The sequence below is a fragment of the Jaculus jaculus genome, chromosome 7 (assembly GCF_020740685.1).
Source record: "Jaculus jaculus isolate mJacJac1 chromosome 7, mJacJac1.mat.Y.cur, whole genome shotgun sequence".
Taxonomy (NCBI): domain Eukaryota; kingdom Metazoa; phylum Chordata; class Mammalia; order Rodentia; family Dipodidae; genus Jaculus; species Jaculus jaculus.
The window spans coordinates 50,592,871-50,737,049 of record NC_059108.1 but is presented as its reverse complement, the minus strand read 5'-3'; the positions used below and the strand labels follow the sequence as shown (position 1 = coordinate 50,737,049).

General features: G+C 41.1%; 1 long non-coding RNA gene across 4 annotated transcripts; it reads right to left on the bottom strand.

Annotated features, from left to right (window-relative positions):
* Nucleotides 1–64,396: 64,396 nt before the first annotated feature.
* LOC123462266 lies at nucleotides 64,397–104,258 on the bottom strand. Of its 4 annotated transcripts, none has more exons than XR_006638178.1 (9): nucleotides 104,107–104,258; nucleotides 103,316–103,427; nucleotides 102,006–102,157; nucleotides 100,352–100,410; nucleotides 97,143–97,228; nucleotides 94,097–94,179; nucleotides 93,362–93,434; nucleotides 91,000–91,093; nucleotides 64,397–65,166 (listed from the first exon to the last, which is right to left on the bottom strand). It is a non-coding gene; the product is annotated as an uncharacterized LOC123462266 (long non-coding RNA). The 4 variants fall into 4 exon arrangements; XR_006638181.1 differs by lacking the exon at nucleotides 64,397–65,166 and adding an exon at nucleotides 78,913–79,125; XR_006638180.1 differs by lacking the exon at nucleotides 64,397–65,166 and adding an exon at nucleotides 86,454–87,268.
* Between the last annotated feature and the right edge of the window lie 39,921 nt (nucleotides 104,259–144,179).

Sequence of the window (144,179 nt, the reverse complement as noted above, 5' to 3'; positions counted from 1 at the left end):
TTTAAGATGTATGTTTTTTTCACATTTAAGAACTCTGAAGAAAAGCACAATATATGGAAACATACAATTAGTTGGTAGTGTTTTTCCTTTGTCTCTAGGTGTACATAAAATAAAATTGTAGGGCTGGAGGGATAGCTTAGTGGTTAAGGCATTTGCAAAGCCAAAGGACCCAGGGTTGAGATTCCTCAGGACCCACATTAGTCGGATGCACAAGGGGGCGCATGCATCCACAGTTTGTTTGCAGTGGCTGGAACCCCTGGAGCACCCATTCTCTCTCTCTCTCTCTCTCTCTCTCTCTCTCTCTCTCTCTCTCTCTCTTTTATTCTCTCTCTCTCTCTCCCCTTCTTTCTGTGTCACATAAATAAATAAATAAAAATTAAAATAAAATTTCATTCTAGAACCTACAGCATCTTGGACTTGATGGTGAGGTAAGTTTGCAGTGAACCTATCAACTTATATGATTAGATGTGGCAATAATTAAAACAGTCAGAGTTACTACAGGCAAGCAAACTTAGAACTATGCCTTATACAGGCAGTCACTTAATGTGATATGAAACTGAAAAGGTGACTACTAGGGACTGAAGGAAGAAATGGAAAGGAAAATCAACAAAAACAACTGTTTGAAACTGCCATAATATAACCTAATATTTTGTATAGAAATTTTTGAGAGCTAAGTACAACTGTTATCCAAAGGGTGCACCACTGCACACAGGTCTCACCTGACAGGCCCAGTAACCTACCTGCTAGAGAAGGCTGAGCAACACTGACTAGCAACCCAAACACAATCTACTTCTCTCTTTACTTCCATATCTGGACCTCACTCCTGTACACAAAAGCAAAGTTTTCAATTCAAGTTAAAGAAAGAACACCTGAGGACCTTTCACAAATGCCAGCTCCTGGGACACTGCTTCCTTCACACACACACACACACACAGAGAGAGAGAGAGAGAGAGGTTTGACTGGCTAGGCTAAGACCCTGGCATTGGGATTTAAAAACTTCCTAGATATATCTTATGTGCAGCCATATTAGAAAGCTATTATACTAACATAAGATTTTTAGGACTGAAGTACTTTCTAGGGAGAAAACCAATGTAGCAGAGCAGCCTGGATGCGTGGTAGCCAGGTTTGCATTGCTGGTAGAAATCACCAAACCAAGAGCAGCTTCTGGGAAAAAGAGGTTTATTCTGGCTTACAGACTCGAGGGGAAGCTCCACAATGGCAGGGGAAAATGATGGCATGAGAAGAGGGTGGATATCACCCCCTGTCCAACATAAGTAGACAATAGCAAGAGGAGAATGTGCCAAACACTGGCAAGGGGAAACTGGCTATAACACCCATAAGCTTGCCCCCAACAACCCACTCCCTCCAGGAGGTGTTAATTCCCAAATCTCCATCAGCTGGGGATCTATCATTCAGAACACCTAAGTTTATGGGGGTACACCTGAATCAAACCAGCACATTACACCCCTGGCCCCCTTAAACTGATATCCATACCTGATATAAAATGCAATGCATTCAACTAACTTTAAAAGTCCCCGTAGTTTTTATCAATTCCAATGATGTTCATACATCCCTATAGTCCAAGATCTTTTAGTTGAGCCATAATACCAAAAACTTACCTCAAAAAACCCATAATGGCACAGAATAAACATTCACACTGCAGAAGATGGCATTGGGCATAGCAAAGAAACATTCATCCAATACAAGATTTAAAACAACCAGGGCAAACATCAAATTCTGTAGCTTCAAGTCCAACAACTCTAGCCAGTGACAAATCTCCAAGTCTGATAATTCTATCCAGCAACAAGTCCCTGGCATTCCAATTCCACCACTCCAGCTAGGCTACTCACAGTCCTGGAAAACTTCACCGGGGCTGGCAGCTTTCCTTAGAAGCCATCTTGGGGTCCTGGCATCTCCACTCGGTTTCCACTACAATCCATGGTTTATCCTCATGGCCCCATGGGGTCTCCATGCAGGCAACCCTGCACAACTTCTCAGGACACAGGCATAACAGCAAGCTGCTCACACAAACTGCTATCCCAGTTCAAGCAAAGCTCTTTCTCACCCTCATACACCAAACCTCACAATCCATAGTTCTAGCTGCATCCAGGTCTTTCAACTCTGACCAGAATAATCCATCAAACTGTATTTACAGCACTGCAAGGCATCTCTGAAGCCAAGGTTTCAAATCCTTTCCCATTCCTCTTGAAAATCAGCTCCAAAAGGCCAAAGCCACACAGTCAGGTGTCTATCAGCAATCCCACTCCTAGGTACCACTTTACTGTTGCATTCTGGCTTGCATTGCTGGTAGAAATCACCCAACCAAGAACAGTTTCTGGGAAAAAGAGGTTTATTTTGGCTTACAGGCTTGAAGGGAAGCTCCACAATGGCAGGGGGAGACAATGGCATGAGCACAGGGTGGACATCACCCCCTGGCCAACATAAGGTGGCCAATAGCAATAGGAGAGTGTGCCAAACACTGGCATGGGGAAACTGGCTATAACACCCATAAGTCTGCCCCCCAAAATACACTCCTCCAGGAGGCATTAATTCCCAAATCTTCATCAGCTGGGAACCTAGCATTCAGAACACCTAGGTTTATGGAGGACACCTGAATCAAACCACCACAGGACTGGAGTCAGTGACGTCTGTATTCAAGCCCCCATTCCTCCTGTTGACTACTTAAGTGACAAATTGTTTAACTTCCTGCAGCCTCAATTTCTTCATTTGTGCATTAGAAATAATATCTACCTTATAAGGTTGTTTGGGGAATAATGAAATGTCATCAGATGAGATAAGCATAGATGTGTGATAAGTAAGTTATTGGTGGAATCATTTTATGGCCCTTTGGGCATCTACCCAGTGATTTTTCCAGGGTAAGTAGCTAATAAATATTCATTGATTTGAATTTGGAGACTATAGCAAAACCTCCCATGAGAGAGAAGAGCATAGAAAGGGGGAATGAAAGGATGTCACGTAGGGTCCAAACTCATAATTCAACCTAGCCCTGCCTGTGCCTCCCATGGTGGACACAGAAGTAATGAAGTGCACTCACTGGCAGGGTGGCAGTCAGCTCTACCACCCACAAAGACAAGACCTCCACCCTCAGGACACCTTGTTTGTCCTCTAGACAGGTTAACTGGCAAACTCCTTGGTACTTGATCATTAGGTAAAGGGGTATAAATGAGGCCTTTTATGGCCCAGGTGTTGAAAAATAAAACAACATACATGCTCTATCAGGTGTAGGGTGACAATGTTTCTTCCCTCAGACTTATGCCTCAAATTCTGAGCTATGAACAGGCACCATTCTTTCAGCACTCCATCCTCCAAGCCCGGGCCAGGAGACCAGCAGCCCGCACATGCCATGCTCCAGCGATAAGATGTATCAACAAGGAGATGCAGGGAAATGAATCCGGGTTCCATTCCTCCCATCAGCATCAACTTTTGTATTTCTTGACTAAATAGAAACTCTGTGGAAGTGAAACAAAATGATTTTGAAAGGAAACAAAACTAAATTGGAAATCATCTGCTGCCCTCTTGTGGGTGACTGGCTGTCCTATCCTGCCTGTTTTCAAGACCTGACAGGTTCTGGGGAAAATACACATGGTGTCCTAAAGAGCTCTTCAACTCTGCAAGGACCTAGCAAACAGCACCTCCTCCTGCTCTCATTCATCCCACATGTGCCTGAAGTGGAGGTGCCCAGAGGAGGGCTGGCTTAGAACTTTAGTCTCATGGGAAAATATGAGGGAGGAGAAACAACACACACTCTAACCTGATGTTGTGTTTATTGGTTTCCTGTAGTACAAATCTGGGCTTGGGCTCCTGGCCTAACCCTGGTTCATTCAGCTTTTGTTAAAGAGAACTACATAGAAGATTCTTGGCCTGGGTCTGGGCCTTAGAGTCACATCTCCAGTGTCGTGCTTGTCAGGGCCTTACATCCACTAAGGAATCCTGGTTCTGATGGAAGGTGACATTAAAGTAGGAGCTACAGGAGGCAAGGCCAAGAGGGGAGAAAATGCTGCTCTCTCTGCCCACTGCAGTAAAGTTCCTTCCCCAGGGGCTAGGCAAGACTGTGGAACCCTGCCACCTATAGGAATTGGTCTTGTCTTTAGGAATGTTGAAAGCTAGCCTCCCTGACTTGGAATATATCCAAAATTTGTGTAAGTCAGAGTCCCTCCAGAGATCAGACTATAATAATGAAAGATTTAAGATTTCCCTGTTAGCCACAATACCATTTGCAGCCTAAAAATGAACCAGAATGGATTTTTTAAAAATTATTAAATTCAAAATGCACATTAAAATTGAAATACCTTAAAGAAATGCAATAGCTAACACTCTAAGGAAAGTATAAAGCAATATTTTATTAGGTATTATATTTTTAATTTATGTTTATTTATTTATTTGAGAGAGAGAAAGAGGTATAGAGAAAAAGAAAAAGAGAAAGGGGCCTCTAGCCACTGCAAATGAACTCCAGATGCATGTGCCACCTTGAACATGGGCCCTGGGGAGTCAAACTTGCTCCCTTGGCTTTGTAGACAAGCACCTTAAATGCTAAGCCATTTCTCCAGCCCAGGATATTATATTTTTATTGATATACCACCACACAAAGGCTGCTAACACTGTTATGGGAAAGTGGGTTTAAAGCACAATAGCATTCACAATGGAAAGCAGCAACGCCCCCACCCCAATGGTGTGTCACATCATAGAAGCTTATTCATGAGAACCCTCCATCCAAGGTCACTTTCATTCTCATTGAGCTAAATGTAAAATTGATCAATTCATTTATGTTCTCCTTACTAGATTAACTATCCTAGTAGCATTGCATGGATACAGCTTTGTATTAATAATTCTTCAAATGGAAGATACACTGAACTCCTACCTGACAGTATCTGTCCATACCAGAAAAACCAGAAAACAAACTCGCATGACACTCACACTCTCAGCTTTCACACTCAGTATGGTAGCCCCTAGAGCCACATTTGTCCTTTCAAATTTATGTTCTAACACCACTAACATTAAAATGCCTCTACTCGCCCGGCGTGGTGGCACATGCCTTTAATCCCAGTACTCGGGAGGCAGAGGTAGGAGGATCGTCATGAGTTCAAGGCCACCCTGAGACTACATAGTTAATTCCAGGTCAGCCTGGACCAGAGTGAGACCCTACCTTGAAAAACCAAAATAAATAAATAAATAAATAAAATGCCTCTACTGACTAGCCATATTTCAGTACTTAGTAGATACATGTGGCTTCCAATTTGGACAACACAAACATTGAAGATATCCAAAATTGCAAAAAAAAAATGCTCTTGAACATAGATTATTGAAAATTTTTGACAATGCAAACAAAGTTGGTTCTTAATCCCTTCTGCCTTGTCCTCCAAGTCTCTTCATACGAGACCCAAATCCCATCACCCTGACAGATCTCCCTGGGATGTCTCCTGCTTCCCACTTCTACTACCTGTGAGCTACTGACTAATCCTTTAAGACCCAGGTTAGCTAGCACCTCCTCTCTAGTTTCCCAAGATCCATATTCCCCTACCATTCAACTACAGAGGATCTTTGACTTACAGTGGAGTTACATCCTGTTCAACCCACTGGAAATTGAAAATTTTCTAAGTCCACAATGCATATTATAACCCTAACCTACAAAACATGACACCTCAGCAACCCTAGACCCTTTAAAAATGTCAGTTGCTTGCTCCCATGACCATTGAGAGCTCTGACTCACTGATGTCCAAAATGTAGAGAGGGTATCCCAGGAAATGATTGAAATTCAAAATCTGAAATATAAGTTTCAAGTGAAAGCAACTTTATATCACCATAAAGTTAAACATATAGTAAGTTGAACCATGATAAATTGAGGACCATCTGTATATGGTTAAGTGGTCTCTTTACATGTATTATTTATTTACCCATGTGCATATATGTATGTGTGTGTATGGGCACACCGGGGTCAAACAAAAACCAGATACTTGCACTACTTTTGCATCTGGCTTTATGTGGGTATTTATATGGCTTTGTGTGGAAAATTGAGCCCAGACAGCAGGCTTTGCAAGCAAGAACCTTTAACCACTGAGCCATTTCCCCAGCCCCTTGATTGGTCTCTTTGAGTAAATCCATAGCTATTTATTTTTATAAAATATTTATTACTTTTTCTATGGTTTGTCCCAAAAAGATTCCTATATTCTACACTTGATCCTCAGTGTGGTAGTGCTGAAAAAGAAACTTTAAGCAATGAGTCCTAATGAAAAGGAATCAGGTCACGGGGCTTCACCCTCATGATGAATTCATGAGAGTCTCCTGGAAAGGGTTTCTCAGGAGTAAATCAGTATTAATGACAGCAACTTGTTATAATCTGAATCTACCCACCAGACATGGTTGGCCCTTCTTCCCCTTTCTACTTTCCTGCTATGCTGCTGCACAGCTAGGAGGCCCTCACTAGAGTCCCAGCACCACGTCATTAGGACTCTCCAGCCACTGGGATCAAGAGCTAAATAAACTTTGTAAGATACATGGAATTGGGTATTATGCTATAGCAAAACAAAATGATCTAATAGAACTTGTTAGTTGTTCTTAATAATATGTCTTACAATATGCAATATACTTTCTTGTAGCATATTCTTGATAGTATTAATTTATAAAGTTGGAGAATTATTATTATTTTTGAAATAAAGATGATCTTTGATTCTACCATGGTTGAATTATAGTTCTCAAAAAAAAAAAAAAACAAGTATACTCTTTTATGAGAGCCAGTAGTCTAAAAGAAAGAGAATTGAACTGGGAAGTAAGAAGCCTGGAGTCAAAAATTGGCTCTTTCCACAGTGGCTGCAGATGTTAGGCAAGACACTAAACCTCTCAGTTTTGTCATTTATGAAGGAAGGATTTGGGTCTGGTTGTATGAATTCTTATAGTCCCTATAACTAAGTATAGGACCCATGAAAATGCAAACAGCCCAGAGTGGTAAGATTGAAGGACCTGAACCCCCCTTTATGAGGAAACTTCAGAAACTACACCTAAATCTCTGCCTACTTCCCCCCATCCATTACAATCTGGACCTCAGTCTAGGTTCCAGTCCACTGACTGCTTCCAGCCCAGGCAGCTATGGCTCTGGAGCCATCCCTGAAAGCTGGGCTCAAAGACTTAGATCTGTGACAACTTTCAAATACCAGCATGTGCTGGTTTGAGTCAGGTGTTACCCATAAATTTTTGTGTTCTGAATGCTAGGTCTCCAGCTGATAGCAACTTGGGAATTGGAGCCTCCAGGAGGCACTGCATTGTTGGGTGGACTTATGGGTGTTATAGCCAGCTTCCCCTTGCCAATATTTTGCACACTCATCTGGTGCTGTTGTCTATGTGATGTTGGTCAGGAGGTGATGTACACCTGTTCATGCCATCATTTGCCCTTGACATCACTGAGCTTCCCCTTGAGTCTTTAAGCCAAAATAAACTCTTTCCTCCCACAAACTGCTCATGCCAGTGTTTTCTGCCAGCAATGTGAAGCTGACTACAAAATAGCATTACTGGGGAAATTTAAAGGTACTGAAAGACTCAAAATAATACAATATCATTGGCAGCTCTAGTCTATTCATTTAGCTGTCACCAGGGATGCTGAGGTGAGGGCTCAACTCACACATAGTCTCCCAGAAAGACTTCCCTGATTTCATGAGTGTCACTCTTCATAGCACCCTACCATGCTTTCTTTGTATCACCATGACTTGAACTTATCTTTTGCTTGTTTTGTGACTATTGTGCCCATGCGCACACACAAAAACACAAGGTCCATCACAGACAGACCTATATCCAAGTTGCTCTTAGCACTTAGAATTATAGCTGGTATGTAGCAATGATAATAAATTAGTGAATGGATGAATAAATGAGATTAGTAAAATAATGGCAGAGTCACTCATACAGTGTAATCGGGTTTTGCATTGTCCTCAAACCTCTCACTGATCCCATGTTTGCCCCTCAGCATTCAGTAGCTATTTCAGAAAAATCTCTCTATTGTCCTGACCGTCCTTTCTCATACACAAACAAGGGTGCATTCTCCTATGTTTCAGTCAACATCCTCTCCCATTGGCATTCTCTTTACATGATTAGGAATGACTCGCATGTAACACCTCCTTTTCAATGGGAAGCCAGGACACACAAGTACCAGTGATTTTGTGTAGGTATAAGAAAAATCTTGAACTTCTGACCTCATGACCCATAATACAATGGGACAACCAAGAGTGGGGTGGACAAGAGCCAAGACAGTTCCAGGGACCTTAAATTGGACCAATCTGATTATTTCATGAAGAATTTTGAAAAGCAAAATGGAAAAGGTTGAAGTCAAGGCTCTCCAGGCAACATCATCATCACCTATCCCGCACTTCCTCACAGCGCTCTTTGGTCGTCTCATTCATCCCATAGCTTTGTGAGATACTACAGAGCTCTTTCCCCTGAGCCTAGTGTTTGCAATCGAATGAGCCTTGACTCATCCCAAACAAGATGTACTTCATTCCACTCTGCAATATACACCCTGCCACTTAGTGCCTGACAGGTAACATTATGGATATTTAATTACCACAAAAACAAATCTACACACTGGACAGTCAGTGCACAAGCAAGTACAGTTGATACAGTAACCTAGCAAGAGCTCAAAGTGTTGGGAAAATGGTACAAATCAGGAAGATTTTTAAAGGGAGTTTTCTTTTTCAAACATTTTTATTTTTCTTTGCAAAAAAAGAGGAAGAGAGAGAGAGAATGGGCACACCAGGGCCTCTTGCCTCAGTAAACCAACTCCATATACAAGCACCACTTTGTGTGTCTGACTTTACATGATATTGGGGAATCAAACCTGGGCCATTAGGCTTTGCAAGTAAGTGCCTGTGACTGCTGAGCCATCTTTCTAGCCCCTTTTTTACTTTCCTTGAAACAATGTCTCACTATGTAGACCAGGATGGCCTCAAATTCATGATTTTGACAGGGCCTTCCAAGTGCTGGGATGACAGGTGTGAGTCACCATACTCAGCACCAACATTGTGGAATTTTATAGTATACTTGTTAGACCTAAATCCATTTTATAAGCATCACAGTTAAATGAGAGGAGTTCAAATCTGCTTTCTTAATGGTTTACATCCAGAGACCTGAGGATTTCAGTGAGCCAAATCTCGGTGTTGTGTAACACCATATGCACACAACATGATGAGAAAGAATAAACATTAAATTCCCAGATCAAGATAGGCAATAATGATTCTTCAGTCTCTGTGGGTATTTGAAATAGTGTGCCCAAATCTGTTGTAACTCTACAAGGATAACAGTAGCTAAAATTCACCAAAGTGAGGACTTATGAGATAAATCATGTGGCAAGAGGAGCCATTATCAGAATGAGGCATGTGTGTTTAGGGAAGGAAAGGATTAAAAGAGACTGAGTACTCCCTTGCATATTTAAAGGGCAAGCCTGAGCCAGATGTGGTGGCTCACGCCGTGTGTCCCTGTACTAGGGAGGTAGAGACAAGAGGTTCCTCTTCAGTAAACAACAAAACCATGAAGTTTTCATTACAACTATAGTGGACAGGAACAGGAATGCATGGAAGGAAAACACAGGAAGACACAGTCTAAAGGATAGCTTTCTTCCAAAGTCTTCAGCAACATAAAACTCACCAACCAGTAAGTGGCCTATTCTCCCTGGAAATGTTCTCAAATAGTTTAAATAGTCCTGGATATTTGAAAGGTGTTTCTGCATTGGGTCGGTGAATGACATGTCTGCCATCCAATGTCTTGGAAGGCTCAGAATGGATGTTTTAGGGTGATGTGACTAGCAAGTAAGTTAATGTGGAATAGGCTTTCTGGCCTCATCTTTAACAAGAAAAGACTAGTATGATGGCATCAAGGTTTCTCCCATTGCAAAATTAAGTAACTTACTGTGGATGGGAAAGCATCTAGTGGGAGGAACTGCAGAAGCATAAAGAACAGGAAAGTGGAAAGGAGGGAAAAAGTCTGGAAAAGAGAAGAAAATGCATGAACAAAATCACAGAACAGATTTTTTTTTTTTTTTTTTTTTGTCATCAGAAAAAAAGAAAGACAGGTAAAGGAAGTATGAAGCTCTGCCTTCCCCCAAGTCTGCCGAATCACTTGCTGGCCTCTAGTTCAGCTATTTTGATAAATTTCACCTGGTATTAATGTAAAGCATGTGTGTAATACCAGCATTTTAACATCTAATTCAATTTCATTACTAAAAGTGTCTTTTTGTCCAAACAAGGATCTCTCTGAGACTCATTACATTCACCCTTTATTTCATAACATACTAAAGATTTCCAGCAGCTCCTAACTTTCCTACTTATGCTGATGCTCCCGTTTGTTATGCTGGAAGAGCTTCATTGCTGTTTGTTAGGAATGAGCCACAACAGTATTGCAGTGGCTCTCAGCAAACAGCTCCTGACTTCCTTCCAGGTGCAAGTTAAACTAAATGGATGAATTCTTAGTGAGAATAATGTAGTTCATGTTGACATTACTCACCACTTTCTCAAGAAGACAAGTATTAATCAGACAACACTCAGGTAGGTCTCAGTATATAAATATTTGGGTGTCTGGCTAAACAGTGCCCTGACCTTTAAAAGGTATATAGACCTTATGCTTTAAATAGGATCATCAGTATCTGTATAAAGAGTGATTTAGGACAGATAAAAAGAACTTCTTTGCACAGGAATATGGATGTACCTGGTGCCCATTATCTTAAGAGTTTGAACAACCCAAAAATAAGCCCAACAATGGTTTTGATAACTGAGTAATCACAAAGTTCTACGGCTGTTTCTTTCAAAATCATTCATGTCGCCAGGAATAGCAGCACACAAACCTGTCATCCCAGCTACTCAGGAAGCTGAGCTGGAAGAATCACTTGAGCCCAAGAGTTTGAGCAAGGCAGGACAACATAGTAAGACCCTCATATCCACATTAGACAAAACCTCAGTCATCTGTCCTTTCCTTTATATTCCCACTGCCCTGACCTTAAGTCACACGTTTATTAGGGGTCCCAACAAAGAAATTGTTTTTCAAAAAAATTCTGGAACCCACATGTTCTTTTCTAGCAGTGTATAATTTAGTCAATCATATGTAATACACCACTGGAAATGGGTAGAAAGTGAGCAGGCACATGCCAGGTGCTATGTAAGCAGATGGACAGTATTTGCTTCTGAAGTGTCTCAGAGTGGGAAGACTTTCTGGAAGGCTGGACTTGATAGAACACATGTAGACTCCCAGAGAGCAGGAAAGGGGAGGTGGGGGAAAAGGAGTCTGTGATGCAAAGAAAAAGCAGAGACTAAAAAAAAATCCACAGAAAGAATGTGTTTAGAAAGAGAAGAAAATGCATTAATAAATTCATAACAGGCGAGAATGATTTTAAAAAGGAACCAGAAAAGAAGAAAGACAAAGGAAAGAGTGAAGCTCTTCTTCCCTACCCCAGCCCAGCCAGGCCTTCTCAGATCTACTGAATAGCTCTGTCTCTGGCCTCTAGAAAACAGCAAAGTTGACACAATGGGAACCTGATGAGCCAAGACAAGAGAGTGACTGGGAAGATGACACACACTTAAGTCTGCTGTCTGATGGAGAACAGAGTTCATGTGAAGAAACTTCCCTTAGGAGATCTGGAGAATAAAGATAATACAAAACAAGACTTGACAAGAAGGTGAGAGAGTTGAGAATCTCAGAAAAGGGTGAGGAGAAGCAGAGGTATCTGAGCAAGAGGGGCAAGGGAAGTAGCTCAGTGGCTGAATGCCTGCTTGCCTAGTATGGGCAAGATTGGGTTCAATCCCTTACATGGGGAAATAAAAAAGCTCCTGAGCAGTATCTGACAAGAAGCACCCAAGCTGAGAACAATGTCAGGCCTGCACATGCTACAAGCATTCTACCCCTGCGATACTTCCCCAGTCCTTTTACTTAATTTCCATTTGTTCTGGGGGAGGGTGTTTGTGTTTTTGAGGTAGGGTCTCACTCTAGCCCAGACTGACCTGGAACTCACTCTGTACTCTCAAACTCTCAGAATTCCTCCTGTTTCTTTCTCCCTAGTGCTGGGATTAAAGCCATGTGCCACCACACCTAGTGACTTTTTAGTTTTGGGAAAGGGTCTTGATAAGTTGTCCAGGCTGGCTTTGAACTCATTGTGAAGTCCAGACAGACCTTGAACTTGCAATTCTCCTGTCTCTACCTCCTCAGTAGCTGGGATTACAGGGCTGTACCTCCAAGCTTGGCTGTATTTTTTTTTTTTTAATCTTATTCTCAAAAGTCCTCATTGTAAGGCTGGGTGTGGTGGTGCATGCCACACAAAATCAAATCCATCTTCACCTCCACAAGCTCTAAATTTGTGCACATCTTATTATAAATCCAGTTGCTGATTACAATAGAGTTTTTCATTGCATTCAACCTGTCAGTTCACGAAATTCAACATGCCTACAGTTGATCATTAATAAACATTTAGAAGTCACTCATTATGCCCATTTCCATGATGAGTAAGAACATGAAAGATGATTATACAGGGTACTCTTTCTTTTTTAGTATTTTTCTGATTTTGTTTTGTCAAGGTAGGGTCTCACTGTAGCCCAGGCTTACCTGGAACTCACTCTGTAGTACCAGGCTGGCCTCAAATTCACAGCAATCCTCCTACCTCGGTTTCTTGAGCGACAGGATTAAAGATGAGTACCACCACCATGCCTAGCTTTTTTTTTTTTTTTTTTTTTTTTTTTTTTAGACAGGATCTCATGTAGTCCAGGTTGGCATAAAACTTACCATGTTGCTAAGAATTATCTTGAGTTCCTGATCCTCCTGCAACCCTCTCCCAAGTACTGGGTTTACAAGTGTGCACCATCAGCTAAGGACTACTTCTAAACTATTTTTAAATCATTTATTTGAGGGATGAAGGGAGCCTTAGTGGTTAAGGCATTTTCCTGCAAAGCCAAAGGACCCAGGTTCGATTCCCCAGAACCCACATTACCCAAATGCACAGGGGGCGCAAGCATCTGGAGTTCATTTACAGTGTCTGGAGACCCTGGCACACCCATTCTCTCCCTTTCTCTCTCTCTCTCTCTCTCTCACTATCCCTCTTTCTCTGTCAAATAAATAAATAAAAATAAAATATTTTAAAAATTCATTTATTTTAAAGAGAGAGAATGAGCATGAGAGGGCCTCTTTCCACTAAATGAATTCGACACATGTACCACTTGTGCATATGGATTTATGTGGGTACTGGGGAATTGAACCTGAGCCAGCAGGATTTGAAAGCAAGTTCCTTTAACCACTGAGCCATCTCTCCAGCCCTGAGGACTATATTTGAAGACACATAATCTAGAAATGGCCTTTATACTGTTTTTCATTCTTACCTATTCATGCAGAAGAAGCCTATGCCTACCTTCTCCAGGGCCAATGAAGGTTATTCATGCTCACACTGGGTTCTCTTCCACTGAATTCATGTGCACCCATAAAATATTTCACTTAATTTATAATTTTGATTAATAATTTTGAATTTTAACATGTCAAAAATATGTCATTTCTTTGCTTCTAGTTATTGTCCCAGCAATCTGTGTATATTGTCACCAGGAGGCAATAGTGAGGCAAGAGTACAATAGCAAATAGTACCCAGACTAAAAGCCTAAATTCGTACAATTTTTATGTTTTAGATTAACCCTAAAGTTTTAGGAAGAAACAGCTGAAAACAAAATATAACTTCCTGAAGTCATAATTTGCAAATAAAATTCTATGAAGAATTTTGTCTTTGTTGGGGTGTTAGTTATGAAACTAATATAACTAACCTGTCCACAAATGTCAATTACTTTCCATAATGTAAAGAAATTACTAGCAGTTAATAGCTTAGCTAGGCCCTGTGACAGTCCCCTTTCCTACTACTCATATTTTATTTTACATACACATGTCTATATTCATATATTCAAAAGTTATCTTAAGGGATTAGAGACCTAACTCCATGATAGACCACTTTTCTAGCATGTAAGAGGCCCTGGGTTCAATGCATAACACTTTTAAAAAGAAACATTAAAAATATTTTTTCACATCTACCAGGGCCCAGGAGACTCTACAGAGGAAGTAGCAATTTAAACTCCAGTGCTGCTCTTGGTACCATCCTGACAGCCTCCTCCAGGGAGATGGTGGTAAAGACTGAGGAGACTCAAAACTCATCAGAGGAGAAAGTCAGTGGATGCATAATGCTCAACACTAAAAGAGACTTATATCATGCCTGATAAGGTTCAGGGAACATTGTGAAAGAGGGGTCAGAAAGATTGTAAGAGCCACAGAATCGAAAGATTTATACCAAAATATTGCCCCCCACACACAGTGAGACTGACTGGTATAGTCATGACACCACAGTGAATACCAACAACCCCACTGAAGAGGGGCCTCAGTGGAAGAGCAGGAGGAGAGAGGGGATATAGGAGTATAATCCAATGGGAATATTTCATATGTAATATGTTCATAGTGCAAAGTTCATAATAATAAAAATTAATATTAAAAATATCTTATTTAATTCAACCAAATCATTAACACAGATTAGATGAACAATAAACATATGTTTATTGATTAAATAGTTGATTTTTGCATATAGGTGTTAGTTTTACCCCAGATTATCAAAAGAAAAGAACAGTGCTGGGCATAGTGGCACATGCTTTAATCCCAGCACTCGAGAGGCAGAGGTAGGAGGATTGTCATGAATTAGAGGCCACCTTGAGATTACATAGTGAATTCCAGGTAAGCCTGAGCTAGAGTGAAACTCTACCTCAAAAAAAACAAAGAGTCATAATGCTGAGAAATTAGAGTAGAGTATTCAGCACTAAGTAAATATCTCTGTCACATACTCCAAGGCTCAAGGTCCATTTCAGAAGAGGTGGTAGTAAGAATATAAGAGTCAAAGGAACAACTTCTGACCACAATGGTGACTGCCTAGCTGCACTGCAGATCCCAGGAAAAGAAAGGCCAGACATTAAGGGTTCACTGTGTCTTTTAGGGGAAAGCAATCTCCAATAGATTGCCACTTGGAGGGCATGGGGGGCGGGGGGAAGCAGGGAATCACTGATTCCCTTGCAGGTGGGTAGCCCACCCCTCCCCCCAAGTAGCCACCATATCTATGGCACTTCAGCATGCCAATCGATCCCTGCATGTGGAAGCTTAGACCGCTCTTCCCACTCACCCACTTACTGCTCTGGCCACCACAGGTTCAGGGGTCCGAGCATAAACAGGGAATTGCTGATTCTCTAGCGGGCAGGTAGCCCACCCCGCCCCCCAAGTAGCTGCCATATCCATGCTGGCACCCCACGCCAATCCATCCCTGTGTGTAGAAACTTAGACTGCCCCACCCACTCGCTCACTTATTGCTCCTGCTGCCACACGTTCAGTGAGTCTAGGCCCACAGCAATTGCCACACAAACTCAGACTTTGTTGCTTGCACCAGATAAAGTGCCATCCCCTACCAGTCTGATGCGCCAGTCTTCCAACATTGTCCTGTGGTGGGGGAGTGCAGACAGCTTCTGGGTCCCAGTGTTCCCATGCCAGGGTTTGGGCTGATTTAATGCTTGGTGCCCCAGTGTCCCTCCTAGCTCAAACACAGGCAGCTTTGGCACATTACCACTTGAGAGATTGGGAAATTTTGGCGCCTCAGCCACGCAGTAGATCAGGGGGCTTTGGCAAGTGAGAGCCAAAGCCCAGGCTGCTTGGCAAGTGCCTAAGACTGCCTCAGATTCCCATTGTGCTTGAGACCAGGCTGATCCACCCACCTAAGTGCCCATACACTGTGATGGGCAGACCAAAGCACAAAAGAAATAACATGAAAAATCAAATGCAAAAAAATCCAGTTAGATCACCCAGTCCTACAATGAAAACCTCTAATCAAAAGACAGAAGAGTCATTAGGATCAGAACAACAAAATGAAGCTCTGAGCATGCAACCTTGACCAAGCTACTGGTAGAACTTGCAGAAAAGCAACAAAGGACTGATAATCATGTGGATGCTGTCATCACTAAACTAGAACTAATAGATAAGAAAGTGGAAGGAGTTAAAAGAGAGTTAATAGATTTGAGGGACAGTGAATAAAAAGAAGACCTCAAAAATCAGCTGGCCATTCTAAATGAAGACAAAGAAATGCAAGGATGAATTTCAGAAATCATCAGGAAGATCAGAAAATGATGTGAAAAGGGAGCTTGACAAAGGGATGGAAACTATACATAGAAAAGTAGTAGAAAAGGCAAACCTAATTGAACAAGTCCAAAACTCTCTAGAAGCTCTCAAGAATAGAGTCATCCATATGGAAGATAGAAACTCTGATCTGGGAGACAAGATGGAAGAAGCAGTTTGAGAGTTCAAAAATTTCAGTAAGTTCTAAAGTTTTGAACAGAACATGAGAGACTTGTGGGATACACTTAAACGTCCTAATATCAGGATCACTGGAATACCAGAAGGATAAGAAATTCAGACCAAAGGCATAGAGAACATATTTAACAAAATAATTGAAGAAAACTTCCCCAGTCTCTTAAAAGAAATGCCTATCAAGATACAAGAAGCCAACAGAACACCAAACAGACTGGACCAAAGGAGAAACTCTCCAAGACATATTGTCATTAAGACTCTAAAGATTGTCACCAAAGAGAAAATCCTAAAAGCAGCTAGGGAAAAACAACACACCACTTTCAAAGTTAACCCCATCAGAATTACATCAGACTTCTCAAAGGAAACCCTGAAAGCTAGAAGGGCCTGGAAAGAAACACTGCAAAGTCTAAGAACCTATGGCTTCCAAGCAAAGTACTCTACCCAGCAAAAGTATCCCTCATAAAAGATGGTGAAAGAAAAATTTTCCATGACAAAACTCAGCTTTACAATTATATGAACACAAAACCAAACCTACAGAGAGTATTTCAGGAAATTCTCCACAGAGAAGAAACAAATAATCATTCTCAAATGGTTACAAGAAGCAGATCATAATAACCAAACTCAGAGTAGGCACAAAAAACTTCAAAGTCCATGAAAACACCAACCCATATATACTATCACAATATGGGAGTGATCAAATCTAATCTTACAGTCATTAACCTAATTATTAATGGCCTTAATTCACCCATCAAGAGACACAAGCTAACAGGATGGATCAAAAAATTAGAACCCTCAATCTGTTGTCTTCCTGAAACTCACCTCACCACTAAAGACAGACACCTCCTCAGGGTGATAGGGTGGAAAACAATATTACAAGCAAACAGGAATAAGAAAGAAGCAGGTGTAGCTATATTAATATCAGATACAATAGACTTCAAACCAAAAATAATCAAACAAGACAAAGAAGGCCACTTCCTACTTATCAAGGAAGCAATCCATCAAGAGGATATTACAATCATAAATCTGTATGCACCAAACACATTGGCATCACAGTTCATAAAACAAAACCTACTTGACAATAAATCAGAAATAACCACCAACACCATCATAGCTGGGGACTTCAATATACCATTATCAGTAACAGACAGATTATCCAAACAGAAACTTTATAGGGAAGAAAGAGAGCTCAACAAAACCATAGATCACTTAGACCTGACAGACATCTGCAGAACTTCCCATCCCAAATACACAGACTACACTTTCTTCTCAGCAGCCCATGGAACATTCTCTAAAATAGACCATATACTGGGTCACAAAGACTGCCTCCACATATTTAGGAAGATTGACATAATTCCCTGCATGATATCATATCACGATGCTATATTGCTGGAAAACAACAACAAAAGACCCACCAAGAATGCCAACGGCACCTGGAAACTGAACAGCACACTTTTAAACAATAAGTGGATAGTGGATGAAAAAAAAATGAAATTGCAAAATGTCTAGAATTGAATGATGATAAGAACACATTGTACCAAAATTTATGTGACACAATGAAGACGGTCCTTACGGGAAAATTCATAGCACTCAATGCATTCATAAAAAAGACAGAGAGATCGAAATCAATAACCTAACCATTCACCTAAAGCCACTGGAAAGGCAAGAAATATCCAACTCAAAGAGCTCTGGAATAAAGAAATAATTAAAATCAGAGCAGAAATTAATGAATTGGAAACCAAGGAAACAATTAAGATAATAGATAAAACAAAGAGCTGGTTCTTTGAAAAAATAAAAAAAGATTGACAAACCCCTGGCCAATCAAGCAAAAAAAAAAAAATTAAAAAAGATTAGCTTCAAATTAACAAAATTCAAAATGAAAAAGGAAAGATTACAACAGACATAAGTGAAATTGGGAGAATCATCAGGACTTATTTCAAAAACCTCTACTCCACAAAACTGGATAATGTGGAGGAGATGGATAAATTCCTGGACACATACCATCTATCAAAGGTAAACTCAGAGCAGATTAATCTCCTCAATGAACCCATCACACTCAAGGAGATTGAAAAAGTAATAAAAAACCTCCCCCAAAAGAATAGTCCAGGACCAGATGGCTTCTCAGCTGAATTCCATAAAGCCTTCATGGAAAAACCCAAACCAATCTTCCTCAAACTGTGCCACACAATTGGAGAACAGGGAAAGTTACCCAACTCCTTTTATGAAGCTACCATCACCCTAATTCCAAAACCAGGCAGAGATGCCACAAGAAAAGAAAACTATCGGCCTATTTGCCTATTTGCATATTAGATGCGAAGATCCTGAACAAAATCCTCGCAAACCAAATTCAACAACACATCAAAAGCATTATCCAACTTGACCAAGTGGGATTCATCCTAGGAACACAGGGGTGGTTCAACATACGGAAATCTGTCAATGTAATATACCACATAAACAAGGTTAAACATAAAAACCACATATTCATTTCAATAGATGCAGAAAAGGCCTTTGACAAGATACAACATCACTTCATGATCAAAACATTGGAGCGAATTGGCATGGTTGGTTCATAACTTAACTTAATAAAGGCAATATACAAAGCTCCTAAGGCCCAAATAATACTCAATGGAGCGAGACTGGAGGAATTCCCATTCAGATCAGGAACAAGACAGGGTTGTCCACTCTCAATCTGCTCTTCAATATACTACTGGAAGTCCTAGCTCAAGCAATAAGACATGAGAAAGAAATAAAAGGGATACAGTTTGGAAAGGAAGAAGTTAAGTTAGCTCTATTCACTGATGACATGGTTGTATATGTAAGAGGCCCGAGAGACTCCATCCCAAAACTCCTGAAGGTGATTAACTCCTATAGCAATGTAGCAGGATACAAAATCAATACACAAAAAATCAGTAGTCTTTCTATATGCAAATTACAAAGATACAGAGAAAGAAATAAGGGACATGGTACCATTTTCAATAGCAACAAAAAAATATAAAATACCTTGGAATAATGTTAACCAAGGAAGTGAAAGATCTATTTTTTAAATTTAAAAAGTTGCACAGAGACTTCCAATCAAGGTGGCCTCTGCTTAACAATGCCTCATCTCTCAGGGAAGGAAAGGCAAGATCTTTAGGGTTCATTGGGATGCTTAGAGGTTTTTCAGATCCTAGTAGACCTCCAGTGTTAGGGCAAGGAGGAGCAAAGTAAGGAATCTGCTGGTTCCCATGTTCTCAGGTATCCCACCAGTCCCCAATCCAGCCGTCCTAGCCACAGGTTCCTCCAGCACTAACTGCAGCTTAACTGGACCCAGGTCAGCAGACTAGCATTCCCCCTGTCCAAGGCTTTCCCATCACTGCGGAGCTCCCCATGCCACCACCCCTCCGTGCACAGACCCAGGCCAGGAAGCTAGCATTCCCCTACCCTAGGCATTCCTGCCACCACAAAGCTCCATGTGCAAAGGCTGTCCCACTCCTTGAACCCCCCCCCCCATGCACGGACCCAGGGCAGCAGGCTAATTATTCACCCTTCCCTCCCCTTTCCTGCCAGTGGACCTCCTCCAGCCCCCCTTCCCGCATGTCAACTGACCTGCAGAAGTCCCATATCCCTGCCCTGCCTTGTCACTGGACCTGACAGTCCAATCCACTCCCTGTTACATGGTTCCAATGGACCTGTTGTCCCATCCCCTCACCTCTCAGCATTGTGAAACCACTACAAATTCCCATCGCCCCTCCCCCACCACAGCCCAGCCCCAGTATCAGTCTGCTTTGTCCCATTCCCCTCTACCCTCTGTCCCCTCAGGCCACCTAACCATGTAGTCCCATACCCTGACCTACTGAACAACATGCCCCTTCATTAGGTCTTTGGGACACCAGCAAACCCTCACAGGCTCCTTCCCTCTGAGCAGGCAGACCCCATTGCCATCAGAAGCTTAGTGGAAGCAAACATAAAAGGGAACAATCACTGAGGACACTTCAAGGGTAAACTACAGCTTCCTCCTATGTTAAATAAGATTCCTACACTGCAATGGGCAGACCACAGTAAAAAAGAAATAACATGAAAAATCAAATGCAAAAAATCCAACAAAATTGTTCAATCCCACAATGGATATCTCTAATCAAAACATAGAAGAGATGATAGGATCAGAACCCCAAAATTAAGATACAAGCCCTGCAATCCTGGCCAAGCAAATAGCAGAACTAGCAGAAAATCAACAAAGGGACAATAATTGTATGAATGCTATCCTCACTAGATTAGACATAGCAGAAAAGAACCAGGAAGGGTTCCAAAGACAGTTAAATGATCTGAAGGAGAGAAAGAAAATAAAAAAGAAGACTTCAATAACTATCTGACTAAGTTCAATGAACACATAACTAAATGCAAGGATGATAGTGTTAAGTAAATCAGAAAGTGATGTGAAAAGGAAACTCAACAAAGGGATGGAAACTATACATAAAAGAGCAGTAGAAAATGCAAACCAAATTGAACAAACCCAAAACTCTATAGAAGCTCTCAAGAACAGAGTCAGCAATGTGGAGGATAGAAAGATCAGAGCTGGAAGACAAAACAGAAAACAGTTCATGAGTCCAAAAGTTTCAATAAGTTCAAAAATTTTTGAAAGCAGAACATGTGGAAACTGTTGTATACACTTAAACATCCCAACATTTAGATCATGGGAATACCAGAAGGGAAAGAAATTCAGACCAAAGGCATGGAGAACTAATTCAACAAAATTATCAAAGAAAACTTTCCTACTCTCTCAAAAGTAAGTCCCATCAAGTTATAAGAAGCTGACTGAACTCAAAACAGAGAAATTCTCCAAGACATGTTATCATTAAGACTCTAAGCATCAATATTAAAGAGAAAATCTTAAAAGCAAATAGGCAGAAACAACATATAACATTTAAAGGTAACCCCATCAGAATTACTTCAGACTTCTCGGTGGAAATCCTAAAAGCCAGGAGGGCCTGGAATCGTACACTGAAAAGTCTAAGAACTTATGGCTTCCAACCCAAGCTACTCTACCAAGCAAAATTATCCCTCATAATCAATGGGGTGAGAAAAATTTTCCATGATAAAACTCAGCTTTACAGAGCTGGGCATGGTGGCACCTGCCTTTAATCCCAGCACTCGGGAGGCAGAGGTAGGAGGATCACCATGAGTTCAAGGCCACACTGAGACTCCATAGTGAATTCCAGGTCATCCTGAGCCAGAGTGAGACCCTACCTTAAAAAACATAAAAATAAAAAATAAAAATAAAAAAAAAACCTCAGTTTTACAACTATATTCAAACAAAGCCAAACCTTAAGAGAATACTTCAGGGAATTCTCTTCACAGAAGAATCAAATAACCAACCTCAAGTGCCTACAAGAAGCAGATCACAATAACCAAACTCAGACAAGGCACAAAATATTACACAGTCTAACACAACACCAAAACACCACAATATGGCAAGGATTACATCAAACCTTACAGTCATTATCCTAAATATTAATGGCTTTAATTCACCCATCAAGAGACATAAGCTAAGAAAGTGGATCAGAAAATTAGACTCATAAGTCTGCTGTCTTCAAGAAACCCAACCTACCACTAAAGACAGACACCTCCTCAGGGTAAAAGGGTAGAAAATGATATTCCAAGCAAATGGAAATAAAAAAAATATAGGTATAGCTATACTAATATCAGATAAAATAGATTTCAAATCAAAAGTAATCAAAGAAGACAAATAAGGCCACTTCTTACTTATTAAGGCAATGATCCAACAAGAGACTATCACAACCATAAATCTTTATACACCAAACACAGATGCACCACAATTCATAGAACAAAACCTACTTGTCAACAAAACAAAAATAACCACCAACACCATCATAGTCAGGGACTTCAGTACTCCACTGTCAGCAATAAATAGATCATCCAAACAGAAAATTAACAGGGAAGTAAGAGAGCTCAACAACACCATACATCAATTATACCTAACAGACATCTAAAGAGCATTCTACCCAAATTTCACAGATTACACATTCTGCTCAGCAGCCCATGGAACCTTCTCTAAAGTAGATCATATACTAGGTCATAAAGCTGGTCTCCATTTATTTAAGAAGATTGGCATAAATTTCTGCATGATATCAGGTCACAAAGTTTATTGCTAGAAATTAACAACCAGAGGCACCAAGAATCCCACCAGCTCCTGGAAACTGAACAACACACTTTTAAGCAATAAATGGGTTGTGGATGAAATAAAAAATGAAATTGCAAAATTACTAGAATTGAATGACAATGGCAACACATCATACCAAAACTTATGGGACACAATGAAGGCACTCCTTAGGGGAAAATTCATAGCACTAAATGCCTTCCTAACAAAGTCAGATCCCAAATCAATAACCTAACCTAAAGACATTGGAAAAGCAAGAAGTATCCAGACCAAAAAGCTTCAGATGGAAAGAAATAATTAAGATTAGAGCAGAAATTAGTGAATTGGAAACTAAGAAAACAATTAAGAAAATTGATGAAACCAAGAGCTGGTTCTTTGGAAAAATAAACAAGATTGATAAACCCCTGGCCAATTTGATAAAGTGAAAAAAAAGAGACAATTGAAATTTAAAAAATTAGAAATGAAAAAGAGAGATCACAACAGACATAAGTGAAATTGAAAGAATCATCAAGACTGGTTTCAAAAACCTCTACTCTACAAAACTGGATAAGATCGAGGAAATGGATGAATTTCTGAACACATACCACATAACAAAGTTAAACTCAGAGCAGATTAATCTCCTAAACAAACCTATCATATCCCCTGAGATTGAAAAGATAATCAAAAACCTCCTCAAAAGGAAGAGTCCAGGGCTAGAGGGATGGCTTAGCGGTTAAGGCATTTGCCTGCGAAGCCAAAGGACCCAAGTTCAATTCCCCAGGACCCATATAAGCCAAGTGCACAAGGGGCACATGTATCTGGAGTTCATTTGCAGAGGCTAGAGGCCCTGGCATGCCCATTCTCTCTCTGTCTCTCTATCTCTTTATGCTTGCAAATAAATAAATAAAACATTAAAAATATTTTTTTTTAAAAAAAGAAGAGTCCAGGACCACTTGGCTTCTCAGCTGAATTCTATCAAACCTTCATGGAAGAACTGAAACCAATTTTTCTCAAACTGTGCCACATAACCAGAGAACAGGGGAAATTCCCCAACTCCTTTTATGAAGCTAGTATCACCCTAATAACAAAAACAGGCAGAGATGCCACAAAAAAGAAAACTATAGGCCCATTTCCCTGATGAACTTATACACAAAGATTCTCACAAAATCCTTGCAAGCTGAATTCAACAACACATCAAAAGTATTGTCCACCTTGATCAAGTAGGCTTTATCTGAGGAATGCAGAGTTGGTTCAACATATGGAATTCTGTCAGTGTAATACACCACATAAATAATCTTAAACACAAAATCTACACAATCATTTCAATAGATGCAGAAAAGGCCTTTGACAAAATACATCACTTCATGATCAAAACTTTGGAGAGAATCTGCATGGATGGTTTATACCTCAAAATAATTAAGGCTATATATAAATTTCCTAAAGCCCAAATAATACTTAAAGGGGAGAGACTGACAGAATTCCCATTGAGAGTATGAACAACACAGGGGTATACTCTCTCACCTCTGCTCTTCATCATAGTACTGGAAATCCTAGCTCAAGCAATAAGACAGGAAAGAGAAATAAAAGGGATACAAATTAGAAAGGATGAAGTTAAGTTAGCTCAATTCACAGATAACATGATTCTACACATAAGTTACCAGAGAACCACCATCTCAAAACTATTAAATGTGATTAATTCCTTCAGCAAAAGTACCAGGATACAAAATTAATGTCCAAAACTCAGTAGCCTTTCTATATGCAAAGGAAAAAGATACAGAAAAATAAATTAGTGACATTGTCATATTTTCAATAGAAACAAAGAAGATAAAATACCTTGGAATAACACTAACCAAGGATGTGAAAGACTTATATAATGAAAACATAAAAATGCACAAGAAAGAGGTTGAGGAGGACTTGAGAAAATGGAAAGACCTCCCATGCTCTTGGATAGGCAGAATTGACATTATGAAAATGGCAATCTCACCAAAAGCAATGTATATATTTAATGCAATACCAATAAAAATTCCATTTTTCTTCACTGAGATAGAAAGAAATGATCTCAAAATTAATATGGAGTGGCAAAAGGCCTCAGATATCAAAGCACATCCTCATCAATAGAAAAGTCTCTGGAAGCATCACCATACCTGATCTAAAGCTATATTACAAAGCCATGGTAACAAAAACAACATGGTACTGGCATAAAAACAGGATTATAGACCAATAGAACAGAATAGAGAACCCAGATTTGGGATAAGTAACTACAGCTACTTGATATTTGACAAAGGCCCTAACAATGTAGACTAGAAAAAAAAAGACAGCATCTTCAACAAATGGTGCTAGACAAATTGGATAACCATATTCAGGAAAATGAAACTAGATCCACACATCTTGCCATGCACAAAAATCAAGTCCAAATGGATCAAAGACCTCAATATAATACCAGAAACTGCTACTACTGGAAGAAAAAACAGGAGGGACTTTCCACAATATAGGAGTAGGAAAAGACTTCTTGAACAAGCCCCCAATAGCTCAGGAAATTAAACAATCACTCAATCATTGGGATTTCATGAAGCTTAAAAGTTTTTTCACAGACAACACATAATAAGCAGAGCCAATAGATCATCCACAGAATGGGAGAAAACTTTTGCCATCTATACAAGTGGCAGAGGCCTAATTTCTAGACTCTACAAAGAACTCAAAAACCTAAACAATAAAGAGTCAAATAACCCAATCATAAAATGGGGCACAGAACTGAACAGGGGCTTCTCAGAGGAAGGAATACAAATGGCAAACACACACTTAAGAAAATGTCCTACATCCCTAACCATCAGGGAAATGCAAATTAAAACAACTATGAGATTCCACCTTACCCCAGTAAGAATAGCAAACATTAAAAAAATCTAATGAAAAACAAATGCTGGCGAGGATGTGGAGAAATAGCAACCCTCATTCACTGTTGGTGGGAATGTAAGATGGTACAACTATTGTGGAAAGCAATATGTAGACTCCTAGAAACATTGACTATAGAGTTACCAACAGACCCAGTTATTCCCTTACTGGGCATTTACCCTAAAGGCTCCATGCCTCAGTTCAGAGAGATTTGCTCATCCATGTTTATAGCTGCTCAGTTCATAATAGGTAAGAACTGGAATCAACCCAGATGTCCATCATAAGAAGAATGTATAACCAAGATGTGGTATATCTACACGATGGAATTCTACACAGCAGTAAGAAAAATGACATCATGAAATTTGTAGGAAAATGGTCAAACTTGGAACAGATAATTGTCAGCGAACTCACCCAATCACAGAAATAAAATTGTCACATGGTTTCACTCATCTGTGGCTTCTAACCTGAATCTGCACCAGACACTGACACACCTAAATTAGGCATCTTGAGGACTGGACAATAGGGAGAGTGGGGTGGGAGGGGAGGGCAAGGGTCAGGAAAGGACACAAATCTGGACCCAAATGGAATTGGTTACCCACACAGTGATGGTGGGTAACCAGCTGCTCTTGAATTGCCTAACAGATCTGCTCAGTGGAATGGCACCCATAATTGGAACTTGGAAACAAGTCAGAACCATACTCAAAACACGAGTTCACTCTCCAAAAATCAAGCTCCCACCAATCTTGAGCTACAAGAGGACCTGCACCTATTATATTTTCTTTAAAATAATAATGGTTATCCCATTTATCCAGTGCTGATTTTATTCTCCATTAGAGAATCTGCTTCTCTTTTTCAGATGGAAGCAGAACCTGAGGAGAGAATCAGCCCATTGCACCTCACCAGGGCCCCAGCAGAAACCACAGAGTAACTGGGGAAATGAACAAGAGTACTACTTTCTTGGTGAACCTGGTACCAGCACAAGGGTGAAGGAGATAGACACAAACAACACTCAACTCCTACCAAATCAGATATCCAGAGACACAGAGGCTCCCAAGACCTCATCACTGAAGTAGACCTAAAACGAACCCAACATGACTCAGGGAAACTCGTGGAAGAGGGGTGGAAATATTAGAGCCACAAGTTGGGACATTAAACACAGAGACATTACCTCTTCCATATAACTGGTGGCTACCCTTACAATGCACAACCCACATTCCCCAACAAGAATGGTCCCTCTGGAGGGAGGAGGACAGGGAGGAGGCTAATGATGGTGCCAGCATGGCTGTATACACACTGAGTATGTACATAACTTATAAAGAAAAAACATCACACACATAGACCCCCTGTACTCCATCCCAATTCTGCTGAAGGTTTTCAGTTGGATTATTCTTATTCATTGTGGGATCCAAGAGGCCCCAGTCAGCGTCTGAAGATATGAGGGAAACATGGTGTCTCAGGCTATTCGCACCCACCCTGAGGAACTTACAGTCTTCCTATCCTCCCTTCTGTGATGCCCCCTGAGCCTTGGTGGGCAAGACAGAGATCAGACCTAGTATTGCTTTCTGTGTAGACTCTGGATCTCTGTTTTAATGAGGATTGAGAAACCACAGTGTCTGTCACCATTTCCCTGCAACTGGTTTTCAGGCTAGCTGTGAGAGCAGTATTCATGTCACTGCTTCCCCCGTAATGACTTCTGTGATCAGGCAGATGAGGTAGAGGTGAACCATCTTCTGGTAGACATTTGGCTCTCTCTTCTTGATGTACTGATGTATCCTTGTGCTGCATTTTAACATAAAGAGAAATACAGTGGTGCCATCTTGAAAAGACTTTCCCAGAGAGGACTTTGGGAAAGTGATAGAATTCCAGTGAGGAAGCAATGGCAGAGTGACTGAACACCAAAGGAGATGCATCGGTCCACATTATGGATGCTACCAGGTGGTCAATATACCGGGGAGTCTCCAAAGGGACAGTGCATATGCCCACAAGAAAGTCATCAGAATATATCTGTAAATACCCACAGCTGTTTTGGAGATAGGACAGTGACACCCCATTCAAAATTCTTCTCTTCCTCTGTTTTACCCTGAGAAGAGCCAAGAGCTGTGGCTAGTCAATGCATGCACTGGGTAGGATGGGATAGGAGATAGTAAAGTTGATAGAAGAAAGTAAAAGTACCATGCTATTCTTGGATGGAGACTTAAGAGAAACAAGTCAGATTGCTCCCTTGGTTGGACATATTAATGACAGAAAAGCAATGATTCTGAGGAACTAGAGATCTGTTTCCCAGATCTTTATTGTCTAAGAGTAAACAAACACACATAATGATGCTCAGTTGAACTATTACCTGACTTCAAGAAAAATGAGCCCCATAGCACTGCCTTTACAAGTGCACCTGCCATCTCTCTCTCTCTCTCTCTCTCTCTCTCTCTCTCTCTCTCTCTCTCTCCCTCTCTCTCTCTTTCCCCACACTCTCTTCCTTTCCCTCTCTCTCTGTTGGATTTTATTTTTGGAAATTGCATGTGTGTGTGCTATGCATGCATGTACGTTCACATATGTGTGGGCACATGTGTGTGTGTGCATGTATAGAGGCTAAAGATTGACATTAGTTTTACTCCTTATTAACACTTTACTTTATTTACTGAGACAGGGCCTCTCACTTGAACACAGAGCTTCTGATTCAGCTAGTTTAGCTGGCCAGCTTGCCCTGAGGATGGGGTCTCTGCCTTCTCATGAGCCCTGAGATCACAGGTGGGCCGCCACACCCACCCAGCATTGACATGGGGGCTGGGGCTCTGAATTGAGGTTGTCAGGCTTGTGTGACAAGCAAGGACTTTACCAAATGAGCCCTAGCCCCTACTACTGTATTTTTAGGGTTTTTTTAAATAAGTATTTTATATTTATTTGAGAGAGAAAGAAGCAGAGAGACAGAAAGAGAGAGAGAGATAATGGGTGAGCCAGGGCTTCCAGCCACTGCAAACGAATTCCAGATGCGTGCACCACCTTGTGCATCTCTCCAGCTCCCTAGTTCTATTTTTGAGCTAAAAGTTACATAGTAAAACAGCAAAAAAGGAAAGAGAATGAAAAAACGACGACTACTGTGAGTTGGAATTTCTATTTTCAGGAAAAAGTAACAGCAGGAAGAGGAAAAAGTAAGAGGAGGAGTGTTATCTCCCACTGCCCAAGAATTTCTTCCTTTCTTTGTGGAGAAATCTGACTAAACCCACACATGTTCATACTTCAGCAAAAGCTATCTCTCACTCTGCTTCCTATAGGATGCAAAAATGGAAAGCTAACAGGAATGAACTCCTGAGACCTCAAAAGAAATGTATTAAATTTTAATTAATGTACCCCTAAGTTAAATATAAACAATAGAACACAAAGAAATAGTCAGATGTCCCTGTGCCTCTGCCATTGGAGATGAAGACATCTAATGCCGAAGATCCCAATAACAGATTTTATTGGGCATCAGAAAAGTTAAGCAGTGGAGAGAAATACAGTGCCAACCAAGCAGGATTTGGAATTCATACCCATGGAATATGTGTGTCAAGAAGCAGGAGCCACTTGAATTATGAGGCAGTAATTCCATCGAGGGATGCTGAAGGCTGCATAAACCACTAGAGCCTACAAAAATTCTTGTCCTATATTTCAGTCACCTGTGGTTTGTTCTGAGTAATTTACTGACTGTCTGTGCACAGTATGTTGTGTCAAACTTCAAACTTGGGATATTCCTTTACAATTTGATTTGTTTTTACTTGGGAATATGTCCATTCATGTAACAAATCTTTACTGAGGACTCACTCCATGTGTCATGCTGCAAGGAAAAAGAATTGTGCAGTTCCCTTTAGACTTCCAGCTGCTACAGGCTTTAAACCCTTAATAATATCCAATACCAGACATCAGATATCCTAGAGCTAGGAAGGTGGCCCTCCCTAGAGACAAAGTACCTGTCCAACAAGAGCACAAAAAGAAAGAAAGAAAAAAAAATTTATTCAGGACACTGCTACAAGTGCTTCAGGGTTGGGTTTCAGAACATTTCACTCTCAGGGATCTCAGTAGGTACCCAGGACTCCATTCAGAGGGAAGCTGTTGCACAGCGACTTGGAGACACTCTTGTTAAGGAGAAAGGGAATCCCTGTGTTAGTGCTGAAACATAAGTTACGTACATCAACCCACACTCCTTGCCTCCAAGCAGGTACCAGAATGTCACTGAGCAAAACCAGGTGTCTCTGTATGAGACACCTTCCATATCCATTCAAAGATGTCTCAATACATGCCTTCCCTCTTCAGTGCTAACACTGTTTTCCTGCATAAGATGCAGATGGTGGAGCGTCCTTAACAGTTGTCATCTCGGGACAATTATACAGCAGAACCTCATGATTATTAATTAGACTTCAGTCTATGTAGCATATGGACCACCAGTTTTGTTAGACATCCTGGCTTCTGAATGTTTTTTTTGTTTTTGTTTTTACCAGAGAGAGGCATTTTCTCCATTCTATCCTCTAATAGATCCAGGGTACAAGTGGAGGTATTCTAACTTGGAAAAAAAAAGTTAACTGGTATTACTCTGAGGGCAAGAGAATAATGGAGAGAGCTACAGAGCCTGGGAAAACACCTGCAAGAGTTTCTGTGTTTCTATGCTGGAAGGACTCTACCCACTGTAGTGCCCTGAGAATCATATTACCAGCATCTGTATTCAATCAGTATTGTGTGTGTTCATGCCTTACCTTGCACTGTATATTAACAACTCGATTCAAGTACTCTAGAGAAGCTTAGCCAGAAAGGATGATAGAGATGAGAAGCTCCATGATCTGTTATCTGCAAGCTGGGGACCCAAGAGGACCAGTGGTGGATGGATCCTATGAGTCTGGAAGCTTGACAATGATGAAGCTAAATGTAAATCCAAGTCTGACAGGAGAAAATGACACTCCGGATCACAACTCAAGTAGGGAGGCAGAAAAAGTTTCAATTATCTCTCCAGGGCTGTGGTTTCACTTTTCCACCTTTATATGTTCTCATCCTCCACCTCTGATAGGATCCTCAAACTCAGTGCTCTAACGCCAAACTCTCTTTCCCCTTCTTGAGCCCATCCCCCTTCTCCATGTTTCCCACATATGAGAACAATATCCCCAGGGCAGAAACCTCATCACCTTCACCACCCATGTCTAAATCTAAAGAGCCCATGTCTCCCTCCTCTCCCCCATTCCCACTACCCCTGCCCCATTTCATGCCTCTAGCTCACTCTGCACCATGGAAATCAGGTCCAGCTCTTGTGTGTAGCATCCCCTTCTCTAACTATCCAGGCTGCCCTCCAGTACATCTTATTGCAGTACAGTGCTCATAGTAATCCCCTGTTCAAACGCCCTCCTCCCAGCCATGGAGATGGCTTCCATGCTGGTCCCAGAGCCCCTCCTCACATACCCCTTACCTGTCACCAGCAAACCTGGACCATTTGAATCACTGACTAGTCCATCTGATTAGCTGGAGGGATGCCTTTGAGAGCAGAGAAGGAAGCCACAGCTATCAAGCAGCCCAGGAGGTCAGGGAGGGGGAGGGGCCTGGGTCTGCTGCTCCACAGTCTTTCTTGGAAGAGATCTGTTTTGATCAGGATTTACCAGGACTCTCTGGTGAATATGAGTTAGCCACCATACTTGCCAAGACTAATCCCACCACCAGCAGGCAAGATGCAACCTGTCACCCTGTGCATGCCCCCACTGGAGAGTCCCTGAGTCTCCATGTTAGGAATGCAGGAACAGTACATCAGGCACTGCTCCTGCTCACTGAGCAGCCTCACAGAAGCCCCCTGAGGAAGAAATGTGCTCTCTTTCCTCTTTGTTTTCCAAAGTTCCCTTTCATCTAAAAGGCAAGTTATTTTAACCTTGGCAATTTTTAAAAGAAAAGTCTGTTACTAAGAGGAACTAGCCCAGCTGGGAAGTGTTTAATGAGGGATGACAGTGTCATCATCTACAAACAAAACATGCAGCTCTTGAGCGGGCAAGGAGACTCATCTACCTCCTCTTCCATCTCTCCTCTTCGAGGAAAAATGGATGAGAATACATAAGTTGAATCAAGGGAAGTCCAGTAAAACTGGCAGAAAATGGAGAGATGGCTCAGCTATTAAATGTGCTTATTTTCAATGCCTGATGCCTTTGGTTTGATTCCCCATTATTCACATAAAGCCAGATGCACAAAGTAGCACATGTGTCTGGAGTTCATTTGCAGTGGCAGGAGGCCACATTTTCTCTCTCTCTCCCCCTTCCTCCCTTAAATAAATAAAAATATGTTTAAAAATGACAGCAGGGCTGGAGAGATGGCTTAGCAGTTAAGGTGCTTTCCTGAGAAGCCTAAAGACCCACATTCAATTCCCCAGTACTCCTATAAGCCAGATGCATAAGATTGAGCATGTATCTGTAGTTTGTTTGCAGTAGCTGGAGGCCCTAGCATGCTTGCTCTCACACATGCTCTCTCTCTCTCTCCCTCTCTCTCTCTCTCTCTCTCTCTCTCTCTCGTTCTCTTCAAATAAGTAAATAAAATATATTTTTTTTAAAGTAGCAAAACTTTTATACTCCAATTGTGATAGCACTGCAGCATGAATGAGCCAACAACCTTTTCCTGTCAGTGAGTTCCAAAGGCAAGGACAGCAACACCTCCCTGAACAACATAGAGCCCAACACCTGGAGCCCAAGATCTGCACATATTACAGAAGGGGCTGGCACCAACTGAAGTTGGAGGAGATGTAAATTTAGTCTTAAATATTTCTGATTAGGGTCCATGTTAATTAACAGGGTTGAATGGTTAGGACTTATAGGTTAAGAGAGAAAAGAAATTTGCCGTGTGTGTGTGTGTGTGTGTGTGTGTGTGTGTGTGTGTGTGTGTGTGATGTGTATATGCAGATGCTCGTGCCCCATGTGTGTGCATGACTGTGTGTGCATGCATACACATGTGTATGTGCAAATGCTCTTGCCCCGTGTGTGTGCATGGGTGTTTGTGCATGCATACACATGTGTCTGTGCAGATGTTTGTGCCCCATGCAGCAGAGGCCAGAGGAGAACCTCAGGTGTCTTCTTCACATCACTTATCCACAGGTTTTCTCAAGATGAAGTCTCTCACTGACTCTGGTGCTTGCAGTTTTCTTGAGAACCAATGATTCTCCAGATGCCCACAGGACTGGGGTTACAGGTGTTTACAGGAGTGTGTGTCCACACCCAGCTGGTTATGTGGGTGCTCGCGAATCAAACTCAGATGGTTTCAGGCCCTTGGGTCCTCAAGCTTACAAAGAAGGAATGAGCCATCTCTCCAGCCCCAAGAAAAAGGTTCTTCAACAATTTTTTGTGGGGCTGGGATTCCAACCAAGGGCCCTTGGTACATACTAAAAAAGCCTGAGCTATATCTCCAGCCCAGGAGTTCTTAAAGCATGAAACCCAATCCATTCTAAACTATGGTGTTCTAGGGTCCTCTCATTTTCCACTTAATCATCTCATGGCTGGAGATGTGGCTTTAGATGATTCCCTGCTGTGATTTGGGCTAAATGGTACAAGCTAATGTTTGAATGTTAGGTGGTTAAATTTAAGTGTTTTATTTATTTACTTATTTGACAGAGGGTAAGAGAAAAGGAGAGAGAAAGAAAAAAAAAAATCGGCACACCAGGCCTCCAGCCATCACAAATGAACTCCAGATACATGCACCATCTTGTGCTTCTGGCTTTAGGGTACTAGGGAATTGAACTCAGGTCCCTAGGCTTTTCCAGCAAGCATTTTAACTACTGAGTCATCTCTCCAGCTCAAGGTGGTTAAATTTTAATGTAACATTTCAAGCAGCATTCATCTCTCTGGAACGCCTATAGGTATGGCTATCTACAGAGGTTCAATTCTGAACACATATGTACGGAACACTTAAAAAGATTAGGGGGATGGAGAAATTGCTTAGTGGTTAAGGCTCTTGCCTGTGAAGCCAAAGGACCCAGGTTTGATTCTCCAGTACCCATGTAAGCCAGATGCACAAGGTAGCACATGTGTCTGGAGTTCGTTTGCAGTGGCTGGAGGTCCTAGCATGCTTGTTCTCTCTTTCTCTCTCCTCTCAAATAAATAATTATTTTTAAAAATAAGATTAGTATTTCCAAAACCTTGCTGTGCATCTCTGACCCCAACACATGACCTGCACTTAGCCATACTAGCCTATGCAAGTCTGCCTTCCTCCATCTGTAAAGAGGGAATTGTATTTACTTTGCTGAAGAGGTGTGGAATCTAATGGAGACAATGATCATACAGGAGAAATGGGTCAGTTAGAGGATCTAGACAGAGCAAAGACTCAAAGATTCATTCCCAGCATTACATCAACCCTCGCAGTATTCTGACAAGCACATGAAGCATGAAGGGACAGCAGGAAAGAGTAGGATGGCATAGGCCAGAAATCTATGTCTCCTGTTAGACAGCTCATTTCAAATCCAATCACAAAGTTTATACCTAAAAAACTCATTACCTTGCTCCAATTATACAAGAGTCTTACAGCTAAAATCTTCTAAGCATTTAAGAGGCCACTACTTAACAGTATATTAGATGCAAATGTTTAAAAATTTTTCCCATGGGTATAGGATTTAAACATTCAAATTTCAAGAGAAGTGAATTGGAACAAGACGTTCACAGTAAGCTTTTTCATATCCATTAGTTATCATTTACACATCAAATGCATACAGTGATGAGACCAAATGTACACAATTTCCACATTTATAAACAGAAATCAACATGGTACACAATTCTAATCTATTTTACAATCAAGTGTACAAGTTGGAATATGACTTTATAAACTACTAACAAGTATTGTGCTAAAGTAACTCACAGATCAAGAAATAAACACTGGAATGATTCCTACACAGCATCCCTGATTGGCAAGATGATTTTCACTGTGTTTGCAAACCAGATGTGCAGGTAAATGTCTCCAATAGTGTCCACTGCCAGCCCCTAAACAGCTGAGATGCAGGTTCAAACCATAATAACATACACTCTTGCCATCTCAGACATCTAAAAATAAACCTGGATATCTTCCACACATTTGGATACATGAGGTTGCAAACAAACACAACAAACATGTAGACAACAAGGTGATGGTTACTAGTATTAACCAAATGTGCTTCTGGAATAGGTGCTGAAATCCTTGAGCAATATTATTGAGTTTTTCCCCCTCTCTTTCTTATTTTGCTTATGTCAGTGTGTTGTGAAGTTGTTTGAGTATTTTTAGGGCATTCTAGATCAAATGGTCCCAAAAACAGAATTCAAAGAGCTTTTGTAAAAGGGGCATCTAATTATTCACTCTTTCTTTCTAACCAAAAGCACCTGCTATATGTAAATATAAGCAAATAACTTGTCCTAAAATAATGCATCCATGCCTCTTTTATATCCACTTTGCCACATGTCACAGGCACATTCTCGACCAGTTACAGCCTTCTGAGAGCCACCTCTAAGTACACCTTGTCCCATTCCTTAACCTTTGTGAGTACTGGAGAATATGCTTTGTAAAATGTCTATGCCTTTTATGATTTAATGTATATCATAAATCAGTAGAATAACATATAAATATACAGGATATACATATGCATGTCATAAATAAACCCAATAAGAGACACACACAAAAATTTTACTAATCAAATGAACTAAGAACAAAGGTTTGAAGAATAATATTCAGAGTAGGATGACTTTCAAACATTTCTAAAACACTTGTCTCAAGGACTATACTTAATGAGGTAATCCAGGCCCAGAAAGCCAAGCACCTCATGTTCTCTCTCATATGTAGATCCTAGCTACAAATGTTTAGACTTGTATGTGAATTGGAGTAAAACTCAGCAGCAGAGGCCAGTAAGCTACAAAGAGGCTACAAGGGAGAAAGGAGAGGGGAGGACTGGAGGGGATGGCATTGTATATATATAAACAGAAGAACAGATTACTGGGGGTGCAATGGCCTAAGTGAGATCAGGGGAAGAGACTGAGTAAAAGAAGGTGAGGGAGGGTTAGTCAAAATCTAAGAAAGTATGAACAAGTCATATGGAAACCTATTTTTTGGACAACTGCACACCCAAAAGCCATAAAATCTTGGCCAAGAAACAAGCAAGGGTGATGTTTTCCTGTGAACCGGACACCAGCACAAAGGGGAAGGAGACCAATGCAGAGAAAAATCAACTCCTACCAAATCAGAGAGCCAGAGCCTCAGAGGCCCCCAACACCTTAGCACTGAAGCAGACCAAAAATGAATCCAACATGGCTCAGGGAAATTTTGCGGAAGAGGGGATGGAAAGAATGTCAGAGTCACATGTTGGGTCATGATATGCAGAGACATTTATCATACCAATAACTGGGGGCTAACTCCACAATACACGACCCATTTACATCAACAAGGAGGGTCCAATGGGAGGGGGTATATCACAGATGAGCCTGAACAATGGTACCAAACTGCCTGTATTTACTGAAAAGAAAACTAATAAATTAAATTTAAAAAAAAAATCATCCCAAAGAATTCTTATACATGCCTCACCACATATTCTAATATGATTACTTTCATTTTTAATTTGACTGAAAAGGTGGGGTTGGTAAATGTTGTTCAAGTGAACCCAAAATATCAGTTAGTATGAAAGAATTCAACAGCTCTATTATGCAACATGGTGACTACAGGTGAAATATATTTATTCTCGAAAAATACCAAGCAAATGAAGGTAAATAGTTCCAATAGCAAGAATGATTAATGTGTGAAGATATGTGTAAGTTCACTAGCCAGTGTCGTTGTTTGACAACTATGTGTATACTTCCAAGGATACTATACATGATCAATATACATCATTTTATCTGTCAGCTCAAATCTCAAAATATGCACCTTAAAAAGTAGTAATTCAAAATAAATGGTTTGATGGAGCTGCAGAGATGGCTCAGTGGTGAAAGGCGCTTGTTTGCAGAGACTGTCAATCCAGGTTAAATTTCCAAATCACCATGTAACTTGGCGTGTATACACACACACACACACACACACACACACACACACACACACACACACAAATAAATTAATTAATTTAAATGCCTTAAATACAGTTTCTGAAAAGATCTCTGATAAAGCACATTTAATTCCCAATTCAAAAACTATTTTAAATATCTACAACTCATTTTAAGGTTTAACAAGAACCAAAGTTAAATGGATTATTAAAATGTGTATTTTTGTTGTTTAAATAGAATAAATACAACAGCAAAAAACTAAAAAAAAAAAAAAAAATCTTGGCCAAATGAGCCAATGGATGCAATAGTGGCATATCTGTTTTGGGGGTAAGTAACTGCTCTCTAATTGGACTGGAGGCCCAGTCCATGGGAGGGACTACATGCTTGATACTGAAAACCTATATCAGGGGAGATCATGAGCCCTAGGGCTGTAACATCTGCTGGTGTCTGGTTAAATGCACATATTATTCTCACTAAACTGCCTGGTAAGCACTTATCTTAATGTTCATTCCCATATATTAATGCTACTCTCACTTTGGTTACAAAAGCTTCTCTTTTCAGATGGTTATGACCTCTGGGATGACCCAAAAGACACAACAGTGACAGAGGAGTGCACAGCACTGAAACATCTCTATCACACCTTCCAAGGCTTGTGGAAGAGGTTGCAGAGAGAAACAGAGCCAAAGGAAGGGTAGAACTCCTAACAATGCACACTTTCAGACACAAAAAGACCTGAATATTCATGACCTCACAGTGTCGGGCACTACCTACAAAGACACTCATGATAGGAGGAAAAGATGATGACATCAAAATAAAAGAGAGGCTGATTACAAGGGGAAGGAGGGCTGGAGAGATGGCTTAGCAGTTAAGGTGCTTGCCTGGAAAGCCAAAGGACCCAAGTTCAACTCCCCAGGACCCATGTAAGCCAGATGCACAAGGTGGCGCATGCATCTGGGGTTCTTTTGCAGTGGCTGGAGGCCGTGGTGCACCTATTCAGTCTTTCTCTCTCTCTCTATCTCCCTACCTGTCTCTTTCTCTTTCTCTCGATCAAATAGGTAAATTTAATAAAAGAGGGGGAGGAGATATGACAGAGAGTGGCGTTGTAAAGGGGAAAGTGAGGGTGGGGAGGAAATTATCATGGCTTTTGTCTATAATTATTAAAGTTGTCAATAAAAAGCCTTCTCTCAAACTTCAATCACTTTGTACATTTTCTATTTATACATGAAAATGAAATGCCACACTTTAGAATGACTGGAATGAAGTTCCAAGTTCAAAGTAGTAAACACACTGAGGCCAAACCCTCTGAGCTGCCCTCCCAGTTCCCAAGCCTAGCCTCAGTGGGGCACTCCCCACTTGAGCACCGAGTTTAAGATTAACCTTACTTCAGTGCTTCCCACACTGTCCACTTGTACAGCCACTGACAGACAACCTTTCCCCGTGGAGGTTGCATTTGTTTTTTAACTGGAAACTTGTGCTTTTTTATCATTTTTCCAATGACATAACCACCTAGAAAATGTTCTATATACTTGACAGGTTTCTAACCCAGCCATACCACATGGTTACTGTTTCTTTCTCTTGAGCTTACTGAACCCCACAGGAAGGACTTGCTGCTTCATTTCCCCAACTACCACCAGAGTTAATGTTTGAGCTTTCAACAGTATGATACATGCCAGAGGCCAAAGCCTTACTTATATTCAGCATGATCTGATCCTGTGGGGCTTATCACTGGAGGCAAAATCATTTTGAGAGGAGTCACCCAAACATGTCACCCTGCTGAAGCGGAAACTCATCAAATTCTTGAACATTGTCTTTAGTCATAATGCCGCAAAAAAGTACATATATATACACACACACACAAAATACATACATACACATATATATATATAATTCAAAGTTAAGACACAACTACTGGATTTGGTGAACAACCTTAAAAGGGTCTCTTGAGGGGAGGGTAGAAGTAAATACAAAAGAGCACTTCAATTCAGAACAACTGCTAAAAGGGAATGCCATGGACCATGTCTTTAAAGAGGAAGGTGTAAATTTACATACAGTCCTCTTTTCCAGAGTTCCCCCCACATCCCAATGGACACTGTTAGCCATCATTCACTCTGCCATGGCAATTCACAGGCTACATCCTCTCTTGTAAAGCATCACTGGATAGTGTAAGTGGCAAGTAAAGAAAAGATTTAAATACTACTCTAAATGAAAGTTCCAATATTCCATATCACAGAGTAAAAGTGAAAAAGAAAATGTTTGCTCATGGAAGGTAGGTGGTAAGTTAGTCTCATCCAGCAATATTACTTTTGATAAAATTAACTGATTAAGATTAATATATATATATATTAATATACTTAGTGGACTATTTCAAAATTATTTATTAAGGCTGCATGTAGGACAATGGTGTTTTTTAAATGCTAGATAAATTAATAATATCTGCAATGAACTTCATAGCTATTTACAAAACCCCAAATTATGATAGCAATATTTGACTCTAGGTATCTTTTTTTCCCACTGAAATGATCATGTTCATAAGTTGTTTTCAATTATTGCCGTGATCTCCTTTATTTGTGTGCAATTTAGACATTTTAGTGCCATGGTCCTTATAATATCTGAGCTTTGTACTTGGCAGGGTCTATTCAGCAGTATGACTTTTGGCCCTAGATGTGGGGACAAGTTTTCTGCTTTAGCAAGACCAGAATGGTGAAAATCACACTGTCCATTGGCTCTACATCAATTGAATCCCTTTCCTTTGAGCTGATTTTCAGTACTTTCTAGAACCATCTCTAAAGGGCATGGATGAGGTGTTGCTGTTTCTGGCAATCCTACCTTAAAGACTTAGGAGGTGAAGGCAGGTGTGAGGGTGTAGCCTTTAATCCTAGCCCTTGGGAGGTAGAAGTAGTAGAATGGCTGTGAGTTCGAAGCCGTCCTGGGACTACTGAGTAAGTTCTAGGTCAGCCTGGGACTAATGAGTAAGTTCTCAGTCAGCCTGGGCTACAGTAAGACCCTACCTTGGGGGAGGGGGAACACTTGAAATAACTAAGATCTTTTACATACTCTTGGAAGTCAGAACCCAAGATCCTAAGCTCCCAGTAAGAAAGTGAAATGAGGAAAGTATTCAACATGTCTATACCTGCCCATGACATTAGCAAGAACTCTGCAGGTTTGCACCCCACCCACCAAGGAGAGCCTTTGGAACTATGCAAGTCCATGCAGATCACCAGAAGCACTAACTAAAGCAATTCACAAGCAAACACTTATTCCTGGACCTGTTAAAGGTGGGATGCAGACTTAGCATTTGGATTGGCAAATCCCTGTGGTCAAACGTACTGTGAGTCCTTGCTCTACTCAAACAGCTCCACACACAGAAAGGAAGTCACAGGCGCCAGCCCAGTCATACTCAGGAACAATCAAGCTGACTTCACTGCTTTAAAAAAAAAAAAAATGGAAGAAGGGCTGGAGAGATGGCTTAATGGTTAAGCACTTGCCTGTGACTCCTAAAGACCCCCATTTGAGGCTCGATTCCCCAGGACCCACGTTAGTCTGGAGTTCGTAGGCAGTGACTGGAGGCCCTGGCACACCCATTCTCTCTTTCTTTCTATCTGCCTCTTTCTTTCTCTGTCGCTCTCAAATAAATAAAATTAACGAAAAAAGTAAGAAGAATCTGAGTTGTTCCCTACCAACAAAAGGCACCGTCCTGTTATTAGAAATACACTCTGCAATTGTTCCATAAAAAATGAATACAGGGGCTGGGTGTGGTGGCACACGCTTTTAATCTCAGCACTTGGGAGGTAGAGGTAGGAGGATCACCATGAGTTTGAGGCCATTCTAAGACTACAGAGTGAATTCCAGGTCAGCCTGGGCTAGAGTGAAGCCCTACCTCGAAAAAACAAAAAAGAAACAGAAACAAACAAAAAAATGAATACTGAAAAAGCTGTCTGTGTAGATCTTCTTCCATAAGAAAACTCCCTCACAATTCTTTCCCAACTCTAGTACCAGATCAATTGCCTACTGACTCTGAAGTGGTAAGTTTCAAGGCTTAAATAAACTTGCCTGTGCAGAAACTCATTTTGTCAAATTACAAGATAAACAACAAGCTCCATCACATTCAAAACTCCAAACTTGTCAAAATGAAGGTATTTTCTCAAACAGCGGAAGATAACTGTTGTTTACTCTTTCCCTTTCACTCATCACATACTTATTGTGATAATAATAGCTATCACTTTTGCTTGTGTATTTCATACCAATTTCTCTCCTCTCTGCATGTGTAAAAGACAAAAACAAACACAATAGCTTAAAGACTCTCTAAAACAAGACCTCTTCAACTGGAGTCCATAAACCCTCTAAGAAATCTATGAAAAATTTTGTATTCTAAACCTCCTAATTTATATTTATAATTTTAAATATTTGGATATACACACTTTTATGGGAATAGGGTATAGGAGTCTTATTAGAATATCAATGGAGTTGTGTGTGTATACACATGTGCACACATGCACGCTCACGCGCACACACACACTGAAAAAACATTACTTTATACCATGTGGCTGGCTTCTTGAGCAAGCCTGTCCCACCCAGCCTTCTGGGAAGGAAATGATGAGTGCTTTGTTTTGGAGGAAAGGGAAATGCTAATGAGCTGGGAATTCTTCATGCGGAACTGATGAAGTTGGGACTGAAGAGATGAGTATGATTTAGCACAGCGGAGAAGAGAGTTGGGCATTTCAAGAGAGGGGCTGACACACACAGAGGCACAGAGGTGAGACACATGAGGCATGTGTAGGCAGTGGCAGGCAGAACTTCAGGGCTTAACATGGAGAGGCCATGGGGGAACAAGTGAATAAAGTGGAAACACCTGTAAGGAATAACCCTCATCCTGAGACAATGGGACATCCCCTAAGGGCCAAAGAGCTTTTTCCAGTGGAGATGGTAGGACAGTTCTGGGAAGCATCCAGGCATGTAAAGGAGGCTATTGCAAAACTCTAAGCAAAAGAGAATGATCTGAAAGCAAATGTCATGTTCCGTGGCCTACTCTATTATCCAGTGTGCACCCAGGACCAGAAACTGTGTAGCTGCTCAGTCAATATTCAGTGAGTGAATGAACAAACACAAATTATTTTAGATAGTATAAGGAAGAAAGTTGTCTTCACTCTCTGTTGGAGAATCTGCTTCTCTTTTTCAGATGGATGCAGACCATGAGGAGAGAATCAGCCCATCACACCTCACCAGGGTCCCAGCTGAAACCACAGAGTAATTGGAGAAATGAGCAAGAGCGCTGCTTTCTTGATGAACATGGTACCAGCACAAGGGTGAAGGAGATAGACACAAAGAACACTCAACTTCTACCAAACCAGAAATCCAGAGACACAAAGCCTCCCAAGACCTCATCACTGAAGTAGACCTAAAATGAAGCCAACATGGCTCAGGGAAATTTGTGGAAGGGGGAATTGTTAGAGCCACAAATTGGGACACTATGCACAGAAAGAGACATTGCCTCTTCCCCATAACTGATGGCTACCCCCACAATGCACGACCCACAATCCCCAACTAAGAGTGTCCCTTTGGAGGGGGAGGTCAGAGAGGAGGCTAATGATGGTACCAACATGGCTGTTTACACACTGAGTATGTACTAACTAATAAAGAAAACAATTAAAAATAAACAAAGATAAGTCTCCATTTGGAAATTCACCTTGCTATTGTTCAGGTGGGATAATGGAAAGAACCCTCCAGGGCAAGCAGAAAGACTTCTGTTCTGGGCCCTACCACTCAAATGTATGTGTATGCATCAGACATGACAACCTCAGGAGATTTCTTATAAAGGGCTTTCTACAACTAACTCCTGGACCAGCTATACATTTTTGTAATTCTACATTTCTCTCAAACAAGTCAAGACAATGCCCATGAGGCCAATGTCCTTAGCACGTCCTGGCCTTGAATAATAGCCATTTCACAAAAGCATATCCTCATCCCTCTGTACATGTGACCAGGTTTTACCTGAGGCCTAGGATGTAGTAATGTTCAAGTCCAAATTTCACTTAGTCTGTAATCAGTCTTCTGGAAGCCCATGACCTTGGTAATGTCACTATGTATAAACAATTACACAACAACAACAACAACAAAAAAATGACAAAGACTAGAAATATAGTCTACCTCTACATAAATTTATACTATACTCATGATTACTAAAGCATATGACTGCTGCTCATTAATTCTGATTGGAGGGAGGGAAGTAGACATAAGCAAAAACTTTATTTTTATACTAAACAGTAAAAGAGAACAAGTGGCCCATATATTTTCTGTTTACACAAAACAGCCTGCTTTCTGAAGATGATTTTCTGCAAAAGGGAAGCACAGAACTTGAAAGAGTGAACAAAATGTTCCCTAATTTCTGCTTGTTTTCCTTACAAGTAGCATCTGTTCATCACATTGGAGAACACTTTAAATCTAGCTACCTAGAAAAATGAAACACATTCTAGGTGTGGTGGTATACACCTCTAATCCTTGCACTTGGGAGGCCAAGGTAGGAGGATCACTATGAGTTCGAGGCCAGCCTGAGACTAATCCTAGCTCAGCCTGGACTACAGCAAGGCCCTACCTCAAAAAACAAACAAACAACACTATAATGATTTTTGTCTTGGTTATTTGTTTTCATAACCCAAGTTCAGAAAATGAAACTGGATTTCAACTCAAATTTGTACCTGCTACAGACTAAGTACCCAAGACTCCAGCTATCAATCTCCATCCATACTTTTGTGGGAGCCCTAAATGAAATTAGTGGTTCTGGAACTTTAAACTGTCTATAGTCTCCCCCCCCCCCCCGGCCGCAAGTAGTGCATGAAAAAAACAGAATATGTTTTAACCTACATATTCATACTTAATCATTTTTACAATGAAAATACATCACACAGCATGACTAAATTAGTTATAGGCAGATTTTTCAGACTGAGGGGCAGAAGCCAGCAACTGAAATGGTGCAGACAGGTCTGTAACCACTTTTCCTTATATTTCTAACTCAGGGGTTTCTCTAGATACAAATTTGCTTAGAACATTTGCTAAAGAAAGGCTGAAAACAGTCCTCCCATGTGATGCTAAGACTCAAGCAGGCTTCATCATGCACTATATTTTCAAAAAGCATTAAGTAGCCCCTCAAATAGGAATGGTTTTAATAAAACACTCAAACTAAGTTTCTGTTGAATAATAATTTCCAACTTAGAGTCCCAACATTCTTTTCACTTACGTAAGTTCTGCAGCTGCTTAACTGGTACACAGCTTTAAAACTCTCTTATCTCTTTGTAGGTTCACATCTGCATTTTATGCAAAATCTGTATTTAAAAGAGGGGTTTTCCCCCAAGTAAAGTATATTAACTCTCAGGAGCTTCTGCCTATTAAGAAGTGCCTCTTTCACTCCATCATGCATAGCCTTACCCAGTTGTTCAAAAGCAAAGCCATTTGGTTACCAGTTGAATCTTAACGGACGCTCCTAATCCATATCCACAGCCAGCACACAGAATCCTTACCCCATATTTTTGTGGAAAACGTACTAAGTCAACACAAACTGAGTCTTCAGAAAGTCTGCTTTCACAAACAGGTAACCCCAACAATTCAGATGCTTGAGGGAATGGAAGGATAAGAATGAGTGAGTCATCGAAAAAAAAAAAAATCAGGATGTGGCCTCATAGCTACCCTGCTCTGAGCAATGGGAGGGAAACACCAGAAAAGTTGCACTAATGAAACTTCATGTGGCCTATTACTATAGAGCACTTGCATACAAGATACACGCTTGTGCTTCTCTTCCACACATTTTTGCAAGCGTTGGTTTCTAAAAGACATTACAATGAGAGACCAGAAAGAAATAACACGTAACTAATTAAACAATGACACTGCCACTGTAGGACAAACCATTGTGAACAAAGGAGGATCCCGGCTCAGCTCAGATAAGGAACTAACTTATTAAAGTGCCGACTTTTGCTTCTGAAACTCATGCCCGCTTGCTCAACAGGACATTCCAGAAATACTTAGCTCTGGGGGCCTCCGGCCCCTTGCAAAAGATAGGATCTGCAAGCAGTCTGCTGACCAGAGATGAGCAACTAGAAATGTTCCCATGCATGCCTTCTTGGAACCAATCATTTTAAAAGATGCAATGTGATATAACCCCTTTTTTCCCTTCCCACTCTTTTCCTTTATAAACCCCTACTTTTAGAAGGTCGAGGCTCTCTCCCACTCTCGCTGCGTCAGTCTGTGTGGATTGAGTCCCTGCTTAAGCTTGACATTAAAAGAAACCTGTTGCTTTTACATTCGAGTGTCTCGGCTTCTGTGGCGGTCCTCTAGGTGACTCCTGGGTGACCGGGGGTCTTGGCTCCTGGTCAGGGGTCGTGGCACAACATCTTGGGGGCTCGCCCGGGATCCCTAGAGACCCCCAACGAACCCAAGACCCCGAAGGTTTCTTCTCTGACCGGCCAGGTGAGTAACTGAGCGCTCCTTTTCCTTTTCTTTCTCTTCCCTTTTACTTTCAGTTTGCTGGCAAGCCGCATTCATGGCATTTGTAATCCTGTAATTTTGGACAGGTCTTATGTCCCTGGTGGATGCACCGTAAGGGCAGACCTGGAGGAGGCTTGAGACGTCTTGCCCCATCATTTGAGTCGGGACCCTGTCCTGGAGGACAGAGCCAACCTACTGAGGAGACCAGCTCCCATTCGTACCGTGTTTGGTATTGTTGAGCCATCCCTTAAGGACACAGACTCATTTGGCCATCACGGATTTGGGGAGACCAGCTCCCATTTGTATCGTGTTTGGTATTGTTGAGCTGTCTCTTAAGGACACAGACTCATTTGGCCATCACGGATTTGAATTTAGCTCTGAAGTGCGCATAACTCTCTATTGGGCCCTCTGTGTTTGTGTTGTACTTGTGTGTCTGTGTGTTACGTTCACCCTGATCCTATGGACGCTTTTCCCTGGACGTTTATAACATGGGACAGACACCTTCTTCTCCTCTAGGACTCTGTCTGGCACACTGGAAGGATGTCAAAAGTGTCGCCCGAGAGAATGGAATAGCTGTTAAGAAAGGCAAATGGATCATGCTCTGTACCTCTGAGTGGCCCACCTTTAATGTAGGATGGCCACCAGAGGGAACTTGTCACCTGAATACCATATTAGAAGTTGAAAAAATTGTTTTTCGTCCTAGGACTGGACACCCTGACCAAATTCCTTATATTGCGACCTGGAGAAATTTGATAGAAGAACCTCTTCCTTGGATAAAGCCCTTCCTTCCTCCCCTACCCCTTTCTTCACAGGTGTTGGCCGCCTCCCCTAAAAGAGATACCAAACCCACTGCAGAGGTGACGGCCCCCATCCTCACAGGAGGAAACGAGGAAATCGACATCTTCCCTCCCCCTTATGTACCTCCTCCCAACCCTAATCCCAACCTCCATTAGAGGCCCCAGCCCCAGCCAACCTGCCTCCAAATCCACAGGGACCAGCTCAGGCTACACAGAGCCGGAGGGCAGCTACCCCACAAGTCCCTGACCAGACAGTGGCTCTACCGCTCTGCCCTGCTGGACCCATTGATGTGGATGGGAATCAGCCCTTTCACTATTGGCCTTTTGCCACCAGTGACCTGTACAATTGGCGTTCTCAGAATGCTCCCTTCTCTGAGAATCCTAGAGGACTGACTAATCTGTTAGAAACTGTGCTCTTCACCCACCAGCCCACCTGGGATGATTGTCAGCAGCTCCTACAGGTTTTGTTCACCACTGAGGAGCGAGGCAGGATCATTGAAAGTGCCCGCAAACTCATTCCAGGGCCTACAGGAGATCCCACCACCGACCCTGCCATAATAAATGGCAGTTTCCCGACTACCCGCCCCACCTGGGACTACAATACGGCACAAGGTAGGGAGAGACTCCTGATCTATCGCCGGACTCTGTTAGTGGGTCTCAGGGCAGCAGCGAGAAAGCCTGCCAATATGTCCAAGGTATATGATGTCAGACAGGGACCAGATGAGAGTCCAGCCGCTTACCTAGAAAGACTCCAAGAAGCCTTCCGCAGATACACTCCATATGAGCCTGAGTCAGGGGAAGCGGCTACCACTGTCATGTTTGATTTTATTAATCAGGCCGCCCCTGATATTAAGAAAAAGTTACAGTCATTAGAAAGGTTAGGAGAGAAAAATATTAGGGACTTAGTAGCAGTGGCGAAAAAGGTCTTTGATAAAAGAGAAAGCATAGAGGAAAAAGAAATTAAATGAGAAAGGATGAAAGGATAAAAGTTGCCCTATTTCTGCTGCCCTGTTTTCTAGTTGCTCTGCTAACATGCCCTTTTAAGCCTCTGTAATATGGCTTGCTTGCTGCTGCATTGAACCACAGAACTGCCATTTTGCAACCGCCTCCATTTTGTAAAAAGCATACCATGAGGAACCTGACCTTTTGTATGCCTTACACAATGCCTAAATTCCCGGAACTCGAGCTGAACAAACAACTCCTAGTTCCTCATTAAGATAACTCCCCACCTGGACACAACCAATCAACGCTCAACACATATCTGAAGCCCCCAGACATGAGCCCACCCCGTGGACCCTACCCAATCAGAGGGACCCACGGCTGGAAAGCCCCTATGACTCTGCATACCTGTGGTTTTAGCCTTTATAAGCTGACCAAACCCGTTGCTAGGGTCTCTTCACCCCTCCTGCAAGAGGAATCTGTGTTGAGCCCCGATGCATCGGATTCAATAAACCTCGTGTGGTTTGCATTGAGAGCGTCCTGCATGAGTGTTCTTGGGGTCACGTAGACAGCCCTGAGCAGGGACCCCTCTGGGGAGCCCCACATTTGGTGCATTGGCCGGGAATCCCTACAAGACCCCAGACCTCATTTAGGACCCCTCAGAGGTAAGAGGCGCCTCCTGTCTTGTCTGTGTACGTCTGTACTTTTATCTCTGTCCTCTGAAAAATTTTCAATTTCAACCGGTTTCAGTATCTGGATGCCTTCCCTTTGGGTGCTCTGAGTCGGGGCTGACGGGCCTGAGGACCACCACCCAGCAATCTGGAGGATGCTCCTGATTGCCCCCAGGAGACAGGTTTTTCTGTCTCCTATCTAAAGAACTCGGATCGAGTTCGCCTCTGTCGGGAAGCACCATCTGGGTCCCGCTCGCCGCCATCTGCTTCAGTTTCATTTTTACTCGAGCAGCGATCGGGCCGCCTTTGTCTCTTTGTTCTTGGTGTTCTCCAGATCCTTTTGTTCTCCTATCTCTTTTATTCCCCTCCTAACATGGGACAGACTATCTCAACCCCTTTGGACTTGACTTTAGCTCACTGGACTGACGTTAAGAGCCGAGCTCATAGTTTATCTGTTGAAATAAAGAAAGGAAAATGGCAAACTCTATGTGAGGAAGAATGGACTATGTTTAATGTTGGATGGCCCCGAGGAGGGACCTTTAACCCAGATCTTATTCAGGCTGTTAAACGGATCATCTTGCAGGAGCCCGGAAGCCACCCCGACCAGATGCCTTACATTTTTACTTGGCAGGATCTTGTCCAAGACCCGCCTTCCTGATTGAAGCCCTGGATTCCTCCCCAACCCACTAACAGTAGCCCCTTGGGGACTTCAAAAGTTCTCGTTGCAGGACCCCCCCGGGAGGAAAAGAAGATTTACCCGGACATTCAGACGGAGCTCCTCCTCCTGATTCACCACCACCCTACCCGCCAACCCACACCCCCACAGCTCCTCCTCCTGCCCCCTCACCAGGGGGGGCACAGGGGGGCCCAGCCACGGGGACCCGAAGTAGGCGAGCTCTGTCTCCTGATACTACCGTTGCCCTACCACTCAGGGCTATAGGACCCCCACCCCCTTTAGGACCAGGGGATGACCCAACTCAGAGACCTCTGCCACCCCTACAACATTGGCCTTTCTCCTCCGCAGACCTTTATAATTGGAAGGCCAACCACCCTCCCTTCTCGGAGGACCCCTCAAAACTAACTGCACTCATGGAATCCCTAGTTTTCTCTCACCAGCCCACATGGGACGATTGCCAGCAGTTACTCCAGACCCTCTTCACGATGGAGGAGAGGGAACGTATCCTGTTGGAAGCCAGAAAGAACGTCCCTGGTGATGACGGGCGCCCAACCCAACTCCAGAATGTCATAGATGACGGGTTCCCCCTGATCAGACCCAATTGGGACTTCAACACCCCTGATGGTAGGGAGCATCTCCGAATCTATCACCAGGCTCTGGTGGCTGGTCTCCGCGGGGCTGCAAGACGCCCTACCAATTTGGCCAAGGTAAGGGAAGTCATTCAGGGACCTAATGAGGTCCCCTCTGTGTTCCTTGAGCGCCTCATGGAGGCCTATCGTAGGTATATGCCCTTTGATCCTATGGGAGAGGAACAAAGAGTTTCAGTGCTGATGTATTTTGTAGATCAGTCAGCACCAGATTTCAGAAGGAAATTACAAAGACTAGATGGGTTAAGCCGTTATACTCTGTCAGACTTATTTAAGGAAGCAGAAAAGGTTTATAATAAAAGAGAAACTGAAGAGGAAAAAGAAGAGAGAAAGGCAAAAGAACAGGAAGAAAGGGACCATAAACGTGATAAGAGGCATGAGAAAAACATGACTAGAATTCTGGCCGCCGTAATCCAGAATAAAAGAGATGCAGGCAGACCTAGGGATACTAGGCAGAAGCAAAACCCGGGCAACAGGCACCAATTAGACAAGGACCCAGACTCCGGAATCTCCGGACAGTTGACTTGGACTAGGCTGCCCCAAGGATTCAAGAACGCACCCACTATCTTTGACGAGGCACTTCACCAGGACCTGGCCTCCTTCCGAACCTCAAACCCCCAGGTAACTCTCCTCCAATACGTTGACGACTTACTCCTCGCGGCTGGAACCCAAACTGAATGTGAACAGGGGACAAAGGCACTATTGGAGGAACTGGCCCACCTGGGTTACCGCGCCTCAGCGAAGAAAGCCCAACTCTGCAAAAGGCAAGTAACCTACTTGGGGTATTCCCTGAAAGGAGGGCGGAGATGGCTGATGGAAGCACGTAAACAGGCTGTGGAACAGATCCCAGTGCCTGCAAATGCCAAGCAAGTACAGAAATTCCTGGGATCTGCAGGATTTTGTAGACTGTGGATACCAGGGTTCGCTGCCCTGGCGGCCCCCCTTTACCCCTTGACTAAGACGTCTGCAGTTTTCCAATGGGGAGAGGAACAACAACAGGCTTTTGACGACATCAAGCGTGCCCTCTTAAAGGCACCTGCTCTCTCCCTTCCCGACACCTCCAAGCCATTTTACTTGTATATACATGAGCAGAAAGGCATTGCAAAAGGGGTACTGACTCAGAAACTAGGGCCCTGGTGAAAGCCAGTGGCCTATTTATCAAAAAATTGGATCCTGTGGCCGCCGGGTGGCCCCCTTGCCTCAAGATTATTGCCGACGTGGCTTTACTCTTAAAGGATGCTGATAAATTAACTCTGGGGCAGACTGTCACAGTCATTGCATCCCATGCACTGGAGAGTGTCATCCGTCAGCCTCCAGACCGATGGCTCTCAAACGCCCGAATCACCCACTACCAGAGTCTCCTCCTTAACTCGGACAGAGTCAAGTTTGCACCCCCCACTCAACTAAATCCGGCTACCCCCTGGCCAGATCCCGACTCCACAGTAATTCACAGCTGTGGGGACATCTTGGCTGAGGTTACCGGAACGAGACCTGATCTGACGGACCAGCCACTACCAGATGCCAAGGTAACCTGGTTCACTGATGGCAGTAGCTACCTCCTTGAAGGTAAGCAGATGGCGGGGGTGGCAATTGTTAACAGAGACAGGGTGATCTGGGCTAACAAACTGCCTGAAGGGACTTCAGCCCAGGAGGCCGAACTAATTGCATTAACCCAAGCCCTAAATATGGCAGAAGGGAAAAAGGCTACCATATATACAGACAGCCAGTATGCTTTTGCAACTGCACATGTGCATGGTGCCATCTACTGACAGAGAGGATTATTAACCTCTGCAGGAAAAGAAATCAAAAACAAACAAGAAATTTTAGATTTACTCGATGCCCTGCATCGGCCTGCCAAGCTGGCTATAGTCCATTGTCCGGGGCACCAAAAAGGAAACTCTCTAGTGGCAAGAGGAAACAGGATGGCTGATGTAGAGGCCAAAAAGGCTGCTCAAGGAACGTATCTGTTCCCCTTAGTTGAAAAAGAAATTGACCTCCCAAAATTACAGCCTTCAGAATATACTGAACAGGACCTAAAAGATATGACTAGAATACAAAAGAAATTTAATAAGGACACCCAAAGATGGGAGACAGAAGAAGGAAAACATATCCTACCTAGACAACAAGCAGAATCCATTCTGCAACAGCTACATAGGCTAACTCATTTTGGAGCTAGAAAATTAATAGAAACTCTCAAAAAGACTGATTATCACATAATAGGATTCAAAGAAATAGCTGAGAAACTGGTAAAACAATGCATCCCATGTCAGAAAGTAAATGCCCAGACCTCCCAGACGGACCCTGGTAAGAGACTTCGCAGAGATCGACCAGGCTTGTATTGGGAGACTGATTTCACCGAGTTGAAACCTGCTCGCTATGGGAATAAATATCTTCTAGTTTTTATAGACACATTCTCTGGATGGGTGGAAGCCTACCCCACTAAGAAAAAGACAGCCACGATGGTAACCAAAAAACTTTTAGAAGAAATCATCCCTAGATATGGGGTACCTCAGGTAATAGGCTCAGACAACGGTCCTGCCTTTGTTGCCCAGGTAAGTCAGGAGGTGGCCAGAACTTTGGGGATTAATTGGAAATTACATTGTGCTTATAGACCCCAGAGCTCAGGACAGGTAGAAAGAATGAATAGAACATTAAAAGAGACCATAACTAAATTGTCCTTAGAGACTGGCTGTACAGATTGGACGATGCTCCTTCCGTGGGCCCTCTTCCGGGTTCGCAACACCCCTTATAAGTTTAACCTAACTCCTTTTGAGATTTTATTTGGGGTCCCAACCCCACTTAATAAATTGCTAATGCAGAACCCAGATATGATTTCTTCCTCTGATCTGAATCACAGGCTCCAGGCGCTATATATCCTCCAAAAGGATTTATGGCCAAAGCTAAAAGAGAGCTATCTACCGGCTAAGGACCCAGCCCCGCACTCATACCAGCCGGGGGAATCAGTCTACGTGAGGTGACACCGACCCTCAAACCTCGAACCTCATTGGAAGGGGCCCTTCATGGTACTCCTGACGACACCCACCGCCGTTAAGGTAGACGGGATAGCTGCCTGAATCTACGCATCTCACGTGAAACCAGCTCCATCACCTGACCCCCGCTGGCAGCTGACAAAGACTGATAACCCCCTTAAACTGCGCCTTCACCGTGTGTCTGTCAATCATGATGAAGTTTTTTAAGGTTTGGACATTGTTAACTATATTGTTGCCTTGTTCTCTATCCTTTTCACCCTATCAACTTTACAATTACACCTGGCAAATCATTAATCAAGCAGGAGATGTTGCTAACTCCACATCTCAATTGTCAACATCTACCCCCTGGCCAATCTTAGAAGTAGACCTTTGTAAACTAGCTTTAGGGGCGGACTCATCCTGGGGCACCCCTGACCACTTTTTGCCCCAGGCCACACCCATAAATTCTCGCTCTCCCCTTGAGTCCTCCTCCCTTCCTGGATGTGACAGCCAGACCGGACGCACACGACTCAACATGGCCCCCATATATGTCTGTCCAGGGAACCACAGGGACCGGACCTTAAACTCAAAATGTGGATATTACTCTGATTATTTTTGTGCCTCTTGGGGATGCGAGACCACTGGGGACACGTATTGGAAGCCCTCTTCTAAATGGGATTATATTACTGTTAAAAGAAAAGCCCCATCTAAATTCGCCCTCACTTCCCCTGGGTGGTCAACTGAACCTGCTTGCCGACAATGGTGTAACCCGATATCTATCTCTTTCACTGAACATGCAAAAACCAAGGATTGGGGACTTAGAGGATTTGAGTGGGGCCTTCGCTTATACGTGTCAGGGAAGGACCCCGGCCTAACTTTTAAGATTAAGCTAACCAAAACTCTCCCAGATTCCCAAAAAGCCAGTAGGCCCCAGCCCTGTACTCCAAAACCCACAATCCCCAGCTCAACCTAAGCCACCCCAGCAATCACTCCCCTCTACTTCCCTGACTGCAGCTGCCTCCGCCTTTTTCACACCCACGGTTCCCCCAAGGTCCCCCTCCTCTGCCGATCTCATCCTAACTCTGATCAATTCCTCTATTCAGATCTTTAATTCTGTCAACCATACTCCAAAGGAATGTTGGATTTGTTACTCTTCCAGCCCCCCCTTCTATGAAGGGCTAGCTGCCTCAGGAAATGTAACGTTTACCAATGAGACCTCTGGCCTACGCTGGCAGCCCCCGCCTGGCACTCAGGGACTCACTATGAGTTTCGTCTCCGGAATAGGACTCTGTCTGGTAGGCCCTCGCATGTTGCCCCCTACCTCCCTCCAGGAAATCTGTAATCAGACTCTTAGCATAGACTCCCAAAATTACAAATATGTTTCAGCCCCCTCGGATGCCTACCTCGCTTGCTCCACAGGGTTAACTACCTATATAGACAGAACAACTTTTCTAGAGAAAAAGGACTATTGTGTGCTTATCAACTTGCTGCCCAGACTTACTATAAGAAATTCTGATGATTTTCAAAGGATCTGGGATTCTGGCCCTTCCACCCCTTCTAGACTTAAAAGAGAGCCTATAACTACCCGTACATTAGCCTTAATAATGGGGTTGGGCACTGCAGGAGCAGGCACCAGCATAGCTTCCCTTGTCACCTCTAACCAACAGTACACTCAGCTCAGCTTAGCAATAGACAAAGATCTACAAGAGTTACAGTCAGGAATGCAGAACCTAAAGGACTCGGTTTCTTCACTTTCAGAGGTTGTATTACAGAATAGAAGAGGCCTAGATTTATTATTTTTACAACAGGGGGGACTCTGTGCAGCTCTAAAAGAAGAGTGTTGCTTCTATGCAGACAAGACTGGATTAGTAGAAAACAGCTTGCAGAAAGTACGAGAAAGCCTAGAACAACACAAACGGGAGAGACAACAGAACCAGTCTTGGTATGAATCCTGGTTCACCAGGTCCCCCTGGATGACTACTTTAATCTCCACCTTGCTAGGGCCACTTATCATCTTAATTCTCCTCTTCACCTTTGGTCCATGCGTAATAAATAAGTTACCTTTATTAGAGAAAGGATCAGCACTGTCCAAGCCATGATACTTAAACAACAGTACCAGTCTCTTGCAGAAACTGAAATTCCATGATTGGAATTATGACAAAGAAAAGGGGGAAATGAAAGGATAAAAGTTGCCCTATTTCTGCTGCCCTGTTTTCTAGTTGCTCTGCTAACATGCCCTTTTAAGCTTCTGTAATATGGCTTGCTTGCTGCTGCATTGAACCACAGAACTGCCATTTTGCACCCGCCTCCATTTTGTAAAAAGCATACCATGTGGAACCTGACCTTTTGTACGCCTTACACAATGCCTAAATTCCCGGAACTCGAGCTGAACAAACAACTCCTAGTTCCTCATTAAGATAACTCCCCACCTGGACACAACCAATCAACGCTCAACACATATCTGAAGCCCCCAGACACGAGCCCACCCCGTGGACCCCACCCAATCAGAGGGACCCACGGCTGGAAAGCCCCTATGACTCTGCATACCTGTGGTTTTAGCCTTTATAAGCTGACCAAACCCGTTGCTAGGGTCTCTTCACCCCTCCTGCAAGAGGAATCTGTGTTGAGCCCCGATGCATCGGATTCAATAAACCTCGTGTGGTTTGCATTGAGAGCGTCCTGCATGAGTGTTCTTGGGGTCACGTAGACAGCCCTGAGCAGGGACCCCTCTGGGGAACCCCACAAGGAGACAGGAAAGAAATTTAACTAAGATCTTAGAACTACAACAGACCAAGCATCGTCAAGATCTTAAGGAAATTCTGGCTGCCACTGGAAATCTCACCACCCAGGACACCACTTGCATGAGGAGACCCCATTGGAAGGGAGACAATAAAGGAACAATATCTAAGGTAAAAAAGAATGTGCATACTGTAAGGAGGAAGGACATTGGGTCTGAGATTGTCCCAAAAATAAACAACGGACTAATATCCTGGCAGCCAGTAAAGAAGACAGTGACTGAGGGGGACAGGGCTCAGTTCCCCTCCCTGAGCCCAGGCTAACCCTTGATGTGGAGGGGAAGAAAATAACTTTTATGGTGGACACTGGGGCAGAAAATTCGGTACTATTACAAGCAGAGGGGCCCATGACAAAGAAAACTACCTGGGTCCAAGGAGCCACAGGCACCAAACCTTACCAATGGACAACTAGGAGGACTGTTAATTTAGGCACCAACCAGGTGACCCACTCCTTCCTGGTCATATCTGAATGTCCATATCCATTGTTGGGACGTGACTTGTGCGGCAAACCCCCTGACCATCAGGATAAGAACGACCAGCAAACAAAGATCCTTCTTGATCACACTTTATTGGAGAGCCTCTTGGTTAACAGGAAAGCTGATGGCGAGGGGCGAGGGGCGCAGGAGTGTGGCTGCTTTTATAGGGCAGAATACTATGGGGCGCCTGCTGATTGGCTGCCATAGGCTCACCCGCCCACAGGAGCCACGGGATAGGCTTGGGACAAGGTGCGTCAAGCGCACGCGCAACCTCAAGTGAGGTTGGTGCCAAGGCGCTGCCTAAATAAGGAATTGTTTACCTCAAGACTGGCAGGAAGCCAGCGCCATCTTGTAATGGCGTCTGCATTAGCTCCCTACAGATCCCCCTTTTTTATTAACTTATGGCATAGCTCAGGAAAAATAGCCACCTTCCCGATCAGGTCCGCACCTCATGATGTGTTGACCGATCAAGGGAAGAAGTTCAACCTCCCCTTCCTCAGTGCAATGGGACAGATCCCCTGAGAGTGCAAAGGCGGCGGTCAAACGAAAGCTACCACATCCCTGCCCATCCTCATGCAATGGGTACTCTGAGACCCTGAGGGTGCAAGGGCCAAGGGAGCTATTTGCCTTTTAAAGCTGACAGCCAAATTTGGGGGGAAGAACCACTTTCCAAGGCAGCGAGCGCTTGAGAAATGACCATCTTGTCTCTCTTGGTCTGGGTTCGCAGGCGGCAAACCAACCAGAGGCAAAGTACTCATCCTCCCAAGCAGCACACCAGGAACATTCCCACTCCTACCCATTCCTTAAAATAAGAGAACATTCTTTAGATGGGAATTTAGGGCTGTCTGAGTCTCCAGGGCCATGGTAGTGGAGGAGGCCAAACTATTCAAAGTTTCAGCAGTCTGTACCAAACTGGCCATGGCCACACTGGCTGCTGTGGCAGCAGCTGTTATTGCGGTCACAGCCGCTATCACCACTGCCGTGATACCAAAATCTCTTTTTTTTGTCTGAATAGCGATAGCGTGCTGGGGGCCTCTACAGGCACGGGGACCCACCGGGGCACCCTAAGGACCATAGCATACTAAGAATGAACAGAAACGGTGGATGAACACACGCCGGCGCAGGGGCAAAGGAAGTATTCCTCCCACAGCCATGTCCAATGTCATTAACACCCTCTTCCACTTGATTCTCTGTATGGAGGGTCCCGGGCACATTATTGCAAGCTATAAGTCCTCCTTGCAACAGTACAAAGGGTGTAAAGTCCGTGCAGCTGCCATTTGTTCCACATAAAATTCACTTTGAAAATGGAGTTGTAAAGAAGCGAGGGAAGACCGTGGCAGAATGGAGCACTGGCATAGGTTTGGGAAAGGTTGACAGAATACCCCAACGTGGCTCTCCTTTAATGGATTTCAGGCACAGGAGGAAGATTATCCACAAGACCTTTATCATCTCTGCCCTGATGGACCTTACTGTCTTCTGGACCCTCCTCCGGAGATCACTTGACTGTCCTCACCAGCCAGGCTGGAACCCAATGAGGAGAATCCTGTTCCTGTGGAAAAACACAAACAGCTTCCCTGGATCTTATTAACAAGATCCGGTCCTTTTTATTTATTATCTAAGACATAGAAAGGGCAAGTTCGCTGCAAAATTAAAGACTGAAGTTGTTAAAGAATATTAGACACCAGACTAGCAGAGCGAACAGAAGCAGCAGTCTCTAGGCCAGCAACCGCATTAGCCACATATAAGGAATCCGTAAACAAGTTAAAAGAAGTAGAGAATGTCTGAAAGACCTCCAAAACAATTAGGCATTCAACAATTTGAGGGGAATCGGGTCTAAACATTCTTGGAATAATCTGCACCTGGTCCAAAATCCTTGACAGCCTGAACCAAATCCTTTAGTTGTTTATAGGGAACTGGTTCATGTCTCCTTTGTTGAGTTACTGGATCCTCAAAAATGGGAAAAGCGAGTCCAGCCGCAACCAGGTTTTTGTTTTAATGAAGTGGCATGTGTCCCCAGGGGAGTTATAGGGTGGGGGTGCGGAAGGCTCTATCGATTGTAAAGGACCACATCCTTGGCCTTGAGGCCCCTTTGTCAGTAAAGGGCATCTAGGCGGGGACCTATATTGTTCCGTTTTATAACAGGCGGTGGCCTCCTTTAGTCTTTCCTCTTCCCCTTTAAATAATTTTTTTTCTTCCTCCTCTGCAGAATCGGAGCTAGCTTCCTCATCTGTGTCAAGTACATTTAAATGTGTAAGCTCCTCAATGGGAGGGTAGAGCCTGTCAAAGGCTCCTTTTTCCCCCTCAGGGGGGGGCAATTATACATTTCACCTGTTTCTCTGAGCTCATCTTTTAAACTTTTATCTTTGTTTAATCCCTTCTTTTTTATTTTTTTTCTTTTTCTAGGCCTAGTTTTTGACTCCCCATTTGAATCTGACTCAGAAAGGCTATCCTGATGCCTTGCGAGAACTTCCCGTCCCCTTCTAATAAGTTCCATGTGGTTTTCTTTACTTAAGCAAGAGTGAATCAGCCGCCAAAACGGCAGTGTACCCTTACCAATTCTGTCCTCTGAGTTGCCCATGTTGCGCTCACAGCAAACGACAAGGACAATAAGCCACACAGGAATGAAAATAACAAGGATCAGGTAGGGATCTAAGTGAAAAAACATTATGACTGGGGATGACTTACCGACGTCTTCCTCTCCGTGTGTCAAGTTCTGGATCCTCTTCGGCCCCTCGCCTGGTGACCACAAAGCACCCGGTGTCCCGGGATTTCGGCACCACTTTGCGGCGAACCTCCTAATCAGCAGGAGAAGAACGACCAGCAAACGAAGATCCTTCTTGATCACACTTTACTGGAGAGCCTCTTGGTTAACAGGAAAGCTGATGGCGAGGGGTGCAGGAGTGTAGCTGCTTTTATAGGGCAGAATACTATGGGGTGCCTGCTGATTGGCTGCCATAGGCTCACCCACCCACAGGAGCCACGGGATAGGCTTGGGACAAGGTGTGTCAAGCACACGCGCAACCTCAAGCGAGGTTGGCGCCAAGGCGCTGCCTAAATAAGGAATTGTTTACCTCAAGACTGGCAGGAAGCCAGCTCCATCTTGTAATGGCGTCTGCATTAGCTCCCTACAGACTTGTTATCTAAAATGAAAGCCCAGATATCCTTTTCAGAACAGGGGGCACAAGTTTCTGCCATGGGTGGATCTTCACCCAAATTAAAGGCTACAATAGCCCAAATTCTTATAACTACCAATCTAACAGAAGAATACAGGCTTTTCCAAAAACATGCAAAGGAGGGGGAACTTTTAGATTCTTCCTGGTTGATGGAATATCTGCAAGCTTGGGCAGAAACTGGTGGGATGAGATATGCACAACACAGGCCCCCATACTGGTGGAACTAAAACCTGGAGCCACACCAGTTAGGGTACGACAATACCCAATGCCAATGGAGGCCAAACAGGGGATCACCCCCCACATCAGATGGCTCCTCCAGTTGGGGGTCCTAAAGCCAGTCCAGTCAGCTTGGAACACTCCCCTCCTACCAGTGAAAAAGCCTAACTCAAACGACTACCACCCAGTCCAGGATCTGAGGGAAGTAAATAAAAGAACAATGGATATCCACCCAACAGTTCCTAATCCTTATACTTTGTTGGGAAGCCTAATACCTCAGCTCATTTGTTATACTGTCCTGGACTTAAAAAATGCATTCTTTAGCCTACCCTTAGCCCCACAGAGCCAACCATACTTTGCTTTTGAATGGCATGATCCAGACATTGGAATCAACGGCCAACTCACCTGGACTCGGCTGCCTCAAGGATTCAAAAACTCTCCTACAATCTTCGATGAGACTTTACATGAAGATCTCTCAAACTTCCAGGTACGTAACCCAGGACTTACTCTGTTACAATATGTGGATGATCTTTTAATAGGAGCAGTCAGCCAAGAGATATGCCTGGCGGGAACCAGAGACCTCCTACAGACGTTGGGCAATCTGGGATACCGGGCCTCTGCTAAAAAGGCCCAGATCTGCAAGCAGCGGGTGACATACCTGGGATACATCCTCCGGGATGGGCAATGCTGGCTGTCAGATGCCCGGAAAGAGACTGTTCTCCGGATCCCAACACCAACCTCACCCAGGCAAGTTAGAGAATTCCTTGGCACAGCAGGCTTCTGCTGTCTGTGGATCCCTGGATTCGCGGAACTGGCAAAACCTCTATATGAAGCCACCAAGGAAAACCAGCCTTTCTAATGGACAGATCATCACCAACAAGCTTTTGATGACTTAAAGGTACGCCTTCTAGAAGCCCTGACCCTATGCCTCCCTGATGTGACTAAGCCATTTATGCTCTTCATAGATGAACATAATGGGATAGCAAAGGGAGTCCTCGCCCAAAGCTTAGGACCCTGGCGGCGCCCTGTTGCCTACTTGTCAAAGAAACTTGACACTGTAGCAGCAGGGTGGCCCCCATGTCTGAGGATTATAGCTGCCACAGCCCTTCTAGTCAAGGATGCAGACAAGCTGACTTTGGGACAAAACCTTACGGTTGCCACCCCTCACGCCATTGAGGGAGTGCTAAAGCAACCGCCAGACTGCTGGCTCAGCAATGCCCGCATGGTCCACTATCAGACTCTGCTCCTGAATCCAGCCAGAGTAACTTTCCAGACGCCCATTACTCTGAACCCCGCCACTCTGTTGCCTGATCCGGACTTGGAGATGCCTCTCCATGACTGTGTGGAGATACTGGCTCACGTGTACAGCGTAAGGCCAGATCTCAAGGACACCCCCCTCAAAGATGCTCAAGTAACCTGGTTTACAGATGGCAGCAGCTTCATCCAGGATGGACACAGGTATGCAGGGGCCGCAGTCACGTCGGGGACAGATGTCATTTGGGCAGAGTCTCTTCCAGCAGGCACATCAGCCCAAAAGGTAGAACTTATAGCCCTCACCAAAGCCTTACAACTAGGGGCTAATAAAAAACTAAACATATATACGGACAGCTGTTACGCATTTGCTACAGCACATGTCCATGGAGCAATATACAGAGAGAGGGGGCTCTTGACAGCTGAAGGAAAAACCATTAAAAACAAGCAAGAGATCCTAGATCTGCTCCAAGCCCCCTGGGGCCCTACACAGGTGGCTATCATTCACTGTTCAGGACACCAAAAAGGGGACGGACTAATTCCCCAAGAAAACAACTTAGCTGACCAGACAGCCAAATGTGTGGCCCTGGCAACTAGGATAGCCCCTGTCCTGGTAGACCCCGGAGGCAGAAAACTTCCAGACATTCCAAAATACACCTCAGAAGACTTAACATGGATTAAACAATTAAAAGGAGCCCAACAGTCTGATGACTGGTGGAAAACAGAGGATGGCTGCCTGATTCTACCTCAAAGATTGGGACAGAGAATTCTAAAAAAGATCCACCATTCTTCCCATCTAGGAATCAAGCGGATGCAGGAGTTACTGCGTAACTCCCACCTCAAAATAAAAAAATGCCAGTCAGATCATTGAGCAAATTGTATCTAATTGCCAGCCTTGCTGTATGACTAATGCTACAGCTCTTCCCTCCAATCCAGGAACCAGACTGAGAGGAACCAGACCAGGAGCCTATTGGGAATTAGACTTTACTGAAATTAGGACTGGAAAAACAGCATATAAGTATCTCCTAGTGTTTATAGATACATTTTCAGGCTGGGTAGAAGCCTTCCCTACAAAAACAGAGTCTGCGCAGGTGGTTGCTAAGAAGATACTAGAAGAGATATTGCCCAGGTATGGCTTCCCAATCTCTCTAGGTTCAGACAACGGACCAGCTTTCATATCTCAGGTAAGTCAGGGAATAGCCACTGCACTAGGGGCCAATTGGAAGTTGCACTGTGCTTATCGCCCTCAGAGTTCAGGACAGGTAGAAAGAATGAATAGAACTCTAAAAGAGACCTTGACTAAATTAGCTTTAGAGACCGGCGCTGACTGGGTGTCTCTCCTTCCCTTTGCTTTGTTCCGAGTTCGGAACTCCCCATATCATATGTGTCTGACCCCTTTTGAGATAATGTTTGGAGTGCCACCTCCTATTATCCCAAGCCTCCAAATTGACCTTCTAGAACAAATGGATGACCAGGACCTAATTCGCTCTTTAAAGCATTTACAGCTCACTCACAAAGAGATCTGGCCACATTTAAGGGCTGTATATGAGACTGTTGCTCCCCCAAAACCCCACAGGTTCCAACCAGGAGACAAAGTACTCGTCAGAAGATACCAACGGAAGTCCTTAGAACCCAGATGGAAAGGCCCCTACATTGTGCTGATGACCACTCCCACAGCCATAAAGGTAGATGGCATCACATCATGGATCCACTGGACCCACGTAAAGCCGCTTCCCTGGCAGGCTGGAGACACATGGACGAGCCATCCCAACCCAGAGGACCCACTGAAGCTCTGCCTCCACCGGAAAGACCCAAACTGAAACAAGTACTGATACTGTTACTTACTGTTTGCTTAATTAATAGCCAGGTTCGCTGGGCTGCTAGAAACCCTCATCTCCCACATAACATTTTCTGGCAGATCATCACCCCTAGTTCCAAACAGGTGGTAATGCAAACTTGGGAAACACATCCCCCCGGAACTTGGTGGCCCAATCTGACTTTAGACTTATGTGCCCTTTTTAAACAGGACCCCCATCACCAAGGCAGGATAGGAATCCCAGGATGTGGAACTCATACTGCCATGCAAACCTTACAGGGCACCTGCTTTTATGTATGTCCAGTCCCCACGGATAGGAGGAAAATCTCAAAATGTGGGGGAGAAGCAGATTTTTATTGTAAAGCATGGGGATGTGAACAGACTGGGACTTGTTCTTGGGTAAAGCCATCCCCCTCGAGCCTCATTAAGATCCAAAGGAGCAAGGCCACTCAATGTACCCCGAGGCAACCTACATGTAATCCCATTGTTGTTTCCTTTACTGAAACAGGAAAAAAGGAGACAAAATTGGATGCAGGGATTACTTGGGGATTACGACTCTACCAGTCAGGATATAACAATGGAGTCCTGTTCACCATTCTCTTAAAAATTACACCCCTACAGCCACCCCAGGCTATAGGGCCCAATAAGGCTTTAACTCAAGCCGCACCAGTCAAACCCCTTGCCCCACATAAAAACACCAGGACCCTACCTCCTTCAAAGCCCCATCCCCCCCCCCCCATCACAAGCCTATAAAATGATAACACAAAAACCTCCAGGGAGGCCTGCAGAAGACATAGAAAGAAACCCTAGCAGGGATTTAATGCAAGAAGAAGAACACAACCCTCTTCTCTCACTCTTAGACTCTACCTATCGTTTCCTTAACTCCTCTAGACCTGATCTCACCGAATCCTGTTGGTTATGCTATAATGCAAGGCCCCCATTTTATGAAGGGGTCACAGTCTCTGATTCATATAATGTATCATCAGATATAAACAAATGCAGATGGCAACAGCCAAGAAATATAAAACTTACCCTCCAACAGGTATCCGGACAAGGACTATGTGTCACTGGTGCCCAATCTAATTCAATTCCCTCTCCTTTATGTGATCAGACCATTTTTCTTAATGCCTCTTCCTCCTATCTTATTCCTTTTGAAGACTCTTGGTGGGTTTGCAATACAGGGCTCACACCCTGCATTAATGCAGCCGTGCTAACCACTGCTGAGGATTCCTGTGTTCAGGTACGATTAATCCCTAAAATAACCTACTACTCAGCTGAAGAGATGAACCGCTATCTGGGTGTAGACTTAATCAGAACAAAGAGAGAGCCGATTACCGCCCTAACTGTTAGTTTACTACTAGGTTTGGGACTTGCAGGAGCAGGAACGGGAATAGCTTCCATAGTGACTCAGAACCAACAGTACACTGACCTCAGAATAGCAATAGACTCAGACATCCAAGAATTAGAAAAGTCAATCTCCCATTTACAAGAGTCACTTACTTCCCTAGCGGAGGTAGTTCAAAATAGAAGGGGTTTAGATTTACTCCTTCTACAACAAGGGGGACTATGTCAAGCTTTAGGAGAAGAATGTTGCTTCTATGTTGATCATTCTGGAGTAATTAAAAAAATCAATGACTAAAATAAGGGAGGGATTAGAGAAGCAGCAACGTGAACGCATACTTCAAGAAGGATGGTTTGAATCATGGTTCAATCGCTCCCCCTGGTTCACTACCTTGATATCCACCCTCCTAGGACCCCTACTCATCCTACTACTATTGCTTACTTTTGGCCCCTGTATTTTAAATAAGCTGGTACAGTTTATGAAACAATGGCTAGGCACCATCCAATTGATGGTACAAAGAAATTACTCCTACCAACCAAGATAGATACAGGAAATATTTAAACACTCAAATAGGGACCCTAGATAGGCTCCCCAAGACACATAGAGAGGGGAAAATGAGAGACCAGAAATAAATAACACATAACTAATTAAACAATGACACTGCCATTGTAGGACAAACCATTGTGAACAAAGGAGGATCCCGGGCTTGGCTCAGATAAGGAACTAACTGATTAAAGTGCCGACCTTTGCTTCTGAAACTCATGCTCGCTTGCTCAACAGGACATTCCAGAAATACTTAGCTCTGGGGGCCTCTGGCCCCTTGCAAAAGATAGGATCTGCAAGCAGTCTGCTGACCAGAGATGAGCAACTAGAAATGTTCCCGCGCGCACCTTCTTGGAACCAATCATTTTAAAAGATGCTATGTGATGTAACCCTTTTGCCCCCTTCCCACTCTTTTCCTTTATAAACCCCTACTTTTAGAAGGTCGAGGCTCTCTCCCACTCCCGCTGCATCGGTCTGTGTGGATTGAGTCCCTGCTTAAGCTTGACATTAAAAGAAACCTGTTGCTTTTACATTCGAGTGTCTCGGCTTCTGTGGCGGTCCTCCAGGTGACTTCTGCGTGACCGGGGGTCTTGGCTCCTGGTCAGGGGTCGTGGCACAACAACAAGTTGCCAAGTTGTCCACAAAACTCAAATTCTTTCCCCTTCACCTCTATTAACCCACCATATAGCTGGACTTTCTTCTCTCTAAATAAATAAAACATGGGCAACTTAACACTCTGGAGGCCACATTATAGTCAGAGTTCAGGCAATGAAACACCTTTCTATAGATCTGTAGTGGAGCTGCAGACCATCTGCAGCCATTGATGATTTATAAGAATGCTTCCAAGGTTCTTTCAGCAAACCATTTTGACTAAATCAAGATCACAAAGAGGAATGGTGACAGGTTTGTGTGTGTTTCATCTGCTCAGCTTTTGCAAGTCACTGTGATAGCTGTTTCCTGGATACAGAAACCCTTGGCCCTCAGATCTTCACATGTATGAAACACAATGATGTTTAATAAAATGTGTTCATGTCGCACCATTTCCAGAAGGTGTAAAGTGCAATACTAATTTTGTCACATGAATCCCCACAACACCCCTGTGAGGTAGGTAAGTGGAGGGCATTGTATCCCCACTTTGCAGGTGGGAGAAATGAGGCACACAACAGTAAAGGGACTTGCCCTTAATCACATAGCTCATCACTGGAAAGACTTAGAAAAACAAAACAAACAAACAAACAAACAAAAAACGATATCTCTTAGCACCCCACTCACTGCTTCCCACATAGTAGATGTTCATGGAATATTTGTCAACTTTATTTAACTTCATATCAACATACAATCACACACATAAAATACAACACCCACCAAAGGACATTCATCTCCTATGTTTACCTCTCAGAACGTTAATCCCTGGTTGAAGAAGGATGTTCACCTCACAGCTAAGTCCTCAGCTAAAGAGAATCATAAACGCTGGCAGTTCACAACTCACTCATTTACCTGCCCTACCACACAGTATAAGTTTTCCAATGAAAGCAAAAATGGATTTCAGGAACCATGCTGACATATATTTTTTTTGCCTCTTTTAAATGTAGCCATCAGAATGGTTCTGTTTTATTTGTACAAAAAAGAAATAAAGGGGTTTATAGTCCAAGTTAGCATAGGAAAATGGCCAAGCTCAAAGATATCCTCCCATCTCAGATAGATTTCTACCTGGGAAACAACTGACCCCAGGGAGTGGCAGCTCCCAAGGAAGAGGGTCAGTGAGGCCATTGTCACTTGCACTGTTCATGGCCCGTGTATTCATCCATGTCCACATCAGAATCGAAGAGCGAGTGTCCAGTGAAATCTGTGTCTGGGGTTCTGGAAAAACTGTTCTCGGCTCCCTCATCTTCAAAGGTCTCTGTCCTTGAGTAAAAGCTGAAATCCAGCAGGAGTGTGTGGGTCTTGCTGCATTCACTGCTCTCTTCAGACTCATAGATGGTATTGTCATCATCATGGTGCCACTCAGGCCAGGATTTCCTCCTGATCCTCTCAAAGTACATGGCAAGGTTAATCAGTTCACCTGCAGTGTGGTAGAAAGAGTGAATTAGTTCTCAAAAGCAACAACAGGATAGTACTATGACTGGAATGCCCATGTCCTTCTAAATTCCAAGGGTTGAAATCCTAACTTCCAAGATGGTGTCAGAAGGTGGGGCATTTGGAAGTGACTAGGTTGGGAGGGCAGAACTCTCAGGACTGGGATTTGCCCTATGAAACAGCTCAGCAAGCCAGGCATGGTGGTGCATGTCATTAATCCCAGCACTCAGGAGGCAGAGGTAGGAGGATCACCATGAGTTTGAGGTCACCTGAGACTACATAGTAAATTCCAGGTCAGCCTGAGCTACAGTGAGACCCTACCTCAGAAAAAAAAAAAAGAACAACAACAAAAAAAAACAAACAAACAAACAAACAAAAAAACCCACAGCTTGGCAAGTTCCTGCCCCTTCCACCATGTTGAGGACCTTGGTGAGAAGGCATTTGCTGTGAGCCTGAAAGCAGGCCTTCACAGACGCCAAATTTGCCACACCATAGCACCATAGTCACGGGCTTTCCAGCCTCAAGAACAGTAAGAAACAAAATTCTGTTTCTTAGAGACCATGTACTCAAAGGTATTTGCAGTAAGACATGGAATTTTCACTTGGATTTCAAGGAAATATGGAAGAATCAAGCAGAATCCACATTAATAGTGTTGTTCTACAGAAATACTGTCAAATATTTTGATTTGCATGCACATAATAAATGTTTTAAAGTAAGAGAAGTCAAATTCAGTGAGTGGACTAAATGAAAAATAGGAGTGGCTCCCAAGTGGGGGGACTGTTTGCCTAGAATGGTAGAGACACTTCCATCCTGCGCCCTGGAGAGCATGTTCTCACTGCATGCTTATGTATCAAGACAACTAATGTGCCTATTGCTTCATGTCTGCTCAGCCATACTCCATCAACACCAATTGCTGCTTGTTTTATCAGCCAGAAGTAATCATTAACTCCACACATTTTTGTAGCTTTATGATAGCCTGTATGTTATGCCTCAGAGATGAGGGAAAAAAAAAAAAAACATGTTTGTGGGCTGGAGAGATGCATTAGCACTTAAGGCACTTGCCTGTAAACTTAAGGACCCAGGTTCAACTCCCAGAACCCACGTAAGCCAGATGCACATAGTGGTGCATAAGTCTGGAGTTTGTTTGCAGTGGAGACCCTGTACCCATTCATTCATATTCGCTCTCTCAATAAATAAATAAAAATTAAAAAGAAAGAAACGATTTTTAAAAACTAAAAAATGTTTGTATAAAAACTTGGCCCTAAGTATTTCATAAAGTGGATAACTATTCAATAAAACTGATTTTTTGTCTTTAAGTATTTGCTGCCATTGAAAATGAGCTCCAGACACATGCACCACTTTGAGCATCTGGCTTTACGTGGGTACTGGAAATCATACCTGGGCTGTCAGGCTTTACAAGCAAGCATCTTTAACCACTGAGCCATCTCTCCAGCAATTCTTTCAAGTTAAACAGGTGTACCCACAATGGGTACAGTTACTTATTTTTCATATGGACTAAGAAGACACTTTTATGAAGCCACTAACATTAAGCATTTTCTAAACATGATATATATTTGGCCTTTATTTCCTAGTTCTAAATGAAAAATGAGGGAAAAGGTGACCTTTTGCCTTTGATCCACCAGGTGGCAACATTGCTTGTAACTATGTAATTTTCAGGATATGATTAAGAAATAAATGTGTGTGTGTGTGTATATATATGTCAGTTTTTTTTTTGAGATAGTGCCTTTCTGTAGCCCAGATGAACCTGGAATTCAGTCTCAGGGTGGCCTTGAACTCACGATGACTTTCCTACCTCTGCTTCCCAAATGCTGGGATTAAAGGTGTGTGTCACCACACCCAGCTCTGGATATTTTTTAACTGTACAATAATTCACTTATTATCAAGTAACTCATGTTTATTGCAGATAAATATATAATATTAAAAAAAATAATATATAAAATATATTTAAAAAATAATATGTAAAACTATAAAACACAGAAAAGCACAAAATAAAAGAATTATGGGGCTGGAGAGATTGCTTAGCAGTTAAGATGTCCAAGTTCAATTCCCCAGTACACATGTTAGCCAGATGCAAAAGTGGTACAGGCCTGGAATGCATTTCCACTGGCTAGAGGCCCTGGTGTGCCAATTCTTTCTATCTACTTCTTTCCCCCTCCAGTAAATAAATAAATAAATAAAATATCTACAGTAAAAATAAAATTAAAAATCACTAATTTTCCCACTCTTATAACATTTTCTTAATTCTTCCAGAAATTTGTTTCCAAATGTTTCTAAATATTTACATGTGCTATGTTGTGCTTTTTGTATAGTCTATTTCCAGTCCCACTTTTTACACTTAACAGCACACAGTACAACTCTGAATTTCACACTACTCTCATGGTGCATTATGAATGAATCATACTCTTTTTATCTCTTCTGTATCACAGGCTATTTTGGTGATTTCTAAACTGATAACTCTGTTGGTTATAGTCTGTAACTAGCCTAGTTTACTTTTCTATTGAGGAAAATAACAGAGCTGGGGACATGGTTTAGTGGGTAAGAGCTCTTACCACTTAAGCATGAAGGCTAGAGAGGGCCAGCCAAGCTCGGTTCCCCAGCATCCACATAAACAACTGGGCTTAGACACACACACCTGTAACCCAAGTTATGGAGAGGGAAGAAAAACCAGAGAATTGCTGGGGCTTTCCAACTGAAAATGGAAGCTCCAGGTCGAAGGAGAAACTCCATCTCAAGGAAATACACTGATGAGTGATAAGGAGGGAACTTGAACTCCTCTGACCATCATATGCATGTGCACATCTGCATACACATGTGCATATGCCACATACATATCACACTACACACCACACATACTTTATACATACACGTGCTGAAAAAAAGAGGGTTGGAGAGTTTGCTTAGTGGTTAAGGTGCTTGCCTGTGAAGGTTCAATTCCCCAGCACACATGTAAGCCAGATGCACAAGGTAGTGCACACACATCTGGAGTCCACTTGCAGTGGCTGAAGGCTCTGGAGCTTTCCCTCTGGATACTTTTCCTCTGCCTATTTCTCCCTCCCTCTCTCTTTCCAATAAATAAATAAATAAAATATTTTTTAAGCAAAGAAAGAAAGAACGCAGGGTGAATAAATGGCTTAGTGATTAAGGCACTTGCTTGCAAATCCAAAGGACCCAAGCTTGATTTCTCAGCACCCATGTAAACCAGATGCACAAAGGTCGTACATGCATTGGGAATTCATTTGCAGTGGCCAGAAGCCCTGGTGCACCAATTTTCTCCCTCTCTCTCTCTCTCTCTCTCCTTGCAAATAATCAGTAAAAATATTTTTTTAATTTAAAAAAATATATTGTCAACTTGGAAAGTTAATAGAAACTATAAACATATAAAGAAAGAACAGAAAGCACCTATAATCTTGTCAATTCAAGATAATCACAGTGAGCATCTTAATTAGCTTAGCTTCTGATGACGTCCACCACTAATGAGGATGCAGAGGTCGAGCACATGGCTGGTGGAAATATTCATTGCTACAAACTATTATGAAAAGTAATCTGATATTACTCACTAAAGTATTAAATGTACATATATGTGACCCAGGATTCCACTTTTAGTACTCCATTCTACTAAAATAAAAGCATCAATAGGGGTTGATTGAATAAATTATCCATTTGGTAGAAAATTATAAAGCTTCTAAAAGACTCTGTTAAGAAGAAAAGCAGAGGGTCAGAGTTTGGACCCCCAGCACCCATGCCTGTGCTAGGTGGGCAGGGTGGACCACCAGTAACTCCAGTGTTCTGAAGGGGGAGACAGAGGATCCATGGGGAAGCTAGATAGCTAGAGTAGCCAGTGAGCTTTGGGTCCAAGTGAGAGACTCTGCCGTGGTAAGTAAAGTGGAGAGCGATGGAGAATGATACCTGACATCAACGTCTGGCCTCTACACACATGAGCACACATATGCAACCGTGTGCATATATACATGTATGAACACCACAGGAGAGGGAAGAAAGACAAGGAACAGAGTAATGTACATAGTATTATTTTATTGTTTGGTTTAAACTAAGCAGTAAAAACAAAAGGCCCAACCACCCATATATGAGTATATAAATTTATACATTTAAAAAAAAAGAAAATCCACTTCAAATATATGGCTAAAAATTCAACAAAAAAAAAAAAAAGAAAGAAGGAAAAGAAAAGAAGATCCAGGGCTGTAGAGATGGCTTAGCATCTAAGGCACTTGCCTGCAAAGTCAAAGGACCCAGTTCAATTCCCCAAGACCCAAGTAAGCCAGATGCACAAGCTGGTGCATGTGTCTGGAGCATGTTTGCAGCAGCTGAAGTCCCCAGTGCACCCATTCATTCTCTTTTTCTATCTCTATCTGTCCCCCCCCTCTCTCATATATATAAAATAATTTTAAAAAAATTCAGAAGAATTCACTTTAAATCCTCAGTGTTGGTTATTCCATGGGGGTGATACTCCTCACTGATATAGAGGAATTCCTAGGTTTTAAACTTAACCATGTATGATTCAACTTGCAACCACCATGCGTTGCTGTTTCATTTCAAATCCAATTGAATAAATTAAAGAAAAAAAGCAGTGATACTCTCAAACAACCTGAGAGGGTCTTTATCAGAAATCTGACTGCTCCTCTAGCCAGCAGATAATCCAAAACAGTGTAAAGAGCCTTCTCTTGGGGTTTCTCAAAATGGAAACACCCTCCACAGCTTTTTGAGACAAATGGCTGGTGTTTTTTCCTATATTACTCTAATTTCTACAGTAATCAAAAACATTCTGTGCACATTGTAACTAACACTGAAAATACTGCCAGCCAGACCCATAAACCAGGATCAATTTTCTGTCAGTTGTCATTGATACACGGTAGGAATGAGAGTGAGAGAGGGGCCTGCTACATGCCCCATCAACACCTGCTACCTGTCCTGGTCAGTACGCAGCAAGTATTTGTCAAACGTGGGGCCAGTGGTCAAGCACACACATGTGCTCTGCAGGTGTATGCAAAGTACCTCCCTGTCCTGGATGTGTGCAGGGGTGGGCAGTATGCCCAGTCATCCGAGTCCACAGGATGCTGAATGCAGCATGCTCAATGAGAACATCTCTTCTCCTTGAAGCTGAAGGTAATGAGAACAGAGACACTAAACACACATCTCAGAATCCAAACACCACAGAGGTCACTGGATCCATCTGTTCCCTCAGCACTATCTCTTCCAGACCACTTCCCCATGGAGAACAGTTAAGAGTACAGGGTAAGGAGATACTTAAGTGTTTTTCAAGGGAATAAAGCATTTTCTCCATTTTTACATTTATCAAGTAACAAGCAAAACTGACATCAAACTACAAAATAAGTCATCCTTCTTCAAAGTTAATGAATGAAGTTTTCCTTAGAATACAGAAGAGTCCACTCACTGGCTAAAGGTTAAAACAGTGGGATGGAGAGATGACTAGGTGATTAAGGTACTTGCCTGTAAAAACTAATAACTAGGGTTCAATTCCGAAGTACCCACATTAAACAAGATACATAAAAAGGAACACGAGTCTGGAGTTCATTTGCAACAGCCAGAGGCCCTGGCAGCCCATTCTCTCTCTCTCTGTCTCTCTTCTATATCTCTCTGCTTACAAATAAATATTTTTTTAAAAGGTTAAAATATCAATTCCGATTCCACACCAAGAGTGTTACTGATGGGGCAAGTATGATCACAGGACATTATAAACATTATGAAAGTGTCACATGTACACTGGGATGTCACACATCCCATTGAGGGTTTGGGATGTAGCTAGCACATACAAAGTCCTAAGTTTAATCTCAAGTAGCAAAAAAGAAAAAAATCATAATGAATTACATTATTTTATAAAGTTAATATATGCTAAGAACAATTGCAAAGAATACAACAGATTATTTCTCACTATAAAAAGTTAAGCTGGGTGTGGTGGTGCACACATTTAATCCCAGCACTTGGGAGGCAGAGGTAGGAGGATCGCCGTTGAGTCCAAGACCACCCTGAGAATACATGGTGAGTTCCAGGTCAGCTTGAGCTAGAGTGTAACCCTACCTCGAAAAACCAAAAAAAAAAAAAAAAAAAAAAAAAAAAGTTAAATGTCCAAATTATATTCATCCCTAATCAGGAAATTCAAATTTCTTTAGACACTTTCAGTTATTGCTCATGAGACCAGAAACTACGATGACCTTTCTAGAAACTTGTGACTTCATCATCCTATGAATCATCTACCTATACATTTGCACTTAATAAAACATGAAGCTAAATAGCACAGTATCACTCCTTCTCTGTGGATGGTGAAGTCATGTTTGATTTATTTGTTGTGAGACAAGCTCAGGCTGGTTTGAACACTAAGTGTGTATGCATCTGAGCATGTTTGTGTGTGTGCACATGTAAGCTTGTCATGGTACATCTGTAGAGGTCAGGGGCCAATTTTTGGTTCAGTCCTCGCCTTTCCACTTCCAGACAGGGAGTCTCTCTCCGGATCTCACTCTACTCTCATTCTTTGCTGCACTTGTGGCAAGTCTTGTCTCCACTTCCCATCAGCACACAGAAGTCTGCCACAGTTTTTATGTGGGGTCTGGTGTTAGGTACTCAGGTATGAGCAGTTAGCACTTTAACCACTGAATCATCTCTCAGCTCACCTGGAACTCTTTGTGTAATATACATGCTAGCCTTGATTCCATGATCCTCCTGCCTTAGGTTCCAATATACTGGGATTGCATATAGGAGCCACCATTCAGCTTACAAATTATTTTTTTGAAAATTTCCCATCTTTTCTCCATTAAACAAATAATATTTCATATTTGTACTGCTATCTACACAGATAGATATATGCATGCATACTTTAAGAATTCCTAGGGCTGGAGAGATGGCTTAGCGGTTAAGCACTTGCCTGTGAAGCCTAAGGACCCTGGTTCGAGGCTCAGTTCCCCAGGTCCCACGTTAGCCAGATGCACAAGGGGGCGCACGCGTCTGGAGTTCGTTTGCAGAGGCTGGAAGCCCTGGCGCGCCCATTCTCTCTCTCTCCCTCTATCTGTCTTTCTCTCTGTGTCTGTCGCTCTCAAATAAATAAATAAAAAATTTAAAAAAAAAAGAATTCCTAAATATTCTATATGTCCTACTTACCTAAATTAAGGAAAATTGCTTATTATTCCACACTGTTCCAGAAGTAGTTTGTATGGCCTTATAAACAGCTAGGATCTAAAAACAGCAAATACTCATCCACATCCTCATACACATGGTAAGGCCAGTGGTGTCCTGGCTGCACCACACCAGAAACCAGATGGGGAAGAAACGACCCCATGCAAGCCACCCACATTCCTAGGTCTGGGCCAATTCTAAATTACCCAGGCTCTTTCTTGCTACTTCTTAGATAACTCTCTACCAGAGAAACAAACAAAAAAAAGTGAAAATAGTTGAGATCTAATTAGTAATTTGGCTGTATGTTAGCAAGTTGGAAGGGCATGAAAGTAATACCTAAAATGAGACCTTGAGGTGTGCCATAGGCTTCACTAATTTGCAGCGGAGAGCTGGAGTTACTGGCATTGGTAAAGAACTGAAGTACTTGAAACCATGTGCCAAAAGCCCCTTGATGATGATGGTATTACATTCCCCAAATGTGTATGTCTCAGAGTAGAACACAAATCCATCCTCTAAAAAGTGTAATTATTTCTCTAAAGAGAAAGCCAAATGGCTCAAGTCCTTTCAGGGCTTAAGAAAGAAAATGTCTACATCACAAATAAAGTAATAAAATGGGCTTTATTGTGAAATAAGGGACCTGTAGATATTATAGAACCTAAGTCTCCTACTGATAATGGATCTCTAAATACATCTGGCTAAGTAACATACTGCTTCGAGAGAGAGAGAGTAGAAGTGCAGTTATGTTTGTCCAAGTTAGTGTTTGTGTGCAGGAGTCTATGTAGGAGTATGTGAGTATTGCATGGGTGTTAGTACACGATGGTATGTAAGGCTATTAGAGTGGAGAATGAAGGATGTGCAATAGAAGAATAGATATAAGGCACAGCCCTGAATGTACTAAGAGAAAGCAATATTTTTAAGCCACCATTATTAAAATAAAGGAAAATTAAGTGTTATAAACATCAGTAATATGATTATTTAATCAATTTAGGCACACTGCTACATATCACCAAACAGGAATAATCTTTATATTGACAATCTAGGAAACCATTGCAATCTCAACTATTATGGATCCTTCTCCACTGAACTTCCAGACCAATACCTGATCCCTTCCAGGCAGGTCTGACAAAGCATCTATAGCCCCATCCCTTCAATAAGGAGCCTAGACAGTGAGGGCATTGCCCATTGTCTGCTCTGAAATCCTAGGTACACATGAATGCTTGCACACACACACACACACACACACACACAAACACACACACACACACACACAGCTTCAGTACTTGTGAACACTCCACATAATTGCTCACCTGCCTCAGTTCTTGTACAGTTCTGTGTTCCATCCATCCTTCCATTCACCCAGCTATCGTGCATCCACTCACCAATGTATGCATAATTAACTCATTAATCAAGAATATCCCATGGCCTTTCCAAAGATGGTATCTACACCTCCAACTGCTCAGCTGAGCATAAACTTTCTGATTAACTCTTGTCAATCACCTTTTCCAAACATAAATATTAGCCTTTGAACTCCATAAACTCAGTCTTCCAGTACTTGTTTAGACAATGCTTCTAACTAAGGGTGACGTCAAAACCACCTATATAGGGGAGGCTGGTTTCTGGACATCAACCCAAAAAGAGCTGACTTTCCCTTGTCATCAGTAATCTTGCTTGCTTCTGAAAGGCTCCTACCCCATGTTCATGGCCTAGCTCTGGCCTGACTCATTTCCACTTCTTACTTCGTCCCAACAGTCAAGGTTGTGATTCTAATAGCCCTTACAGCCAAGATCATACAAAGAAGATTGAAAGATTAATTTCCTTGCATGTATAATAGTATTAATAACAGCAACAGTTTATATAGCATTGGGCATTTGATGACAATCTCCTCATTTCCCTAGTATCCTGAACTTTCCACATCTACTACCTTCAGTGTATAATCATGCTACTGGAATAGAAGGAAGGAGTGCCTTGAACTCAAATGGCAGATTGAAATGAACTTGTACCTACATGTGAAATATCTTAGACATATTCAGAATCCAAAAGAGAATTTGAGATGGGCAGTGAGTTCATTGGCCCTATTTCACTCACTTCACAGCCACAGCACTGGGTATACTAGAAAATGGAAAGCCACTATTACCCAAAGGACTACAGGGAAGACCAAATAAACATAACTGCTCATGGGATTGATGTTTATTTCAGCAACAAGAAATTAAGTCACTATTTAAAGAATAAGCAGACAACTGACCATGAACTCAGATACCACAGCCTAATGGCTTCATAAGGCACAGCCAAGCTTAAACACTGGCTTAGAGTTTTACGACCACACAGCTCAGAAACTCCTAAGACCTGAAGAGAGCTTAGTGCTTGCCTTTGATTGGCACAAAAGTCTTGTCCCTGATAAAGTCTACATTGCTTATGCCAAGTGTCCAAAGATGGTGGCATCAAGAGTGGAAAACTTGGGTCCCATAATGTACTTCTTGTCACCTTCAGTGGACAAAACAGAATGATCACGAGACTAGCCTGGACTGTCTAACAATGATATTTGTTACATTCTCACCATACATTGACTTAACTACACCAAAAAGCTTTACAAAGTCAAATACATGCATGCCCTACTTAAAAAGAAAAAGAAGGGATGATGAGATATCTCAATGGTTAAAGCACTTGCCTGCAAAGCCTAATGTCTAGAGTTTGACTGCCTCATACCCACACAAAGCCAGATACACAAAGTGGTTCAAACTTAACTTGGAAGATGAAGGTCATTATACTGTGCTTCCAACCCATGCTCCAGCATATCCCTCACTCTCTCCTCACTCTAGCAACCTCACAGTTCCCCAGCACATGTTGTATCTCGTTGCTACACCTCTGCGCATGCTCTGCCAGCCTACTCCCTATCCCTGAATCTACCTGTGCTCCCCTTCTTTCATCTGCCAATCCCTTCCACCTTTTAAAGTGCATCACCAGCTTCCTTTTAAAGCATTCTCTACCTGCTGTGTTGGGTGGCAACAGGAGCTTTCAGTTCATATAGCTGGGGTTCAAACTGCATGTCTACACAAGATTGCACATAACATTAAGGAATTTTATACCTATTGACCTCAACTTCCTAAATGATACAATGGGAATACTCAATAGTTGTTAAGAGTAACTGAGGTGACTTGAGCAGACCACACAAGAAAATATATCCTGCTTCTCTCAGACTTCTTACATGGTATCTTTTCTATGTTGTGTTACACTCAGCTTGTTTATCTGTGGAGTTTATTCTTCCTTGAAAGGAAGGGTCATTTGTTAGTTTCACTTACCAAATACTTGTACCGTGTTTTATACATTTCTGGTGTGGTCATACCCTAGAACTACCCACCCACAGTAACATCCTTGAGTGGTAAACTGAGGAAGCCAGACCTCTGTGATGTCAGCGCATAGGTAACAGAGGAGGGAATGTGAGGTAACAAACCAGTAAAGCACACTTGAAATGAGATGTTGCTTACAAAACACTTCTGCTACCCATTCTACAGGTACCATGGAACCTTGTCAACCAGAGCATTCTGTGATGTTAGAACCCATAGGTGTTTCCTATTGACACCAATTTCTTATGGCTTCTGTCTTTTTCTAGAATCCAAGCCTGTCGCCAAATACTAGGAAAATAGTATGAAATACTACAAGAGCAAAAATAATAGGCACAAAGTATTCACCATTCATTCTTATGGCTGACAGTTACTTCTTGGTGGTACAGCATGCTGGCTTCATAGTTCAGCTACTGATCAGCTAATTAAGTGTGGCTATAGCCAGCTTCCTCTTGCCAGTGGCTGAATATTTCTTTTCTATGCCCAATGCCATCTTTTGCAGAGTGTATGTTTACTCTGTGCCAGTATGGAATTTTTTGTTTGTTTGTTTTTTTGCTATTACAATTCAGTTTAAAGACATTGGACTATGGGGATGTCTGAACATCATCAAGATTGATAAAAGTTATGTGGACTTTTAAAGTTGGATGAATGCATTATATTTTACATCATGTATGGTTATCAGTTTATGGGGTCCAAAGTAGAAATGTGGTGAGTTGATTCAGGTGTCCCCCATAAACTTAGATATTCTGAATGCTAGGTTCCCAGCTGATGGCCATTTGGGAATTAAAGCCTCCTGGAAGCAGTGTATTGTTAGGGATGGCCTTATGGATGTTATAGCCAGTTTCCTCTTGCCAGTATTTGGCACACTCTCTTGTTGCTGTCATATACTTGATGTTGGCCAGGAGGTGATATCCACCCTATGCTCATGTTGTTGTTTTTCCCTGCCACCATGGAGCCTCCCATCAGATCTCTAAGACAAAATAAATCCTTTCTCTCCCCACAAGCTGCCTTTGGTCAGGTGTTTTCTGCCAGCAATGAGAAGCTGACTGCAACACAGACTAACCTCAAAGTTCTGATCTTTTCCCAAAAAAAGTTACTTTGTAAAACTCCATCCATTGAGGCTCATCCATCCAAAGTTTTCTTATGGTAAGTCATGCATTTTTCACAAGGTTAGCCACTGAAAAACTTGAATCAGACAAGGAAACATAACAAGACTCATGGCGATGCTGACAGAAAACCTGGATAGAAGACCAGGATAGACATGATGCGTACACCAAGGCCAAGGCCTGACAGATGAGTACCAAGTAGGACTTCCTTGGGAAGTCCTTGGGAGGAAAACTGAAGGAGAAGAAAACAAGCCCTCTGACCCACAGATGTGAGGGGAAAGTAGGCATTTCCCTCAAGCTAATGGTTGAACACATAATACTGCCAACCAACACTGGATCACAAAAAATGGAGAAACCTAGGCAATAAAGAAGTTAACCAGTTGCAGCTGAAAGTGCCACAGACTCACCAAGTGAAGACAGGTAGTGAGTAGAGAACTCAGGAAACAGGGTTAGACTCTAGATGAAGAACTGGTGGGAAAGGATGTGTTAGTACCAGTTTTAAAGCTGTGAAGGGCTGGGCGTGGTGACTCACACATTTAATCCCAGCACTCGGAAGGCAGGAGAACAGCCATGGGTTCAAGGCCACCCTAGTGAATTCCAGGTCAGCCTGGGCTAGAGTGAAACCCTACCTAAAAAAAAAAAAATGCTGTGAGGGGAGATAAGATTATCTAATGAAATTTCTATATTGAATAGTGGTAACAGGAAAACCAGAGTTCATAGGCAAGGTAGAAGATTAAGAAATCCAGGCTGCTGGAAGGGGCATGGAGAGGACAGAGGTATCTTCTCTGAGATGGAGGGAATGAAGGTGTTATAGGGAATGAGGAGCTACAGAGAGGTTTGGTTGAATTCACAAAATGAACACTCTCTGTGAAGAATAAGTGTAAGAGACAGAAGGTAAAAAAGACTTAACAAAATATGCCAACTGGAGAAAGTGAAGAGATGAAGCATTGAGAGCTGTTCTGCAAATGCCTTCTTCAAGACAGCATGGAACACACGAGCTGAGGGGGAGAGTGGCAAACAGACCATGCGACCTAATGGAAAAACTGACATTTTCTACTTATTGACCATTTATCAAGCACTGACATTTCCTGATTGTAACTGCCTTAATTTCTATATAGACACTGAGGCTCAGAAGATTTAAAGTTAGAATGATAGAATTTTATGTAATTCCAGCATATTTTCCTCAGCCCTTACCATACCACCTCTTGCAAACATTCCTGAGGCAACTTTAAAGAAGTACATTCTTTTACATTGGATACTTAATATAATACTAGAAATTAAAAAAAAAAAAACTTTTGAAAATGCAGGCTTTGGCCAGGCATGTTGGTACATGCTTGTAATCTCACAACTCAGAAGGCTGAGGCAGGAGGAATGCCAGTTAGAGGCCAACTTGGACTATATAGTAAGACCCAATCCCAAACAAACAAACAAGAAGCTGTGGACTTTGGGCCAATCTAAGACATGTGTTGAGTTTAATCTCAATAACGAAGAGCTAAAATCATTAAGGCTAGGTATCATCACCAATTTACACATGACCTGTCTCATAGATCATGTAATGAGCCACAGCTCATAATGAACAGCACCCTCAAATTGTGATCCAGGAGTAAACCTTCCTTGTTTAAATTGCTTGTTTTAAAAATCGTCTTTAAATTTATTTTTTTTCAGGACAAATCATTTAATTCATTGTGAAGTCATCTTCATGATAAAGTCTGTGAAGTTCTCACAGATCACCTTTTAAAGATCTACTATTTTGTATAAGGGAAGAAATGTATTCATTACATCCAATCAAACTTAAGAGAAAACAAAAATATCATCCATATATGTGTATAAAACATTCCTGTATGACATAACTTATCCTGAATAGAACTGTTGATTTTTTAAAATATTTTATTTTATTTTATTAGTTATGTATATAGTGTGTATACAGCCATGATGGTACCATCATTAGCCTTCCCCTGTCAGCCCCCCTGCAGATTGTGGGTGTTGCATTGTGGGGGTGGCTATCAGTTATGGGAGAGAGGCAATGTCTCTGTGCATAATGATCCAACTTATGGCTCTAACAATCTTTCTGTTCCCTCTTCTGCAAATTTCCCTGAGCAATGTTGGGTTAATTTTAGGTCTATTTCAGTGACAGGAGGTCTTGGAAGTCTCTAGTGTCTATGGATATCTGATTTGGTAGGAGTTGAGTGTTCTCTGTGTCTGTCTCCTTCACTCTTGTGCTGGTACCAGGTTCACTGAGAGAGCAGCTCTTACTCATTACCCCTCTAAATCTATGGCTTCAGCTGGTGCCCTGGTGGGGTGCAATAGGCTGATTCTCTCTTCAGGTTCTGCGTCCATCTGAAAAAGAGAAGCACATTCTCCAATGGAGAGTGGGGTCAGTGCAAGATACATTGATAACCATTATTATTTTAGAGAGAATTTAATAGGTGTATTGTAGCCCACTGGCAGCTTGGTATTAGAGAGCGGGCTCATTTTTGGATATGGCTCTGACTTGTTTACCCTTTGCAGGCATGGGTTTCACTGAGCAAATCCCTTAGCCAAATCAAGAGCAGTTAGTAACCCACCATGGCTGAGTGCCACTATTGTACCTGTGTGAGCATCATGTCAGGTTGATTGCTGTTGAATAGCTTAGAACACGAGTTGCTTAGACAAATGTTAGTCATTTTCCTCCAGTCTCTCATGTAACACCATCTGGCACTAGAAAAGCTAACTGTCTAAGGATCAACTCTCTTCCAGTTTCCAGCCAGTCACTCCATGTTCCATCCCAAGAGCATATGGTGTCTTTAGCAGTAGGGTCTTACCATTAACCTTTGGTGAGTCATCAAATACTCTGACAGAAACTATCTACTTTCGGGGAACCTTCTAGGTCTCTCTGATCAACAGCTTATTGTGGCTGTTACACACATGCTGGTACTAAGAGCTACAGGTCAGTGCCTAGGGAGAAGGAAAATAATATAGGTAACATAAGAGAGAGAAAGAATCATGACAACATTGAAGATAGTTTTTAATGATACCCTCTCCAAGCCCCTGTGAATCAGGTATTTTCTTAGAGCACCTGATGAAGGTTCGAATTTTTAGTATGTCTTTCAGGATGTAGGATTTTACGGTACCATTTCCTTTTGGGTCCAGATTTTTGGCCCTCCCCACCCTCCCCTTCTGCCCCACCCTCTTTATTTTTAAGTCCTCATGATGTTTATAGGAATGTCAGCATCACGGGCACATTCAGGCTAGATGAGTGAGACCATGCAATGATTATCTTTCTGTGATTGGGTGAGTTTGCTGAGAATGATCTGTTCCAAGTTTAACCATTTTTCTTCACATTTCACTATGTCATTTTTCCTTACGGCTGTGTAGAATTCCATCATGTAGATATACCACATCTTAGTTATCCATTTATCTAATAATGGACATCTGGGTTGATTCCAGCTTTTAGCTATTATGATTTGAGCAGCTATAAACATGGTTGAGCAAACCTCTCTGAACTGAGGTTTAGAGCTTTTAGGGTAAATGCCCAGTAAGGGAATAACTGAGTTTGTTGGTTACTCTATAGTCAACCTTTTTAGGAGTCTCAGTATTGTTTTCCATAGTGGTTGTACCATTGCACATTCCCACCAACCATGAGTGAGGGCTCCTATCTCTCCACAACCTTGCCAGCATTTGTTTTCATTAGATTTTTTAATATTTGCTATCCTTACTGGGGTAAGATGGAATCTTATAGTTGTTTTAATTTGCATTTCCCTGGTGATTAGGGATATTGAACATTATCAAGTATATTTTTGCCCTCTGTATTTCTTCCCCTTAGAACTCCCTATGTAGTTGTCTACCCCATTTGTTAGTGGATTGTTTGACTTTTTATTGTTTAGGTTTTTGAGTTCTTTGAGGATGCCAAAAATTAGGCCTCCATCCAATCTGTATACTGAACAGATTTTTCTCCCATTCTGTGGGAAATCTATTGGCTCTGCTTATTGTTTGTGAAAAAGCTTCTCAGCTTCATGAGATTCCAATGGTTAAGTGATTGTTTAATTTCCTTATCTATTGGTGTTTTGTTCAGGAAGTCTTTTCCCACTCCTGTATCTTGAAAGTTCCTCCTATTTTTTCTTTCAGTAGTAGCAGAGTTTCCAGCCTTATATTATATTGAGACCTCTGATACATTTGGACTTGATTTTTGTGAATGGTGAAATGTGTGGGTTGTTTCATTGTTCTGCATATAGTTAACCAGTTTGTCCAGCACCATTTGTTGAAGATGGTGTCTTTCTACCAGTCTACATTATTAGGGCCTTTGTCAAATATGAAGTAGCTATAGTTACTTGACCCAAAGTCCAGGCCCTCAATTCTGTTTCTTTGGTGTATTCCTGTTTTTATGCCAGTTCCATGTTGTTTTTATTAGTACGGCTTTGTAGTATAGCTTTAGATCAAGTATGGTGATGCCTCCAGAGGCATTTCTTTTGCTGAGGATATGCTTGGATATCTGAGGCCTTCTGCCATTCCATGGGAGTTTTGAGATCACTTTTTCTATCTCTGTGAAGAAAGATGTTGGGATTTTTATTAGTATTACATTAAATCTATATATTGCTTTTGGCAAGATTGCCATTTTCACAATGTTATTTTGCCTATCCAGGAGCATGGGAGGGCTTCCATTTTCTCAAGTCCTCCTCAATTTCTTTCTTGAGTATTTTTATGTTTTCATTGTAAAGGTCTTTCGGCCTCCTTGGTTAGTGTTATTCTGAGGTATTTTATTACTTTTTGATGCTATTGAAAATGGGACAATGTCACTTATTTCTTTCTCTGTATCTTTATCTTTTGCAAAGAGAAAGGCTACTGATTTTTGTGCTTTGATTTTATATCCTGGTACTTTGCTAAAGGAGCTAATCACTGTTAAAAGTTTTGAGATGGGGCTGGAGAGATGGCTTAGCGGTTAAGCGCTTGCCTGTGAAGCCTAAGGACCCCGGTTCGAGGCTCGGTTCCCCAGGTCCCACGTTAGCCAGATGCACAAGGGGGCGCACGCGTCTGGAGTTCGTTTGCAGAGGCTGGAAGCCCTGGCGCGCCCATTCTCTCTCTCTCCCTCTACCTGTCTTTCTCTCTGTGTCTGTCTCTCTCAAATAAATAAATTAAAAAAATTAAAAAAAAAAGGTGTGTGCCATCACGCCTGCTAAAAAAAAAAAAAAAAAGTTTTGAGATGGAGGTTTGAGGGTCACTTACGTATAGAATCATGTCATCTGCAAATAGGGCTAACTTAACTTCTTCCTTTCCAATTTGAATTCATTTTCTTTCTTTGTCTTGTCTTATTGCTTGAGCTAGTACTTCCAGTACTATGTTGAAGAACAGAGGTGAGAGTGGATACCCCTGTGTGGTTCCTGATCTCAATGGGAATTCCTTCACTTTCTTCCCATTAAGTATTATTTGGGCTTTAGGAACTTTATATATAGCCTTTATTATGTTGTGATATAGACCACCCATGCCTATTCTCTCCAAAGTATTGATCATGAAGTGATGTTGTATTTTGTCAAAGTCCTTTTTTATATCTATTGAGATTATCATGTGATTTTTGTGTTTAAGCTTATTTATGTGGTATATTGACAGATTTCCATATGTTGAAGCATCCCTGAGTTCCTGGGATGAAACCTACTTGATCCAGGTGGATAATACTTTTGATGTGCTGTTGGATTTGGTTTGCGAAGATTTTCTTCAGGATCTTTACATCTAAGTTCATCAGGGAAACAGGCCTGTAGTTTTCTTTTCTTGGGGCATCGCTGCCTGGTTCTGGTATTAAGGTGATACTAGCTTAATAGAAAGAGTTGTATGGCACAATTTGAGAAAACTTGGTTTTAGTTCTTCCATGAAGTTTTTACATAATTCAGGTGAGAAGCCATCTGGTCCTGGACTATTCTCTTTAGGGAATTTTTATTACCCTTTCAATCTCAGTGGTTGTGATGGGTTTGTTTAGGAAATAGGAGATTAATCTGCTCTGAGTTTTGCTTTGGTAGGTGGTATGTGTCCAGGAATTCATCCATTTTATCCATACTACCCAATTTTTGTGGAGCAGAGGTTTTTGAAGTTAAGTCCTGATGGTTCTCCCAATTTCACTTATGTCTGTTGTGATCTCTACTTTTCATTTCTAATTTATTAATTTGAAGTGACTCTTTTTTTTCACCTGATCAAATTGACCAGGGGTTTATCAATCTTATTTCTTTTTTCAAAGAACCAGTTCTTTGCTTCATCAATTTTCTTGTTTTCTTAGTTTCCAATTCATTAATTTCTGCTCTGATCTTAATTATTTCTTTCCATCTGGAGCTTTTTCAGTTGGATACTTCTTGTTTTCCCAATGCCTGAGGTGGATGGTTAGGTAATTGATTTGGGAATCTGTCTTTGTTATGAAGGCATTTAGCACAATGAAATTTCCCCTGAGGACTGCCTTCATTGTGTCCTATAATATTTGGTATGACATGTTCTCATCGTCATTCATTTCTAGAATTGTGCAATTTCATTTTTTACTTCATCTACTAACCACTTATTGTTTAAAAGTGTGTTGTTCAGTTTCCAGGGGTTGGTTGGGTTCCTGGCACTCCTTTTGTTGTTAATTTCTAACAATACAGCACTGTGATATCAAGCAGGAAATTATGTCAATCCTCCTAAATATATGGAGTCAGGCTTTATGACCCAATGGTCTGTTTTAGAGAAGGTTCCATGGGTTGCTGAGAAGAATGTGTAATCTGTGGATTTTGGGTAGAATGTTGTATAGTTGTCCATTAGGTCTAATTTATCTATGGTATTGTTGAGCTCTCTTACTTTCTTGTTAATTTTCTATTTGGATAACCTATTTATTGCTGATAGTGTAGTATTGAAATCCCCAACAATGATGCTGTTGGTGGTTATTTGTTTTGTTGTCAAGTAGGTTTGGCTTTATGAATTGTGGTGCACCTGTGTTTGGTGCATAAAGATTAATGATTATGATATCTTCTTGTTGGATTATTCCTTTGATAAGTAAGTAGTGGCCTTCTTTATCTTTTTTGATTACTTTTGGTTTGAAGTCTATTTTATCTGATAGAAGTATAGCTACACCTGCTTGCTTCTTACTTTCTTTTGCTTGGAATATCGTTTTCCACCCTTTCACCCTGAGTAGGTGTTTGTCTTTACTAGTGAGGTGTGTTTTTTTTGCACACAGCAGATTGAAGGGTCTTAATTATCTGATCCACGCTGTTAGCTTGGTTTGATTTAATAGCTGCCATATTGTGGTGATTTGTATGGTTTGGTGTTTTCCTGGACTTTGTAGGTTTTATGTGGAGGTTGGTTCTTATGATCTGCTTCTCATGGGCACTTGAGGTTGGCTATTTGATTCTTCTCTGTGGAGCATTCCCTGAAGCACTCTCTGTAATTTTGGCTTTGTGTTCATCTAGTTGTAAAGTTGAGTTTTATCCTGGGAAGTTTTTCTTTCACCATTTATTATGAGGTATACTTTTGCTTTGTAGTTTCAGCTGGAAGCCAGAGGTTCTTAGTCTTTGTAGTGTTCCATTCCAGGTCTTTCTGGCTTTTAGGATTTCCATTGAGAAGTCTGAAGTAATTCTGCTGGGTTTTCCTTTAGATGTAACATGTTGTCTCTCTAGCTGCTTTAGGACTTTCTCTTTGTGACCCATGTTTAATGAGTCTTAATGATAGTATGTCTTGGAAAATTTCTGTTTTGGTCCAGTCTGTTTGGAGTTCTGTTAGCTTCTTGTAACATGATGGAACTTTCTTTTTGAGAGTGAGAAAGTTTTCTTTAATAATTTTGTTGAATAAGTTCTCCATGCATTTGGTCTGTATTTCTTCCCCTTCTGGTATTCCCATGATGTTGGGACACTTAAGGGTATCATCCCACAGTTCCCTCATGTTCTGTTCACAGAAATTTTTGAACCAGTTTAGACTTTTTGACTCACAAAGAGTTTCTTCTATTTTGTCTTCCTGTTCTGAGTTTCTGTCCTCCACACAGCTGACTCTACTCTTGAGAGCTTCTATAGTTTTGGGCTTCTTCAATTTGGCTTGTATTTTCTACTGCTTTCCAATCCTCTGTTGTGCTCCTTTTCATATTATTTTCTGATTTTCTTAATGTTGCTTGGAGTTCATCCTTGAATTTTTTTTAATGTCTTCATTGAGCTTAGCCAGCTGGTTATTGAGACCCTCTTTTCTTTTTCACTCTCCTTCTGTTTTAGGAATCCTTCCTGGTTCTTTTCTAGTAGGTCTAATTGAGTGAGCACACCATTCATACAATTATTGGTCCTTTGTTGAGTTTATACAAGTTCTGCTATTTGCTTCACCAGGATTGCATAGTTTTCTTCATTTTGGGGTTCTGATCCTATCGTCTCTTCTATATTTTGATTACAGAGATCCATTGTGCAACTGGGCAATCTGGTTGGATTTACTTGCATCTGATTTTTCATGCTATTCCTTTTTTGTATCGCTATTTTTCAGGAAGCCTACAGTGTGGGTCAGTAGCCTGCTTCCCAGGGGTGAGCGGGGGGGAAAGTAAGTGAGATGGAGATCACCCATGGAGTTCAGAAATGCTAGATCAGAGACACTAACCTGGATCCCTGTTTGGGGGTGGGAAGGGGCAGTGGCCAGTGGGATGGTGACCACGTGCGGGGCACAGAGGGGCTGGGCAGGAACAACAATTATGCACGGGGGTCAGCAAGGCTGGCTGGGGATGGCCATCATATGAGGGGTCCACAAGCTGGGCAAGAATGGTGATCTCACACAGGGGTCAGTAAGGCTGTGAGGGAACAGTGATCACATGCAGGTGTTAGCAAGGCTAGGCAAGAATGGTGATCATGCGTGGGGGTCAGCAAGGCTGGCCAGGAATGGCAATTGGGATGGCAACTGCACCCATGGAGCTCTGTCAGTGATGGGAAAGCCTAGGGTGGTGGACCTAGCTTGCTACCTTGGGTTTACTTGGCCTGCAGTTAGTACAGGAGGGACCTCCTACTGGGACTGTGGCTATGATGGATGCTTGAGGGGATTGGAGGACTGGTGGGCAACCCCAGTGCATAAGACTCAGCAGATTCCCTATTTTGCTCCTCCACACCCTCACACTGGAAGCCTACTAGAATCAGCAAACCCCTAAACAAAAAATACCCCTTCCCCCAAACCTTAAGGGTCTTGCCTTTTCTTCCCCATGAGGTGAGGTGAGGTTAGGCAGATGCCATCTTGACCAGAAGTCCTAAATTTATTTTAATTTGAGAGAGAGAAAGAGGCACAGAAAGAGAGACAGGGAGAGAGATAATTGACATGATAGTGACTTCAAGCACTGCAAATGAACTCAAGACGCATGGGCCACCTTGTGCATCTGGCTTATGTGGGTCCTAGGGAATTGAACTTAGGTCCTTTGGCTTCACAGGCAAATGCCTTAACTGCTAAGCCATCTCTCCGGCCCTTAAGTTTCTTTTTGTCAAGCATTTTGTTACACCAACCAGAACAATTAACTAATACACCTCTTATAGAAGTCACAAATTTTTAAAATATCCTAGATAAGGCTTCAGCAGCTATCAAATACAGCCACTCTTCTATCTTGAAACCAAAACAATCATTTTAAGTAGATATGGTATTTAAAAAACAAACAAACAAATAAAGCACAGCTTAATGCCAGAAGCCATACTATACTCAGCCTGATTACTTTGATATAAGGAAGACAGCAGTAATTTGACTTAAGTGCCATGATTAGAGTTGACATAAAGTATGACAGACCCTCCAACAAGACAAGTTGAGTCAACCCCCCCCCCCCAAAGCAACAAGAGAAGTCAAGGAGCAAAGGCTCAGGGAGGGCTGAGTATGGTTACTACACTGGAGGACAATGTCCATGAGCAGTGTCAGAGGGAGCCCAGGGAGCATGGAGACACTGGATGCTTCTATTCCATCTAGGTGTGAGGTACTAGTAACAGAGGAAAGACACAACATCTTGGGATGTTCTCTGTGCAGCATCAGCAGGAACATCAGTGCACCCACCCTGTGTGGTCACGTGCTTCAATACAGTTGTTCCTTTTCAGAAGCAGTAGCTTGATATAGCCAGCCAGCATATCTCCCACATTCATAAGGAAAACTGTGTCAGTAAAGAAGTCTCAGGAAGAAGCATTAAACCCTTCAATGTTGTTGATCGCTGCATCTCAGAGGGTCATGGGAGTGTATTTCAATGGGCCTCCTCTTGTAAGACAATCAATAAAACCTTGAACAACTGTGCTCCATCTGGATGTTCCAAATTCGTTTAAGGCGTACCCAGAAGAAACACTGCACATGAGAAACAGCTGTGTTTCCCCCAACAGTCACAACAGACTACTTCTAAGACAAGCAGGATATCTAAAGCTACTTTCAGTACTCCCTCAGGAGCTACTGCTCTTAAAATAAAATGGAGTCATTTTGGCATGATGAAAGCTCAATTGATAGGCACAAATTTTGCTCCTTCTAAGAAAATATGGTTGAGTCTAAAACAGCAGCATTGATGAAGGACAGAGCACTGGACCTGGAAGACAACAAAGCTAATTCTGAATTTTCTAGTTCCAGATTCATTGCAGTCCACAACATAATGTTTTACACAAAGCCATATAACTACCTCTCAAAATCTGGTTAAAAGGCTGAAATACATATCTTAATTTTTTTATTTTATTAAATAAAAAATTATCTCCCATGATACTGCTATAAATTACCACCAAAAACCACCCCTCAATAACATTACTATCCTTTTTGGTGTACTTGTGTTTATCCATGTTAATGTGTGTACACATGGAAGCAGAGCATAAGCTTGGCTATCCATTAGCAGACTTACTTGACTCCACTGAGACATATTGGTTGCTCTTTAAATTTACTAACCAACCATGCATATACATCAAGTATCTTCTCTTGAATAGAGAGCACTTGCTGTTAACTAGCTATGGTTCTCTGAGTGTGTGTGTGTGTGTGTGTGTGTGTGTGTGTGTGTGTTCAGTTCAGAGGAAATGGTTGAGAACTTCTTTTCAGTGATATCAGCATGCAGAGTGGGAAAGCATTGCATCAAGCAAGGTGCTGCAAAGCTACACAAGCACCTCATAGTTGTGTCTAGTTTCTAAGACAACTTAGAACTACAATGTTCATTTCTGTTTCTCCTTGTGCTCTTCCGACCTGTTTCACGTGGACACATCTTTCTGTTAAATGGAGCCATGCTGAAATCATGAACTGATGACCAGATGACTACTTAGCATGCCGAAGAAAATAACCTAACTTTTTATGCATACAAAGCTAAGCTTTCCTGAGGTCCTACTGGTATAATGAAAAATCCATATTGTGTTAATGGTGGACAAAACAAAAACAAAAACACACAACTTCTGTTCCTAGGATCATTGACTGAAACCACAGTGACATGAGAAACAAGTGAATCTGCTAGAATTGTAGTGGGGTATAGTCACCACACCTGTCAACAATGAGATTTATCTGCATCATAAAATGCAATAGCATTTAACAACACTGTTCCTCCTCCTGCAGCAAAAATGTAATTTAAGTGTAACCAGGCACAAGGAATGAACCACAGAGAACCATCAACATTATCTGCAGACATGAAACATCCTTCTCAGAGACAGAGAAAAACTTGTTAGACCAAAACCACACTACTCCCCAACAAAAGACAGATTTTCAAAATGTAGCTTTTTATAAGTGAATGTTAAAGATGCACAGGCTAATGTGCCTCTTGGGAAAATAAAAGCCATCTTTAAAAAATTTCTTATTTCTTTGTTATTTCTGAGTGATTTATTCATTTTACTTGAGAAAGTTTTTTTATTTATTTTTTCATGAGAGAGTGAGTGTGGGCACACCAGAGCTGCTTGCTACAGCAAATAAACTCAAGATGAATGTGTCATTTTGTGTGTCTGGCTTTACATGGCTACTGGAGAATTGAACATAGCCAGTAAGTAAGTGCCTCTTCCCTACCCCCCCATCTTTAATATGCCTATCTATATTAAATAAAAAAGATTCTGCAAATCTGTTCAAAATCCAACTCATAAAGAATGGAAAAAGAAACAGCATTGCACACATTAGCTCATTCTGAAATAATTTATGTTCCGAAGATTTACTAGAGTAAATTATCAATTTTTTAAATGTCCACTTACAACATTTTTTTTTCAAGGCAGGGTTTCACTCTAGCTCAACTTGACCTGGATCTTACTCTATAGCCCCAGGCTGGCCTCAAACTCAAAGCAATATTCCTACTTCTGTATTTCAAGTGCTGGGATTAAAGGCGTGTACCATCATACTCAGCTCATTTACAACTTTTTCTATTTTAATTAATTAATTATTTATTTATTTTGGTTTTTTGAGGTAGGGGTAGGGTCTTGTTCTAGCTCAGGCTGACCTGGAATTCACTATGTCAGTGTCAGGCTGGCTTCAAACTCACAGTTGACCTTTTACCTCGACCTCCCGAGTGTTTGGATTAAAGGTGTGCACCACCATGCTTGGCTGAATTATAAATTTTAAAAATAAGTTTCTGTAATACATTACCATCATAGTTATACACCATTAAGTAGCCCTGAATTAGGCAACTCCAGGGCTTTATTAACTTTCCAAAGATTTTGATAACTGATACTTTTCTTACATATGATGCCTCCATATCTGATGCAGAACATTGGTCAACAAAGCATGAAGCCATTACATATACTTAAATAAAGTTCATATGCTGCCACCTGGTGGGTCCGCATGAAGCATTTCTTTTTCTTTTTAATTTTTTTTCTAACAAAGCAACTACCCCTTAGAAAATAGATGGTTACTTAAGGCTAATTTTCTCTTTAGCATCCATCATATCCTAGTCAGCTAGTCTTCAAACCTACTTTCCCACTCCATTTCTGGACATCCCTAGATCCTCTAAATGCCATTCTTTCCCCTGGCTTCAGGCTTTTCAGGGGTAAGTCTGTCCTCTATTTGATTTCCCAGGTTTCCCCTGTTGTCCATATTAGCTTAAGGTCACTTCTACTTTGCTAACATTTCTAGGTACTTGTTTGCCAGTTAGAAACATCTAAAAATAATTTTTAACAAAGTCTAAATTTAGTGTTAACCTGGCATTATTCTTAAGCACCTGATGTGACATTCCTAAGTTCCTGGTGCCCTTTAGATGAGGCCTCCCAACAGTCCTGTAAAATAACCTCTTTCCTCATTTGATCCTCACTTTACAGCTAAGAAAACAAGCTTACAGCTTCTTGAGGAAATCTGACTCAAGAAACCACCTTGAAAACTTGTATCTGTTCAAGAATCATAATTTACAACGAGAAACCATCTTACCCAGAGTTAGGATGGCTACAACAGTAATAAGCTATTTGTGGTGGCACATACCTCTAGTCCCAGCACTTAGGAGGCTAAAGGAGGGTTGCCACAATTTCAAGACTGGCCTGGTTTACATACTGAGTCCCAGGCCAAACTGGGTTACAGAGTAAAACCGTTTCACACAAAAATTAATAATTATAATATAATAAACAAATGTTTGTCAAGATGTGGGGGGGGAGAAGTTTTACATACTATTAACAGGAATGTAAACTAATATGGCCATTACATAAAATTCCTCAAAAAACTAAAATAGAACTAGCACATGCCCCAGCAACCCCACCCCTTGTTATATATGTGGAGAATATGAAAATGTACCTATATGAATGTAATACTAAAAGTAGTTAAGACAGGAAATCAGTCTAGGTACTCATCAACAGATGAATAAAAATTTAGCATTAGGACTAGGGAAGAAGCTCAGTAGATAAAGTGCTTGCTGTGCAAAAACGCTGGAAATCAGAGCTCATACCCTCAATGTCAAAACAGCACTCAAAAGTGGAGACAGATGATAAATGGGGCAAACTACTTAGTTAAAAAAGCCAAATTGGTGCGTTCTGGGTATAGTGATAGACTTTCTCAATACGTAACATGTATACACAGGTTCACACATATGCACACATACGACATACATGCAAAAAATACAGTACATATACACCAGAGTATTATTCAATCATAAAGAAGAATGAAATCTTATTTGCAGGAAAAAGGATGGAACTGGAACACATCATTTTAAATAAGATAATCCAGAAAGAGACAAGGGTATATACACTTCCCCTCATAATGTGCAGTATTCAATGACTTTGGTATGATAAAGTGAAAATACCACTGTAAATTATAATTACTGTGTATTCTGCATATGAATTTGATAGTACTAAAACTCAATGTAATTACCAAAGAAAAAGTAGGATTTCTTACTTATGTAAGGCAGGTCTATCCTATAGTGCTTCCACAGCCTGAGCTAATACTGGAGACACATCACATGATTCTTGTGTCAATGTTCTGCATTCACCTGAAATACAGTCAGCATTAACATATCAGTTCAATAAACATTACTTCTTTATTATGTCCATTGTATGTCAGAAGTCTAAATTGTACAGCTAATGTCCTACTGATGGAACATGCTTAGAAAAACAGAGAATAAGCCAAGCCAACCCAATATAGACTGTCAACCAAAATGAAAAACTCAATTTTAGTTATAAATGATTACATATGCAGTTAGGTACACTGCAAATCTGTATGTTATTATTACAAAAACAAAACAAAACAAAAATTGACAATTCAGAGTATTCTTACCTACTACCCTATGGTTCTTACAAACTGTCCACTACATTTTCCATAATGTTCCCTGAGCCTTGCAGGGAGTGAAATGGGGGCATAGGAAAGAAGACAAAAGAGTAAAACCTTTGGGGCTGGAGAGATGGCTTAGTTAAGGCTCTTGCTTGCAAAACCTAAGAACTCCTGTTCCAATTGTCCAGATCCCACCTATAGACAGAACAGTAACACAAGCGTGCAATGACACCCATGGCCACAAGGTGGGGGGCATACATTCACAGTGGCTAAGAGGCCTTGGCGTGCCCATTCATTCTCTCTCTTTCTCTCTCTGCCTCTTTCTTTCTCCCTCTCTGTGTCTCTCTCAAAAAATAACAAGTATAACTTTTTAAAAAGTAAAGTTAAATTTAAAAAAGTAAAATCTCTTCAACCATGAGAAAATATGTAACAAATATAGGTCAAATAAAAGTTTTATACTTGATGTTGTCTAAGAAGACTCATGAGGTCCCCAAAACAATGTAGCCCATTGCCAGAACACTTGATTACCTGCCAGAGCTAAAAAGTAAGACCCTATTGCTAAAGGAGACCACAGGCAGTGGTCACAGGAAATTGAAATACCATGCTGGAACTGAAAGGAAACTAGCTCCCTCTGGCCAGCCATCATAGGGCTGGAAAGCCCTACAGGAGCTGTTGGAAGAAAACTGGTAACCAACAGCATTAGTATGTAGGAGACCCTGAAGACTATGAAATCAACCAGCAGGAGACAAGAAGTACACACTTGTGTAATAGTGGCACCCAGCCTCTGCGGGTAATCAACTGTTCTCTGATTGGACATGAGGCCCTCTCAGTGGGAGGGAACTCATATCTAGTACTGGAAACCAAGTCATATCCCCATAGTCAGGAAACTCAGACTTCAGAGAGAAGCCCCCATTTTTCTCTGGAGAAGAGTAGGCTCTCACAACAAATCTCTCTAAAATGACTTTGCACACCCCCTTTAAACCAAGCTGCTCTCACTCCTGGTTGAAGAATATGCTTTATTTTACAGACAGCAGAGAAAATGGAGCAGAGCCAAGACCCATCGATAAGACAAGATGATAACTGACAGTCCACCATGAGACTTGCCATCTATTTCACATCTGCCAGTACACAACACAGCTTGTAGAGGTAATGGTGACATTAATACTGCTCTTACTGCTAATCTGACAACCAGCTTGAGGGTGAAGGTGGCAGACACAGTGAGCAATAAAAACCCATCAAAGCAGAAATCCAGAGACTATAAAGAACTCAACATGAAATCAGACTGCCAACAGGCAGACTGTGGCTCAGAGAACATTGTGGAAGAGGAGCTAGAAAGACTCTAAGAGCCACAGAGTCACTAGGTATACCCTAAGGCATGGTCCCCTCCCCCATTAACCCATAGGGACTGACTGTGGCTTTTATGACCCCGCCATGAATACCATAACACCACTGAGAAGGGCCACAAGGAAACGGGATTTAAAATAAATAAATAAATAAATAATTTGCCAGATATGGTGGTGCACACCTTTAACCCCAGCACTAGGGCTGGAGAGATGACTTAGCAGTTAAGGCGCTTGTCTGCAAAGCCAAAGGACCTAAGTTCAACTCCCCAGGACCCATGTAAGCCAGATGCACAAGGGGGCACATGCATCCAGAGTTCATTTGCAGTGGCTGGGTGCCCTGGTGTGCCCATTCTCTCTCTATCTCTACCTGCCTATTTCTGTATCTCTGTTTCTCAAATAAATAAAAATAAAAATATATTTAAAAAAATTTAACTCCAGCACTTGGGAGGCAGAGGTAGGAGGATTGCCATGAGTTAGAGGCCACCCTGAGACTACAAAATGATTGCCAGGTCAGCCTGAGCTAGAGTGAGACCCTCAAAAAAGCAATAATAATAATAATAATAATAGTAATAAATAAATAATTTTTTAAGTTTTATGCTCAAATACTAATATTCATGAAACTATATAAAATGGTAAACATTGCTTACTCTGAGCCTATCAGTCAGTAGTCTTTCATAGGCTGTTTCTTGAAGCAAGGCCATTTCTTCCATAATTTCCAAACTAAAAAAATATATATATATATTAATTACAATTTAAACTTGTAAAATCCACTCTCCCTAGAGAAGCTATTGACAAGTGATGGTTACTGGAGGAGGGAGCGTCATCTTATTCATTGTGTAAACACTGGTAAGGTGCTCATATTCCAATAAATATATTCTAACCCATGCTCATGCAAGCAACTCTAATTTAACTCAGTAGGTCACAAAAGAAAAGAAAGAAAGAGATAAAGGAAAAATAGCATGAAAGTAGGAAGAGGATTAGTTGAAAAGAAGGAATTTAGTGACACTGACAGTGGCCTAAGAGAGGGTAATAATCAAAATATGATCAAAACATAAATGCATGAAATTGGCAAAAAGAAAAAACTTTTAATCAGCAGCTATATCTAAGCACTCAATTATTTCCATTTAGTTACAATGTGACCTGGCTAAACCATATTAATTCAATATAATATTATGAAGTGAATTTTCAATAATCATTTACAATTAAATAAATATCATTTTTTAATTTCATTACATAACACTGGTTCTTTTAGTTTAAACATGTGAGGGTATATAACTTCCCCTGTTACCAAAAACAAATAAAAAATAAATTACTATTTCACAAAATGTCTTTCAAAGCATACAAAAGTAAGTAGCAATGCAATTCATGTAATGAACACTTACCCTGCTGTTTGTTGCTCGGTATGCAAGAGAATTTTGAAATCATTATGAATCTCTTACTCTTCCTAATGCCTTGAAAAAAAATCCTTCAAAATTAAGCATATGAGTTTAAGACAACCATGCTTTCAAGTAAAACCACTTTTCTCTAAATCAAAGATCACTGCAAAAGGAAAACAAAATCTTCTTATTCAAATCAAATCATATTTCACTATCTTACCTGTCTTCACATTTTTATACCAGGTGTTTATTTCTTCTTATTTTGATTCCTATGGTTATTCAACACCTACTGTGTGCCAAACAGTGTGCTTAGTTGCAAAAATTTATAAACAAACAGTCCACAAGAAGCATAATCCAGGGAGAGAAATGCAAACACAAAGGTCGCCACACAAGCAAGACCAAAGTGATGACTGCAGACATCACAGCACTGTGCACACAGAGGCGCTGTGTTTTCTGCTACGCTTCATGGATGCCCTCAGCCAAGAAGAGAAGTACAAAGTGCATAGAAAAGATGCTCAGTAAATACACATGTGCTAACTGATGCTAAAATGATGAGTGATTTTGTTCCTTTGAAAAAATGTATGGGGCTTCACTTTCCACTATGTCACATAGTAAACCACTAAGAGACACTCAGACAAATCTCACCCCTATCTTGCCCTTTGACCTCAGACAAGAGGATAAAGTTCATGGCTCTTTCCAATAAGGAGACTGAAAGATGCCTTTCTAAACAAATCATATGTCTTCAAGTAAAACAAACTAACTTAAAAAATAAAATCTATCATTTTTGTGTTCAATAATTCTATCAGTTTGCAAAGAAAAACAAATTAGATGAAAATGTAAGCCTAATTCAGTAAAGACAAAATGTTATCAAAAAAAAAAAAAAAAAACACAAAGCAATCAGTAAGCCAGTCGTGGTGGTGCACGCCTTTAATCCCAGCACTCGGGAGGCAGAGGTGGGAGGATCGCCAACAGTTTGAGGCCACCCTGAGACTACATAGTGAATTCCAGGTCAGCCTGAGCCAGAATGAAACCCTACCTTGAAAAACCAAAATAAATAAATAAATAAATATATTTGTCAATGTACTACCACTGTAATTAAAGAAAATATATTACTATACTGTAATATAACAAAAAAGATGAGAAAAGGGCTGGAGTGATCACCTAGTGGTTAAGGTAGTTGCCTCTGAACCCTGAGGACCCAGGTTCGATTCCTCAGTATCCACGTAAGCCATGTCCACAAGGTGGCACATGTGTCTGGAATTCATTTGCAATGGCTAGAGGATCTGGTGTGCCTATTCTCTCTCTCTATCTGTTTCCCCCCTCCGATAAATATATTAATTTAATTTAAAAGAGGTTAAAAAGATGAAACTGTGTATACCTTTCTATGTTGGGAAAGGGAACAGAGAATCTAAGAGGCTAAATCCTCCTATTTTGTGACAAGCAACTGCCATATATGTGTGTGTGTGTGTGTGTGTGTGTGTGTGTGTGTATGTATGCATGTATGTATGTATGTATGTATGTATGTGTGTGTATATATATATTATACATATATTATATATATAATATATTATATAATTATATATTATATACATTATATCATATATTATATATATTATATATAATTATATATATTATATATATTGTATAATATATATATTATATATATATATATTTCCCATATTTCCCACAGACCATCAGAGCACATTCTTTGAAATTACAAACCCTGAATCTACACTCTAGAATTTACAAAGCAGCAGCTAGCAGGTGAAATGGGCTGACAGAGGGTTAACAAGTGGGGAGGACAAGAAGTAATGCAGGATTTCTTCATAAACCGTGTTGTATTATACCTTAAAAATATGTAGGACTTTGAACAAACACAAATTTAAAAGTAAAGGGCCAGCGGGATGGCTTAGTAGTTAAGGCACTTGCCGGCAAAGGCAAAGGTACCAGGTTTGATTCCCCAGGACCCATGTAAAGCCAGATGTACAAGGTAGCATATATGTCTGGAGTTCGTTTGTAGTGGATGGAGGACATGGTGCACCCATTCTCTCAGTCTTTCCCTTTCAAATAAATTAACATTTTTTAATTAAAAAACTACTTATGTAAGTAGTAAGTAGTAAAATATGTGTCTTTACTTCTAAATTTAGAAATATTTTCACATCAAACTTTTGTCCTGATGGGAAAATAAAGCTTTTTAAAAAGTTTTTTCTAGATGACTGCTTAGCATGGGATAAGTCATTTCTATCACCGTCCTGTCCCAAGGTCAAGGGAACACTGTAGAAGTGGGGGATTGAATATGAGCACTGCTTTCACTGTTAGCCAGAGAACTTTTTCTGAGGAAAAGATGGTAGACACTGAGGAGATACTCATCAAAACAGAAAACAAGAGTCTATCAACAGCTCAACCCTAAAGAAGATTTCTACCACACTCTCCAAGGCTCAGGAAACACTGCTCTTAGAGAGGCAGAAAGAATGAAAGAGCCATAGGGAGGGAAACGGACTGGTACATTCATGACTCCACAGTGATTACCAATACCCACGCAAGACCTAACTGGTGAGCTCGAGGCCAGTGAGACATCTTGTTTCCAAAAGAGGTGAATGGTGTACCTGAAGATGACACATGAGGTTGTCCCCTGGTCTCCACACACAATATGCACAAATGTGCACATGCACCCCCACACACATATGCACATGCACACCAAAAACACATGTGATAAATTAATTAGCTAATAATTAATTGGTATTTTCTATGTGTTTAGAATGAGCTCTGTTAGTACAGAGCTTGCTTCACATCCACACAGCCCTGAGTTTGATCCCAGCTTTGCATAAACTAGGAGTGGTGGTACATACTTGTAATACCAGCACATGAAAGGTAGAGGCAAGAGGATCAAAAATTCAAGGTCATGTTCAACTATGAAAGAATTCAAGACCATGATGGGGTACATGAGACTATGTCTCAAAAAAATACTTTTTCATAACATCTGTAATTAGTATACTTCAAGTGATTTTAATAGAAAGCAAGGGTACTTCAGTAATGGGACCTTCTCTTGTACCTTGTAGTAGCATCATTTCATCAGATGTCAGTTGGAACTTGGATAAAAAGGCATCTGCAACTTGTGCCCTCATCTCTAGTCTTTGGCTATAACAAAGAAACAAGAAATAGCAAATGTTATGCATTTGCATAACTATAAAGCCAACTATATCTCTGACATCATATTTTGTAAAAACAAAGGTAAGAAAGATTTTTACTGCTTTATCTGTCTCTACCTCAGATGTTAGATGCTCATCAGTAATGTACTCAATCAAGTCAGTACAAGCTCATGAAGCATGTCAAAGATAAACTCAGCTGACATTCTTCAACCCCAGACACTTGCACACAATAAAAGGAGTTGATCATTGTGCCATGGAGGGAAAAAAAAAAAAGTTCACAAATGACACCTGCATTACAAATTTGCAATCTCTTGCACAAGTACTTGAATAATTTATTATTTAACCAGGCTATTTTTCAGGATAAAAATATCCTTGATGTTAACCAGTTTCTTCTTAGTTACTAATACATCTAAAGTTGGTTATTTTCACATGAAGTATGTAGGAACCAAAACTGAGATCTGCTAGTTAGAAAGAGAAGTCAAGAACTCCTTTACTAATACTTTATAAGTCAATAAAGTTATTTAGTATTTCCTACCTTTTCTTCTTGATAATAAAAACAATACTATCTGACTATAATCTAAGTAGACTAGTTGGCAATTAGAACAAAGCACTCAGGCTAGAGTGCAATCTGTATGGAGGGACGTAAGGAACTGGAAAGGGTGGACAAATCTAGACATAAGTTACTTGTTGAACTACTTGAACAGAAGCTCAACAATGAATCAATTATTAGGCAAAAAAAATCAGTTTCTTTAGTTTCATTTTAACTAAAACTAGTGCTATTTATATTGATCATATCTCCTGATTGTTAAAACTGAATCCAAGTAATATAAATAATTGAATCTAAAAGTCAATCTAGGCTTTATGCCTATAAAACAGATACCCAAATATCTACAACAAAGGAAGTCCACAGTGCTACCAAAAAAGTGTTTAGCAATTTTTTAAATCAATGATAGAGTACATTCTAATGTGCTTTGAAAATCCCATTACTCTTTAGCCTTATCAGCAGCAATTTCAGGTAAACATTGACAGTTTCACAGTTACTGTTAGACAGTCAATGGTTTGATAGTTGTTTTATTCACAAAATATATCACCATTAAAAACATAATCCCATTGAATTTAAGGCCCATTACATAAGAGGGAATTCATGCCTGATCCTGAAAACCCAGTCAAAAGCCTATACCTGGAATAGTCACATGCCCTTGGGAGGAAACTACTGTCATTTGCCTAAATCGGGATGTCATGACTACCATATTCTCCTCTAAACATTCATGTTTATGTCCATCTACTAGTGCTGCTCTGATTTTTGATTTACTTTTCAGAAAGCAGTGACCACTGGAGAGATTCAAAACTAACCAAAGTGATAAGAAAAAGTGACAGTGGAGTGTACAGCACTGAGACATCTCTATCACACACTCTAAAGCTCAGGACTATTGAGGAAGAGATGGAAAGGGATGGGAATGCCTGTTTGATTATACATGGGATGGGAAGGAGTGCTTTGGAAGACTGCCTCCTCAAAGAGGCCAGTGTATAATAAACACATGGCAGCTGTCATTGCCTGCACAAGACCTATATAATACTCAAATATCAAAATGTCATCTTGATGATGGTGGAAGACAAATGAAATGACATCAAAATAGTAGGGGGACTAGATGGAAAAAAGAGGGGGTTCACTGGAGAAGGTGAGAGATGAGAAAAATAAAGGAGGGTGGTGGGAGGGGATTATGATCAGGGTACATTGTGCATATGTATGGAAGTTGTCAATAAATTTATTTTTTCAAAAAACATAGGATTTTCAGAAACTGGAATTCTTACACATTGCTGGAAGGTATGTAAAACTGTGAGCCTTCTTTGGAAAATAGGCTGGCAGTTGTTCAAATTCCAGGTTTACACCTGATAGATTGAACAATTCACTTGTCTGGACAAAACTTTGTATGTAAATATTTATAGCATCATCATTGATAACAGCCAAATAGCAAGAATAATTCAAACAACTATTACCAGGTGAACACATAAATAAAATATAGTATAGCTGTACAGAAAGAACTACTCTGCCATAAATAGAATCAAGTAACATCAGTGAGCCTTGAAGAGGTCTATGATAATGAAAGAAGCTAAACACCAGAGCCACAGGCTGAATGGTTCCAAGCACATATGAAAGGTCAAGAATAGGCAAATCACACAGGTAGAAAGCATGTAAACAGCTGGTGACTACTAGAGTGACTCCTAATGCCTATAGCTTCCAGAGTAATGAATTTACACAATTTACCCTTAATCAGAATTTTATTTTATCAGAAGGGATTAATCATAGTAAGAAGCAAGAGATGGGCTGGAAAGACTGCTCAGCAGTGAAATGTACTTCTTTGCAAAAGCATGTGGGCTTGATGGAGCTGAGACTACCCAAGTGCAAATGCCAGGTAAAACAGCTGGGCATGGCCCACACACACCTATAACTCCAGTCCCACAGGGAAGCAGAGACCGAGAATCAGGTTTGTAATCATTTAAATGAGTCTCCAGAATCAGTTAAAAGAAACTCTGACTCAAAACAAGATCAGGCAAAAAAGTGACGGAGCGGGACATCCAATGTCCCACTCTACCACAGGCAAGCCTCTATTCCAAAATGAAAACAGTTTCTCAAACCAACATTAACTTGCTCCCAAACAACTACTTTTAACTTTCCATTACAACTGGATAGAGCTTATGACCTGATGTCTTCCATGAGTTTTCAAAAACATTCTACATTACTTTCATTTTGTGTGTATAGTTTATGTGCAAATGTGCACATCCATGCACATATGTGCGCACTGCATGTCCTACTCAATCACTCCTCTGCCGTCTTTCTTTGAGACAGAATATCACCATCTGTTCAACAGATTGACAGGTGACCCCTAGCAATGTTCCTGTCTCTACTTTCTCAGCCCTCGGGTTACAAGTGTCTGCAGCCATGTCCAGCTTTTTACAGAGGGGCTGGCATTCCAACACAGGTCCTCATGATTGTGCATCAAGTGCTATATCCTCAGTGTATATTCTGTTCATTTGATTTAGCATTATCTACAAGTTTCTTTGCATTTAACTTCCAAATTAATAAGGAGGTGCAGTATGAAGAAAAACTTACCTTTCAGCTTGAAGCTTAGTTGTTTTTACTATTAAATCTTAAGTTTGTTCCTTTGCTGCCTGAAATTATAAATATATCTAACATAAGTACCTTCTATATTCATTATATTTCAGAAAATGAACCACTACTGAAGGCCAAGCAAGCAATAAAGAACTTTCTCCAGAATGCAGGCATTTTAAAATGTCCAAACAACTGAAATAGATGTTTCAAGGCCTGTGTACAACCTCTAATCAGAGACATTCCTCCTACACTGTAGGACAAGAAAGAAGAGCATATCTGTGTGCTGACTAGGAACTGGATAGCTCATGGTGCTCTTCAATAAAACAGAAGAGCAAGTTACCAAGGAGAACATGACTTCAATTATAGGCAGGCTGAGCTACATACCACAAGACCTCTATGTGGGGCTATAAATTGAGTCACTTAAATGCTAGAATGGAGCTCAACAAATTGGAAAGACAGTTTGAAAAAAAATTAAAAAGACACCTTGCTTGAGATTTAAAATACCTCCAATTTAAAAATAGCTATGATGAAAGCAATTAAAACATAATTAGGGTTGGGAATCAAAAAGTATATATGCAGAAAATGTGAATTGGCAACAGTAACTAGCAAAGGTAACAAGACTATGAGAATAGGGGTTGGGGAGACAATTTAGTGGTTAAAGGTGCTTTTGTGCAAAATTTCCTGACCTGGGCTCAATTACCCAACCACACCCACCTAGAGCCATACACAAAAGGTGGCCCATGTGTCTTCTGTTTGTCTGCAGCACCAAGAGAATCCAGTGTGCCTGTACATATGCATGCACACGCACACACATGTGCATAAATATAATTTACAAAAGGACATGATCATAAATTTCTGCTCTAGAATCTTTTTCCTTCTCTCCCTAATTCATAAATATGGAATTATTTTGAATAGGAATAATAATGCTAAGGATTTATCTTATGACCACAAAAATGATAACTACGTGAAATAACATAACACCTGTTAGAATTAGCCATCCCAAAACCATGCCCTTTGAAACATGTTGCATATGACACATATAATTTATGACAATTTTTACAAGAAAAAATTTACACAACGAAGTTCTAGCAAACCATTAAAAGTGATGAGTTATTAAGCCCTTACTTAAAGCAAAGCACCTAGAACACATTTACATAATTTGTATACTACTGTTAATATTACACAGCAATATTAATATTATATAATAAGCAAAATGTACCATAACAAATAGCACTTAATTTCCCCCTACAGTGAGTAAACTACATCTAAGTATGATGAACTGTTATTTATACAATGAAATAGTTGATACTGTTTGAAAATTACATACTTTAGGAAGTGATTATCCAAGGCAAGGTTATCCAATAAGGGAATATTTGTATTGGAAAACCATGCAGATAAATGTTGCTTTTTGTTAAGAAGTTGAAATTTCTACTTTTCTAGAACAAATGTTATTTTTTTTTAAATATCCATTCTTCACAGAGGTGACAGGCTCAGAAATCACACTGATTTAAATAAAAACCCAGATACAACAGGGCAATTTGTTTTTTACTGACCATGATTCAAAGGCAATATGTCAACTTAATTTGAAACACCACTTATCACAGCACCAGGCATATAGTGTCTAATAAATGCTAAATGAAAAGAACTTACATACCTCCTTCACTTCCTTGAAAATGCTTACAAATTCGTCAATGATAGATAAACTTCTGCATTCCATGTAAATTTATCTCCATGTAAATTTCTTCAAGCACCCAAACTATTTTCAACAAAAAAGGCTGAAATTGCCTTGAGAGCTTCAGACATCTCCTATACAATTGGCAACAGAAGAAAACTATTGGCACTGACTTTTAAATGGTTTCATAATCTCAAGCCAAAGTGCAATAAAATCATTTTCAAATAATTTATTTCTTAAAATGCATATTACTTTCAAATTACTGAACAGTAAGCTTACTTACAACACAGTAACACATTTATTTACATATAATGACATATGTACAAGGTTATCCACTACAGAACTATTCAGAATTGCAAAGACCAAAAATAACAAAATGCCATGTAAGAGGGATTGGCTAAGAAAAGTATGATGTATTAATTTTTATATGAGGAAATTCTTTAGCATTTACACAGTAAATAATTGTATATGTTCAAACTATCCCCAGAAGCATTTATGTACAAATAAGTACCACTGGTAGCCTCCAGGCTTCAAAATTAGTAACTGGAAGAAAAACAAGAGGAACTGGAGAAGAATCCTCTAACATGAAATAGGAACTGAGGCCTGGGGTAAGAGGGAGCCAAACATGGGGCAAAGCCTACAGACAGAGGACACAGCAAATGTGTAGGTCCTAGGGTAGCAGAAAAAACGCCTGTGTGACAGAAGCTATTACAGAGTTTAAGTTGTAGAGTAATATGCTTTGTATGTTTAAAAGTTCATTCCAACTCTGCAAAGAGAATAGGTGATATGGGGGGCATGAGCGGAAATAGGCATAAAAAATAAATAATAAACCTACCAAGACACATGACCATGTCATACACCAAGATGCTTGAAGTGCAGGTGAATAAAAAAAAAAATCTAAAAACTATTCTTCAAGGGAGAGACCAAGGACTTCTTAATGGATTGCATAGTATATTTATTAAAAATTTATTCATATGCTTCTTTATTCAGTGGGTAAATGGTGATGCTCTTCACTACTTGTAAGAACAGATCCAGCTAGGGAGGTAGTTGGGCATGGTGGCAGAGGCCTGCAAATTCAACACTCAGGAGGTGGAGGCAGGAAGATCAGCAATTCAGTAGTTCAGAGACAAATATGGTAGTGCAGCCTAATAGTCCAGGCACCTGGATTTAGAAGTTCAAGGACAGCTTTGGCTATATAGCAAGTAGAAAACCAGCACGGAACACATGAGACTCTCAAACAAACAATGATATCGTGCTGGAGAGAGAGAGAACTTAGCAGTTAAGGTGCCTACCTGTGAAGCATAAGAACTCAGGTTCAATTCCCCAGGCCACACATAAGGCAGATACACATGTGTCTGAAGTCTGGAATGGCTAGTAGCCCTAGGATGCCCATTTATTCTCTCTCTGAAATAAACAAATAAAACTTTTAAAAAACGATATAAAAATACTAATTATGATGATGATGAAAAATAAAACTTCTAATTGTTTTTCAGGTTGATTAGCAATCCATTTGGAAGGGCATAATACAGTTAACTGTCAACTTGAAGCTGTGAAGGGATGTCAGGAATGGGGTTGAAAATGAAAGTCATGGATTTTGCTATTTAAAGCCATCAAATGACAGTATCTTAGAGAGGGTAGAGGAGAGAACAAAGTCAAACCCAGAGCAACTGAAATTCCAGATACAAATTCTTACACCTGAATTCACTTAACACATGCCCACAGGCTTAACTTTCCAACCTCTGTGTTATGCTATTTAAAATGTTGGCTATCAGGCTGAAGAGATGGCTTAGTGGTTAAGGCGCTTGCCTGCGAAGCCTAAGGACCCATGTTTGACTCTCAGATTCCACCGTAACATGGGAGGGAGTGAAATTCTTCTTGACAGCTTGTTTCAGTTTTCTACACACGCACCCTCCCTTCAAAGCTGCGCCACGGTGGCTCGGCCAGGGCGCCTGGCGGCTCCTCACCCCGCCCCGGCCGGCTCAGACCGCCAGCATCTCGGCCCACGGAGGACTAGGCCCCGAAGCCCGATCCGCGGCGGCTCCCCCTGCTCCTCCGGGAGCAGCAGGGCCGCGGGCGTGGTTACCTTGTGGTATCCAGCCGTGTCTCCAGGACCTTCTGCAGCTTACGGGACAGCGGGTTGTTGGACTGCGGAGGCCCTGCCAGCCACAAGGCTCAGGCCTTTGACGGCTCCGGAGGCCGGTACCGCCGCCACCACCCGGCCGCCCTCAGCCTGCGCCGAGCGTCCCGCCCGACTGGCGGCGCTGTGGGATCAATCTGACTGCGCGTGCGCACGCCAGCTGCGATGCGCGCCGGCGACAAATGTCTCGACCCCTGTAGTTGAGCTCAGAAACGCGAAGCAGGAGAGGCGGACTTCGTGAAGAGAAGTTCACCCAAGCGTAGGAAGAGCGTTGTAGGATCAGATGGGACTCCAAGAACCCACCTCTTGGAAATTCTGAGCTAATTGCACATGTGAAAAATACACCTGCAATGAAACTTGATAGTCACCCAATTCCCTTTTCTGAATTCATCCTTCTGCAAAGCAATTTTTGAAGGAGACCATATACACATGGTGGCGCATGCATCTGGAGTCATTTGCAGTTGCTAGAGGCCCTGCCACACCCATTCTCTGTATCTCTCTCTCTTCCCCTCTTTCTCTCTAATAAATAAGTAAAATATTATTTTAAAAAAACAGTTCATCTGTACTTCCTTGTTTTTCCTGAGTCCTTCCTTTACATTAAATCAAGGAATTTCTGGCCTTTCAACTTCATTGTATCATAAGCCACCATGGAGTCTAGCCTTTAATCAATGAACTGGACAATTGAATCTCTTTCAGGTACACAGGCCAGCACATGGCTGTAGAAATGGAGATTTCTAGCAAGCATATCCACATCATAAAGTAAATCCAAACTAACTTACTTGCCCTCTACAGGTACATTCCTCCTCACATTATCTAGGCTGCTGTTGGGATTATGTAGTGAAGGCTGAGATCTGACTACTATAGGGCTGAAACTTATGGGGTGTGGGATGGGACAGGAGATGACTTGACTCCTTCACTTTATGACAGTGCCCTCAGGAGGGACGTCACGAGCCCTCTGGGCATGCTCACCAGGTACAGGAGGGTGTGCTGCTTGTACTGTGGAGGGAGCCTAAGCGGAGGACTGTGGGCTTAAATAGTATACAGTTAGGGGGCTCCAACTACTTCCCAGCCAATGACCACATCTCATTTAAGACACTTTCTATGGCTGTGAATTGATTGGCATTGAGTGATTCTTAGGAAAAATTCTATAAATATTCTGTCTTATAGCTATAAGGATATAAGTTTTTGGCATGGAGCATAACTAGTCATTTAATTTTAATTTATATACTTGCCCAATATTTATGAATTTAAGCTTATTGTTCTCAAAACTGTTAAATATTTGTTAGGTTATGAGTGTAAAATGTCCCCCACCAAGCTCATGCATTTGAACAATTGGGCACGAACTAATAGCGCTGGTTAGGGAAGTGGTGGAATCAGTGGACATGGGCCTGTGGATCCCTGGTTCCTCAGGGGGCCATTGTGCACCAGCTCCCTGAAGGCATCCAGGGAGCAATTGTGGAACAGGGTCTCGAGTGTCCATTAGTGCGGCGGGAAAAAAAATACACCCAGGGGGCAGCTTCAGAGAGCAACTTGTTGATTTGTCAGAGAAATGGGTTTATAAGTATTTGTGAAAGAGCAGGATGAGGTATGGGTCATAAGGGGATTGGTTAGTACAAAGGTCCCACTGATGCTTAATTAGCATGTAGTGATGTCACAGGTGAGCGAGAAAAGGTCACAAGGTCTAAGTAGTGGCTGGAATAGGTATAGGGTATGGTTGCAGGGGAAATTCTGTGAAGGCTGCTGGCTGATGCCTCATTAACATATAGGGACATTCTTGGCAAGCAGCAAGGGATCACAAGGCTCTGAGGAAAACAGAACCTAAGACTTATTAGGATGTCCAGGTGTCCAAGGCTGGAGGAGGGAGCAGCCTCACCCCTGCTGGCCTCAGGGCCCGAGGTTATCGGGGTCCAGGCCAGCTGCATCCTCAGAGAGGAAGTGGCTCCACTCCTGCTGGCCTCAGGACCCAAAGTTGCTGGGGTCTGGGCCAGCTGCAACCTCCTGTGGCCCAGGGCCCTTAGCCAATGGGCCTGGCAGTTCAGGCCCACTTTAACCCTCAGTGGCCCAGGGCCCTCACCTGTGCCTAACAGATTCCCCTTTGTTTTTATAATGGGGCAGTATCATCACATTGAGTGAGATCTCTATAGTCTATCATAGGTCCAGATAGAGCTAGATGGTGTACAAGGACCTAATCAGTAGTAACTTTAGCAATGTTAGTTATTTACTGTCTGAGAAATTTGAGCCACAGTAACAGGGTTCCTATAGCAAGAAGGGGACCAAGGAAGGAGAGAAGCCAAGTGACTAAAGGGTTAGAGAATCAGGTGGTGGGGTCATCAGGTTTGTAGTGGTCAAGTAGTTCTTTGTGGAGTTTCCTGAGGGTCTTAAAATTTTGTTCAACAATGTTTGATTCATTAAGAAAAAAAACAACATTCTTCTCCCAAGACCACACATGTAACCCCATGTTCATCAGTAAAGATGTCTAAGGCTCAATGGTTTTGGAGTACCACACCAGAGAGAGAGTTCAATTGTCTCTGGAGAGATTTGAAGCTGTTGGTAGTGGATATCATGGCCTGGTCAAGTTTGTCTTGGAAGTCCTCCATGAAGTGGTTAGTCTGGACAAGAGTGGTTCCTCCAGCACCAAAGGCACTCAGGGACAGTGTCAGGCCAGGGCCTAACATCAGAGGGATGGAATTTCTCTCAGTTGGTATGGATGGAGCTAATAGGCTGCTTCCTCTTCCCCACCGAGATACACCTGTGAAAAAATCAAGAGAAGAAACATTTATGCATGGATTAATTAGTCCTTTTTACCTTCAGGGGTTCAGTCACCGTAACTCTACTCCCCTTCATTTCTCCCTCTCATGAGAAGGCACTCTAATTGCTGTTAGAGGACAAGGGGATGATACAGTCATATTGTTCACTATTTCCTGCTGAATGGGGCATGGAGTTGCAGCAGTTAGCATCTCTTCCAGACTACTCTAAAGGATCCTAGAAGTGTATTGGTGTAGTATAGGAAGATAGTGTTGGAAGAGAACATTGCAGAGAAAGAATAAAACTAAGGAATTAAAGAGAGGTGAGCACAGAGAAAACTTGTCACCTTCAGGGATATCCTTCTTGTGGACTTCTAGGTCTTGGGTAGTATTCAATGGAAACAGAGATGGACTGTCTCAGGACCATCTGAGCATGAGCTGGCTGAGATTTTCTTCTAGAATTGTTCATAGAATGGCACAGTAGTATTTGACATGACCTGAATCGGCTTCCATATGGCTTGTAAAACAGATGAAATATTAGCAGAGTTATCAAAAACATATACCCAATATTTAACCTTGATACTGTACCTTTTCAAATTCATCCAGGGCTAGTCAGGGTCAAAGATTGGTAACATAGAGCCATTGGGTGCCATTAAGGCTGTACAAATATATTTTTGGTCTCAGAACTCACTTAAGCATGTCCTGGCATAAATTAGAAGAAATTAACCATTGTTACCAGTATAAGGAAGTCTTTTGAATTAAGCAGCCTTTAGTCAGATACATCTATATATAGTCTACATTTGAAAATAACACTTTTGATATCTATTGTTCTATTTTCTTATTATAGAATTAGAACTATTAGAGATGGGGACAACATGTCTTAAGGTCTTGTTTGTTTCCCTTCTTGGAAAGCTCTTATTGTATTACTTAATAGGCCATTCATATATTTATGGTATCTCTTTATCTGTAGTTATACATTTCTGAGTGTTTATGACCAAGCAGATAGCCAAAATTTAATCAATGAATAATTTTAGAAGTCACTAATGGCTCTCCAAAGGAGACTTTAGGGACCCAGAAGTAGCCCTATAGCTTACTTGTGTTTTCTGTCTGTTAGGAGGAGTCAGGGCCACACTAACAAGGTAGTTTTCCCTTCTTTGGGAAGCCAGGAGGACTGATTGTTGTCAATTATGACTTTCCTGTTTCAGACTGTACACCAATTTTTTGTTTGGGTCTCCGTATCCTCCCTGATAAGGAAGACAGGTGACTTGCCAGGGGGCCAGTGTAGAAGTGTCCCATCATCTCCAGTGGCCTCATTACATGGGAGCACAGGCCAAAATATTGGCCTTTTTGCTCCCATGATTCCAATTGGCTTTGGCTTCTACATAGGTGATTAATACATTTATATAGGAAATTACATCAACCTGTATGTATGTACATAAGGAGCACATATGATTACTGAAATACATTTAAAGAATGGCACAAGAGCTTCTTAAAATCATTTTGCCCAACCTTTTAAGTTCTTGTTGTCCTATGGCAGTATAAGCCACATCTGGCATGTTGGATCATGATATGCAGACATTTCCCCTACCCATAACTGTGGGCTAACTCCACAATGCATGACCCATATTCCTCAACAAGGAGGGGCCAGGGAGAGGGGTAGGACATGATTAAGCCTAACAATGGTACCAACTTGACTGTATTCACTGAGTACAAAACTAATTAATAAAAAATAATTAAAAGAAAAAAGAAAGTAGACATATAACTTTTAAATATCTAATACTTACAAATACAGGCAGAACCTATTATCAATCTTGAAAAGAATACAAATTTAACCAATCAATTTAACCTAGAAATTGTCAGAAAATGACAAGTAAGACAGTATAAAGAGGCTGGAGGGATGGCTTAGCAGTTAAGGCATTTGCCTGCAAAGTCCAAGGACCCAGGTTCAATTCCCCAGGACCCATGTTAGCCAGATGCACAAGGGGGCTGTTAGGAGCAATAGCTAAAAGTAAAAATGGGATGTTAGAAGTAAAAATGTGAACTGCTAGAAGCAATAATTAGAAGTAGAAATGGGGCACTCACTCAGCAGTAACAAGGTCACCATGGCAACCAGGTGACAAGATCAGAGACCCTCTGCATGTTGATATGCAAATGAGATAACCCTAAGGTGGCTACCAGCAGCCAGAATGAGGAAAAAATGGGTATAAGAATTCCAACAAAGACTCAGGAAATTGTTACTCAACTCAGAAAAGCAGACTCCACGTCTCTGTCTCCTCAGCAGCCTGGTATGGAGAGGAGCAAGGCCCAGACCCAGAAGTTGCCACCTGCAGACCAAGTGAAATCGCTTGTGAGTGCCCCAGGGGGTTAAGTCCAGAAGGCTAGTGTAATTGAGAGGATAAGGAAAAGGGAATTGGCTTAATTAACATGTGTGAAGAGTGAATAAAGTGTGTAAACTGAATCTACATCATCCACCTCTTGACTAATAAGTTAGCTCTCCTGAAAGGGGCATACCCATCTGGACTTTGTTTGCAGTGGCTGCAGGCTCTAGTACACCCATTCTCTCTCTCTCTCTCTCTCTCTCTCTCTCTCTCTCTCTCGCTCGCTCGCTCGCTTACTCTCGCTCTTGCTCTCTTTATCTCATCCTCTCTCTTTCTCTGTCAAATAAATAAATATAAAATATTTAATAAAAGACAGCATAAAATCTTAGCACCTGTGTTTGAAAACATTTTTGATTAGTTCAGATAACTGTGTGGGTACTAATTATACAGGAAACATTGGAAACAGAACCACAGAGCTTGAAATTATTTTTCTCAGATGAGAGCCATTGTGTGAGCATGAGGCTGTACCCTAAAGTAGGGAATACATCCTAAAGTACGGAATGTGTCCTAAGAGTTAATTTTGTTATAAGAACTGGACTTGATATGCCAGAAATGAGACAGTTACTTCACATACAGTAGAGGAGAATCTGGTCTTTGTTGAGCCCAAACAGCTAAGCTCTAATACAACACTTGGCAAGTCTGTGTTGAAAGAAATATACACCGTTTGACAACAAATGATTTTAGCTTAATCTTGATAGCCATTGATTTTATATACCATAGAAATTTTTATTAACATAAAACAATTTCATGTGTTACCCATGACTTAAATTTGATAAAGCTTAATCAAGCTATCCCAACATATTGTACCTAGCAGGGCCAAAAGGTTATGGTGACTAAAATTAAATCACTTAGACCTAAGTGATTAAACCTAGTGAAGACTGTTCAATAGAATTAGAATAAAACAGAAGGTACCTTTAAAGTCACAATGTCTTTAGGTAAGAGTGCCTTATGTTTGGAACTTAAACACTTATAAGTGAACGTTTATCTTAAGACTCAGTTTCTCCAATAAGTTAAAAGTAGACAAGTAGAGCACCTAAGTTACTTTACAAGAGTCTTAAAGCCAGTTTTTAGAACCCTTAAACCATAACAAATTAGCATCAGTGAGCTGTTAATGAGTGAAGCCTTTACCATAAGACTCAGTTTCTCTGATTAAAACCTTGGTATCAGGTAAACATATTTTACAATTTACCAATTAAATGTCCTTGAGTGATGTCTTTTTATCATATGTTTTTACCTTGATAGACATTTTAGGTAAGCCTGATGCTTGTTTTATGTAAGGAATTTGTAACCTGATCAAATACCTTGACTTACTTTACCTATTTGACCTCTTTATCTAGTGAGAAATTTTATGTAACAGATGTGAGTTTAGGTGTTCAAAAGAAAGGAACTATAAAGAGAGCTAGAGTCATATGCTGTTTGTCATTCCCTTTTCCTTGTCAGAGACAATTAGCTATTTTGTCTCTGGACAGGGTCTGGTGGACACATGGCTTAAACTTGCATGGGATCTGAGATAAAAAGGGGCATCATCCCTTTTTCCATAGTCCAGGTTGCCATGAGTTTAAATAGCATATAACAGTAAGCAAGAGCAAAAGGAAATGACAGAGCAGAGAGCTAAGCATCCTGACTTTCTTTGTCTTACTTTGAAGTTGTTTCTTTTTTAACCTAGGAAATTTATTTTATCCATTTGTAATACATAAGGTAATAGGGTCTTGTCTATGTCTAACCTGGTTAGATCTCTAAAGGACATGAATTACATCTGTGCTTATGATTTTTTGATCCATCTAGCATAGAATTTCAAAGGGGAAGGTGGGAGGAAGCAGGATATTGCCATGGTATATTTTTTATCATCATGGAAAATGCTAATAAAAATTGAGAAAAAAAAGAACATTAGCTCTGTCTAATGTAAGCTGAATTTAGATTAAGTCTACGTCTCTATGTAAAATTTTAGAGTATGCAAACAGTTGAAAAATCTTTTACTTTAGGCGTGGTGTTTAGGTTTAGCCTGAAAATTAGTTTTCTGTTCCTTCTAAAAGGAAAGTAATTTTAGGCAATTTTTTTTTCAATCTCCTATATCTTTCCAACACACACACCTTCATCCACATACTTTAACATTCTGATTTAAGTACCACTCAAAAGGCATTTTTAATAGGCATTCTATGTCCAAAATTGAAAAATTCCTTCCCAGTTTCTTCAGTCAACTCATCTCACCCCATAATTAACCATCTTTCTTATAAGACAATTAAGAGAAACTTCACCAAATTAATTAATCCTATTACTCACTGACAAGCAAGTAGTCTAGATTGAAACAATTTTATGTCATCAAAAATCTCTACCTAACCACAAGATTTACTTTATAATACCAGTATGTATATCTACAAATTTTATATTACTTCCTCCTTTTAAGTAACAGGACATTACAATCTTTTAAAATACTGGCAAATTATGAGTCACCATCTAGGAGAGAATTTTCTTTTGATTAATCCTCTATGTAAATTATAGTTGACTTAGAATATAAACTCAGCAATTATATTTATGATATCATGTAACAAAGTATTGTATTGTTTACATAAAATTTCAGCTCACCATAGGCTTTAGTTAAATCTGACTCTTTTTGGTGGTTTTTCAAGGTAGGGTTGGAGGCCCAGGAGGCAGGGCCCCAGTGCTGCCATCTTGGACAAAAGGACTCTGCACAGTGGTAGCAGCTGGGTGGGGTGGGAGCCCCCATAACTCACTACTTTGGACCAGCCCCACCCAGCTCCAGTTCCGGGCTCCCACCCCAGGTCAGATCTAGTAGGCCTGTAGGCAGTAGCCAAGACACCAGGCTACCCACTGGCCCGGGTTGTACATGGTCTTCAGGAGTGGAGAGGGTGCCTTCTGAATCCAGCCTCCTCACAGGGCAAGTATGCCCTGGAGCAGGCTTTGTGAAGGGTTAAGGAGGAAGGGGGCTGCCTGGGAAAGAAGCAGAGACACTGCAACCACAGGGGCCAAGGCGCCACTGTCTGGACACACATGAGCCCACTACTGGACCCAAGCCACCTTAGAGTGGAAAGGCCAAAACCAGAGGGCACATGTGTACCTTGCAATGGCACGAGTGGAAAGTAAAGGAGGAAAAAGGAAAGATCTTGCCAGCCCTCAAAACATGGTGGCATGGGCCACAGGGGGCCTGTGTCCCCCTAGACGATGACTGTCCCTCTGGGGGAGCACTCACCCCCAGCATATCTCAGATAGTTCCTGTTCAGGCACCAGCTGTGGGTCCCTGGTTCCTCAGGGGGCTGCTGTGCACCAGCTCTCTGGAGGTGTCCAGGCAACTGTGGAGCAGGGTCTTGAGTAGCCATGAGTGCGATGAGAATAAACACCTGGGAGGTAGCATCAGAGAGCAGCTCGCTTATTTGTCAGGGGAATGGGTTTATAAGTATTCGTGAAAAAGTGGATTGAGGTATGGGTCATGAGGAGATTGGTTAGTACAAAGGTCCTGTTGATGCTCAGTTAGAATGTAGTGACATCACAGGTAAGCAGGAAAGGCTGGCTGATACCTCATTAACATATGGGGACGTGCTGGACAGGTGGCAAGGGGTCACAATGCTCTGAGGAAAGCAGGGGCAAAGTCTTACCAGATTGTCCAGGTGTCCCAGGCTGGGGGAGGGAGCAGACTCACTCCTACCAGTCTTGGGGCCTGAGGTTATTGGGGTCCAGGCTCACTGCATCCATGGGAAGGGAGCAACCACACTCCTGCCAGCCTCAGGACCTTAAGTTGTCAGGGTCTAAGCCAGCTGCAACCTCCTGTGGCCCAGGGCTCTTAACCATGCCTGGCAGCTCAGGCACTGCTCTAGCTTTTAAGTGCCCTGAACTAGGCATCTATGTTTGTGGGCTTGGCCAGCTAGCCCTTCCTTGAGCACATTTCTAGTTTCTAGGGAGCTGAGAAATCAAGTATAAAATTTCTTTAATTTTAGATTAACCAATTCTTCTGAAAAAGACCTAGAAATTAATTTTTTTGGCCACAGCCAATATACTATCTTTCAGGCACATTTCCCTGGGGACAATGCCCTGCTCCCTACCTAGCTTTAATCACGATTCCCTCAGCCTTGTCTTTGTGCCTCTATTGCACTCTTGCTTCAAGGTTTGGCATGGGGAGTTCTGGCACCAGAAAAGCTGGATTTCTTTCCTCTCTTTGATACCTCATCAATTCTGAAAGCTCCTTCAAGTTTCTTTTCCTTTTTGAGTCTGACATCTTCTGCAGTGGTTTTCACCCTTTAATTTGTCCTTGAAATTCTGCAAATCTAGGTTTAGTGGCTGGAACATTGACAGTCATGGATACTGCCACGATTCTCAAACTTCTCAGCAACAGATGCCCTTCTTCAGATGAACAATATAGAAAGCTGACTGGTTGATTTGACAAGCCACTGTTTGTATGGAAAGTGTAAGAGTAAAGCAAAAGAAAACACCAGACTTGATCTCTACAGATAAACTGTTTATTAAAGGAAACAGTGAGGGGCCTTATCTTTCCTGCAGGATTAAGGCTGAAGCACTGGGCCAGGCTGGGGTGTAAACTTATAAGGAGAATCCTAATTAAAACAGACTGGACCTGTGCAGTTGATAAGAAAATTGTAGTTGTTTGTGTCCTTGTTCAGAATAAGCTTCTTCAGCTAAGAATGTCTAAGGAAGGATATTCAGATGTCTCTGGTCATTTAAAGGCTATTTAGGCTATCAATCAGGGAAGGGTGCCAAACTTCTTTATTGGCCACAAACTTTAGGGATAGTTATTAACTTTTTAGTTCCCTTTAGTTTTCAAGGAAGGCTATTAACCTTTCACTTATTATCAGAGGTCCAGGATTTCTCCACAAGCACCCACACACACACACAAACACCCTGTTGGGAGGCTGGGGTTGCAAAGCCTCAAACAGGGTAACTTATGGGAAGAATGAGTGGGGGTGGTGAAGAACTGACAGGAAGATGGGTACGCAGCTGAGAACCAACCAGAAATGTGGGATTTCGGGGGCAGAGCCTCTAAACAGTGTCCAGGGCACCAGCACTAGGACTTGTTCTGCCTTGCCACAACATTCCGGTCCTGAAGCAAGCCCATTTTGACCACCAGTCCATTCAGTGGTCAGAACACCATGATCTGCACTTTCAATCTAATAGCACACAACAGCATGGAGATCTGTCCAATCTATGTAATGACTATAAATTTGTGGTTTGTGAGACACACAAGAAAGTAACCTATAGCAGAAAGATGCAAAATCCAAGTAGGTAGAAAAAAGATTCATCACAGTGCCAAGTGGGAAGGGGCTATTGGAACAGAAGCAGTTAACATCAGCAGTCAGCAGAGGGTGATGTAGCTGGAAGGGAGCTAGGTCAGGATTAGACCCCAGGCCAGCAAATTAGGTGATTAGATTTATGAAAAGAGCAATAGTGAGAGGCGTGTGTGAAGTTGTAGCAAAAATAAAAAGTAGCCAGATTAGATTGTTTCCAAGAAAAGACAAGGATTTGAAAAGCCCCTGTACAAATGAACTGTCTTGATGTATTAACACATAGATGAGATCAAATCCTTCCAGAAAAACCAGGTTCCAAATGCCTGTACAGGATCTAGAACTGCAGTCTTGAGCTTTTTTATAGAAGGAAAATAAACACCTAGTAACTCTGGGATGGCATAAAAATAGGCATAGAGGAAGAAAGTGAAGAATTTGAGTCCTTGGATTTACCTATTTTTTGGTACCAAATATAAAATGGAGAAGGCAAATTGAGGTATCACAAAAGAAAATCCATAAATAAGAAAGTCATTGGAACAATATATATTCCACTCATTTGGTTTGAAATCTGGCACATAGACTTTGCTATTTTAATTTTTAAAGTTTTCAAATTATATTTTAAATTTTAAGTTAATTTTAAAATATGCAGTATTACTGAACATGTTTTTGACTGTATAGTACCCCACACCTTATCTATAGGGGACAATTTCCAAGATACTTAGTAGATACCTGAAACTGTGGACAGTAGAATTTCCTACATATGCTATAATTTTTTTCTACATTTACATAGGATATAATTTTATGTATGAATTTGACACAGAAAGAAAAGTAGTGATTCTAAATAATAAAATATAGCTGGGCATGGTGGCACACGCCTTTAATCCCAGCACTAGGGAGGCAGAGGTAGGAGGATTGCCATGAGTTCGAGGCCACCCTGACACTCCATAGCGAATTTCAGGTCAGTCTGGGCTACAGTGAGACCCTACCTTGAAAAACAAAAACAAAAATAAATAAATGAATAAAATAAAAAATAAATAATAAAATAGAACAATTATAAAAAGGTACTAAAACAAATGTAAATTGCTTATTTCTGGAATATTCTATTTAATATTTTTTGGACTATGGTCAGGCTGGAGAGATGGCGCAGCAGTTATGGGAACTTGCCTATAAAGCCTGCTAGCCCAGTTTGATTCCCTGGTGCTCACATAAAGCCAGATGCAAAGCAATGCATGTGTCTGGAGCTTGTTTGCAGCAGTGGGAGACCCTGGCATGCCCATTCTCACTCTCGCACTCTGTCTCTCTCTCTCCATCTCTCTAAGAAAGAAATGAAATGAAATATTTTTAAAAATATTTATGGCCTATGGTTGACTGCAGATAATTGACAGCATGGAATGTAAAACCATAGATGAGGGTAGAACAGTACTGTGATAGTTTATATTTATGTTCCCCAACAGACTCAAATGTTTTAGTAAAGTTGTAACTTGGATTTATAGCCACCTGGCTGGAAGAGGTGTCAAATGTAGACAGATCCTGAGATCCAGCCTCAAGGTGTTATGAGGGGCAGATCTGAATTCCAGCCTAAAGGTTTGTAGAGTGCTTGAGCTTTGTCTGGGGTTCCCAGAGTGTGCTTGCTTTTGGTGTGGTGGTGGTAGTTTTTGCCTTTGCATGGATTTGGTAAAGGGGCTGGCTTCTTCCACTATTATGGAACTTCTTCTGGATCTGTGAGCTTCAAATAAACCCCATTTCTCCTATAAACTGTGTCTGGTTTGAAGGTTCATCCCAGCTGTGTGGGATAATATATAAACTATATTTGCAAATTTAATTATATTTATTTTCCTTTTAAAATTTTTTCTTTGTTTACTTTATTTATTTATTTGAGAGTGACAGATAGAGAGAGCAAGAGGCAGATAGAGAAAATGGGCACACCAGGGCCTCCAGCCACTGCAAATGAATTCCAGATGCACGTATCTGGCTAACGTGGGTCCTGGGGAATCAAGCCTTGAACCGTGTTCCTCAGGCTTCACAGGCAAGTGCTTAACCGCTAAGCCATCTCCCCAGTCCTATGCTTATTTATTTTCTTATTTGAGAAAGAGAGAAAATGAGTATGCCAGGCTCTCCTGATGTTGCAGACAAATTTCAGGTGCATGTGCCACTTTGTACATTTGGCATTATATGGAACCTGAGGAATCAAACCTGGGATGCAGGCTTTGTACACAAGCCCCTTTAGTCACTGATAAATCTGTTTCCAAATATTTGTATATTTAAATATGCTAAATCATTAGATCTCTATTTTTGGCATATAAATGTCATTTAATTACTTAAGAACATATGGAATTAAATTTGTAACTTCATTTAGTTTTCTGGTTGAAATATGTTAGAAAACCACAGCTATTAACTATTTTAAAAGTTGAGATTATTCAGATACTCATACAAGTCACATTTACCAAAAACTGAATATTTAGGAAATTCATGATGGGTGAACTTTATATGAAATTCTCAAAACAACTTATAAACTGAAAATGTATGTGTCTAGAGATATGTACCATCCTAAATTTCATAAGTGTTGTTAATTATAAAACAGTAGCTAATAAATATGTAAGTGAATTTGTTTTACACATATATTTTATCTGTTACATTTCAAATTTATAGCATTGACTATTGATGATAATAGATATAGATGTAAGGATTCTGTACACAAAAGCTAACTTTAGACCTAAAAACCTTAACTGAGAATTCATCAAAACGATATTGATATATCATTACCAGAAGAATGGAGAATAATGTTTGAAAGCCAAAGAGTGTCTAACATCCACCACACAGTCCTTGAAGCCAAGGTACAGAACCCATAACCCCTTCAAAGCTCACTGGAAACCACAGTTCAAATGCTGATTTGGAGTGAGAAAATCTGCTTTGAATCTTAGCTGTGATACTAGGTAACTCCTATGACAGTATACAACTCAATTTTATTCCTCTGAGTACTAACAATATTCTTGCTGGAAAAAATGCCCAAGTTTTGGAGTAATGAGAATGTGATGAAATAAGATGGGCACACAATAGTATCTAGTCCATAAATTAACACATAGTTGCAACATTTTTCAGAGCAAGTTCATGCCAATGTCCTCAGCACTATGCATTATCTATCGTTCCTTCCCAAGTCTTATACAATGATCCCACCTTCACAAATGAAGTCTATATATTTATACATTTCATATTTCTTTTCACTTTATTTTATTTGGCACATATGAGCTCATTCATGTGCATAAATAAGTAGTTTGATACTGAAGTGTAACTATATTGTCGAGAGCTCTGTCCTGTTTCCTCACAGGGATTCATTTACTCCGCGGATACACATTTTCATTTGGCTCACATGACTGATCTTGTGCTCCTGATCTGCTAGGGCTGCCAGTTTGCAGCCAGTTTGCACCTTTTCCCTAGTACATACCATATGTAATCCTTGATTGCAATGTCCCCAATTTAAATATATGGTTTGTATTTTTGGTGTTCAACTTTTATGCTAACACAATAGCATATAGACTATTTCTCCTTTTTCGACTGGCATCCACCATCACAGTGAACATGATAGCTTTCTTTTAATTAATTGATTTTTCCTTAAAGAACATACAGGCTCATGGAAGAAAGAGCCAAACAAGAAATCCATCTGTCAGAGAGAGTTGGACTCCATCTCTGCTTAAATTTCCTACCTAGACCATGTTGTCCCTTGGTCATCCCACCACTCTGCATGGAAGATAGTTTTCTTCCCCCAAAGTACAACTTACTCATTCTTTGAAACTGTTTAACTAGCTTCCTGACTGTTTTGCTCCACTGTCATCAGGTAAGCAGCTTACACTCCCACACACTTTCTCCACAAATACTACCTTGCCATGGGTCTAAAAACAATAAGGCATCAGCTGAAACTTTGAAATCATGAAGCAAAATAAACTTTGTTTTCATATACGTTGTTTATCTCAGGTGTGTTTTCACTGTGATGAAAAAGTGACTAATATACCAGGAATCTCTTATGCTAAAAAAAATCGATCAGAGGAGGTAATTAGATCAGAAGACTGAGTCCTCGTGATTGGCATTAGTGCCCTTATAGTATGAGCCACCTAGAGCTAGCTAGTCTCTGCCACCTTGTGAAAGCATAATGAGAAAACACCATCTATGAGGAACGGATTTATACTAGACACTAAATCTGTAGGTACCTTGATTTTGGATTCTCTGGTCTCTGGACTGTGAGAAATAAATATTTGTTACTTATAATCTACATGGTTTATGGCATTTTGTTATCACAGCCTGAACAGGCTAAGGGAGTAAGAGTTTAATAGGACTTTTTTGTATAAATTAGAATTAACATGAATGGCTGGACTTCATTTTAGCAAAGTAGGACCCTAATTAAAGAAACTATATTTTATTTTAAACCAAATTGAAAATAAAGTGTTTTTATTTCTATTAATGTCCTTACCCTTCATTCAGTTACCCAGAAGAGAGATTTATAGTCACAGTTCATCTTGCTTCCCCCAGTATTCCTAGTGCTGTGGTTTACAACTTGAATGTTGCCAAAAATGCTCATGTATTAAAGGTTTTATTGTCATCCTGAAGTGCCACTGGATAGTGATGATACCTTTAAGAAGTGGTTCCTAGTGGGAGGAAGTTAACTCTTTGATGGCACTTCCTTGAAGTACATACTAGCTCTCAACTTCTCTTTCTGTCTCAGTTACTATTAGTTAGAATATCCTCAGCCACATGCTGTCTGCCATCATGTTTAGGTGGTACTTAAGCAATAGAATAATTCAACCACAGACTGAAATCACAAGCCAAAATAAGTATTTCCTCCTTGAAGTTGATATTTTGAAGTATTTTGTTGCAACAATGGAAAACTGAATAACAGAGTAAGGAGTAATTTACTGGGCTCCAACAGAGACTACCTTCAAGTATTAACTGTGTCTAGCTTCTCCTTCCATTGCTGTATTCTTCACTCCTGTCTTGGATCATCTCTATTTCCTTTACTTTCATAGTTTGTCTGGCACATTGGTTTGATACTATTTTTAAAATAGTTACTGTTATAGTTAGACATGCTTATACATCACTTTCTGGATCAAAAATGTCAATGAATTCCTTCCTATTTTGTAGCAGTTACCTTTATGTAGCTGGGACAAAATACCTTACCAAAAAGGTAAAGGTTTATTTCAGGTTTACAGTTCAAGGGGAAGCTCCATCATCATGGAAAAAGCTCTGAACATCCTGCGGACTGGAATAATAAACTTCATAGTCCACCCTCAGTGACACACCTCCTCCAGAAAGGCTCTACCTTCCAGCTGTGAGCTAAAAAAGCTTATGCACAAACACTTGAGACATTTTACATTCAAACCTGTACATACTCCAATATGCAACGCAGTGGTAGTGGTTTTAATGAGATGTCCCCCATAGTGTCATGTGTTTTGAATACTTGGTCCCTAGCAGGTGGCAATTTGGGAGAAGTCTTGCTGGAGGAAGTGTGTGACTGGAGGCTGACCTTGTTGTTTACCAGCCCAGCTTGCTAGTGCTAGCTGGCTTACCCTTGTTGCTATTCACAGCTTTCGTATAAAATGAGACATCAGCATCAGCTGTGCCATGCTCTTTAAGCCATGGTGAAAGTTCCCCTTGAAACTATAAGTCTGAAATAAACCCTATCTTCCTACCAACTGATTTTGGTTGAGTACTTTGTCCCAGCAACAAGAAGAAGGTAACCACAAAAACAGTAGTACCTGAAGTGTGAAAAAAATCACATCTTCTCAGGTAAAATATTTTAAGAATGCAGAATGCATAGACAGGCACATAGTATCCTGGAATTATAGAAACTGATTCAGGAGATTCAAGAGTAGGATAGCTGCTGCTTAGAGCAGGGCCTGAAAGAAGAAAAACTATCAATTGGATTTATTTAAACCAAGAGTGAACCACTGCTTTTGATGTTCCTGTGGCCATTGCCTCTGTTGACAAGCACTCATTAGTGTTTTCATTGAGCAGCATAAAACTCCAAGCAATATGTGAACAAAGAATCAGCAATTTTTTAGCAAAGGAAAAAGAAACTTTGACTCTTAAACAATAATTTGAACATTTGTCAAAGGAAGGGAATTAGGGTTATGACTGGTGGACTCTGATCCAGAACACACACACACACATATTCCATTCACAAATGCAATTATTCCCACCTGTTGCTTTCAATGTTACTGTGAGCAATTTGTTACTTTTAACTTCCATTGCTTTCAATGGTAGTTATATGTCTAATGCATGAACATATTATTCTGGGTCAGGAGTGCGACCAATTATTGATTAAGTAGGTAAAATAGCACAGCTTAAGGTCACATCAACTTTGTTCAGCCTTCCTTGTCAATATGGGTAATCTGTGCTATTCAGGGCAAAGACAAACAAACACAGGAAGCCTGACTACATTATATTAAGCATGCTAAGTCTTGGTTGTAAAATTAACTTCAGGGCAAGTTACAAGAAAAGAATTTAGCAGCAAAATCATCTCATGGCAATATTCTCAGAAAAGTTATTTGTAGGATCCATAAAAACTAGCTCCATAGTTCTTTCCCTTCATTCATTCTCACAGATCATTCCCACACATAATAACATAACTAATATTTATATTCGTATATATTGTTATATTAATATTATTTATATTAGAATGTATTAATCATACTACTAATTATACTAACGTGCACATTCTAAAATAGACATAAAATTTTTAAGATTGATATAAGGAGAAAACCATTTTCAATAATTTTGACCAACTATTTGGCTCTTTAAATGTATATTGTTAGTATTATGCTATGCATGCTTGCTGCTTATATAATCATACTTTCTTTTTTATATTTACATATTTCATAATGCTCATGCTTATATTTATATACCTTGTTGTAATCTACAATCTTAGTTTCATACTCTGTGATTCAGGCTGCTTTAGTTACAAATTCAGTTTTTCTCATGAGCTAGTTCAAGGATCAGCATGTCCAACCAACCAACATACCCTGTTAGCCTTTCATAAAGACAGATACTTTTTGTGATATTTAAGAGAAGTTAAAATTAGATATATACCCATACTTTTTAAAACAGTATTTCTAGTCAGATCTCACTGATAAGCTCTGTTTTTGTCTTATAATGTCATTGTCCAACATCTTGCACTTGGAATAGGAGAAAAAGCAATCTGCAGTTTTGTTTGTTTGTCATTATGTTATGTGTATTATTCCCAATCTGTGGACTCTATGAAGGAAACCTTTAAGGCTATGTGTCATTTTGTGATGATGACTTTATAATTCACTTTTGAACAGCACAGAAATTAAGAAATCCTGATCTCATTTCAATCAAAAATACACACATGGGGCTAGAGAGTTCATCAGTGGATCATGTGCTTGCTATTTAAGCCTGAGTTCAGATCCATATACCCTACATAAATGCCAGAAGCTTTGGCAGACTTTTGTAACCCCAGCACCCTCACTGTGAAATGCAAGGTAAAGACAAAATTTCCTGGACGTTTGAGTACCAGCTGGTTTGGCACATGGAAAGTGTAGCACTGAAGAACAACTATGAGAGGGAATGAGAGATTCTACCTACAACAAAGTAGAATGTGAATACCAATCCTGAAAGTTGTCCTGTCTTCCACACATATGCCTTGGGACATAAGCACCCATACTCACACACATGGACATGCATACAAATGCATGCACATATAAAAGAAAATGGTTTTAAATTTATTTTTTGTTTGTTTTTAAGGTAAGGTCTAGTCCCAGGTGACCTGGAATTAAAAAATTTTGAGCCGGGTGTGGTGGCCCATGCCTTTAATCCCAGCACTCGGGAGGCAAAGGTAGGAGGATTGCCATGAGTTCAAGTCACCCTGAGATGACAGAGTTAATTCCAGGTCAGCCTGGACCAGAGTGAGACCCTACCCTGAAAAACCAAAAAGAAAAAAGAAAAAAATATTTGAAGCCACATATAATTACTAACTGCCCAAACTCAGCTAGTAAGCAATAGCCTGATGCGGAATGGGAGGCATACTGATAACATAGACAGTTAGCACATATTTTGCATGTTACATGTATTCTCATATACAGTGAGCGATAGCTGCAACACTATCAGATATACTACACACTGGAGAGGGGAATGGGTCACACAAAGATGATCAGCATAATACCACCAGACTTGTACATAATATGATGACACTTGAGCTCATCATGAAGTGAGGCAATAAACTTATAAATAGGAAAAGCTTATTTTGGCTCATAGTTTTGGAGGTTCTAGTCCTCTAAATAATGAGTTGTCTAAATTGCTTTTGGGTCCATGTTAAGACAGTATATCATGGCAAAGCAAGACCATTCACCTCATCACAAGCCAAGGGAGCAAAAGAAAGAGGAAGAAGAAAGGGTCCAGAGTCCCATAATCCCCATCAAGTACACATTCCCAGTATCTATAACTCTCTCATTCAGTCCTGCATCTTAAAGTTTCCACTACCTCAGAAAGAGTACCACTCTGAGAACCAAACCTTGAACACATGGACCTCTGGGGATATCCAAGACCCAAAGTACAGCAGACTTCTGAGGAAGCCCACCTTGGTGTTTGTATTGGAAGGAAATTTTATGCCTATAATTGAATTATACCAAAAAATATAAACACCCAGGCATGGTGGCATATGCCTTTAATCCCAGAAATTGGGAGGCAAAGGTAGGATAACTGCTGTGAGTTTGAGGCCAGCCTGGATCCAGATCAGCCTGGGCTAGAGTGAGACCCTACATCCAAATAAAGGAAGAAAGAAAAAAAGGGGGGGGGGAGTATAAACAAAATTTCCACTTAATTAGCATACCTACCATGTTAACCCAGTCTTCCCTGTTCACTTTTTCCTATAATGGAAGGAAAAATCTATTAGTTCAGTATTCAGCAAATTATAGTGTAAGCTTTAAAAAGAATTGATTTTTGAGTTCTGGCACAAAGCCACTGAGCACCTTAACAGTGAGGAAAAGAAACTCCAGATTACACATAAAAACAAGAAGTGGAAGACAAAGAAAGGAAGGGAGAGTGGGTCAGAAAATGAGAGGGAAGGACACAGAGAAGGAGGGAGGGAGGAAGGGGGAGAAGGCAAGACAGGCTCCTGGTTTAGAGAACCACTAATCCAGGGGAATGCCAAGTATAGTCCTGCACAGGGAACTTCCTCCATCACCTAGAAATTGCTTAGAAATGCAAACCTTAGGCTTTAGTACAGATAACTTCAGTGTGCATGAAAACCTGTGTTCTACTCGTCTTGTGTAAAGCATGTGTGTTCTCAGTGAAGGAACATCCAAGTATGCTAATTCAATACATAATCTCTTTCTTTCCCCCCTCTCTCACTCCTTTTCTTTATGGAAATTCCATACTGATAGATAAAGTCAATGAAACTTGTATTCTGGTTACTACACACCTGCCTCATTAATTTTCCTAGCTAATATAAGAGATATTAAATGTTTATAAATGCATTTTCCTTTTGTATACTCCCAGCAATAATTAGTATAATGTTTTATCTATTCAAAAAATACTTAATGGTGAATAAATGAGCCATTCTGTTATAAAAAAAAATGTTGTACTTGAAACAAAACCATCCATTAGAGGTGGTGGATACTTATTGCTTCATGTTCATGTAAGATAACAAACATATTTGTATCAATATCTTATACATGCATTGTGTTCATTTCTTAAATATAATGGAAGTTAATTACTGAAATTGTGGTTCCTTTCCTCTCCCTGAGGTTCCAATGACTATTAAATAGCCTGCAAATAATTGACCTTGAGGATTAATTCTCAGTTGGTGTCCCTGACCTTATGTTTTAATGGTCTTCATGGTGGTCTAGCTGCATATGAGATACCTGTACTTCTGTAAGTAGCCCCCATAAACTCACTGGTTCACTGGTTGGAATACTTCCTTTTGCCTGCTTGTGTCTTCTCTTTTTAGGATGAATATACAGTTCTTTATGTCTCCCCAAGAAAACCATGCAACATCTACTTAATACTAACTTTTTAAATATAAATGGATTAGAACCCTCAATCAAAACCAGACATTGGATCAGAATGCATTTGAAGAAAAGATGAAGTACATACTGTCTAAAAGACATCCTGTGTTCATAGACTGGAAAAATCAATATTGTAAAAATGGCTAAGTTACCAAAAGCAATCAGCATATTTGATGTCCATCAAAATTACAATGCCATTCTTCTTGAAACAGAAATATCAATTCTAAAACTCATTTGGAAGCACAAAATATCTTTGATATCCAAAATAATCCTGGGCAACTAAATTTGACAAACCATACCAAATTTCAACTTATATTACAGAGCCATAGTAACAAAACAGCATAGTACTGGCATAAAAATAGACATGTAGATCAATGGAACACAACAGAAGATCCAGACATAAACCTATGCAGTTACAGCCATCTGATTTTGGGCAAAAATGCCAAAAATATTCATGGGGAAAAAAATCATTTAAAATAAATAGTGATGAGAAAATTAGTTACCTATATGTAGAAGAATTAAACTACATCTTTAACTTGCTACATACACAAGAATCAACTCCAAATGGGTCACACCTAAAACTCTGAAATGGCCAGACAAAATTTAGGGGAAAGGCTTCAACGTATAGGCATAGGAATGGACTTTTGGAATATAACTCCAGTTGCTCATGTAATAAGGCCAATAAGCAACCAATGGAATTGTGGTAGTGTGAATATGAAACTTTAAATATATGGCCTCATAAACTCAAGTGTTTCATAAGTTGAGTTTACAACTTCAGCCCCTAACAGGCAGACTTCTGCTACAGGAGGGTGTATCACTTGGGGTGGATCTGATTAGAACCCAAAGGTTCATAGAGAGCTGTTTAAACTCTGGTGGGGTTTTTGCTGTCTGTTAGTGTTGGTATTTTGCTTGCTGTTGGTATTTTTCTCTGTTAGGATGTATGGAAGTAGGCAACTTCCTCCACCATTGATAGAACTCACCCTGGATTGGTAAACTGAACTAAATCCCTTCTTCCCATAAACTGTGTCTGCTTAGGTTTTTTTTTCCCAGCAATATGGAGCTGGATACAATAGAAATTGGTACCAAGAGTGGGATGTTGGTGCAGATGAATTAAATGAATGTGTATTTTTCTAAATTATGTTTATTTATTTGAAAGTGACAGAGAAAGAGAGAGAGAGAGAATGGGAGCGCCAGAGGCTCCAGCCACTGCAAACGAACTCCAGATGCGTGCACCCCCTTGTGCATCTGGCTATTGTGGGTACTGGGGAATCAAGCCTCGAGCAGGGTCCTTAGGCTTCACAGGCAAGTGCTTAACCACTAAGCCATCTCTCCAGCCCATGAATGTGTATTTTGGTCTTCTGGAACTGTGTGCTAGAGGAATATGCATGGACTTGGTACTTGGTACTTGGTACTGCAGAAGACTTAAAGAGCATAAGCCAAATTTTATAGGATGTTCTGGTGAGAGTTTGAAAATGCTAAGTGCAGAGAATTTGTTGGCTTTTAAACTTCCAAAGAGGTAGGAGAGACCACAGAGAAATTTGTTAGAACTGAGTTACTGGCATAAAGACTGGCTGTGTTCTGTTGCTCATGCCCAGACAGTTTGATCAAGGTTAAAACTAATAGACTGGTGTGCTTAGTAGAAGGTACAGAACTGAAAAATGTATGATTAAAAATAAGAAAAATCTAAGCAGGTTTAAAGTCAGAGATACAGAGACTGGTTTAAGGTTGCTAAATGTGCTATTGTTAAACAGATTATGACCATTAAATGTGGGCCAAGTTCTTTGCATTGAAACAATGAAAAAAGATGCGGAGGATGAAGCCTACTAAAAGAAATGCTCAGTAGGAATACAAATTCATTTAAAAAAATGACTTAAAAAAAGAAACCTGTTCTTCAAGGTCATGATTCATTTCCTCCCTGCATTAAAAAATGATTGTGATGCTATAGGTCTGATATTGATTTTAGAAGCATTAAAAATACATGGAAACAGGTCATAAAGTACACATGGTTACAGGGGCTGCAGCAGAAATGTGGCATGTGAAGCAGGATGACAACCCTGTGCAGGGAGAGGTTAGTGTGGATTTCCAGGTAAAATGGTGGCATAGGAGCCATGCCAAATCAGCCTAGGGAAGGATGTAAGCAAAGCCACAGCAAACTACACACTTCTGAAATGTGAAGGACTATTGGTTACTCTCAGAGAAGGTTACATAGCAGAGAAGCAGGAGAGACCAAGATCCACCAGAAAGGAGGAAAATGGCCAGAGTCACACTGAGGTGCTTGTGGCCCACTGATCGGCGCAATATGTGCACCTGCATGGCACTGCCCCATCAGGCGCACCAAGTGGCAGCAGCAGCAGAGACCAAACAAGGGGATTTTTCAACTTCATCAGCCTTCTTGCAAAGTTAAGAAATCTGAAGGAAAGACAGCTGAGATCAACTAAGGATCTACTGAAAGAGATACAGGCAGAACTGCGTGAGAAACTCCAGGAGTCTGCACTCTCCCATCCCCCAGCCATCAGAACCATGCAGCGCAGTGACAGCTCAGCCAGCATAGCTGATCAGAACTCCAGCTCCACACCACAACACAGAGGGTTCAAAGTGGGCACTCAGCATTGGTGATATTGGAAGCCACTCCAAATGGTAACAAGGCTGACTGACCAAAAAAAAAAAGGTACATAGGCCTGCATTGGAAGAGATAATCTCTCTTTCCATGTCAGGGCAGGTTATGGGTTGCATATTCTTGGTCAGTTTTTACCATCTTCAAATAAGCTGAATTAGGAGTTGAATATTGTTGCCTTTGATGCTTTCAGATTTATAGGGCCTTTGTCTTTTGCTTCTGTCATTGCTAGGGGGAGGATTTGATTCAGATCCAAGCTGACCTAGAACTCAACCCAGAACAGAAATCTCTACCTCCCAGCTGACAAGATTAAGGGTGTAGAACAACACCCACAATTACATACTCTGTGCTGTTTGTTACTGAATGTTTATATGGCACAGTTGAAGTTTAGAATTTTCCAGTAAATTATTCCACCCAGTCCACTACTGAAAGAGATACAGGCAGAACTGCGGGAGCAACTCGGAGTCTGCACTCTCCCATCCCCCAGCCATCAGAACCATGCAGAGCAGTGACAGCTCAGCCAGCACAGCTGATCAGAACTCCAGCTCCACAGCACAACACGGAGGGAATACTTGCTTAGCAGGCAAACCCAACACCTAGGATTACTCCTGAAGCTGGATTGGGGTAGAAAGCTACACCTGGCACCTTAAACTCATATCCTGAAAGTATATAAAAGTAGATTGCCACATCTACGAACACTTCAGATAAGTAGAAAACCCAGCATCAAATCAATTCAGGATGCAAAAGTCGCTACATTATAATACAAGAAACACAAAGAATCAAGACAATACTATCCCACTAAAAATTATAAGTATATCAGAAATGATCATGAAATAGGCTGTTTTAGATGAAATGTCTGACAAATATTTCAACAAAATGATTGTATCTGTACTCCAACAAATCCAAGAAGAAATGAAAGGAATCAAAGAAGAAAACAAAGGAATTAAAGAAGGAAACAAACTCCTGAAGAGAATACAGGAAACCAGCTTAATTAAATAAGGAGGTCAAGAAAAAACATGAGTAAGGAAATAGAAATACTATAGAAAAACAAGGCTGAAATCCTAGCTCTGAAGAACACAGTCACTCAAATATAAAACTATGTGGAAAGTCTTGCCAGTATAATGGGTGAAGGAGAGAACAGAATATCTAAATTAAAAGACCAAGTGGCAGACCTAATACAGTCCAACAAAGAGAAAGACAAGCTAATAGGAAGGTATGAATGGAAATTGCAAGATATCTGGGACACTATGAAAAGATCAAATGTAAGAATTTGGGGTATAGTAGAAGGAGAATTTCAATCCAGAGGCTTATTAGGCATTTCCAAGAAAAATCACAGAAGAAAATTTTCCCAAATTGAGATAGAAATGCCAATGCAGATACAAGAATCATTTAGAACACCAAACAGACAAAACCTGGAAAGAACCTCTCTTCACCATGTTATAATTAAACTACTAAGCACACAAACCAAATAAAATATATTGAAAGCAGTTAGAGAGAAAAGGCAATTCACCTACAGAAAGAGGTCAGTGTGGTCATTAGAAAATGGACTATGGTTTACAGTAGAGACCCAAAGATGCTTTGGATTTACCAGGACTGTGCAGAGGCTGCCATGGAGTGTTGTTAGTTCACAATGAAAGTTTTCCCCTGGCTACTCAGGCCAGCTGGAGGGATAGAAATTGAAAATCCAGAGACTGTTGTCACTGGTGATAGATGTCAAACTTTATTTTGTATTGTTCTAGTCTCTCTTTGTGAAGCCTTACGGCAGTGAAAATGTTTGCCCTTTTCCATTATATGCTAAAAATGTGTAACTTGTTTTGATTTTATAGAACTCACAGCTAAGAGACAATCTTATACCTCAGATGAGACTTTTGGAAATTGGAACAGTCTTAAGGTTGGTAAAATTTATGGGGACCTTTAAAGTTTGACTGAATATAATTTAAAATATGAAATGGTCACGAGTGCATAGAATCTGAGGCAGAATGTGGTAGTTTGTATATGATAGTGTAAATGTATGTTATTATACACTGAGGTGTTTTATTAAAATTGAGCTTACAACTTCAGTCCCTAGCAGGCAGATTCCTGCCACGGGGTTGGGGGGTGGGGGAGGCTTGTGGGAGGATTGTCACTGGGAGTGGTTCTGATTGTAGCCCAAAGGAATAGAGAAAGCAGTTTGAGTTCCAGCAAGGTTTGTGCTGTCTGTTTGTATTGGTATTTACTTGCTTCATTTTTTGTTTGTTTGTTTGTTTGTTTTACTTTCTCTCTCTATTTGGATCTATGGAAGCAAGCAGATTCTTTGCCCATTAGCAGAATTTCCTATGAATTTGTAAGCTGAAATAAATCCCTTCCTCCCATAAAGTGTCTTGTTAGATATTAATCCCAGCAACATGAAACTGACTACCATAGGAAACTCATGAAATGCAAAGGCCTTTGTGCAGCAAAAGACAGTATTAGTCAAGTGAAGAGGCCAGGCAGCCTATAGAATGGGATAAATCTTTGCCAACTATACAGCTTGCAGAAGATTAATATCCTAGATATACAAAGAACTTAAAATAACAATAAGAAATTACAACCTGATCAAACAATGGGTTCTAGAATTGAGTGTAGAGTTCTCAAAAGAATAAATACAAATAGCCAATAAATACTTAAGCTAATGCTCAACATCTTTAGCCATCAAGGAATTGCAAGCTAAAAGCACTTTGTAATTCCATCTCTCTGTGGTTAGAATGGATATCATCAAGAAATAAAGTAACAGCCGGGCGTGGTGGCGCACGCCTTTAATCCCAGCACTCGGGAGGCAGAGGTAGGAGGATCGCTGTGAGTTCGAGGCCACCCTGAGACTCCATAGTGAATTCCAGGTCAGCCTGAGCTAGAGTGAGACCCTACCTCGAAAAACCAAAAAAAAAAAAAAAAAAAAAAAAAGAAATAAAGTAACAAAAAAATGCTGGCAAGAGTATGGGATGAGGCCAGAGGATAAAAAGAAATCTTATCTTATTCACAGTTGGTGGGAGTTTAAACTGATGCAGCCATTATGGACATCAGTGTACAGGTTTCAGATACATACACATAAAAATAGAGCCACCATATGATGCAGCTATACCACTCCTGAGCATACACCATAAAGATGCTACCCTTTACTATATAGATGTTCATCCTGGTCTGTTGCTGCTCTATTCACAGTAGCTAGGAAATGGAATCAGTCTAGATTGCTAATCAAATGGTGAATGGATAACAAAGATGTGGTTGATATAAAATTAAGGAAAAATTGATGGGATTAAAGGGAGAAATATACATTTCTATAATAAATTACAGACAATACCACATTCTAAATAATGGACAGAGCATCCAGATAGAATATTAAGGAAACAGAGACCCAGGTAACACAAACAAAACTCATGGAACACAGAACACAGAGTGCTAAAAGGGAAAATTGATATAAATGTGTGTCTGTGTGTGTGTGTGTGTGTGTGTGTGTGTGTGTGTGTGTATGTGTATGTTTATACTACAAAAGAAAGTTTTCAAATCAACAACGTATCTTTTATACTTAAAAACTACATAGAGGGCTGGAGAGATGGCTTAGTGTTAAGTGCCGTGAAGCCTTAGGACCTTGGTTCAAGGCTCGGTTCCACAGGTCCCACGTTAGCCAGATGTACAAGGGGGCGCACGCGTCTGGAGTTCGTTTGCAGTGGCTGGAAGCCCTGGCATGCACATTCTCTCTCTCTCCCTCTATCTGTCTTTCTCTCTGTGTCTGTCGCTCTCAAATAAATAAATAAAAAATGAACAACAACAACCAAAAAACTACATAGAGGTGACTTCTGGTCAAGATGGTGTCCACTTAACCATGTTTCACTTCACGGGGAATGGAAAGCAATTTTGGTGAGGATTTAAGGTCTACAGGTCCTAGTAGACCTACAGTAGGAGGGCTCAGAGGAGGAAAGTAGGGAATCCACTGATTCTCACTCTCTCAGGTACCTCACCAGTCCCCCAAACCTCTCAAGCAGCTGTCTCTGCTGCATCGTCAGCCACCCTGCTGCAGACCAGGTTTGCTCCTGCACTACCTGTAGGCTTCACAGATCCAGGCCAGCCAGCTCTCATGCCTCCCTCCTTCCTTCCTGTGGCTTTCCACCCTTTTGCTACCACTGGGACTGCCACCCCATCTCCCCGCCCTGCTGCATCACTGGCTTGTGCCATCCCATCCAACCCCTCACCCCCACATCGCCATACCACCACACTCACGTCACTGAGCCAGCAGACACTGCAGTCCTATCCCCCTCCCACTTCACCACATATCCTAACCACATAGTTCCATTCCCCTCGTGCTCTACCATGTCTCTGGATCCTGTAGTACCAAGCCCCCACTGCTTCAGTGTGTCAGCAGACCCTGCAGCCCTATTCCAACCACCCCACTGCATCACAAGACCATGGGTTCCCAATCTCCCCACTCCTTCACCCCACTTCACCTCTAGACTGCATTATCCCATCCCCCCTCCTCCACCCCATTGGGTCACCTGACTGCACATTTCCATTCCCTGACTGGTGGACCAATAAGCCCCTCCACCAGGTCTTTGTTTCCGCACCAAAGCCGCATGGACTTCTCTTGCCTGAGGAGACAGGCCCCCTTACCATCAGAAGCCTAATCTAGTCAAACATAAAGGGGAATAATCAATGATGACACTTCAAGGGAAAACTACAGCTTCCTCCTGAATTAAATAAGATTCCCACACTGCAATTGGCAGACCAGAATGCAAAAAGAATAACATGAAAAATCAAATGGACATAACTCCAACAAGGTTGCCTATTCCCACAATAGAAGTCTCTAATCAAAACTAGTCTCGAATCAAAAATAGATTCAGAACCTGTGGTAGTTTGATTCAGGTGTCCCCCATAAACTTAGGTGTTGTGAATGCTAGCTCCCCAGCTGATGGATATTTGGGAATTAATGCCTCCTGGAGGGAGTGTATTGTTGGGGGTGGGCTTATGGGTATTAAAGCCAGTTTCCCCTTGCCAGTGTTTGTCATGCCCTCTTCTTGCTGTGGTCCATCTTATGTTGGCCAGGGGGTGATGTCCACCCTCTGCTTATGCCATCTTTTTCCCCTGCCATCGTGGAGCTTCCCCTCGAGCCTGTAAGCCAAAATAAACCTCTTTTTCCCAGAAGCTGCTCTTGGTTGGGTGATTTTTACCAGCAATGTGAACCAGACTGCAACAGATCCCCAAAATGAAGACACAAGCTATGTGACAGTGGCCAAGCAATTAGCAGAAATTGCAGAAAATCAACAAAGGTCCAACAATGGTATGAATGCTACCCTCCCTAGATTAGGCCTAATAGAAAAAAAAAAAAAAGTCTTCCAAAAGACAGTTAAGTGATCTGAAGGAAAGGGGAGGGGGCAATGAAGAAGAAGAAGACTTCAATAATCAGCTGGAGAAGGTCAATGAAGACATAAATAAATGCAGGAGGAATCCAAGAAGCATTGAGAGGATCAGAAAATAATGTGAAAAGGGAACTCAACAGAGGGATGGAGAGTATACATAATAAGGCAATAGTAAATACAAAACAAATTAAACAATAGATGCAGAAAAGGGCTTTCACATAATACAACATCACTTCATGATCACAATGTTGGAGAAAATAGGCAAGGACAGTTTGTATCTCAAAATAATAAAGGCTATATATAAAGCACCTAAAGCCCAAGTAATACTTAATGGGGAAAGACTTAAGGAATTCCCACTGAGATCAGGAACAAGACAATGGTGCTCACTCTCACTTCTATTCTTCTACATAGTATTAGAATTCCTAACCCAAGCAATAAGACAGGAGAAAGAAATAAAAAGAATACAAATTGGAAAGGAAGAAGTAAAGTTAGCAGACAGCATGATCCTATACATAAATGACTGAGAGTCTCCATCTCAAACCTCTTAAGTGATTAATTCCTTTGGCAAAGTAAAAGGATATGAAATCTATACACAAAAATCAATAGCCTTTTTATATGCAAAGGACAAAGCTACAGAGAAAGAAATTAGCAACATTGTCCCATTTTGAATAGCAACAAAAAATAAAATAACACTAACCAATGATGTGAAAGACTTATATATAATGAAAACATAAAAACACTCAAGAAAGAAATTGAGGAGGTGGACTTGAGAAGATTGAAAGGCCTTCCTTTCTCCTGGATAGGCAGAATTAACATTGTGAAAATGGCAGTCTTACCAAAAGCAATATACAGATTTAATGCAATACAAATAAAAATCCCAGCACTTTTTTTCACAGAGACAGAAAAACTGATCTCAAAATTCATATGGAATGGCAAGAGGCCTTGGATATCAAAATATATCCTCAGCAAAAGAACCACTTCTGGAGGCACCACCTTACCTGATCTAAATCTATATTACAAAGCCATAGTAAAAAAAAAAAAAAAAAAAAAGTCTGGTACTGGCATAAAAACAGGACTATAGACCAACAGAACAGAATAGAGGATCCAGACTTTAGGCCAAGTAACTACAGCTACTTGATCTTCAACAAAGGCCCAATAATATAGGCTGGAGAAAAGAGCATTGTCACCAAATGGTAATGGACAAACTGGATAACCATATGCAGGAAAATGAAACTAGATATGTACATCTCACATGCACAAAAATCAAGTCCAAATGGCTCATATGCCCATTATAAGACCAGAAACTGCTACTACTGAAAGTAAAAATAGGAGGAACTTTCCTCAATATAGGAATAGGTATAGACTTCCTAAACAAAACTCCAGTAGCACAGGAACTTAAACAATCACTCAACCATTGGAATCTCATGAAGCTGAAAAGTTTTTTTTCATGGACAAATATAAAATAAGCAGAGCCAAGAGACTACCCACAGAATGGGAGAAAATTTTGCTGGCTACACAACTGACAGATGCCTAATTTCTAGAATCTACCAAGAACTGAAAAACCAAAACAATCAAATCAACCAATTCACTCACAAAGTAGGGCAGAGAACTGAACAGGGACTTCTCAAAGAAAGAAATACAAATGGCAAACACACACTTAATATAATGTTCATCATCCCAAACCATCAGGGAAATGCAAATGAAAACAAATATGAGATGCCACCTTACCCCAGTAAGGATACTAAACATTAAAACATCTAATGAAAATAAATGTTGGCAAAGATGTGGAGAAATAGGAACCCTCATTAACTGTTGGTGGGAATGTAAAATGGTACAACCACTATGGAAAACAATATGGAGACTCCTAAAAAGATTCACTATAGATTTACTGTTGTAGTCAGGTTCTTATTGCTGGTAGAAATTACCCAACCAAGAGCAGCTTGTGGAAAAAAGAGGTGTATTTTGGCTTTAAGGCTCAAGGGGAAACCTCCATAATGGCAGGAGAAAACAATGGCATGAGCAGAGGGTGGACGTCACCCCATTGGCCCACATAAGGTGGACAGTAGGAACAGTAGAGTGGCATGGGGAAACTGGCTATAACACCAATAAGCCTGCCCCCAACAATACACTTCCTGCAGGTGTCATTAATTCCCAAATTTCCATCAGCTGGGAACCTAGCATTCAGAACACCACAAATTTATGGGAGACACCTGAATCAAACCACTACATTCTACCCCAGCCCCCATAAACTGATAACCACACATGATATAAAATGCAATGCATTCATTCAACTTAAAAGTCCCCATAGTTTTTATCAATCCCAATGATGTTAATACATTCCCATAGCCCCAGATCTTTTAACTGAGCCATAATACCAAAAAATCCCCTCCAAAAACCCATAATGGCACTGAGTAAATACTCACACTACAAAAGATGGCATTGGGCATAGCAAAGAAATATTCAGCCAATGCAAAATTTAAAATAACCAGGGTAAACATCAAACTCTGTAACTCCAAGTCTAACAACTCTAACCAGTGACAAATCCCCAAGTCCAGTTATTCTAACCAGCAACACGTCTCTGGAGTTTTGATTCTGTCCCTCCAGCTAGGCTACTCACAGTCCTGGAAAACTTCATCCAGGGGCTTCAGCACTCCTTTGCAGCCATCTCATGGTCCTCGTATCTCCACTGGGTCTCCACTGCAATACACGGTTCATCCTCATGGCCCCATGGGGCCTCTATGCAGGCAACCAGCAAACCTGCTTCACATTGCTCATGGTTATTTCCAAAACATAAGACCATGTTACAAACTTGATGACCCTCTCTTTCCTGCATTTCATATACTCCACAACACCAGGTAGGATGTCAATTTGTTAACCCAGGGGGGAAGAATGTAGACTTTGAATTAAAGGACACTCCTTGAACACTCAAGCTCCTTCAAAAGAGTCTACATTCTTCCTGTTGCCCCAGTGAAGTTCAGCTGGCCCAATCCCAAAGGTTTTGATCTTTCAATTACAGATAAACTGGCAGCAGTTCACCCAAAGATATTTTTTTGTGTGTGTGCCACATTCCTGAACTCACATCAGTTCATTTCTATGCAAAGCAACCCTGCACAACTTCTCAGAACATGGGCATAACAGCAAGCTTCTCACACAAACTGCTAGCTCAGTCCAAGCAAAGCTCTTTCTCACCCTCATGAGCCAAACATCACAGTCCACAGTTCTTACTGCATTCAGGTCTTTCAACTATGGCCAGAATAGTTCATTAAACTGTACTTACAGCACTGCAAGTCATCTCTTAGGCCAAGGTTTCTAATCCTTGTACATTTCTCTTGAAAATCAGCTCCAAAAGCCAATGTCACACAGTCAGGTGTCTAGCAGCAACCCCACTCTTGCTTTCACTTTACTGTTGCAGTCAGGTTCATATTGGTGGGAGAAATCATCCAACAAGGAGCAGCTTGTGGGAAAAAGAGGTTTATTTTGGCTTACAGACTCAAGGCTCAAGGGGAAGCTCCATTATGGCAAGGGAAAATGATGGCATGAGCAGAGTATGTACATCTACCTCTGGCCCACATAAAGTGGACAACATGAACAGGAGAGTGTGCCAAACATTGGCAAGGGGAAACTTGCTATAACACCCATAAGCCTGCCCCCAACAATATACTCCCTCCAGGAGAGTTAATTCCCAAATCTCCATCAGCTAGCATTCAGAACACCTAAATTTATTGGGATGCCTGAATCAAACCATCACAGTTACCAAAAGACTTAGTTATTCCCTTACTGGGCATTTAGCTTAAAAGCTCCATGCCTCAGTTCAGAGATATTTGATCAGCCTCGCTCATAGCAGCTCAATTCATAATAGCTAAGAACTTGAATCAACCCAGATGCCCATCATTGGGCAAATTGGACAAAGATGTGGCATATCTACATGATGGAATTCTACTCAGCAGTGAGAAAAAAAAAATGACACAATAAAATTTGTAGAAAAATGGTCGAACTTGGAACAGATCATTTACAGTGAACTCACCCAATCACAGAAAGATAATCACCACATGGTCTCACTCATCTGTGGCTCCTAACCTTGATCAGCCCAAGATGCTGACATAGCTAATAGGCATATTGAGGACCAGACAATATAGATGGTGGGGCTGAAGGGGAGGGTAAAGGTGGGGGGGTACAGAAAACTGGACCCCAAAAAAACTGGTACCATAAAATCCTATATCCTGGAAAATAAAAAGACTAAAACGTTGAACTCTCATCAGGACCTTAGAGGGAACACGTGAATCAAAGGGCCCTAGAGAGGATGAGATGAAATCTAAACTTAATTTTCTCCTATTTCTCTCTCTCTTTTTCTTTCTCTTTTATTTTCCTATCCTTTTCTTCCTTCTTTTCCCTTGGTGCTGGCCTATAACTTCCAGTACCAGGATGTGGTTAACATCCACAGTGAGCTGTTGATCAGAAAGATCCAAAAGGTTTCCCAAGACACTTCTGTCAGATCACTTATTGCCCACCAGAGGTCAATGGTAAAACCCTACTTCCGAAGCCACCATATGCTATCAGTATGGAACATGGAAAGACATGGTTTGAAGCTGGAAGAGAGTTCACCTGACTAGTGCCAGAGGTGCTACATGACCTACTGGGGGAAAATGGCCAACATCTGGCTGAGCAACTCGAGGTCGAAGCTCCTCAGAAGCAAACAGCCTGATGTGATGCTCACCCAAGTGCAATAGTGGCGCACAGCTGTGGTGGATAACCAGCTGCTCTTGGGTTGGTTAACAGACCTGCTCAGTAGAAAGGAACCCATATCTGTAAATGGGAAACAAGTAAGAATCATATCCAAATAATGAGTTTGCTCTCCAATATCAAGCTCCCACCAATCTTGGGCTACAAGAGGGCCTACACCTATTAAATTTTCTCTAAACTAAGAATGGTTATCCCATTTTACATGTGCTAGATTCACTCTTCATTGGATAATCTGCTGCTCTTTTTCAGGCAGACACAGGACCTGAGGAGCAAACTGGCCCATCACACTTCACCAGGGCCCCAGCTGAAACCACAGAGTAATTGGGGAAATGAGCAAGAGTTCTGTTTGCTTGGTTGTTTGCTCTCACCAAACCAGATATCCAGAGACACAGAGCTTCCTGAGTCCATCACTAAAGTAGATCTAAAATGAACCCAATATATCTCAGGAAAATTCATGTAAGAAGGGCTATAAAGATTGTTAGAGCCACAAGTTGGGACATTTTGCACAGAGACATTGCCTCTTCCCCATGACTGACGGCTACCCCCATAATGCATGACCCACAATCTCCATGGGGATAACTAGCATCCCCAACAAAGAGGGTCCCTTTGGAGGGGGGACAGGGATGAGAGTAAGGATGGTACCAACATGTGCTGTTTATATACTAAATATGTCCATAGCTAATATCGTGTGTGTGTGTGTGTGTGTGTGTGTGTGTGTGTGTGTGTGTACTACATAGACAACCAACTAAATCTAAAAACATACATAAGGAAACAATGAAGATTAAAGTAGAGATATATATAGAAAAAGATCAATAAAGAACCAGCTTTATAAAAATCAGGAATTAAAGTTGGTGATATGACTATCAATTCTACAGAAATGGAAGGATTTTCAGAAATAATTATGAAAATTACATGCAACAACTTAGATATCCTTGATGAAAACAACAGCCAGCAACCTGGAAGGGAAATTAAGAAAAAAACACAAGTGCATGAAGAAGAATAAACATGCCTATGAATCAAATAAGGAGAGAAAAGGCTGGTATAACTAACACTGTAAAGCAAGGTTGAAAAAAATTAAAGAGGCCAATGAATGGAAAGCCATGTTTTTTGGATTTTCTTTTTTATTGACAACTTCCATGGGTGTAAACAATGTAATTCCCTCCCTTCATCCACTTTTCCCTTTGAAATTCCACTCTCAACTAGTCTCTCTTTAATTTTGATGTCATGATCTTTTCCTTCTATTATGATGGCCTTGTGTAGGTAGTGTCAGGTACTGTGAGGTTATGGATATCCAGGCCATTTTGTGTCTGGAGGAGCATGTTGTAAGGAGTCCTATACTTCCTTCAGCTCAGAAATTCTTTCTGCTACCTCTTCTGCAATGGACCCTAAGCCTTGGAAGGTATGTAGAGATATTTCAATGCTGAGTACTCCTCTGTCACTTCTTCTCAGCACCATGATGCCTTCTGAGTCAACCCAAGGTCACTGCCATCTGAAAATAAAAGGTTCTCTAACCAAAAGTGGGAGTAGCATTAAAATAAGGTTATGAACATTAACAGAAGGGCTTACCAGGCAGTTTGGTGAGCACAATGTACACATTTAGCCAGACACTAGCTGATGTTATACCCCCTAGGGCTCATGACTATCCCTATTGTAGGTTTGCAGTATCACTGATGTATTCCCTCCCATGGAGCAGGCCTCCACTCAAATGAGATGGTGGTTGGTTTCCTCCATAACAGATGTGCTACTATTGTATCTGTTGGTTCATTTGGCCTGGCTGGCCAAATATAAGGTTTTCAATGTCACTGGTGATTTCCCTCTCGGCCATTGAACTGCATGTGTTGTGGCTTTTTCCAGCTTTCTGTCAGCTGGTCTACATGGAACAGGTTTTCAGCTCAGCTCCAGCACTATTTCTCAGTGATCTTGCAGCCCAATTATGTGAAGTCTTCAGCAATAGGGTCTTACCATCTATTCCTGGTGGGAAACCAAGGGTCTCAGCCAAGGCCTATAATGTTTTGGGGGCATCAGTTATCTCTCTGGCCAACAACTCACTGGAAGGGATCCTATCCCTGGCACTGAAAATTTTCTAGCAAGAATCTATGGCTCCTGAGTGTTCCACTGTCCAAAAAAGTAGGGCTATAGAGATGGCTTAGTGGTTAAGCACTTGCCTATGAGGCCTAAGGACCCTGGTTTGGGGTTCGATTCCCCAGGACTCACATTAGCCAGAAGGACAAGGGGGTACACGTGTCTGGAATTTGTTTGCAGTGTTTAGAGGCCCTAGCATGTCCATTCTCTCTCTCTGCCTCTCTCTCTCTCTTTCTCTGTTGCTCTCAAATAAATAAATAAAATAATCAAAAAACATTTTTAAAAAGTAGGTTTCCATATGACTTATTTGTATCCTTTTAGATTTTGATTAGCCCTCCCTCCATCTTTCTTTTACCCAGTCTCTTCCCTTGACCTCACTTAGGCCTTTTCACCCTCATTAATCTGTGTGTGTATATATATATATATATATATATATATATATATATATATATATATATATACACACACACATACACACACATACACACACACACATACACACATATATATAATACCATCCTATTAAGTCCCCCCTCCTTCCCTTTCTATTCCCCTTCTATCTCTTTTCAGGTTTACTGGCCTCTGCTACTGAGTTTTCTTCCTACTCACATAGAAGTCCACTCATTTGTAGCTAGGATCTACATATGAGAGAGAACATGTGATGTTTGGCTTTCTGGGCCAGGGTTACCTCACTTAGCATAATCCTTTCCAGATCCCTCCATTTTCCTGCAAATTTCATAATGAAGAGAGGCACATTTACACAATGGAGTTCTACTCAGCAGTAATGAAAAATGAAGTTATGAAATTTGCAGGAAATCCATTTCTTGTTTGTGGATCATAAAACAATATAGTTATGCTGTTACTACTATCATTTCCCCCTACAGGTACAATGTGAGTCCCCATTAAAGTCCCAATATTTTTGGAAAAGTGAAACTACCCATCCTAAAACTCATATGGAATCTCAAGAGACTTCAAATTGCTAATTTTTTTTTTTTTTTTGTCTTGGCAAAGAACCAACTTGGAGGACTCACAATTCCTAGTTCAGGAGTTACTGTAAAGCTATGGTAATAAAAACAAAGTAGAACCAGACAAAGATTCACAAACAATGGGAAAATAGGTCCTTGTGTATATGACTAAACTAGATTTTTGACAAGAAAGCTATAATAATTCACTGTAAAAAAGACAGTCTTTCTAGCAAACAGTGGTAGACAAAAGAATGAAATTAAGAATCTTCCTTGTTATGAAAACTCAAAGTGAGTCAAAAACCTAAACCAAGAATTAAACTATAAAAGTCATAGAAGAAAACATAGAGAAAAGATTTATGACATTTCATTTGGCAATCAATATTTTAGTGTTTATTTATTTAGTGTGTGTGTGTTTGTGGCATGCACTTTTGCCTCTAGATTTAAGCAGGTCCTGTGGAACCAAACCTAGGCCAATAGTCTTTTCAAGCATCTTTAACTGGTGATCAATCTCCCCAGCCGCCACCTCTCCCAATAACTTCTTAATCGTGCTTCCTTGTCTCTCCTGGATCAATCAGTACAGCAGTTCCACAGACATGTAGTAAAGTGGTTCCAATCTGCCTTGGTTCATGGTGATCCGTGATCTGCACTGGCTAGGGATTTGGGGGACTAATACCACACAGGTGAAATGCCCTCTGGTCACATGGCCTCAGAGATACCTGGTGCTACACTACTTCTGTGCTGGGGTTCTCCCTAATTACCTGGCTCTCCACCACAGGTGCTCTGCTTCTCTTCCCATGCACCAGTATCTGATTCATTGAGTGCAGCCCAACTTCAAGGATCTCAGGAATAAGTTCACCCCTTGGGCAGAGAAGGCAGCAGAAAGCAGGTGTGTGAGGTATGTTTACATTTATTTTTTGGACCTCTGTCAGTTATCAGTATTTTATAAGCCATCAAATAACAGAAACTATTGTTGAAGTTCCTTTTATTTTCTGCTTCCTTTACTTTTTATTGGTAAGAATAAAATTAGCCTTTAAACTAATTTACAGAGAGCAGATGGGAAATAGTGTCATTAAAGACCTGGAAAATCCACCAACTAGAGCAGCTTGATGCCTCACAACCACACAGGTTCTTAGAAAACCGTACTCCAGAGACTCCAGAAGGTGGCAGTGTTGAGCAACAGACGTTCAGCTTCCTCACTTGGTCCTTGACTAAATCCTAAATCCCTTTTTAAAAATTTTTACATGTCCATTTATTAAACAAGAACTCTTTCACGACAATTTAATACAATACTTATTTAGCGATTAGCGTTGAGGAAATTATTTCCCTCTACGTACAAAAATACATATTTTAACACCATGAAAATAGACAAGTACCATGAAAGATTAGTCCTTCAAACTAAAGAAGGGGGATTAAGGGCACTGAGGCTCTGTCTGCTGCTTGGGACAAATCAACAAAGCAAATACTTTGAGGTAGCCAAACCACTCCACATGCATAGGGCCAAACCTGAGGGCCCCTGAGAGCTGGGGCAGGCCTACCCTGCAGTGTGCCACATCAGTCTGAGAGGCCAAGGTGGGATTCTGCCCTGAAAACAGTATGAACTAAGAGGTACCCAGGGCTTTCACCCTGAAATGCCCCCCTCCCACATCTATAAACTGCCCCAAAAAGACTCTAGTTGGATGTGGTGGCACACAGCTATATCCTAGCACTTGGGAGGAAGAGACTGAAGGTTGGTCAAGACCAACCTGGTATACACAGCTGCAGGCTAGCCAGAGCTACTTAACAAGGTCCTGCATAAGAGAGACAAGAGAGAGAGAGAGATGCACAGAAAGAGGAAACATCTGAGGTGAAGCAAAGTGTGAGACTATGAACATGTCCCCAATCATACCACTAAGGTGAACACAATGCCAATGACTGACCCTAACAAAGTTGTCAGCCACCTGACTGGCCTGCCTTCATTAACACATGTTCTGACTCTTCAGAAAAAAAACTAAGGAGCTGCAATTTCACGTTTCAGGAACTCTTCACCTTCACTAAACAGTGGCTCAGCTAGTTTGAACAGACACAACTCAGTGCTGAAGGATGGCAAAACAAAAGGGGCCACTAGGTCACCCTGTGCCTTGTGCCTCACAGCAGGGGACCTATGGCATTCCATTCCCCCCACAAACCTATCAGGGTCTCTGTAACCCTAGCTGAAATCCTAGTGGAACTTGAGGTCCTAACTGGGCTGAGAAGCACTGGGCCTCCAGCCGCAGGCCACAGGGCCAGGTGCGCTCCACCACGCAACCCCAGCCAGCAGGGAAGTCAAAGCACAGCAATTTTTGCTGTGGGCTGAAGAAACAAAGCACTATACCCATTATTACAACTCCTCCATTGAGGACATTTTTAAAATACCAACAAGAAAAGTAACATTCAGCTTCTGAAAACCTACTAATATAAGATGACTCATTTGTGTTTTGATATTAATTTCAAAGTCTGAAGACTATGGAAGCAGAAACATGGGTAAAAATTAAACTTTCTGCTCTCTTAGCCAACTTTCTAATGTTTGGTGTGAATATGTAGCTCTACCCTCAAAATATTAAATATGGCCAATAAAGTGAAGGATTTGAGGGTCACTGATGTTTTTAGACTGGGATATTTTGTATTGGAGCCACAATTCATTTTCAAGGATCTTACTGATATAAGCACATGAAAACCCTTGCATTTATTCTGTATATGACCCAAAGTGCTTTTACTTCAGATGACCATCTAGCCCTCAAATGACAGAGCAGAATATTTTAAGTGGCTGCCAAACTGGGTTGTCAGAGTAGGATTAGAGATAGAGGGAGAAAAAAGAAAAAGGCTGGTTAGAGGAAAAGAATGTATCTTTTGAAGGCTTCATTCTCAGCTTTTTTGAGCTCAGAAACACTTATTTCTATCCTTTCTGTTATGTGCAATGTTCATTAAAATGTGCCAGAATATTGAAGATCACTTCTACTGAAAGATTTTTGTTGGTCATCATTCTACTATAGCAATCTGAATAATACATCAAAGTCAGGAACATTCTGATACTTTATTTTTAGCTTATTTAAGTTTAGTTTATTTGGAGGCAAAGTTTTACTATAGCCCAGGATGACCTAGGCTGACCTTGAACTCACAATGATCCTCCTACCTCAGCTTCCTGAGTTAGTACTGGGATTATAAACATAAGCCACCATGCTTGACTTCTGACACATTATTTAAATGGTTAGAATTTGTGTCTCCTTGAAAACTAATTATGGAAAACACAACAGGCAATATATATAATATCTTATTTTAAAAGAAAGTTCACTTAATTTTATGTAATAATGCATCTATAAGGGTAGGTCAAACTTTCATTGTAAGTTTGGAAGTGTTGGATTATTTGTTACTAAATGATTCTAAGATACAGGAAGAAAAATCTTACTAAAATATTATCTTCACTTACTGGGTAATTACTATGTGCTGGGCAGTTTACATACATTATCCCATTTAATCTTTAAAACAGTACTATGGGATAGGGAACTCAGTGGGTGAAATGCTTGCCCTGCAAAAATGAGAATCTGAGAGAGAGAGAATGAGAGAATGGGCACACTAGGACTTCCAGCCAATGCAAATGAACTCCAGATGCACGCAAAACACTGCGCATCTGGCTGTACATTGGTACTGGGGAATCGAACTGGGTAGTTAGGCTTTGTAGGCAAGTGCCTTAACCACTAAGCCATCTCTCAAGCCTAAGGAAAACATGATTTAATACTAGTGGTTTAGATTGAGAAATGTGAAGTCAGATTGTTTTCATCATTCTCCACTCCACATTCTGATCAGTACTATTATTCTTATGGCTTTAAATTAATGAAAATGATGTTACTTTTGTTTA